The 138,346-nt window shown below is 40.8% G+C and overlaps 14 protein-coding genes across 20 annotated transcripts; 6 read left to right on the plus strand and 8 right to left on the minus strand.

The window, feature by feature from the left end:
• The first annotated feature begins 2,990 nt into the window (after positions 1-2,990).
• Positions 2,991-20,202, plus strand: sppl3 (signal peptide peptidase 3). Its single transcript, XM_028417260.1, has 11 exons — positions 2,991-3,531; positions 12,360-12,437; positions 13,979-14,070; positions 14,161-14,280; positions 14,509-14,587; positions 15,040-15,152; positions 16,042-16,148; positions 16,329-16,492; positions 16,640-16,830; positions 16,964-17,073; positions 17,451-20,202. The coding sequence occupies exons 1-11, from the start codon at positions 3,506-3,508 to the stop codon at positions 17,520-17,522; spliced, it is 1,152 nt and encodes a 383-aa protein (XP_028273061.1). The 5' UTR covers positions 2,991-3,505; the 3' UTR covers positions 17,523-20,202.
• A 10,769-nt stretch (positions 20,203-30,971) lies between these two features.
• nt5c2l1 (5'-nucleotidase, cytosolic II, like 1) lies at positions 30,972-36,628 on the minus strand. Its single transcript, XM_028417244.1, has 17 exons — positions 36,403-36,628; positions 35,563-35,636; positions 35,320-35,437; positions 35,125-35,220; positions 34,705-34,796; positions 34,563-34,620; positions 34,372-34,465; positions 34,234-34,287; positions 34,071-34,154; positions 33,942-33,977; positions 33,740-33,847; positions 33,586-33,652; positions 33,112-33,282; positions 32,984-33,035; positions 32,544-32,604; positions 32,229-32,405; positions 30,972-32,149 (listed from the first exon to the last, which is right to left on the minus strand). Exons 1-17 carry the CDS (start codon positions 36,465-36,467, stop codon positions 32,069-32,071), a joined length of 1,488 nt encoding a protein of 495 aa, XP_028273045.1. The 5' UTR covers positions 36,468-36,628; the 3' UTR covers positions 30,972-32,068.
• A 516-nt stretch (positions 36,629-37,144) lies between these two features.
• On the minus strand, positions 37,145-42,070 carry slc2a11l (solute carrier family 2 member 11, like). 2 transcript variants are annotated; one of them, XM_028417243.1, is made up of 12 exons: positions 41,997-42,070; positions 41,649-41,747; positions 41,407-41,567; positions 41,200-41,324; positions 40,925-41,051; positions 38,976-39,124; positions 38,711-38,898; positions 38,488-38,598; positions 38,125-38,226; positions 37,966-38,041; positions 37,751-37,878; positions 37,145-37,667 (listed from the first exon to the last, which is right to left on the minus strand). In XM_028417243.1, the coding sequence occupies exons 1-12, from the start codon at positions 42,018-42,020 to the stop codon at positions 37,458-37,460; spliced, it is 1,500 nt and encodes a 499-aa protein (XP_028273044.1). In that variant the 5' UTR covers positions 42,021-42,070; the 3' UTR covers positions 37,145-37,457. The 2 variants fall into 2 exon arrangements, with proteins under 2 accessions (XP_028273044.1, XP_028273043.1); XM_028417242.1 differs by having other exon boundaries at positions 40,925-41,054.
• A 7,712-nt stretch (positions 42,071-49,782) lies between these two features.
• On the plus strand, positions 49,783-67,326 carry kcnn2 (potassium calcium-activated channel subfamily N member 2). 3 transcript variants are annotated; one of them, XM_028417229.1, is made up of 10 exons: positions 49,783-50,193; positions 50,555-50,650; positions 59,017-59,435; positions 59,544-59,552; positions 59,707-59,848; positions 60,110-60,220; positions 60,288-60,415; positions 62,075-62,083; positions 64,639-64,708; positions 67,051-67,326. In XM_028417229.1, the coding sequence occupies exons 1-10, from the start codon at positions 49,807-49,809 to the stop codon at positions 67,324-67,326; spliced, it is 1,647 nt and encodes a 548-aa protein (XP_028273030.1). In that variant the 5' UTR covers positions 49,783-49,806. The 3 variants fall into 3 exon arrangements, with proteins under 3 accessions (XP_028273030.1, XP_028273029.1, XP_028273028.1); XM_028417227.1 differs by lacking the exon at positions 59,544-59,552 and having other exon boundaries at positions 49,792-50,193; XM_028417228.1 differs by lacking the exons at positions 59,544-59,552; positions 62,075-62,083.
• Positions 67,327-69,601: 2,275 nt separating this feature from the next.
• Positions 69,602-73,731, plus strand: drg1 (developmentally regulated GTP binding protein 1). Its single transcript, XM_028417267.1, has 9 exons — positions 69,602-69,770; positions 70,487-70,610; positions 70,753-70,928; positions 71,028-71,097; positions 71,338-71,507; positions 71,699-71,829; positions 72,362-72,529; positions 72,641-72,763; positions 73,370-73,731. The coding sequence occupies exons 1-9, from the start codon at positions 69,732-69,734 to the stop codon at positions 73,467-73,469; spliced, it is 1,101 nt and encodes a 366-aa protein (XP_028273068.1). The 5' UTR covers positions 69,602-69,731; the 3' UTR covers positions 73,470-73,731.
• A 6,214-nt stretch (positions 73,732-79,945) lies between these two features.
• On the minus strand, positions 79,946-84,877 carry stard7 (StAR related lipid transfer domain containing 7). The gene is made up of 8 exons (XM_028417252.1): positions 83,690-84,877; positions 83,372-83,529; positions 83,238-83,287; positions 82,737-82,847; positions 82,462-82,544; positions 82,270-82,369; positions 82,091-82,175; positions 79,946-81,900 (listed from the first exon to the last, which is right to left on the minus strand). Exons 1-8 carry the CDS (start codon positions 84,142-84,144, stop codon positions 81,722-81,724), a joined length of 1,221 nt encoding a protein of 406 aa, XP_028273053.1. The 5' UTR covers positions 84,145-84,877; the 3' UTR covers positions 79,946-81,721.
• Positions 84,878-87,692: 2,815 nt separating this feature from the next.
• Positions 87,693-97,710, plus strand: slc20a1b (solute carrier family 20 member 1b). The gene is made up of 11 exons (XM_028417224.1): positions 87,693-88,007; positions 89,061-89,768; positions 90,037-90,177; positions 90,709-90,794; positions 91,071-91,167; positions 94,267-94,386; positions 95,421-95,702; positions 95,793-96,426; positions 96,527-96,712; positions 96,829-96,913; positions 97,104-97,710. The coding sequence occupies exons 2-11, from the start codon at positions 89,420-89,422 to the stop codon at positions 97,257-97,259; spliced, it is 2,136 nt and encodes a 711-aa protein (XP_028273025.1). The 5' UTR covers positions 87,693-88,007; positions 89,061-89,419; the 3' UTR covers positions 97,260-97,710.
• A 4,295-nt stretch (positions 97,711-102,005) lies between these two features.
• Positions 102,006-106,525, minus strand: pcyox1 (prenylcysteine oxidase 1). Of its 2 annotated transcripts, none has more exons than XM_028417239.1 (7): positions 106,267-106,525; positions 105,720-105,864; positions 105,190-105,396; positions 104,921-105,095; positions 104,636-104,847; positions 104,334-104,486; positions 102,006-104,249 (listed from the first exon to the last, which is right to left on the minus strand). In XM_028417239.1, the coding sequence occupies exons 2-7, from the start codon at positions 105,838-105,840 to the stop codon at positions 103,579-103,581; spliced, it is 1,539 nt and encodes a 512-aa protein (XP_028273040.1). In that variant the 5' UTR covers positions 105,841-105,864; positions 106,267-106,525; the 3' UTR covers positions 102,006-103,578. The 2 variants fall into 2 exon arrangements, with proteins under 2 accessions (XP_028273040.1, XP_028273039.1); XM_028417238.1 differs by having other exon boundaries at positions 106,109-106,525.
• A 355-nt stretch (positions 106,526-106,880) lies between these two features.
• On the plus strand, positions 106,881-108,292 carry fam136a (family with sequence similarity 136 member A). Its single transcript, XM_028417304.1, has 3 exons — positions 106,881-107,174; positions 107,251-107,391; positions 107,696-108,292. The coding sequence occupies exons 1-3, from the start codon at positions 107,088-107,090 to the stop codon at positions 107,882-107,884; spliced, it is 417 nt and encodes a 138-aa protein (XP_028273105.1). The 5' UTR covers positions 106,881-107,087; the 3' UTR covers positions 107,885-108,292.
• A 44-nt stretch (positions 108,293-108,336) lies between these two features.
• Positions 108,337-113,925, minus strand: gmcl1 (germ cell-less, spermatogenesis associated). Of its 2 annotated transcripts, XM_028417241.1 has the most exons (16): positions 113,794-113,925; positions 113,578-113,709; positions 112,864-113,047; positions 112,617-112,740; positions 112,403-112,499; positions 112,222-112,319; positions 111,998-112,110; positions 111,845-111,910; positions 111,674-111,758; positions 111,484-111,574; positions 111,256-111,396; positions 111,065-111,134; positions 110,893-110,968; positions 110,664-110,809; positions 110,376-110,463; positions 110,148-110,288 (listed from the first exon to the last, which is right to left on the minus strand). In XM_028417241.1, exons 3-16 carry the CDS (start codon positions 113,037-113,039, stop codon positions 110,148-110,150), a joined length of 1,512 nt encoding a protein of 503 aa, XP_028273042.1. In that variant the 5' UTR covers positions 113,040-113,047; positions 113,578-113,709; positions 113,794-113,925. The 2 variants fall into 2 exon arrangements, with proteins under 2 accessions (XP_028273041.1, XP_028273042.1); XM_028417240.1 differs by having other exon boundaries at positions 108,337-110,288; positions 113,578-113,918.
• Positions 113,926-114,551: 626 nt separating this feature from the next.
• Positions 114,552-119,319, plus strand: ggcx (gamma-glutamyl carboxylase). 2 transcript variants are annotated; one of them, XM_028417219.1, is made up of 16 exons: positions 114,552-114,745; positions 114,902-115,099; positions 115,171-115,329; positions 115,498-115,663; positions 115,739-115,817; positions 115,890-115,996; positions 116,071-116,234; positions 116,312-116,613; positions 117,149-117,280; positions 117,367-117,518; positions 117,599-117,768; positions 117,850-117,980; positions 118,071-118,218; positions 118,295-118,496; positions 118,571-118,733; positions 118,765-119,319. In XM_028417219.1, exons 1-15 carry the CDS (start codon positions 114,721-114,723, stop codon positions 118,728-118,730), a joined length of 2,295 nt encoding a protein of 764 aa, XP_028273020.1. In that variant the 5' UTR covers positions 114,552-114,720; the 3' UTR covers positions 118,731-118,733; positions 118,765-119,319. The 2 variants fall into 2 exon arrangements, with proteins under 2 accessions (XP_028273020.1, XP_028273019.1); XM_028417218.1 differs by having other exon boundaries at positions 118,571-119,319.
• A 46-nt stretch (positions 119,320-119,365) lies between these two features.
• Positions 119,366-123,541, minus strand: snx24 (sorting nexin 24). Its single transcript, XM_028417300.1, has 7 exons — positions 123,359-123,541; positions 122,085-122,168; positions 121,661-121,765; positions 121,453-121,547; positions 121,285-121,314; positions 121,122-121,186; positions 119,366-120,992 (listed from the first exon to the last, which is right to left on the minus strand). The coding sequence occupies exons 1-7, from the start codon at positions 123,425-123,427 to the stop codon at positions 120,922-120,924; spliced, it is 519 nt and encodes a 172-aa protein (XP_028273101.1). The 5' UTR covers positions 123,428-123,541; the 3' UTR covers positions 119,366-120,921.
• A 755-nt stretch (positions 123,542-124,296) lies between these two features.
• On the minus strand, positions 124,297-128,938 carry loxa (lysyl oxidase a). Its single transcript, XM_028417250.1, has 7 exons — positions 128,120-128,938; positions 127,877-127,985; positions 127,236-127,373; positions 126,022-126,178; positions 124,932-125,027; positions 124,688-124,803; positions 124,297-124,607 (listed from the first exon to the last, which is right to left on the minus strand). The coding sequence occupies exons 1-7, from the start codon at positions 128,763-128,765 to the stop codon at positions 124,601-124,603; spliced, it is 1,269 nt and encodes a 422-aa protein (XP_028273051.1). The 5' UTR covers positions 128,766-128,938; the 3' UTR covers positions 124,297-124,600.
• Positions 128,939-133,585: 4,647 nt separating this feature from the next.
• Positions 133,586-138,197, minus strand: mpx (myeloid-specific peroxidase). Its single transcript, XM_028417217.1, has 16 exons — positions 138,089-138,197; positions 137,917-137,982; positions 137,742-137,829; positions 137,460-137,635; positions 137,192-137,324; positions 136,868-136,997; positions 136,586-136,792; positions 136,151-136,514; positions 135,877-136,037; positions 135,540-135,798; positions 135,297-135,467; positions 134,979-135,216; positions 134,680-134,891; positions 134,538-134,566; positions 134,343-134,420; positions 133,586-134,260 (listed from the first exon to the last, which is right to left on the minus strand). Exons 2-16 carry the CDS (start codon positions 137,978-137,980, stop codon positions 134,252-134,254), a joined length of 2,319 nt encoding a protein of 772 aa, XP_028273018.1. The 5' UTR covers positions 137,981-137,982; positions 138,089-138,197; the 3' UTR covers positions 133,586-134,251.
• Between the last annotated feature and the right edge of the window lie 149 nt (positions 138,198-138,346).

Genomic DNA, 138,346 nt, shown 5'->3' on the forward strand with positions numbered 1-138,346 from the left:
ACTGCTTGCCCTGTACAGGGAGCCTATTCAAGCTGTCAATGGCTGAGAGGCAGGTTACACCCATGGACAGGTCTCCAGCCCACCGCAGGGCCTCTTATTAATTCAATCTGAACATTGATTTGTTTTGTAAACAAATGTAACTGAATTTGAATTAAGAAAGCTTTCAGGAGTTTTGTTTGAGATTTTACATTTCATAGTAAGTTTAAAGGTGTCCTCTAGTGGCCATGGTGATTATGACTGAAAGCAGAAGTTAGACCCTTATGGAGCCAGTGTGTTATCATGCTACTATGAATGAATTACATGCTTTTTTTTCTGTGACTTGATGATCTGTGTCATGTGTTCCCATTTAAAACGTTTCATCTGACATTTTACAGTGTTATGAAATAATGATTTTATTTATAAAGCTCCAGTTTTCAGTGTTTGGTTGAGTTTCTCAGCTGATAATGGGGCCTTCAGTCTTTCCAGTTTGTGGCTGCATTTCTGTTTATTTACCCCTGCTTCTATGAACAGCTAGGACGTTTTATGGCTAAGTATTCCCTCCTGGCATTTTTTATATGTTTCTTTTTTTTATTTATTACTTCTAAGAATGTAAATAAAGATTTTCGTCACAAGTATACTCAACAAAGACCACTTCTACTTCAGTTCATTAGATATCCACAACATTGTTATCATGTGTTCTAAAATACATTATTTAGGGAAATGGTCACATCTGAAGTTACTGTGACTATTGTGCTACTCATCATCATCATCATCAACATCAAAGAACAAAAAACACAAAACAATATCTGTTCTCTGGCTCTTACTCTGAGTGTGAGAAGATTAGGTGATAGGTCATTTCTGCCTCTTTACATCTGCTGATGGGAAAGAAAAGCCGCCCCTCCAGCTTGTGTCCATAAAGATAGGATGGTGTGTGTGTGAGAGTGTTTCTGAGCTGACCCTGAAGCAGAAACAAACCAACAGCTGCAAAAAAAAGGTACAGACTAGCTAGAAGTGGAATCCCTGCACCCAATCTGTTTCCCAGGACAGGCTGATGGGTGCTAGAAAAGGCTCTCAGTGGCCCGTGAATTAATAAGGATTTCAGTTAATTCTGTTATTGTATCTTGTGAATGTGCAGGCTCTATTGCTGAGAACAGATTGTACATAATCTGTAAGAAAAGCAGCTCTTTGCAGACTTTGTAATCCCCACACTCTTCGGCTAGAGGGAATCCCACTGACCCCTTTCTAAACCCTAATGTCATTTTTATCTACAGGGAGGACACAGTGTTATCTGGCATCAGCTAAGCCCGAAGAAAAAAATTTTAATTTTTAAGCAAGATTACAGTATTCATTCCATGTGTCAGACATGTTTCTGTTCCCCGGGCTCTGCTCACTTATAAAGTAAAAAATACAACTAATGGGAATTCTTTGCATTTAATGATGGGTGGTTGTTTTGCCTGCTTTAGATATACTCCTATGGTTGTCACCCTGCTGAATGAAAATATGTTATTTTATGCTTTTGCCTGAATTTTAGCACACAGTGAATTCATTCCATCAGCACTGAAGTCATTCATAAATGCATGAGTACCAGTACAAGGGGTAGCTGGCCCTCCAGCCACAGGTGAGCATATGTATGGCCCTGCCACAGTACACTTGCCTGACTACAAGTATGAAAAGAAAATATATAATTTTTTCTACTAATAAAAACAAATGCTGTGTTTAAAGCTGTCATACACTACCCTTCAAAAATTTGGAGTCACTTGGAAATGTCTTTATTTATTTTTTTTAAATGTTTTTTTTCAATGAAGATAACATTAAAGTAATCAGACATACAGTGTAGACATTGTTAATGTGGTACATGACTATTCTATTTTTCAGCAACCATCACTCCTGTGTTCTAATGGTACACTGTGTTAGCCAATAAAAAGGCTAATCGATGATAAGAAAACTCCTGTGAAATTATGTTATCACAGCTGAACTGTTATGCTGATCAGAGAAGCTATAGAACTGGCCTGGTGACCCCAAACTTTTGAAAGGTGTATGTCATGTCAGGTGTAAATAATGATGCAGCCATGGTGCCAGTGGCTGATTGGCCTATTAATCGTTGCCATGGTGATCTGACTGAGGTACCACCTATAGAAGATACACCAGAAATTGTGAATTTTCTGTGGACTTGCTTGCATGCCTCCTCCCCCCAAGGATGAGTCCTTAAAGTTTTAGGTGACCCCCTTGACCTTTCCTCTGTTGACACCATCTGGCCAAAAATATCCACTTAAGAGCATCTAATGGACAGATTGAATTCACTCAGCACATGTAGGTCCTTCAGCAGAGGATCAGCATTTCTTTTATGTAAATGATAACTTCATCTTATCAGTAATACCGCCTGTTATGAACTGTCTCTGTGTTTTCCCCAAAGTAAACAAACCTTGATTTCAATGACAACAGTTTGGACTTTCATTTATACTGTTTACTGTTAAGGCTACAGGGTGAGTCTACTGCTAAGATATTAACACTTTAAATGTTAAACTGGTGCTAAAATAAAATAATAGTGGGGGAAAAAGTCATATTGTGCAGTAATTCCTAAAAATATAATTTATATAAATTATTGTTTTATTAAATATAACTTTTACATCTTCATAGCAACACAGTTATTCATACAAACGTGATGTAGTTAGCCTTTTAATCGCTGGATGAATCTCTCGTTACAAAAATAATATTTAAAAAAGACCTCATGCAAATATCATAAAGTAATAGCTTTAATGCTTCTAAACATTATATAGCCTGTTCTCATCTTAATAGATATTTCAATTAATTTAATATTGTGATGTTATCATTTTTCATGTGTTGCCGTAATTAAAGTGTGATTATATGAAACGGATGGGCTCATAATTAGATTACAGCCGCGCTTTATAACATATTACAATCGACGTAATGCTCGTGGTTTGTGCTGGAGGTGTGTGTGTGATTGGGTGCACTGCTCTCAGCTGAAGGGAAACCAGTGCGAGCAGCGCATGAAAGCGTTTCAGTGCACGTCCTACTTGTAAACCTCTACAGCAGGGCGATTTTGCGCGTTCCCGTGGACTCTCTCGCCATAGAAAACAAAGCTGAACGTCTTCCATAACGGCTAGGGGTGCAGACTGGAGGAATATCCGAATTTGTTCTGGACACACTAGGCTGAATATGGATATACAGTGGGTGTAGCATCGTTGGATACCGAGCCTCCTCGGCTGGGGTGACGGCAGGACATTAGCGAAACCGACGAAAATAACATCTGTGTGTTTTTTTGTCGGGGTGCTTTGTCTTGTCCACCTAACGATAGCAAACCGTCATTCTCATTTCACTTGCAAGATATTCAGCTAGTGATTACTAGCTGCCGCCGGGATGTATCGTCATGTTGTCACCTAAAAGTAACTGCTAGGACGTCGGATTGTGAAGGAAAAGCAGAAAACCTCTCCCAGGTCCCAACGGGTTGTCACCGGGACCTGAATCTGTGTTAGCCACAGTCGCGGAACCCACTGTTTTTGGCGATATGGCGGAGCAAGGCTACACATCTTGGTGAGTGCGCACAGGCGTTGCGCTACCGACTAGTAGCTAGCCAATGCTAGCTGCTGCTACTTCCCAGCCTAATTGTAATAGATCATTAGACCAATGAATTATATTTCTGTTCGTGCACAGAAGGGCTTCGCTTTTCAGGTGGTCGCTTTCATATGAATTTACCCTGTCTATTACGCAAAATGTTACAGATCCAATTATTTTTCCCTGCAGCCCAGATATTGCTAACAGCTAGCTTTAGCTTGCTGCTGCTAGCTAGCAGCGGCTAATCAGCAGCACCAACTGATGCTGTGCTAACGTTATCTAGCGTCGGTCAAATCCAATGGTGCTATTGTGAGCGAATGCTAAAGAGCTAGCTACCTTGTTAACGTCTTAATCACATTTGGTTAGGCCGTTTGCAAATGATGTATTTGCTCATAATATTGATTAGTGCTTTCTGAAAAAAACGTAATTTGTACAGAATCAACAGCATAGCATGACAGTGTCGAGCAGCTTAGTTGACTAGCTGTGCCAACAAATTAGCGTTAGCTGATTAGCTGGTTAGCATAAGTCGTCGACCCTCTACCCACAATAACAAAGGTTCCGCTGTGGAGTGCTAAAGTGGCATCGCAGTAATATCACAAAGTTTCCGTATGGTGACATACAACAGGTTGCCACATTAAGTGTGCTTGAAATCAATAGGTATGATTTACACGCTCAAGGCTACGCTAGCGTTGTAGCCGAATTTTAGTGTTAGGTGAAGTATGGATTAAGCGAAGCATACTATGATGATATGATCAGTGAAATGCGTTGTCCCCGTCAATGAAAACGACCACATTCTTAAGAGTCATGCTAATTTATGAAGCCGTGGTAGTTCATGTGAAAAATTGTCAACACGGATGCAGTGTTGTGATCATTTTTAGAACAACATCGTCTTGGTCATTGGCAGTTCAAACTTACCTCTACCTAAAAGCTGCTGAAGGTTCATTGAATGGTAGTGTTCCACAGATATACAGTGTTCCACACTTGAGTGTTGTTTCTCCAGTGTTTTTACATTCTGTTAAAAACAATTGATGGATTTATGTTTGAGATCAGACATACCAAGTAATTTACATTTCTGTAAACACAGTAGTGTTTTTCATAAATATTCTGCCACAAAGCATTAAGGTTAGGCAGTAAACAGTCCACACATGGTAAATATTTCTATTTTGTGGAAGAGCCAAGCCAACACATTATCACCAGTGCAGATAATGCATATTTTTAACTTCTCATTGGTCATTTATTTCTTTTTTTAGGTCACATTTGACCTGATTGTAGTGTGGGGAGGGGGCGATTGTTGTGACATCAATTGTAACTATCAATATCCAGCAGGCAGGAAACAACGCTCATTCTATCAGGAATTACAGACGGCCATGAATGGAAAATGCACTTTCTGGGTCTCACAACATTTTTTTGGTAACATCTGAATAATGTTAATGTTTAGTTTTACTGGGAGAGAATTACCAGGTAACTGCCTCATTGGTGATTACATTCAAGTTAGACACCAGAGTTAGCATTGTTGTGACTTTAATTTTGCCTGCGTTGTGATTGGATATCAAAATTCAAATTAGGTGCCAATACATGTATGTGATTGGAATAATTAGTTTGGTTGCCCTGACACCGATAAAAGCATCCATGAAGGCAAAAAATGAGTCTATAAAGGGACACGGTATGCTGCCTCTTGTGATTTTTTGCCTTGCTGTTTTTGCTGAATTGATTAACGCTGCAGTAAAATAGTCTTTCAACTTGTTTGGTCATCACTGTGTACAGATGCCTTTTACGCCTGGTTGAGATCTTTTCACAGTAAGCCAATCCATCTACAGATGTCTTCTCACTTCAGTCCCATCACTATGCTTACTGTGTGCATTCAAAGCTTTTCCACATCCAGATACTGTATGCAGGTTCAGATTGTATCCTAATACCAGGTGAATATTGTATCTGAAACATAATGTGTTATGTCCTCCTAAGTGTTGCTCAGTACAAAGTGAAACAGAAAACATAAACAACACTAGCCTCCATCAAAGCAGGCGGTAAAAGAGAGAAATGCACCTTCTAGCAACTTCAGTGTTGTTCTGTACCAGCTGTGACTGCCATGCTGTAGAGCAAGGCTGAAGGTGTTCTGGGTCTTTTCACTTAATGAGAGAGTTTTACTTCAAATATTTTTTCTTTTTAACCAGCTTCCCCTACAGAGTAACATCATAAAGCGGGGCTGTGAATGTGAAGCGCCTTGTGTTAATGCGCAGGCTAACATTAAGGACAGCTACCATCTATTGTGCCAGATATAGTTCAAATGTCATGAGTAAAGGTGGCAGTGTAGATTAAGCCTAATCAAAGCTGCTTTGTTAAAGGAGGCAACAGTTGTTTCTGTGCAGCCAAATGGATCATTCACATGTACTTTTATCCCTGCTGCGCAGCCCTAGTTTCACAACTAGGGCTGCAGCGGTTATTCGAGTCTTCGAGTAATATTTGAGGGCAGAATGCATCGACAACTAATGTATTATTCGATGACTCGTTAGTGACATCATCAGGATGAATCTCCGGGTCGTGGCTAGTGGGATGATCAGCATTTTAGGTGCAAGAGGCCCAAGGTTCGAAGCCCAGGTGAGCCTTTTGTAGGTCAGTGTGACACGCACACGCTGTCTTGGCGCCGGGCATGGAGGAGGGCGCGGTTTGAAGCAAAGACAAAGCAGCGGTCCAAAGAAGGTGTCCACTATGGAAATAGTTATTAGCTGCAGCCGTGTTTAGGGGAAACCTATGAGATTCGCGTGTGATCCGAGTACTTGAATAATCATAAAATAATAAAATAATTGGCGAGTATTCGATTATCAAAATTGCAGCCCTATTCACAACATTTAGAAGTTTAAGCAGACTTCATCTCTATACTGGAGTGTAGTGAACTGATTTGGTAAATGTGGTTGAGAGATGCTGATGAGATCACACTTGCTTGGATGATAGGGGTTTTCCTCAGCATTAGTGATACCCTGGTACATCTTCCACATTTTAAATGTTTTATTTCGTAGCACGTTTCATGTCAATAACTATTGGTAATAGTTTTCATTACTTTGTCCATTACTGTTGAGCAGGAGGGGGGACAGGTCGGCTTACTCATGACAGCATCTTGAGCCGGTGAACACTAGACTGTGGTCCCAATTTCTTGAAAGCAGTAATGTAAGCACCCTTGGAGTTGTGATGTGCCTCTCACATAACAGTTCTTTGTGAGCATTTTAAAATACCAATTATGCAATTTGAAACTATAGCCATTAAATTAAACAGCCACAGGCATAAACACTCCACTTTCTTTTATTAATGTTGTTGGACTAAGCAGGTATTTGAACACAGAATTCTAATGACGCTGGTAGTTTGCTTCCAGTTTCTCTTCCTCACTTTTAAGTTGTGCAGCTGTCAGTGTCAACTTTTTAACCATCGCATTGTAGGCGAAATTGTGAAAGTGTCACTTCCTGTAATGAAAACTCTAGTCGTTGCACTGATGTTAAGTAATCAGTTTGCACGGAAGCTTCAGTATTTTACTGAGAATGTATTTTTATCAAAAAGAAGTTGTATTCTGCCAACAGCTTGTTATTGTTGTTCAGTCTGTCAGACTATTATGTGCAGACAGCACTTCCAGAATGTGCTTTTTTACAGTGACCTTTATATGTTGCTGTAAAACACTTACAGACGTAAGCAGAGGCCGTTAGCATTTCCTGTTCTGTAATCCCAACAAGACATATCTGTTGAAGTAATGAGAAGGTTTGAAGTCAGCTCTTAAATTTTTTTTGCTCTCGTTAATTAATCTGCCACAGTCCCTGTCATTCTATAGGGTATACACATCCTTTGACATACCAAGCTATGTCACAGCAGTTATATTTTAAATGAGACCATTGTTGACGGTCTGGACTGAATCAAAAATGCAGAAATGTCTTTAATGAATGTAAGAAGACCATTCGGTGTCAGGGAACATGGTTATTAAGATCTAATCCTACAATGCTATTATTAAGTCTGTCCACAGTGCAGTCCACTTTAGTATCCGCATTTGTGGTCACTGACTTATCAACTAATCATTCACACAACCCCCTCAGTAGGTGATGTCGATCTGTTGAATCTGCACCTTTAATATAATCCAGTTTTTGCAACTAAGCAGTTGTATCCAGTGTGAATGAGTTGTTCCAGTTCTTCAGACTTGTAGGTGGTCTGCAGAAGAAGATACGATACAGTCAGAGCCAATGCTGCCAAATTCTCTACTTTAGAGCGTACACATTGACCTGTTTGAATCTGGCGGATTACTAAAGCACCTGTTGCCTGTGTCCTGAACAGAAGTACCACTAAGATTATCCGTCACATCTTAAAAGCCCAATTAGTTGTAATTTGGAGAGACGGCAGTCTGAGTCGGTTCAAATTTTGATGCTGAGACTTTCACACATGGTGCTCAAAATGCTTTGTCCTTGACATTAGACTTGATAGCTGCAACCATGAGCTGGTATAGATCTCTGTGTTCATACCTTATGATTTGATCTGAGGCATTGACCTTGTAATTGTAACATGTCAAGTAGGCTTGACTCGGCACCTGACCTCCTATGCTCTCTACATCAGTTTATTCTTTACACATCTGTGTTGTATGTCTTTTCAGCTCTAATTCAATTAAAGAAAAAGATAACACATGGGGGTGTAAACGCACACCGAAGTAGAAATGATGGGGAGGTCAGCTTATTCTTCAGGAAACAAAGAGTTCACAGCTGATCACAAATGGCATTCCTGTTTATGATGGACATAAACATTTGCATTCATAATTTAACTAGAAATTAGAAGCAGGTAAATGCTACTTCCTAATTAGATAGGCAGCACTGAGTGGCTATTGTAAACAAAAAACGGTAACTAAATGTGTAAGTGACATTAAGTAACATCATCCCGTAGGCTCTGTGTGTATGAGGACAGAGTGGAATAATGTATCATTTTGGAAAAACATCTCTTCTCACAGTTGTCAGTTGTTGTCACTGTTGACCTGGCCCTTAGTGGTCAAGTCATGCATGCAACTGGTTTGATGGAGGATGGTATTGGAATTGTGTTATTGAAAACCTAGTCTGTCAGTGAACAAGGACGTCTTATGGCACTTTCGGCTGCCATCCAACCCTCAACAGTCAGGGATTGTATTTTGTTTTTAAATGTTCCATTCATCTATCTCAACCATGTTCTACAGGCTTCTGTGCACTGAATTCAGACAAACCCGTTCGATGCTAGAATATGAATTAGGTCTGTGGTAGATTAAACTGGCTGTCTAGCAGCATGCTGTGTTGACAGTGAGGCAGTGACATCATTAGTGTCAGTGTGGAGGAAAACATGGTTAGTTTCCTAATCAGTTTATTATTATTTAACTGCTTGTAACCCATATAAGTTACAATCTAGGGTGTCATATTTGGACCAAGTGTATCGTTTGTTATCACCTACATTTTGAGTCAAGTATACCGGACCCCATTATAATTTGATATGTGTGTCTGCCAAGTGTGTCTCTCAGTCATTAAGTAGAGGCCTGTGTTGGACAAAGAAGACCAGGGCAAAGCTACATGATGCTGCTTTGTCCTGGTGTCCTCTTTCCACAATGAACTACACGCTACCTCTCCCCACCTAGACACCCTGTAGTCATTCCTCTACGACTGAATGAATGAAACGGACAGAAAGTTCTTGCTTGCTTAGTTTCACAATGAAGGACCCTGGCTGTGCTGGGCTGTTTTATCAGTATGGGGATGAAAAGAAGAAATGCAACCCAGGGTTGCTATAATACCATTTTTATACTCAAATTTCCTTTACCTGTACATGTGCCTGTCTGTTTTTAATGTGTCACATTCAATGTGATAACGCATTGCTAAAAACAGTTAACTACTTTTGTTTTATCTTTTAATTTTGTCTCCTTAGAATTGACAATGGATCACATGACAGTGCTTTTCTTAGTTGCCACTTTCACACCAAGATTGTGGTACAAAGCCATGTAGAAGTTACTGTCAGAGGCACATTAGGAAAGGATTAGGGTTGCCAGTCAGAACCTGCATGAAGGATTGTGCTGTGTTGGTTTTTCATATATATATATATATATTTTATATAGTTGAATTAATCTACATCATATGTTTTAGCGAGGAAGTGGACATTGAAATGAGTTATTATCAGAGAGTTCAATGACATTCATTGATTGTGATGTATTGTTACTGTTAGGTTCGGCTGGTATGAGAACTAAAACCTGCATGATGCTGGATGTTGCAGAGGAAAACCCTTTATTTTCATTCTTTGCTGCATTACTATAGCTAGGACATAGTTGCTAAAAGATGGCCAGCTCACCATGAAAAAAGTAAAGGGAGAAATGTACAGCAGGATGTAAATATAGCAGTTAAACACTAATATAGCTTGCAACAACTATAAGCGAATGTTTTACAAAGAAATGTGATTTTGCATCAATGCCGATGTTGCGCTTTGCATTGTTGAGTTTTTAGCAAAAGTAGCATGCTAGTTCAGTCCAGTGCTAGTTGTTTGTTTGGGAGGAGATTTTTGTCATTTTATTCTCTCCTTGAGAACTGAGCTAGGTAAATTATTCATTAATTCCACCATGGTAGGTTACTTTTCAAACTGCATGTTTGGCACCCTGCCTATGTCTCATCATTCTTCAGTTTAAAGTATTCCCACTCAGCTGAGGTCTTCTGCATGTTGTTTTGTAACAGCATCGCTGCATGACATTCACTGCCGGTCTGTGAGTGTGTGGGATGTCTGCATTTAAGTTGAGATACTAGTATATTTCCACATTTTACAGTGCTTTAAGTTGAAAGGCAACACCGAAAAAAAAACAAATATTTGTGTCCAGCGCATTTTAAGACATTATTTTAATTTCAATAAAAATGGACAGCTTTGACACATGTACAGAGCTGATTTTCTTTTAACTGCTGCCAACAAGAGTGACAGGAGACTTACAGGTCAGGGGAAGGGTCACATCTGTACCCCTCAACCAAAGACAGGCATATTACAATGCCATCGTTGTTCTGGCCTGGAGAAAGGCCATCATTTATATGGTTGCATGCCATGTTGGGACTATGTCAAAGCCACAGATAGTTGATATGAGAACAATTTGCTGCTTACACACCATGACTTTCAACACCAGAATACACATTTGTGGTCAATTAATGCTGAAACGCAGGAATTAAATGTATATAAATGCTAGGGTTGAAAACCTAGAGACAATTTAGATCCTTAGTCCTTTCAAAACCATCCGTGAGCTTTGTTTGTCCTGCATTAGATGCTAACCATGTGCATTCGGCAACTTTGAGCATATTTCTTGTATTATGTTGTCCTTAATTCACGGCTGGTTATTTTTATTTTGGTAACATTTCAGTGACGACCACAGATAACTGGCAATAATCACCAACTGCTCTGTTGTACTTTGTAATGTAAAGTTGACACAGACGTGACCTTCTTGCAGGAATCTAGTGCAAGAGTGTTTATATTAGCAGTGTTGACAGAATTTCATCCTGCTCATGTTTCAGCTATGTTTGTGTTGGGGTAAATATTTGGGTTGTTTCAGGGCAGGATTCTGTTGTGGTGGATATACTGTTACACATTAGTACATACCATTTCCACTATTGAACTGTGATCTTTTAGGTAGCTAAACCTTTCTAGCTCTGCAGATATCTGATGCATAGGAGGATCAACTAAAAAATGTTTAAGAGCCAAAACCTCTGTCCTTGGTACATGGTTTCCAATGTGCCTAGGACTCTGCATCCCCCTTTGCCTTATTGACTTTTATAATCAATAACTTGTTTTCTCCACTTCTTTTGAAAAATTCAACAAAAAAATTTGCAATTCTGATTTTACTATCGAATTGTTTCACTCTCCGCTGCTTTGTTGTGTGTAGTTTGAAGCTCACTGATCTCCAGGGGACAGAATATGTTTAGCACTGTGCAGCGCAGCAGCGTTTTCATGTAATATGGTATCATCATGTGTTATTTCTTCAGTCTATTATGTTTCCTTAGTGTGATAATAGTTCCATGAACTCTGCTGACCCACTTCTTCGTATATACACACAATGCTAAGTCTTAGCTGTGTAATTGATATACTGCTCGCTTAGCTTACAGTTACTTTTATATAGAGTCTGTATTTGTAATCCTAATTCCTAGAATGAAATTTGCTCCACATCAATTCTGGTTGTTGAAATTTGCTACAGGTGTATCTCAAATAATTGACTTTAAATAACAGTTGAATACATTCTTTTTCCCATCATGGTGATATAAAACATGGAAAGAACTGTGCAAAGTTTGTAAGTGTGTATGGGTGTGCACCCTTCTGCTTATATTATAGAGTAGAATCCAGCAGGAAACCACCTTTATTCTGAGTGAAAAGAATATTTACATAATTCACCACAGTTGAACAATTTCAAGAGCTGGATGTTCTGACCTTCTAATTTACCGGTTTTGAAGCTCATATTTCTTTGTTAAAGAAAGAGCGCCTGCAATTAGGTCCATCTTACTGGCTCAACATACGTCTCACTGCCTGTGTGCCTCGTGTTGCTAATCACACCGTCTTAGATAAATGCTCCTTTGGCTTAAGGAAAACCCAGGAACACCTTGAAAATGTCATGGGAATATCACACAATAAAAAAAGAAGCAATACATTTAAAAAGGAGAATGTGTTTGAGACTGTTCACATCAGAGGAGAATTACACTCGAACAACAATTTTGTTTTTAAATAAGAGTGTGGTCGATTATGATGACAACAATTGTTGTGGTAACGGTTTTGCACAATTATTTTTCCTTGGATAACAGGCGCCATGTTTCTCTTCTCAACAGGGCGTACTCGCTAGTTGACTCCAGCCAGGTGTCCACCTTCCTCATCTCCATTCTTCTCATCGTCTATGGCAGCTTCAGGTGAGTCTCAATAAATAAATAAGTACCTCAGCACTCAAACGAATGCTCTGTTTGTCTCACATCACCAGTAAAACCTTCTAGCAGTGTCAGAAATTTAGGATGACAGTATGACAGCTACTGATGACGTTGAATATTGACGTACATTGTAACCTGCTATCGCCTGCGATTCAGAAAATGGTCATCGTACAATCTGCACGCATCAAACTTGACATTGTACCAAAGTTTATTAGATCCACCTTGCATAGCGTGTCATGCAATGGTCTTATAAGATTGCTAAAAAATCGCACGGTGTATTCTGGCCATTAACCAACTCACCAAAACATTTGTGTGAGATGCTTTTATCGAGTCTAGTTTCTGGCTACAAGAAACATAAGAAATATAAATAAAAAAAACATATTGTGTTTAGTGTTATGGTAAAAATATAATTTCTTTATAGCCCTGTTATCAAGGTCCAGCATACATCTTGGTAATTTGGGACACATTTAATGCTGCTCAGTTTCCTGTAAACAGTACTGCATGTGTTGTTGCACTGAGATGATGCACATAATGGTGTTTCGATTGCTTTAGTAGCATTAGAGTTACCAAAGCACTGAGGAGAGTTTCATAAGGGCCTTATTGCCAGGTAAATGGCCTGCTAGGGGTTTTCTTTTAAGGCTGAGAGGCTAGTTACATTTCTGTCATTGACCCGTTATTAGAGATGAAAAATGGTGGCAGGAGGAGAAAATGTGCCTGTTTTTTTTTAAATACAATAAAAATACACGTTCAGGCAGTTTTTTTTTTTTTACTGCTACATTCATTTCAGATGAGAATTCCTACTGAAAGAGAGAGCTAGGAAGAGCTGATAGGTTTGGATATATTTACTATATGTCAGGCAGTGTAAAAGCCTGCTTAACATTCCTCAGATAAGTACTTAAAGAAAACATGAATTATATCCCACTTTTTCAGTTTGACTAGAACGTTTCTAATCACATTATCTAATTTTTCCCCTGCCTTTCGTGGAATATTTTAGGGGAACGGGAGTGTGCAACTGGTGCCACAAGCTGCTTATCTTATCTACTTTAAGCTTGTAGTTGAATTTTAATTTGGTTACATTTGTAAAATTGTTGGATTTACATTTTATCTGTTGGGTGTGTTTTATGAATTGATTCAAGTGAGACACCTTTTCGAGCGTCGGTGTAAAGCAACATTTCGCTTCAAGTTTACAGATCTCCCCTCCACTCAGCCTGCACTGTGTAATCATCCTTTGATTTGCTGTCGCTTGGTTATTTTGTGTCTATATTTCACTTTTTCACAAATTGATTAAACTCCTACACAGTGTGAGACATTGAGTCACTATCTTAATATTTCAGAGGATAGAAATGTGTCATCTTCTATCGACAGAAATATTCTTATATGTGAGGGCTGTATTCAAATAATTTCACAGTAAAATTGGCGCAGGACATTTGAGTTTGCCACACGGAGCTTTTTACCTCATAACAGACTGTGTACATGCTTTAAAAGCTCCTAAATATCTCCTCTCTCCCTGTGCCTCCTTCCTGCAGGTCATTAAACATGGATTGTGAGAACCAGGAGAAGGATAAAGATGGAAACACCTCAACAACGGGGTCTTTCAATAACAGCAACACAAACAACAGTAAGTGTTACATGCAAAGAGAGACTGTTTTCTTTGATAATCGATTGACCATTCTGTTTCTCATGTGTACGCTTGATTTTTATTTTTCAGGCATTCAGACTATAGACTCCACACAGGCCCTGTTTCTGCCAATAGGAGCATCTGTGTCTCTGCTAGTGATGTTCTTCTTCTTTGACTCGGTACAGGTGGTCTTCACCATCTGCACTGCAGGTAAGTGCTACCCTTAACCATTACACAAGAGCGCTACAGCTGCATAATTACCATAAGGTTTTTACATTTCTCTCCAGTTGTTCTGCACTGGGAGGACCCCTTTACTGTGCTGATTATTGAAACTGAAGACCATTAGCTGCCCCATTAAACTCAAAGAAATGACTGGAGCAAGCACTCTACATGTATTAGACTCTTGATCTCACTGCTGTGTTTTGTTCCTCTCTTCAGTTCTTGCAACAATTGCATTTGCATTCCTGTTGTTGCCAATGTGCCAGTATCTGACCAGACCCTGCTCCCCACAGAACAAGTAAGGAAATCATGTGGATTCTTTGTTCTCTGTAAATGTTGCTCCAGCTCTTTCATGCTGTTTTGTGTATGCCTTGAAAATATTTATAAACTCAAGTTTAGGAAAAAGGAAGGAGTCAAAGGCTTCTGTGCTGCTTTCGACTGCTTACTAATTAATTCTCCGAGTTGAGGATGTGATTCTTAGGGGGGGAAAACTGGATTTGTATTCTGTCAGTAGGAAAGTCCAGTGTAAGACTCATAGGTGTCACCACTTTGACGATGGTGGTAGTGCATGTGGCAACCAAAAAAAGGTGAAGGGATATACAATTAGTTCATAAAAGAACACACGTTACTCCACAAAAATGTGATCGTCTTTCAAGCTTTCATTCTAGAGACTATGATAGTTATTTTTTCTTATGAATAGCTCCAGCCGATTCCAGGTTCATTTCTTCTTTGTGTATTGCCTCATTTCAGGATTTCGTTTGGTTGCTGTGGGCGTTTCACTCTGGCTGAACTCTTGTCCTTCTCACTCTCGGTCATGTTGGTGCTCATCTGGGTGCTGACTGGACACTGGCTACTCATGGACGGTGCGTCTTGTGTTAGGTTTTTCATTTACCAGGACCGAGTGTATAACACAACAACTTGTTTGAAAGTTCATACAGAACAGTTCTGCAGCAGGTTGAGTATTATTAGAATCACAGATAAGATGCTAAACTGCTGGGAGTATGTGATTCACACTAAAAGACATTGCTCAATGACACGCTTTAATAAAGTTGCAGAAGAATGTACTTGGTTGTGTTGACTGATGTTTGGGCTCACCTGTCAAAAGTTAATGACTGACAAGCAGAGAAACATAATAATAATAATGCATTGGTCTTATATTGCGCTTTTCTGCTCTGTTGGGCAGGCACTCAAAGCGCTTACATTGAGATGCATTATTCTTTCACACCACATTCACACAGTGGCAGTGGTGAGCTACCAGTGGTAGCCACAGCTCCCCAGGGGGAGACTGACGGAGACGTGGCTGCCAAGGTGCGCCTACGGCCTCTCCGACCACCGCCGATTCATTCATACGCATTCATACACCAGTGAGTGCACTGGAGGCAATGCGGGTAAAGTGCCTTGCCCAAGGACACACAACAATGACTAGGGAGGAGCTGGGGTCGAACCGCCGACCTTCCGGTTATTGGACAACCCTGCTCACCACTGAGCCACTGCTGCCCTCCAAAAAAAGACATGTGCAATAATTTTCAATAATTTGATTCACTCTTTGGCTTGCATTCTTTGAGTGAACGATGCGGCTAAGAAAAATGATTACCATCAAAGCTTGTAGATAAAACTTGTAGCAGAGTTATTCAACCAGACAGGAAAGTGAAAATCTGATTCTTTATACTGGGATTATATTCTTTTTCTGCTGACATTTGTCCCCAAATATGGACTTGTGTTTTAAACTATTGTGTGTTTTTCCCTCTGCAGCTTTAGCCATGGGCTTGTGTGTTGCCATGATAGCCTTTGTGCGACTCCCCAGTCTGAAGGTGTCTTGCCTGCTGCTGTCAGGACTGCTCATTTATGATGTGTTCTGGGTAAGATATTCTCTGACCCCAAACTTAACCTGCATTACAGCTGATGTAAAAAAAAACATCACTCAGTTCACACCAAATAATAATTCAGATTAGGTCTCAATACACCTGAGTTCGTACCTTCTGCTGTGTTGCATTTTACACACGTACAAAACAAAAACCGTCTGTTCTGTCTGCCTTCAGGTGTTTTTCTCAGCCTACATCTTCAATAGTAATGTGATGGTCAAAGTTGCCACCCAACCTGCTGAAAATCCCATAGACGTTCTGTCCAGGAAGCTGCACTTGGGGCCGGGGATGGGCCGTGATGTACCCCGACTCTCTTTGCCTGGCAAACTGGTCTTTCCTAGGTAATGCTGGCATGAAAACAGCCAAGTGTGTGATCAGGATTGAGCATCCATCTGCATCTTGTGGATCTGTACTCTGTCACTATGCTTGCTTAAGGACTCTGGTTTGGAAGTGTTTCACCTTTATTTCTGCTCTTTATGTCTTTACAGTTCCACAGGAAGCCACTTCTCCATGCTAGGCATTGGAGATATCGTGATGCCGGGACTGCTGTTATGCTTCGTCCTACGTTACGATAACTACAAGAAGCAAGCAACCGGGGAAGTCCCGGGACCTGGCAACATGTCCGGACGCATGCAGCGCGTCTCCTATTTCCACTGCACTCTCATCGGATACTTTGTGGGTAAGCAATCGATCAGTGGACGGATGGATGGATCAAGGATTTATGGTTTTTGTTGTGGTACATTTGAACACTCTACTAGAAAAATGTTTCCCATCTTTTTCATGTATATTTATTATTACATGTTTTTATTCAGGTCTGCTGACTGCCACTGTGGCCTCCAGGATCCATCGTGCTGCTCAGCCTGCTCTGCTCTACCTGGTGCCCTTCACCCTGCTGCCTCTGCTCACTATGGCCTACTTGAAGGTATCATTTATTTGCAAGATAGAACTTAAGCTGCAGTGGCTTTGCTATATTTAGCAGAAAGGAAAAACCAAATGTAGAAATGGAAACTTTTCAGCAACTTTACTAAAAGGAAGTGTACATTAAATGTTACAGACATACTGGTTTATGTTTGAGGTGCTGCCGATTGTTGACTGAAATGCTAACTTTTTATCTCATCTCACAGTAATGTTCACCACAAATGTGACTATAAAAAGGGGAAATGTAAAAAAAAAAAAAAAAAAAAAAGTAAAATATTTTAAACTGTATCTGTCTAAAATGATCTGACAATTCATCTTCCAAGTGCAGCAAAGCAATAAATATGTCTGAGTTGTGTCTAAACTAGTGTTTGTGTTCCACAGGGGGATTTGCGGCGCATGTGGTCCGAGCCTTTCCACGCCAAGACCAGCAGCTCTCGCTTCCTGGAGGTATGATGCACCCGGGGATAAAATGACCAACGCGGGGAAGACCACAGATCTTTTCCCTTAATGAGAGGGGAAGGAGAGAGGGCGCACTCACAGTGAGGCCATGTTGTCATCACTACTTCATGCTTTCCACCAATCTTCTGTGAAAACCTTCAGAACGACACCAGTGTGTGGATCACAAACGCCCCAGCACAACCCATCTTTGGTCCCTGTAGCCTCCCCATTTCATCTCCGCTTCCTCATTGCTGTTTATTTCCTCTTCATTATAGCACATCCTGCCTATGCTGTTTTTGTTCTACCCCCCTCTCTTTTTTCCTTTTCCCCACTTCTGTACTCGGTCTTTTTTTTTGCCACTTTCCACACATGTCCCGTCTCATTCATCAGGCCTCTTCCCCCTCTGCATTTTCTTTCTTTCTTCTGCATCTCTGTTTCTCTCAGATGAACTTAGGGGCCAGGCCTCCCCCACCTCCCCTTCCTTTTTGTGGACTTACGGTTGTGAGCTGGGGTTTATATATATTTTTTTAGCATTGTCGTGGTCATTATTATTAATATTATTATTGTTATGGAACGATTTAAACAAATGGAGAAGAGGTGGAGTGTTGCAGTGGCACAGGACAGTGCCCAGGAGCAGCGACACCGCAAAGGAGAAGAGTCTTCCCCTCCATCCGTCTCCCCCTTTCACCCTCCCTCCGTGATGGCTTCTCCTGAGCGCTCCTGCCCTTCTTCTGACACTCCCTGCGAGCCCCACCCTCCTCCTCTCTGGTCATCTGCTGTCCTCATTCCCCACCCTCACAGATAACTATGTATTTTATTTAGAAAAGTTTTATTCTTGGCATATACAGAAAGGATGCATTATAAATTGTTAAGCCTCCCCAAGCGTTGGAGGGGTTGGCTTCTATTTGTATATATGTGTACACATGTATTTGCGGTATCTTAAGTTTGTATTTGTGTTTGGGAGCATGTTGAATAGGGTGGGAAACTGACACCAGCCAACAGCCGAATTTTGGTGATGTTTGGCTGCCAGTTGTGCCGAGTCAACCAGTGAGCACCCTTCATTTGAAGGCTGACGTTTGACTAAAGCAATGGACTTATTTTGCACTGGTGCTGGCAGATGACAAAGTTAGTTTCCTGCTCTAGTGTTAAAGTGTGAGCGTGTGAGTGTGTGAGAGCAGAGTACATGAGTGAGCGTTTGTTTTACTTGGTTTTATTTTGAAATCATCAACATGCTAATGACGACAATAGTCAGGTTTGCATTGATCTGGGCGTGTTGGATGAAATGGCATCAAACACATGACAGTTTGTTTATCAGGCATTTTGCAGACAGGTGAAAATGTAAAAGATCCTTTCAAACAAATGAATGTTTAATTTGCTTAAGGTATGTTGGCAGTTACTATTATTATGAACCGCTGGGTTCTGTACAGAAATTCTCTTGCGCACAACCTTATTTGACGTGGAAACACTAAAAGCTACTTATTTTATTTTAGCTCCCATGCGTCTCTAAATGTCTGAGTATGATGATATCCAATCAGGTTTGACAAAAGACAAGCCAGTGCTCACGGACAACTGAACTTTGTAAATGTCAGTGTTTCACCTCAGTCGATGAAGACCTGACTATTGTGGGAGTTTAAGCCTGCAGATGAGGGTCAGACATACTGTGGTTAGATTCATGTGTAGATTTGTGAGTGATTGAGTGGAAGTGTGTGTGATTAAATTGCAGTATGTTAATCTGTTTGGACCTAGAGGGGGGAGTTATGAATCAGTCATTCCCTTCACAAATCAAATAAGAAAATTGGAAACTAAAACGAACCCACAGGATGTTTCTACTGTCACCATTTGGTACCTGACAGTCATTTCTTTTGTCTTTCCACTGTTTTGTGGTGCTTGTCGGTTAATATCTGATGTATACTGGAATAAGTGTGAGTGAGTGCACGGCGGAAGTCTGAGAGACGTATGGATGATGCTGGCTTTTTTTTGTTTTTGTTTATTTTTTGTTTTTTTACTTTTTTATGCTATCTGGCCGTGCATGTTAAGTGTACAGTGTATCATTTCTCAGATTGCATTAACAGGGCTACTGCAGTTTCAAGCTCTGCCTGCCAACACCGAGGCACTGGACCTATGAGCTCCCATCAGTGGGTGTGACACAGGCTGCAGGTCAGAAAGACTGGGATGGGTCAGTTCTGACTGATTCACAAAGGCTGAACATTATGACCTGAATGCTGTCAGGTTTGGGACTTCCGGCATGCCGCTCAGTGCAGTCGTCTGAACTCTGACATGGAACTACAAAACCCCTTCACCTCCTCATGGACATGACTAGAAAATATATAGATTTATATACATATATATACATATATGTGTATATATACATATATAAATATGTATAGATACTTTTTTTATAGAAAATTGTTTTCTTTTTAGCCCCTTGTTTGAATTTTTTTCTTTAGTGCGTTAGGTTTTTTTTTTTTTTCCCCACTTCTCCCCTCCAGCAGAGGACTACAGTACTGCTGGAGCGTTGATATAACAGCTGAATGGATTCTGTATAGAAAATGGTGAATAAAATAAATTAAGAACTGTGTAGTGAAACATGAATCCTGAAGCACTCGATCTAAAACACTTTGTCTCCTTTTAACCCTTCCCCTTTCTCTCCCTCCTCATTCAGGATTCTGCTGTAAATAAACATGACTAACTGTAACAACACTGTCTATTTCTTTGGGTCTCCTGCTTATTGGACACAAATAACTAATCAGTGAGGAAAGTATTTATGACTAAAATCTGTTAACAGTTAAATATAGGATGAATTTTGCGTCATTAACAAAAACTTTCTGTTTTTTTTTAAGCACAAACAAATTGACAGGAGATACTTGTGTAAAAGTACTGTTGCAAATTGTCTTGTGGATATTTAAATTTAGGGACATGTATTATGTCATCTGTAGCCTAATGAAGAAGAAGCTGTTAACACCACAGCTGAACCTGAATGATTTGTGCTTTTGAAAAATTAACATTTAAGATACGTACCTGTTTTCTGACCAGCCCATTAAAATGAAATCTCTGGGTCACTTCTGGGCAGCAGAATTGGAATGAAAACATCTTGCACATGCGTTAAGTGGTGGTTTAAATGGCCCAATGCGTAAATTCATGCTTCTCCAGCAGATGGCAATAGAGTACAAATATATTTAAGCACCACAGGAGAAGTCAAACACACCTTGATGAATCTATTTCCATCTGCCAGCCAGAATCATATCCTCACTTTTCTTTACAGCCGCCTTTGAGTTGTTTAAGCTAAATGTGCCAACATGATGACAAAACGGTGTTAAATATTTCCACAGCATGCTTTCTGTTCATGAGTGGAAAATTGCAGAATCAGAACAAGAAAAAATTCCTTCCTTGATCCAGCAATTAAACTAAAATGAACAGCATGTGCTAATCAAAGTGAGGTAATGGGCTCCTGCAGGGCACACAGGGGAGAGATCTCACGAGTCTTAATTGGAAAATGGCCGCCTCAATGACAGACCAAAGACGCTGAGTCAAGAGTTTGGAGAAAAGGCTGCAGCAGAATGGGAATAATATTCCTGAATGCTGAGTCCTTTTCTCTGCACTCGCTCTTGTTTGTTCATGAGGCATTTTATCTGCCTGATCCACTGTGGTAAGCAGCTCAAGGATGACAGGTCTGTGGACTTTACGGTTTAATATTAGCTTGTTGCTTAAGGGCTGCAAAAGGCCACCAAACCACCAGACAGACGAGCAGCCTGACCCACTGACTCGCTGGATGGATGGATGAGGTGATGGGGTGAGGGTGCTGTAGAGGGGGGGGGGGGGGGGAAGCAGGACACTGGGTGGTTTAGTGGGTGGGGGGGAGGGGGGGGGGGGGTTGGAGAAGGTCGGCGAGGTCAAGGCAGGCAGGGTCCACCCCTCTGCACCTATTGGTCAGACAAGCTGATGATTCCTGTGCAGCTTTGAAGCCCCTGAAGTGGACAGAATTCCACCACGGCCATGGGGATTGTAGCATGTCATTTGTGAGAAATATTTGGCAAGATGGTCCTAAAACGGAGAGGTTGGAATGCAGGGTTTTGAATTTAGAGGGCACTTTTAGTTTTCTCTCCTATTGATCCTGAACTTTGCAGACAGGCAGGCGACAGGGCAGCCCCAATTATCCATAACAGCTACAGAAATCAGTTAATTTAGAGGGAATATTATTCAAATATTGATTGTTGAAACTGCGTAAAAACAGCACAAAATGAGCATGTCCCTTTTTTTTATCTTTAACCACTTTAATATCAGTACTGTGTCAGTCAGTAGAAACTGAGTGTGTGCAACTACATTTCAAACTTTTAGAAATGATCCTAAAATCTGGAGAAAATATCAAAAAGAATGTGTAAAAAAAAAAAACAAAGAAGAAGAAGAATATTGGAACATAGGGCCAGTACAGCGCATTATATGACTATTATCAGGCGTGTTGGCGTACAATGAACTACACAGTTAAACTTGTTTTACTCTCTCTCTTTTTACCTCGCTCTGACTAGTAAATATATAGCCAGGCAAAGCCCATAATAAATTTCAGAGGTAGTAGCAGATGAAGTCAGCCAGTGCAGGTAATTTAAAAAGTGCTGGTATTTATTGGTGGTGGCCCCTGCTCGTTTTAATGGCACAGAGGTTCCTTCCTCTCCTTCTTCTTCTTCACTCTTCCAGTCAGGCATTCCTGGCTTGTTTAAATAAGGCCTGCCTGCCTGGGTGCGGGTGGATTCCCCTCTGGCCCTTTGCCCTTTGACCTAATGTGCATTCCGTATGTAAAGTGAGGAATTCCTCTGAAGTTCAGTTAATGGGGTTGAGTTTTTTTCTTTTCATCCTTTGGACTCTGCTCCTGCACTGGAAAGATAGATCGGGGTAAAAAACAAGCTCATAGCCGTGAGTTATGGATGAGGTTTATGGTTTATTGTTAGCGGGTAAAAATCGGTGTCCCCTCACATGCAGAGTTTGGGCTTCAATAAACTTCTGCGGTGATTAACACGGATCATGACTAATTGATTTAATGGAGTGTGTTGGAGGAAGTGGAGTTTGTGTGGTTCTTCCACCGGTCACTGTCTCTGGAGGCATGGAGGCAGTTACATTAATTAGATTATTACTGGTAGATATGAAGTGAAATGCATTTGCTGTCAGGAGGGGACAGATTTTGCTTATTTGACCTGTGGGTTCGGTGGAGGCGCATTAAATATAATAAGACACATATAATCACTTTTTAGAGCCTCACAGATCACACCGCTGCAACAATTTCCTTACATGGCATTCATAGTTCAGTAGGTTTATCATCTATAACAACATCTTTAGGTCTTTACAGTAGAAGATAAAGATGTATATTTGCTATACTTTCATTCCTGCTGCTGTAGGATCCACTCATAGACTTATAGGACAGGCTTTTTAAATTGCACTTTAGCTGCTCACAGCTTCATTTTCACATTTTGAAATATCATTACTTGTTTAAATAGTTAAATAGATGTTCAACATTTTAGACTTTTTTGTGAAAATAAGCTTAAAATGTATTGAAATGTAAACTTCTGAAAATAGGAAATAGACTATGAAGTGTAAATGTGTACATGTATAATTTTGCTTGAGCTGACAGATACATTTACAGGTTTGTTATTTGAGAGTGTAGTGTGGCTTATGAGAGGTATGATTTGGCTTATTAGACAGCTCCAGTAACAGACATTTTGGAGATTTTAAAGGAGTATTCAGCTACATTTTACACAATCAAATCCAGCCACAGTCACAGAGCAAATAAAAGGTTTTGAACCAGGTTTACAACAAACATATTTAGGGTGAGTGAACGATCCTGTTTATATTTTTTTAGCTGCCTGAAAGACTTCAGCTGAAGAAGGAAATAACTGTGTTGTTCTACTTGTCCTGTGAACTGTGGGGGCCACAAGATAACGAAGCCTCAACATTTCTCAGGTAAACTTGATAACACGGAGTGAAGCTCCTGCGTGAAGATGTGAAGATGGATCATGGGCTCCTTTCACTGCTTTAGGAGCCCTGTGTACCATTGGAGAAGCTGTAAAAAAAGGCTGTGCCACCCACACAGCTGGAATGTCATGCATGCAGTCCATAGAGTCTGTTTCAAGAGGGAGGCAGAGGAGGGGAGGAGGAGGGGGTGGGGAGCCCTCTCTGGAAAAGACCGGGTGCTCGAGGTGGGGTCTTGCTGCTGCTACTACTACCACTACTACTACTTCATGAAAAAAAGATGCAAAGCAAAGAGAAAAAAACTTCTCCATTAACCTTTTTCTGGGCTGGGAAATTATCAATGACGATCCATCACGGATTGTTTGGTCTTCAGCCGATGAGAGCAGAGAGGAAACGTGGAGGGAGAGACGTGAGATGGAGGGATAGGGGGGTTGGGAGAGGTTAAAGGGCAGAGGAAGAAAGGAGGTACATTTTCAGAGGATGGAAGGTTGGGGGGAAAAAACAGGGAACAATAACTCCCATGTTTAAAAGGCTTTTCTCAGCCCGCATGACACCTCACACAGGCTGCAGTTTAAAGTCAGGCCTTTCAGAGGGAAGTGCAGTTTGTGGCACCTTCGCCTAAAGAAACATTTTACAAGCTTTATTTTCTCTATATATATTCACTGTGGATTCAGCCTATTTTTAAATTACAGGACTTGTTTTCTGTTAATTAAAAAAATGATTAAAAGTCAAAAATCATATTAAACTAAGTTGTTTTTACACATGATTCTATTTTTAATAAGATGAGTGGATTTGTTAGAACATTAAAAAGCATCAGATGTCTTTCCACAAATTTAGTTTGAATTTTTGAAGCTTCCCAGTTATGTGAATAAAATACAGAAAACATATTTGTTTTAATCGTGTTATTGTTTTAAGAATTAGTTTTTCGTACATGTGAGTGTTTTCTTATAATTTCTGTGCATTAAAACACAGAATGATTTGACTGAAATGAAGGAGTAAAATGACGAAATCTGAATTAAACACAATCAAAAGTCACATTTTGAAATAATCTACTGAATATTAAGAGTAATGAAAAACAAGCTGATGATGTCTGTAAATTTAAGACAATTTGTGTAATCAGTTTTAACTCATTTTGTTGGACTTTTTTAATTTAAATGTATTATTTGATTTGACATGAAAGTTCTGGCACATCCAGGCATTTGACATAAAGCAACATCCCTGAATGAACTTTGATTATTTTGTTTTTTTAGTTTGAAAGCCACAAAACATCTCAAAAACCAAACAATAAATTCATGATGTTATGTACTGGTTTCTCTCCACAGTATTACAGTGAAGGATACACAGAAATGAAACTTAATTAATCTTCACACTCGTGGATATATAGGAACATATTTTGATTCATTTTAATCTTTAAAAAACATATTTCAGGTTTTCTCCCAGCCCTAAACTAACACTGGCTCATTTTCATTTGTTCTGAAGTTGATTTTTATTCATTTAAAATGAATCTTATACAACGTGCAAAAAAGCTTCACATTTTCATTTTCAATTAACACAGATTAACCTATTTATTTTTACATCTGAAAAGCTCACTCTGTAATTTCCAAGTAAAGAACCTGAGTGTCTTTCTGTGTCAGTGACGTGCCTTTGGAAATCATTACAGTTGACTCCTTTCTGCCTGTTTTTTAGGGTTTTTAATTATGAAATGAACCTTTGTGTGAATGGAGTTTTAGCAGCAGCAGATATTTATAGATCAGTGATGTAATGTTAAGTTTCAGAGGTAAATCTCTGTCACAGTGCAATTTGATGGGAGTCACTGGAACAGGCCTCTGTGTGTGTGTGTGTGCGTGGAGGCAGAGAGGACATCATCACTGCTCCAAACCTTCACCGGATCCATCATGCCCCGCCTTACATCAAACATTTTTTTTGCCGACTGGCTGCACAATCAGATCCCTTCTGAGTGGGTTGGAGTCGGGTGGGTGTGTGGGGAGTAAAAAGTGGGCCCTCTCCCACTGGATAATGCCATTATTTCAGCTCCTCTGGCCAGGAATGCCAAATTTCACAGCCCGCTACTCCTCTCTGTGCGTCAATCAAAGCTTCGCAAGGGGCCGAGGCGCCCACTGGGTCCGCCCTCCAGCGCCGTGTGATCTGATCCAAGCATTGATCCCTCACCAGCTATAGCCCACTATACGTCCACACTGTGACTTTTATAACAAGTTCATCATATGATTTTAATGAACTTTTTTTATTAAAGTTTGGCGTGTTTGATTCCAATCAGAATTACGGTCCAGATCTCTGTCTTCTTATTGAAATTAAATCGATTACTTTTATTTTAGGTCAATACTGTAGGTCTGACACTCGCTGCTCACATCTGAGGATAAGCCGGGTTTAGTCCATATTTGAACTAATGAATGGCTTACTGTCCCTCCAGAGGCCAATTACAGACTAAATATAATCCCCATTGTAAGCGTACAAAAAGACTTCTGCGCCACAGAGTAAATAAAGTAATTAGTGATCAAGTATCCAGATACAGTGCGGGCAGATGATGAGAAATTTGTGAATGGGACACATTTAATCAGGTATTCGTTGTACGGTATGACGCGTCCCCGCGCTCAGCCAATCCCGTGCCCGCTGGAAATGTTGAACACGCCGAAACCAAACCAATGGCGCATCATATAGCAAAGACTAGCGCAAGAAGAAGCCAATCAGTGGGAGGCATGCAAACGAGGAATTTGCTCCGGCAGGCTCTGAATGTCAAGTAGTCAAAGATGGAGTCCGGATCTGCGAGGCCGTGTGCTTCTGCATGGAAGACTTGCGATTTTTTTCCTGACTCTTCAAACCCCGCAGATTTGATCCGTGTTCGCTCCCAGGGTTTTAGGATGACGGCGCGGAGCCTGAGAGGAGTGGAGCGCAAAGTGTGGTTTGTAGAGAGGGGTTGCTTTTCTTTGTTTTATGGACAACTTTTTTTCCTTCTCTTTTTTGCCTGTAACGGATTGTCCCTCCCTTGCCTAGATACTATTCATGATTTTGGAGGAGGAGATGGTTGTAGAGAGAGAGAGAGAGAGAGAGAGAGAGGAGGAGGAGGAGGAAGAGGAGGTGGAGGAGGAGGAGGAGGTGGTGGTGGTGGTTGTGGCGGCGGCGGCGGCGGTGGTGGTGGTGTTGGGGGAAGGTTGTCCACTGTGAGTTGTAGCCGAATTTGCGTAAATTGTCAGGAGCTCAGTGCAAACTTGGAAGTTGCAAAGGTCGAGATGCGAAGATTGTGTATTTGTGCGAACCGATGAAGAGCAAAGAGCAGCAGGAGTTGAGTCAATCCCCGCGCGCTGCGCATCTGGACGCTCGCTTCAAAACTTGATCAGGACGCGATTTGACGCGTTGTGGACACATAAACGCGCCATGCACCTCGTTAGGGTCTTGTAATAGGTGAACATTTTCACGCTGCTGGGGTTTACGTGCGTGTTTGTGTATGTGTGGAGCCTATATGCTGTTGTGCAATCTAACAAGTCGTCAGTATTGTGCTGTGAGGTTTGCGAGCTGGCCGGAATGGCTTGCAGAGCAGATCCTGTGCTTTAAGGAGGCGTTATAGGCCGCTAACTGAGATGTATGGCGGATAAAACGTAAAGCTTCAAAGAACAGGTAAAAAACCAACAACACCTTGAGCTGTTTTTATGGCGCATATGAGACGGAACAGGGATGAGAGGGCTCCATGTCGTTCTGGAGGTTTCCAGTGTGCTTTTTTTTTTTTTGCTGCGATAGTATAGATTCTATATGTTGTATAGCTATACGCAATAATTGTGCTAAGTTGCAGGACCTTCTTTGCTTCTATTTGAGTGTTTATTATTGAGTAATGTAACTTTTGAAAGTTTTAAAAAGAAATAATTTAAGCAGCAAATCTAATTTTAAATGTGCATTATTAGCCTGTAGCTCTCTGTAAGCTTTAAGACTGCGTGTCCCCTCCTCCTGCCTCCAACCTCCCATTTCTCCACCAAAATTAGAATGCATGTCATTCACTGGAGAGAATAGTATGGCCCCACATGCTGGGAAATTCCCATTCTCCCAGGGTGAGAGTAACCAATGCTGTTTAATTTGGTGAGGAAGTTAATTTAACTCCACCTCTGGAAAAAGTGTATTGTTAATCTGTAACATCCTGACTTTTGTTTTTCCCACAGACTCACAATTATATATGTATTTTTTTTTCTTTAATATATAGTTCACTATAATCCACACAAACCTGAGGGGTTTCTTTTTGATCTGGTTTAAGAAAATAAAAGTTTATATTTAGTTTGTGTGAGTTGAGTTAAAGGATTTGTGTGTGGGGGGGGTGGGGGTGGGAGGGATAGTTGTAGTCAATGGTGTCCATGTTGTTGTCCACTGCCCTTTTTCTGTTGCACTACTGGACATTGAGATGAGCAGTGCAATATTAAAAGGGCATTGGCTGATGAAACAGAGACCCACACCTCCTTTTACTGCCCCAACCTGCAGCTGTGAGGGCATCTTTTCAATGTAATCATCCTTGTCTGTTTTTTCATTCCTATAGGCATCATAAATGTAGGTTTTTTAGGCCACACCCAGCAGCCAGTATCAACCAAACACCTTTAATTTAAATTTCACTAGTTGTTTTTTCATCCAGACAAACACCATTGTTGCTTATTTAAATGTAATTTGGGGTTTGGCAGTGAAGAATAGCTGCCCCCCATGTCCACGTGCTGACACATGCTGAGGTCAGCTGCTTTGACAATGTTGCACTACTGTACCATCCATTCTAGCAGTGCAATAGTATTGTCATAGCATTTGGCCACAGCTCACGCATTTAAAGCGGTGCTGAAGGGCTCGTTGGGTGTAGAAGTGGATGGAGTGATGAATGATAGCAGGTGGCGGTGCAGAGCAAAAAACTCTCTCTCTTAAACTGTTTACCCAGCAGTATATTTACAGAAGAGAGGTTACACACACACGGAACAAAGTTTAAAGTTGAAGCGGCGTACGTTTAGGAATAAGACATTTAGTTACAAGGAGGAAAACTCGTTTTTTTTATTTTATTTTTTTTTTGGTGGTGGAAGAAGGTAAAAAATGTAGTTAATTAGGGTCAGGTGAATTTCAACAAAAAGCTGACTTTATTGTCAGAAAGAATCCTCAGTGGGGTGTTTTGTGTTGTTTTGTCATCAGACACAGAGGCGGTGTTGACTGATGATGGTAATATAAGCAGATGAAACAGAAGAGGAGCAGGGGGGGAGAAGTCGATGTGTGGTTTTGAGCATCCTCGGGGGGGTTGCAGGTCGATGGGGGAGGGGACGTTTTGGGAGGAATGTAGGCAGCAGGGCCCTCTCTCACCCTCACGCCCTCCCCTCTTTGCCTTCTCTTTCTTTTATTTCTTTCCTTCCGTGTTGAGATTAGGTGTCACTGCTCCTGTCTGTGTGTGTGTGCCTCACGGTTGAACTCTGGAGTAAGAGAGTAAAGGAGTTTGTTTGTTTTGATGACTGTCAGTAGACCTTCCTGGGTGGAAACATTTAAACCACAGTCCAGTTGCTGTTATAAGCTGCTTCAGAAGGACAGGAGTCATTATTAAAAACAGACTGGAAGCATAGTTTTGGGCCCTGCTGCAGTAAAACGTTTCAGGTGAAGGAGTGATTGCTGTGGCTGTGCTTTGTGGCCTTTTGAAATACTTTTTTTAGGAAATTTTGAAAGACGCTGAGGGGGGAAAGAAAAAGGAGACCTCAGTCACTTGACTGTGTGAAATTCTCTCTGAGTAAAGAACGTGACTTGTTTAGGCTTGCTTGCAATGCTTGCTGGGAAATCCTGGAATGTGTGGAATGGGGGACGGTGGTGCTTCTGCAGTTATCTGACTGCATAGAGCAGCAAGTATCCTGCAATGAAACCCAACATGTCAGCGGTGCTTTATGAGCAGCTTTGAAACAGAATCCACAAACACATTGATGAGATAATGACATCTGCATTGTATTAATTATATAAACACAACATACTCATAAAACTGTGTGTGTTTTGTAATTAATTTCTATGGGTGTGTTTCATTGTAGCTGTTTAAACAAATGAAATCGATGAAAGTTTGTTTGGGGGGGAAATGCTGTAAAACTTGTAAAAAGTAAGTCTTACAATAATATAGATTATTAAGAAAGAAATGTGTATTTTTAATTATTTATTTTTATTAGTTTAAAAAACTGCTTTACTCTCTGTCACCTCTCTGAATAAAGACAATTAAATCAACTTCCTTGTTTGTTCCACATTATTTACTTGAAAAAGCCAAAAGAAATCAGCTGATTGTAAAGAAAAATCTGTAACAAACCTGTATTAGCTGATCTGACACATTTATATTAAAAAGACAGGTTAGTAAAAGAAGCTGAAAAATTTAGATTTAAGCTGCAAAATCTCAGGCTGAAAGAACAATAAGAATTAAAATATGATGTGTTTTTAATGTTCTTATTCGCCCAATAAAGTGATCTCACTCAGTAAAAACTCTTATTTCCCTTTAATACATTTATGAACTGGTGTAAACTTTGCAGAAACTCTCAGAACTCTTTTAAAATACCCTGAGTCAAGGCTTTTTCTCAATCTGAGTTAAATGTCATTCAAATTTGAATAGAAGCAATGAACCACATAAGAGTTTAATATAGTGAATTTAAAAAAGAGATCTGCAGCTGAAACACATTCAAATTACTTCCTTTACAATGAAATAAAAGCAGAAAGAAGAACCACATGTGAGTCTGTATGGTGCTAATTTTTACTCGCTAAAATCACTTTTTGGGGGTTAATATTTACACATCCCAAATCTCCCCAAAACCTTCTTTTCCCCAAACTCCATCCCACCATATTTATTTTCATGGAAAGTGTAATCAGATATTATTTTATAAAGGTTGACATGTTCGCCTGCAGAGACAAAAAAAACACTTTACACACTTTCAGGATCTTTCAGGAGGAATTATGTATATATATGTATATTATATATATCAAAAGTCTGCTTCATCTTTACTTATAAAGTGATGGCAAACACTTATTTTTTGGCTGATTATCACAGCTGGTTAGAAGCACACATTTGTTTCAGCAGGGTTGTGACATTTAAAATTTATGAGCTATTTTCCATAGTTTCTGTCAGCTGTTAGATAAATAATGTTGTAGAGCTTCAAATGTCCTGATCTCCACACAGATAGGAAGCAGTTTGTTTTCAGTGTTTGCTTCACTGCTGCAGGGTGGCAGTTTAATGCCATCCAAAGGACAGCATCTGTAGTGCACAATCATCTGTGACATGAGCACTAACTGCTTGTTATTCATCATTAATACCTTATGATAGAATGATTTAAATGTGGGGACTTGATTTGTTTCATCAAACATGACACTGATGGTAGCTGTGAGAAATGGAAAATGAGAGGTGAGGGGAAAATAAAGCAACAACAATGAATACAGATGACCAGCAGACAATGGAGAGGGACGGGAATCCAAGTCAACCAAAATAGCCCCAATACAAAAAAAAGAAAGAAAAAAAGGAAGACATAGGAAACACATGTGTGTGTTTACAAAGAGGAAGTGTGAGTGTATCCCCTCTCCTCTTTTAATTTGAAAGACAACACAGTCGGAACAACAATAAGACAAATTTAGCACATATTACTGAAATTGTAAATTTTCCTGAAAGTGCATCATCGTCTGCATTTCACAGTAAGAAAGAGTGTGTGTGGGTGTGAAAGACATCACACAGGAAGCTTCTGAAGCAGTGTGTACTGCAGGTTTGTGTGTGTGTTTCAAAGCATCACATCGGATTATGTTAATGCTTTTGTTGATGAATGTGGATCCTGCTGAAGGCTTCTGCTTTTAACATTTATTAGAGGGTATTCAGGCTGGATGTGATGATGTATTCACTGTTAACAAGATGATGAATGCTAATTGGAGGAAGAAAGATAAATAATTGTTCAGTGGGATTAAACTCTTTTTAATATGTTTGTAAGGAAAGTAAAAAAAATGAGACAAACAATGTTCAGGTCTGTTCAGAAGGGACTGAAGTACCATCCAGTGGATAACTACTGTATTGCGGCAAGAAAACCCTTAAAGGGCCAGCACACTATGGTGCTAACTAAAATATGCTGATGATGATGCTTTTTTTTATAGAAACAAATAATATAAATACTTTCCTAAAATAACAAAAGTTGCACAAATATATAAAGTTGCTTTTTAAAAAAATAACATTAAACAAACCTCATATTAAAAGTGCGCCTGTATCACTATGTAAAAACATGAAAACATTTTCACTCATCGGTTTTATATACAGTAACCTGAGTCTATTTTCACTTCGAATCCTGCACTGTCAGCATGTGTGCAGGCCTACAGGTTTATAAACTAGGTGTTAGATGGCATTAGCACTTCATATCCAGCAGGTGGAGCAATGTGTTTGTAGAGGATGCACGTCATGGCTGTTACAAGCCCTTCATATGTGCAAACAATGCAAACAGTCGTCTTCATCGATGAGAAGATTCTTCTGTAGCATCTCCATCCTCTTCTGCTGTCAGATTTTTTTTTCGGTACTAAAAGTGCAGCAAAAACTGTTAAATGTAACTGTAACTTTCCAATCTTCATGGTAGATGTTTAGTATCCAGCATTTAAAAGAAGAAAACTCAGTTTTTGATAGCATGATTGTTGACAGTTAGATCTGAAGAGGCAAGTTCTGCGTTTTGAGAAGCTGCCTCATGTGGCATCTGAAAGAGAAAAGCACAATGAGCTTTGAACACACTCAGTCTTCTCTGTGCAGGTGTTTGAATGAGAAACAACACCAACCAGAACTGGTGGAGCCATGAAGAGATAATTCAAAGGGTAGTAAATCAGGTTGATGCAAGAGGAGGAGTAGAGATCTGCATATCGCATCAGCTGGCTGGCAAACAGAGTCTGTCTGGAGCCGCTGCGCATCAGGCTTCCCATCTGACCATAGGACATGTCCATTCTGTAGGTCAGCACCTGCACACACAAACAACACAACAGACACCGGGTTTGTTATGACTGTACCAGTGAACTTTAGTCTTCATTTTCCCAGCACTAAAGAAAGAAATGACAGAAAAACATCTAAATGTATTTGGACTATACATTTACACTCACCTTCATTCTCGACTGAATGCTGCTGACGTCAGGACACTCTCGGCTGCCGATGTCCAGGTGCCTCCACACAAAAACAATACAGTCTGTTATTTACTTTCTAAATATGTCTTTACGGCATAAAGTGGACAATAAAGCGTCTGTTTGAGCACAAAATCTCTCTTTTGTTTAGAAATGGCAAAACATCAGCAAATGTCACTGAACATTTTGACAAATAATAACACATAATGACTGTGATTGTGCTAATGCCCACTGTACTGTAATGTATTAGATAAGTTATAATATGATGCTTGGGGAAATGGGGTGTGGGGAAGGCTGCTGCTCCCCCTGCTGGCCAAGATGAAACAATGCAGATCTTCACTTCAAACATGCATTCAAGCAATGGATAATACCATGTTCAGTAGTAGCAGATAAACTTTAGGATGATTAAAAGATGGACTTACTTATAAATTTCAGCTAAGAAGACGTCAAGACGTTTCAGCTCCTCAAAGACATCTGAAAATACAAACAAGATTAAAAACACCCCATGATAAAAAGTGAAACCGTAGGTCGTGATGGACTTGTGTCTTACTTTGCTTTTCATCCCACACTTGCAGCTCTTTGGTGAGCTCTGGCACGACTAGAAAAGTTTTCCAGCCCTGACGCTTCTTAGATTTGAGGATGTCACCAAAGATGTGATCTCCAACGTAGAGGATGTCTTTACCTTTGACATCTAGCAGATCACAGACGATGTCTGAGGATCCTGCAACCAGACAAAAAAAGAAATATAGAAAAAAAGCAGTGTGTGGGAAATCAACCAATCAAACTTTATTCATGTAGTAGACTGTTTTTATCGCAGATTAATGCAATTCAAGGAGCTTTACAGATGTTTGATAAGCTGATAATGAGACAATTAAGTAAAAAATGTAATGATAGGACAGGTTAGAAGTACAAGCAACTGAATTATTGTTAATTTATGATGTTTGTATTATTTATGTGGCTCTAAACATAAATCTTTGGAGCATGTCTTGTGGTTTCTGTGTATCTGTGTGTGTTTGGATCGCACCTCCAGAGTAAACAGTCCCATGCTGGAGATCCCCTGTGTAAGTCCCAATCCGAAGCTTTCCTGTGTTCTGTGTGTCCAAAACACCATCACATGTTGTTAGACATCCTATATACAGTACGGTACTTTCAGTTGTAGACATTTTATGATTGCTTACCGTGTCCACTTGTCTCAGCACGGTCCCCCCTGCAAAGAACTGAGGCTTTCTGGTGTCCACAACAATGAGGTCAAAGTAGGAGCGCCATGGCATTTTGGGGCTTCCAGGCTGTAAATAAAAAATTATATATACACTCTTAATAAAAAAACAACCTCACATATTCCTTTTAGGAGTTATTTTCTACACGTGCAGACTGCCTCACCTTAGTATTACTTTCCAGCAGGTACTTCATGATGGCCTTGGTGACGAAGGGAAGATTGAGAGGTCATTTTCAATGTCTCCGCCTGAATGTTATTTAGAATAAGGTTTTCAGCACATTACAAGTGTTCACCTCAGTGTAGGTGTAGTCACTGTTGGTGGCGAGGAAGACCTTGGCCATCTCTTTAATCCGAGTCAAGAGCACAGGAAGATTTGGCTGCAAGAAAAACATTCACATTGTATTACTTTGGTCTAAAAACTAACATATACAGTATATATTTAGATCGTGTACTCACATCTTTGACCACGTATTTCTCCATATTCTTGATGGTTCGATCTTTCAGGATTCCCTATACAACACACATATTATTTTTAGTACACATGAATGGAGACACACACGATGCATTGGACAGTCACACACTTTGTTGACTCACTGTATCATGAATGTAGTTCATTGCATCTCGAACATCCTGGAACATGCTTCTGTAGGACATCAGCAGGTCACCGTGCTGGTAACCTTTGTGGAGGCTGGCAGAGTTTAATGATAAGTTTGAGTTTATAGCTTCTCATGAAGTGCAGAAAGGAACCGACGACCAAATGAGAATAATGAAAAGCGTGCGCTCACTTTGTGTATCTGGTGCATCTGGTGAAAAAGTCCACCAGGCAGGCGTAGAGGTACGTCTCTGCAGAGGTGCATATGCAGTGTTTATGTCACATGATTAGCATCATTTTATGAGGTGAACAGCAGTAAGAGGAGTACACAATACCTGAGAGGTTGAAGAGAGTGTTCAGGATGTAAAAGCGGTCGGTGTCATGTCTTTGGATAAACTTGTTGGGGTAGTACTTTTCAATGTCATCTCTGTAGAAGAAGTCAAACACACAAACAAAGCTGTAGAATAAAAGTGCATGAATTTGCATACAGCATTGGTGTGTGCACTCCTGTGCTGTACTGACCCTCATACTGCAGTAATGTACTTTTACTTCTGACCACTGCGAATAATTGCATTGTGGTTTAATGTAAGTTCCATTGATTTATTTTCACAATAATGTGTGTTACCAACATTTAATTTAACCACAAATATATAAGATGACAACTGCTATAATAAACATGTAATCTCTAAGTCATGCAAGGATCACTTCATACAACATGCACCAATAACATGCATTCATATTACTTCTGACCTTACCCTTTCAGGAAGTAGAAGCCATGAGTGCAGGCTAAAATATTCCCATTCGAGTCCACCTTCAGAAGGTTTCCGTATGTTTTGTCGATCACTAAACCTCTGAGGGGATAATGGCGGACAAGTTAATCAATACTTGGCATAATTGAAACTGTCGATAGTGTTATTACATAATCTGAATATATCAGACTTTAAACTGACCGGGTGGGGAAGCTGGGGTCGTATGTGTATCGTAGAATCTCATGTGGGTATCCAATGGACACCATTCTGTCCCTTAGCAGCTCAAAGCCCATGCTCTCATAGTCAGGAGACTTATAGACTACAAACACATGGAGAAAAACATGAAGCATTAGTCCATAACCACATAATCACGTATAGCTCGACAAATAGCTTCCTCATGGTGACACAACATTTTACACATAAGGGTCTCTCTGTGGTACTCACTGGCCAGCGTGTAGTCCATATCAAATCCATAGCATTTAATGTTTTCAAGCGTCAGGCTTCTGTTGACGAACACCCTGTGACCAGACAAAAGCCCAGCAGTGCTTACATGAACAGAGAATGAATACATGTAGGAATATTACCAGTCTGTGCTAAAACAGGCCCGAGAGGCTGAACTCATCTTAGACCTGCCTGTGGGTCGTTAACCTGCAATGGTTGCTGCTTTGTGAGACTCCTGCTGTGTCTTAATTGTCCCTTTTCACATGCTTATTTTAGAAATTAAAGAATTTCACCTGCATTGTAACCTTTATTACTTTGTTCTACCTCCAGGCCTGAATTTTCTGCCTCTAAAGCCCCTTTCAGCCCGGGTGGAACTGGGTGGAGGCCAGAGATGTTATCACCACTGTATGCTATCATCACCCCTGTTTTGAAAAGCTTCCAAATTACCAACAGAGCATAAGGAGGGGAAAAAAGGATCCATGATGCATTTTTAACATACTGTTGTGTTCTACATGGTTTCGTGTGTCACCCACTCACCAATGCTCCTCTGTATCAGAGTCCTGTATCTGCAGCTCCTCCAGCCTGCATGCCCCTGTCCCAACCCTTGCTGGCAGTTCATACATATAGGGTTGCTGTAAATAATTTACCTCCAAGCTCATGTTTTGGGACTAGATCTTTCTCCTAAGATCAATCCAAGAGAGCAGCACTCACTGTGAGGCCAACTCGAGTACCTGATTCTGATATATAGTGATGAGACACATATGCAGGTAAGCAGAAGATTTCAGTATAAATAAATAACTAAGTCCTTCTTCTGTAAACTTTAGAGACACATCAAACACTCACTTTTTGTTAAAGTCCTGCTTCATCCTGAGCTCCTCAGAGGGCATGCTTCTGGGCTGTATCTCCATTGGAAGCCTGCAGATGTCCACCTGTTATGTCTTAACTGCAGTCAGCTCTTCAGCCGTCACTCATTGGAGACCTTTAAAATCTCCAGATCACTTCTATCTTGTAGGCGCGGCTGCGAGTGTTTTGTTTGCTTTTGGTGCGCACGCTGAAGCTCCTCCTTCATCACTGTAGGTCTGTTGGTGATGCAGGCACGCTGCGGGGACACACGCATCCAGCCGCTTACACTTGTCACATCACTTGTGGGTCTGCTCAGCTTTGAGCGTGTTAGATTGTGTTATCAGAGGCGCACACATGTGCGCGGAGCTGCGTGTCTGCGTAACTGCTGGTGGGAGTTCACCGATGACTGTCAGCACCGGAACAGTTCAGCAAAACATTTCATGTTTGATTTATTGATTATTTGGCTTAAAAATTACCTACGTCATCATGGACATGTACCAAAGGTAAACAAGTAAACAAACATCAAATTGAAATTTGTTGCCTCCAGAAAACACAGTTAAAAGGCAAAATTAAACTTAATACAAGTTAAAAATACAAACATTTTAGAGTATGTTTGTGGGTTTCATTTCAGCTTTAGAGAGGAGTTAAAGTTTTTTGTTTACAACTTGATGAATTCATGGCACACATAGGTTAAAGAGTCATGACTACCCAACAATGCAAACGTTTATTGAAACCAGCCACCTATACAGTCATGCGTATGCTGACATAGTTGAAAAGTATAAATATTATAATTGTATACAATGGCATTCAAATAATTACCCTGTGTATTTTGTTTATTGGCCATTTATTGAAATAAAAACTACAGCTTTTAGATGATACACTGAAATTTAGAATGTCAGTTAAAGTTGAGCAAACAGTTTGGAGGAAAAAAACATTTTAATCTCATAACCACACCACAGCTTTGACACATGGTCTGTTTTTTATATTTGTATTCCTCAGTCTGATCTGTGAGCCTCACATCTGTCCATGTGTTTGACGTTGGTAAAGACGTCTGATCAGAATTTGGTTTCTTGTGCTGTGGTCTCTTTGTGATCAGTAGATCGTTTCTCCTCTGATGCTCCAGGTTTGCGGTGCATCTTTTTAAATTCTGCTTTGATTTCCAGAACAGTCCGGTTCTTGGTCTCTGGGACATTGAACTTCACATACATCGCACAGCCAAAACAGAAAAGTGTAAATATGAGAAAGCAGAAGGAATCCAGATTCTCCTGTGAATGAAACATTTAAAGCGTCAGAGTGAGTGTGACATGTTGTCTGATTCAAAATGTGCCAAAATGTATGTCAGTCGTACCACCAATAGAGGGAAGACCATCCCCAGCACAAACAGTCCTGTCCAGTTGATGGTGCAGGCGATTGTGTATGCAGCTGATTTAAATGACTGAGTGAAGATTTCCCCCGGCAGGGGAGCTGTTACTCCAGCTATAGATAAAAAAACAGAGCAACTCTTTGGTAATTGTTGATTCAAATATAGACACATTTTATTGTAGCTGTGTTAAACGTACGTACCTGGCCCACTGGCAAAAAAGAAAATGAAGATGAAAGTGAGGACCATGCTGCAGTAAGGCATCCAGGAGACTTGCCTCTAAAAAAACAGAAAAGTTGTTTTTTTGTCTGATTTCATACAGAAATATGCGTCAAACGTTGGCAGGTTTTGCTGAGACTCACCTGCAGGTACACACTGATGGTGAGGAGAATGAGAGTTCCAGTCATTCCCATGTACCCTCTGAACAGCAGGACTTTTTTACCCATGCTCTCAATGATCAGGAACTGCAAATTAAAATCTATCAACCCTTTATTAATGCATAGATTTAAAGTACCACAAGGGGGAGCTGTGATTACACAAGCAGAGAGCAGTCAAAGATGGCTCAAATAAGAAGGGGAATGTTTTAACAGTATAAAAGTTGAAAGAAGGCAGGAGTTTAAGGAGAACTACACCTTGGTAAAGGGGCTTTGGTCAGTTTTTTCTTAAATTAACAAACTTACAAATTTCCCCTTAAAGGCAGATTTAAAGCATGACTGGAGACTTACACAGGTTACAGAGGTGAAAAGTTCACACAGCCCTGTCCCTAGGGCGGCGTACCGTATCTTATGTTCTTGGATTCCTGCTGCACGAAACACCTCAAAAGAATAAAAGTACACCTGGAGAGAAGCATTTCACATAAAGAGACAACAAACTTCATGACTCTTCTATTTATACACTCCTCAAAGGAGTCTTAGTCTTGTGCAAAGGAGCAATCAGTGTGTGACTCACTGCATTGATGCCAGAGAGCTGCAGTGTGGTAAAGGTAACGATGATGGTGAGGAGCTGCCAGCGGACTGCCTGGGTCTGAATCAGCTCCAACACTGAGTGGCTGTGAACACTCTGCAGGGCAGCTCTCTCCTCCAGCATCTCTGCTACCTCCCCGCTGTAGTCCTTGTTGCCCCAGAGCTTCTTCAAGACTATACACAGATTCAAGCTGTTATAACACCACACAACATCACCTGAGAAAAGGACCAAATAAATGTTTTCCTCACACCTGTCTCGCAGGCCTGCTGGTCTCCTCTGTACATCAACAGGAAGCTGGGAGACTCTGGCAGGAAAGGCAGCGTGAGGAGCTGGAACAACGCAGTGAAACCGTTGAAACCAAGCAGCCAGGGCCAGGCCTTCTCTGTACCAAGTAACTCACTGCAAGTGCAACATTACTTTACATGAAATGATGACCAATACACGTCCATGTGATGAGCCACTCACTGCCCAATGTGTCTGTGTTTATGTCAGCATCAGACATCTTTTGACCTTTTTTATAAAGATTTAGCTAGTGTTGGGTAGTAATGGATTACCGTGAAAGGTTTTGGGGCACGTGACGTCATAGTGCTGCTAAACGAGAGCGCAAATTTTTCAGCCGGAGGACCGGAAGTGTTTCAGCCGACTGACTGAGGAGCTATTGGTCTGGGAAAATGACGGTGTTTCGTGTAGTTTATGGCTGTTCAGATCATTCCAACAGAAAAAAGTTAAAGTACCAAAAGGTTGTCATTCGCAAATGTGAGAAATGTAAAAATCTCACAAAACAACGCTGTAAAAAGTGGAGTCTGCGGCTGGGAGGAGCAGAGTCTGCAGTGACCACTTTGTCAGAGGTATGTTAGCTAGTTTCTGTGGCTGTGTTTATGTCATTAGTTTGTCATGCTCATTTACTTAATAATAATTATTAAGTTGCCACTAGTCTAATGTGGACTTTATTGGGACATTTTCAAAGGCTTCTACAACAGAACATAGGGTAAAGCTAAAGGAAGACCAATATGAGGAGAGAGACTGTGTTGGATCTTCAGCAGACAGTTGAGAGCCTGGCGAACCAAAGCAGCCAGGTGTTTATTAACTTACTTACAGATGCTTATTTCTTTCACCCCATCACAGGAAAAGCGGACTATCCAAATACTATGTCACTGTCATGTCATACACTAGTATTTCTATGTATTTGATGGATAAACATCATCCAACCAGCCCCTTTATACCCATGAAGACCCCTTTAAAGGGTCAATAAACCTAAAAATTGTTGTTTTCCACCTGCAAAAAAAGTGATCGTGGCCTCTACACAGTGCCTGGGTCTTCATGGGTATAAAGGGGTTGTTTGAATTATAATATTGTATATGTGATAACCAAGAATGAATTAAAGTCATTTGGAGAACTGACCTCAGGAGCACAGTTTTTTGGGCATAATCTTTTGTTGGCTGGATAACAATCAAAAGCATGTATTTAAATCGAGGAAAGTAAGACCAACCACAATGCATTGTCTCCCCTTTATTCTTAACCACAAGAGCAACTCTTAGATAGCAGACATCCTACAAACAAAAGCCTATGAGCATGACAAAATGCAGCCTTTCCTGGACACTTGTGACCATTTCCGTTTTACAAACTTTAGCATTTCACAAAGTAATTTGTCTGCTATAACTGTAGACATAGAGTTACGAGTATGTATGCGCTACAACAGTATGGATGAGACCAAACAGCTGTAGTGCAAGCTATATACACTCGGAGATGTAGCTATAGGGATCTGTGCGCGCTCCTGCGATCGAGTAGATTTTATTTCTGTGTTGTATACTGTTCTGTAGATCCATACCTTTTTTGTTGCAATTTTATTAGGTGAGCACTGGATTTGCACAAAAGTTAGTAATTGTATTGATATTTATTTTCTTTTGTCATTATTCGAATACTTGGTGTTGAAGTAATTCAAAAGTAACTGAAAGTGTTCAAGTTACATTACTTTAATATTATGGTTCTTAGATTATGTTTCCAAATACATTTTTAACAGGTAACTAGTAACTGTACCAGAATACATTTTTAAAGTTACCCTCCCAACCCTGGGTGTAGCTCTATGGACCATTGCAAATTGCCCATTAGTTAGGATAGCTTCTTAGCATGTGAGCTGTCATTTGAACAAATCCCAATACCTAACCATTTTACTCCACCGAATAGATGACGAGGCCTCACCTGATCCCCAGCAGCTGACCGCTGAACTTCCCCAAAGAGATAAAAGTTGCAATGGTCACACCCACCATTCCTCTCAGCCTTTTTGGAGCACATTCTGTGAGGTACATTGTGTGGGCTGAGAGACTGACTCCTAGAGGCACACACAAGGGAATTATACAGTGCATTCAATAGTGATCAATAACTGGGAAACAAATAACTTAAAGGTACACTGTAGTCATAGATTGCTGGGTTAAATGATGGGACAGTGCTAATGGAGCCTTTTTTTAGAGGTTTACCTGAGTTGATCCCATAAAGAAATCGTCCCACCATGATCATTTCAAAAGACAAGGCTGTTTGGCTCAGGATCATCAACACAGCTCCGAAAATAGCCACAAAATTGTTTAGAAAAAGGCATCGCTTTCTAAAGGACAGGAAAACAGACAGACGACATCTGTGTTAGGGGCTTAACATAGAAGAAGTTTGTAACCTTTATGTACACCAACCTGCCAAATTTTGAGATGAATGAACCTGCCATCAGCGACCCCAGTAACCCCCCGATGCAGAAAATGGACACTGTGAAGGACCAGATAAGAGAAACATGCCACTTCTCCAAAGTGAACCTGTATCTGTGCTCGCATGTTTTGTTGATGAGATCCATTATAAACTGCAAAAATGACAGTTAGTTAGTTAGTTCTTATAGATAGTTAGTGCTGCATATAAATTTGTTTTAAGAATTGCTGCTCACAGTAGAGGGTGAGGTCATCACAGATATACAGTATCCATACTGAAATGTCCCACCAATGCCAGAGATGAAGATGGCAGCAATTACAACAGGACATTCTATCTGCAGATGTGGACAGTTAGGACAAATTCAAGTATATTAGTCATGCTATATTAATATTCCCAGTTTATTAACTTTTCAAAGTATTGTCAGTGTTTATGTGAAGTTATTTACGTTTACAAGCTACTGCAATCACTCTATATTTAATTAAATTCAGTTGTTTTCATTTAATAGAGTGTACCCTGACCCTTGGCATTCTCACACTAGACAAATACACAGTAGACAAATAAAATAGTTTTAAATATTACTTACCAGGAGTGTTAAGTAATGTGGCATCGTTGCTGGTGTCTGGTGTTTTTTATGTGAGGAGTCTTTCTAGATCATTCACATGGGTGCAGAAAACATTTAACTGATGATTAACTTTAGAAATAAGCCAAAGAGAAAACGCAAAGGAGGAGGACGAAGCAGCATCTTTGGTTAATGTGTGCATGAGTAAGATATATTTGTGCAGGCTGGTGGGCTGCGTGGTGGTGTTTGGATCATGTTTGCTTAAGGATTGGTGCCCAATGTTGGCTCTGAACTGTCTGAAGTAAAATTTATTTACTGACTTGCAATCTATTTAAAAGCTCAGAGTATTTACACACAGTCAGTTTATCATGAATCTGTAGTGATGGTTTTGATCGGCAAAGTAGAAATGAACCAAAGTCCAGTCTTGGATAAAGCTTTCCACTCTGTCTCTCAAAATCTAACAACCTTTTACTTATTAACATATTTGTTTGGTTTGGATTACGTCAAACAGCATCAGTGAAACAGCACTCAAAAGAATGACTCATTGGATGAACTTGGTTTAATTGTGGGCAGGATTTTTTTTTTTAGTCCAGTTCAACTTGCTGTTGAATGAGTGCTCAACCACCTTGGTGGTGGAGAGTGGCCTGGGTGTCACAGCAAGTACATTTTATGTTATGCTTTGAGAACATATTTGAGTATTGTTGGAATTGATATATTTACATAAGTCAAACAATATATTAATGTGTCACCTCTAAGAGCGGTTAAAATGTTGATTTTCCACTTTGCACAAACTTTGTCTGTTGAAGCAGTGCTGTTTATACCCAGCCATGATTCTAATGAGACTAAAGCAGAAGCCTCCTGCAGTGTCACTCTGTATCAGGCCGACTACCCCACCAGATGTGAAACAGCTGACCTCCAGCGTCAGCATCAAAAGTCGACACACTCTAGACAGACCACTGAGTGGCTTCTAAAAAGTTGTCAAGAGGACTGTTTCCTGCAGGAGATGAAAGCCCTCGCAGCTGCCACAGAGGATCTATTTACAGCTTGACAAAAGGAGGAAAAGCTGACACTGCATAAAACAGAGGCATTGTAAGCCATTTTTACATATCATTGTTATCAATTTATACACAAAAGTAACCCTGAGCCTCATAAAAGTGGCTGATGCTGTACAAACATACAGTACTCTATGAACTCGTTAAAATAATAACTGATCCGCAAACGTATCATTCCCTGTTTCCATTAGTAAAATCATGGTCTGGGTTAAAATACACTCATTAGGTCATATTTTCAAGGTTATCAGCACAATAATTGCCTTAAATGAGAAAGAGTTTGAATTCAGCCTTTAGTTGGATGACATCCTTTAAAATACCTGAAGGAAGGACCTATAGATATGACCACAGTTCACAGAAGACTCCTTTGTAAATAAGCTGAAAACCAGTCACCACGGTCTGAGAAAAAGGCACCCAACAAGGCAGTCAATTAAAGAAAGAAAAGTCGCTTCATTGTGTTTGATTTTTTTTTTTGGCTGGATAACAGCAGGAGAAAAGCATTTACTCCAAACTAAATTCTGTTGTTGTAAAAACTGCTGTGTATCTAACAATATCAACAAATACCAGATGAATGCAGCTCGCTAACTTGTTGGATAAAAGTTATTTTGAGCAGCTGTGAGTCTGTTTGTGAGACTGCATACTGTGAAAATCACTGTGAGTCATGTTGGCTCTTCTCCTTCAAACTCCTAATAAACCAGTGACTGCAGCTTCAACCACCTGCCACCTGTCATGAACACTTCTGGTCTAAGAATGGAAGATCTCTGACTTTAGATGAAAACTACACATTCTTATGTAACAAAACTTCTGATATGATTAGCAAACTGTGTTGATGTTCTGGTTAAACTGTTACTGGGTTTATGGCATCTTTCCAAATGAGCTGCTGTCAAATGTGATTGTAGTGAGATGTCCTAAGTCTTTGTGAACATAGGAAACATGATTTGTACCAACTGCTGTTGTTAGTGCCAATCACAATCAAGGTGATGATCGAATCATCACCTATTGTTCCACAGCTCTGTTCATGCTCCACACTTTTGTTTTTTTTTTGATAAGCCCGGTTTTAGACTGCCAAGATGTAGACAGTTGGCACTCGACTCCAGGGGATTTGTATCCCTTTCTATACAGTCCATAGTACTCTCATAGTGCCCAGAGGATAGACCTAGCACCACCAGCAGATTACGCTTTTCACGATAATAATATACAGCAGATTGTACTTGGAGATAGTTGTGCCAACACTCAGTAGAAACTCATAGAGGGTTGGAGATTAAGTCTTGCTTTAATGCATCTCTAGTGAGACCTACAGCTTAATGAAACAGACGGATGAATCACCACAGCATACCTCTAATAGAGTCCGCCTTTTTAAACTGTTTCAGAACTTTCTTTTTCTTTCTTTATGGAAACATTCATAAATAAAAACTGGATGTCACTTTTCAGTGGAGCTTTTTCTCACCTTCCCATTGCAGTTGTCAAAGTGACATTTTCTGTAATCCTGTTATCCAGGCAGGTTTAGTTCTGCAAAGGCAGTAGTTTCTTCAGAGGCAGCATCTTCCAGCCTTTTGCCATGGCAACAATTACGTTTATATTCAACACAGTTTAGCAATGTCCAGTGAATAAAAGAAACCATTCCCAACACTTCTAAAATGACAGCTTTCTTTCAAAATTGAAGTTGTGTTTTATGGGATTAAAACATGATTTTATACATGATTCATAGATTTTAACATGTAGATTTCCTGTAAGAAACTGCTGCAACAATGAAATGTAGCTATATACCCAAATTTTCTAAAGATTTACAAACCATTGCAAAAAAGGGTTCCCTTCTCCTGGAGGTGTGATACTCAATATAATGATAATAGGCTTTGGTGCCTACTATTCCCTGATTTGATTGTGATTCCACCATTTGTGGAACTATTGTTCTGGTGTCTTCCGCTCACAATAAGGATGTCAACTAAGTTTCAAACCCGCTTGACTATTATAGTCTGTCACCAGTTTCCTCCTGCACCCAATGTAGAACAGATGGCTGTTGTTAATCCATGCAAGGTTTAGCTTTTCTTTGTGACTTTGATAAATTAACTGTTGAGGTGATAAATGACAGATCACAGATTTAGGGATCACAAGGTGTTATGTTTTGAGACAGCATGTACTGTACAATCCCCTCTTTTATGCTATAGAGTCATATATATACATGACTTTCACCCAATATTGTGTTTCAGGAAATCCTTAGAAGAAGTGTAGCTTCATTGCCATACTGAGGCTGCTAGAGTGTTGAGATATACAGCCAGCACCCCACTCTAGTGTAGGGAGTTATTGCTTCCATTTATGATAAAGGACACATTCTTTTTTCACCATTTTCAAGGAATCCTTGAATCGTTTTTCTTTTCTTACATCACTAAAGGACATCATCACTGAATTAGACATAATCCCACAGTTGATATTCTCAGCATGTGTCCCTAAACAAACACTGAATATATCTCTGAGCCTGGACTCTTTGTTTCAGGCCATCAGAGAAATTCTTGGCAGCAGAAACAGACACTGAAGTAGCTGTGCCAAAGATATGAGGCCTTCCCAAGTAGATGGAGAGTCATGGCGACGCTTGATGATGATGAATAATGAATGGCTCACAGGTTCACTTTACAAGGAGCTTTTCAGCTTCACACACACACTCACTACCTTCTCATTATCTGAGTGTGTGAACTGCAGTCTAGTCAGGGTGAATTAAACAACTAATGATTTTGCAACTTTTACTTGTACCTCTGTAGAAACATCCTGGTTAGCAGGAACCAAACTTCCATGAAAACTGTGACTTTGCTCTGAACTCCAGACAGTAGTCATCCTCATCGACGTTTACAGATTTAGAAAAGAGCAGAAAACATGAATAAGTTTAAATTTGTCATCTGTAGGTGGATGATAGGAGTGGGTGATACAAGCTAGAATAAATGAAAGAGCAAAGGTGAAAGACTCTTCTAGGAGGCTGGGCTTAATGCAGTATAATATGTGCTAATGTGTAGTACCTGAGCATTGGTATATTTCTGCAACCACAATTTGTACTGATACAATATGACATTCAGGATGTCTTTGTCATACACACACACAGTTCTGAGCTAAAACATGCAGAGCTTGTCAAAGTTGTCCTCAAAGTGCCAGTCACAATGGATCAATTTTCTAATCTGCAGTGGCAAGAAACGGACGAGTATAGCTGAAAACAAAACAAGTTTAATAAAAAAGTTTTACAAGTGACATTCAGATATTTCCTTTTTGTGTGTGTGTGTGTGTGTGTGTGTGTGTGTGTAAATAACCAGCAAATCGTCCTGTCTTTTTGTGCTATGCTGCAGTCAGAAAGCACGTCTCTCTTTGTATTTTACATTCATCCTAAGTCATCGAGCCATAAAACAGTTTTGTTTGAAGTAAAAAGACAGACCAATTTGTCAGTGAATTTCTGCCAATGCATGCATGACTGCTGCCCGTTCTCCATATTACAAACAACAAATTAACAAATGAATCAGCACCACGGCCGTATATCCTTCTACTCATAGAAATCAACTTGAAACCTGAGATTCAAAATCCCATGGCTGGATAGCGTGCTACCATGCCCTTGAGTTAAACCAGATTGCCAGTAAATCTCCAGCTCAACACAAATGGTTCTTCTGTCAGGTGTGACGCGTCTAAAAGCCCTCTGGATTCAGGTATCAGGGACATTAGGGGAGGAATTGGAGTGAAAACAGGTGCAGAATACTGCTGGAGGGCAAGCTTCTCACTCAAGTCAGGTATCCAGTGTCCATATAACTCACAAGTAAATAAATCATGTTCACTTTATTCTTTGCATAATGAAAGCAGGTGACATTGAATTTTTTGGGCAAAACTTTGAGGAAAGGACAGATAACAAATCCTATTAGTTGGTATTGCTGCACAAATTAACAAACACATTAAGGCTGAAGAACAGCAAAAAAAGCCAATTAAAGTATCATTATTTCCAGTTCCCATGGCACGTTTAATCCTTCAGACTCTTTCTGCCACGTTTGAATTCAGCAACCTGCTTTCTCACCCACTGCAAAAAGAAATACCCTCCCCTTCCCCTAGTGTTGTCCTCTGTGGTGTCATCCGAGGCCTTGAAAGAAGCCCTGGAGTAAAATAAAACCTCTATGCATTATATCTCCACAATGAAGGAGACCATTCTGAACAATATAAGCAATAATAATCAGTATGTACAGTTCATATTTATATACAGCCACCAAACTAAACTTGGAAATGACTTCTGACAGTCTGTTTCTGTTGACTAAGCGGGCTGCCTACTTTGCTGCTTTTTTAAAACCTACTTGTCAGTATGTTCAAAACACAGTCCAGCTGGTAAACACATGGGGCTGCGGAGTAAAGTGGTGCTGACTCTGTATTTGTGTGAGGCAACAATATGTTTCCCTTTCAACATCAGGAGAATGTTTCACACTGCACTGCACATATGCTCACAACTTTGATGCAAACTTTTTATTTAAGAGCCAAATAAGAGGGCGAACGAGGTCAAATTCTTGTTCATTTTTACCTGCTTATTTAACTGCATGCATCAAAATCCTTTTCTTTCTGCTGGTAATTTTAATAGAGGTATATGTCTATGTTGTAATTCCACATTTATTTGATCCATTTATCCTGAATTTTGTAAAGGACAAAATGTAAGCCAGCACTTCACTAGTGTGTTTTTTTCCCCTTCAAGCGCACAGAAATTATTCGGCTCCAGTCATTTCTACCACCAGGAGGAGCAATAATGAGCTGCACGGGATATGAGAGAGTGTACTTCTAATTATAGTAAACATAAATCTCTGACTGCAAGGGATTTCTCCGGGTGGTAGCTTTTAGAAGTCTCATATGTGATTTTTTTTTTTTTTTTTTTGCTTTTTTAAATAGTTTGTGCTTTACTGACTTTTATATGGTTTAATATGATTTCCTTGTGTATATTTACCAGATATTATCTCATTTATAAATCAGTATTAATAAGTCTAACACTGTGTTTTAAATGATCTTACAATTTTCCACAATCATTACCTTTACTGCACTCTCACACACTATGTCTTCTGTCAAGGCTCGAATATTTCCCACACAGGATACGCTGCCCATCCCGTAGCTCTGATATGTGGCTTGAATTAATGAACACCGTGCTCATTCACTGGATTCTCTCTCATACACACACACACAGAAAGGAGAGGAAGCTTCCGCGTCTGAAAGGTGGGAGGTGTCACGTGGTGTGGCGACTCGACCAATCGGGAGTAAGTGCGCATTGCGATCCTGTGCAGAAGGATTGTTTTATTGAAGGGCTGGTAGTGATCAATGAGCGAGTGGAGCTGTCCACGGTGCTGAAAGTTAGTTCGTGATGGCCGGCTTTCAGCACCGCGGACAGTTCATCTCCAGTTTATTAACAACACATATGAATATTTCACTGCTGTGTTTGGTGTCTTTCCTGTGGATATTGCTCCATGGGAGGATTCTTTTAGATTAAATATAGAGTGGACACTTTATGATTTTAGTGCAGCTGAAGCAAAGGAAGCCTCGTGAGGAAACTGTGACTCAAATCCCACCACAAATACAAAAACATAACTCCAATACAGCCTAACAGCCGTAAGACTAAATTTGTTGCTGCTCTAACGCCAGGACGTGTGGGTGATTGGGTTTCGGTCTTTGGTTTATGCCTCCACAGCTGCTCAATCTCGGGCAGTTGGCTGTATTTCCTCTGGGTGATATAACTCTTCTCCTCCATTAATAACGCAGCCACCAGCGGTCACATCAATCTGTGGCTGCAGACACAGACCCCAGTCATATAGGTGCTACAGGCCTGCACGGTCACATGGTCAGCGTCCAATGATTCTGAATGAAATCGGCAGCTTGTAAATCAGAGGCCACAGCGAGCTACGTGTGTTTCTTATGAAGTCAATAAATGGGAAATCAGTCAGGAATTTATGATGAAGCCTTGCTGATAGTGTGCTGCGTGCAGAAGCTAAATTACATCTGTGAGAATAGCAGGGTCACACACAGCAGAGGTGTATTGATGAAGTGACATCTAATAACAGGGAAAATACACCTTCTCTGTGTTTGGGCTTACTCCTCTTTCTTTTTTGCACTTTCACGAAGGTGTGAAAAAACCTGTAAATGTGCAGGTCTTCACTACATGTATTTAAAAAGCAATAATTTAGTAGTTTATGTTGATCAGGATAACACGAGGCTGGGCTGGACTCATGGTTGCAACCTTTTCATGACGTCGAACCAGTTGTTTTGGTCTCCTCTGCCCAATCGGAGGCTCCTCTCACATTCTACCGGAGCCGAAATGGATCTATTCATGCAGCGGCTCTGTCCTCCCGTAAGGACCATAACGCCCTTTGTCGGGGGCTCTGTGGTACCTGACTGCTGCTTTAAACGGCAGCACTGACATGGAAACCCCATTACAGCTGCAGAACGATTTCTTTCCAGAGCAGCAGTTCCAGCACTGTAAGTACCAGCACTACTGCGGGCGGGAGGATCGGCTCGGCAAGCAGCACGACCAATGCTGCACCTGCAATAACTGCACCTGTGATGCGAGAAAAAGCCTCGTCTTTCGCGGGACGTCGCCGACCACTGTGGGAACTTTAAGGACACCCTCGGAAACGTCTTCGAGACAAGGTTGCCAGTACAGCGTCTGCGAATTCACACCTTCTAGTCATGGTAGTTCATCCAGACATCATCATCCTCACCATCAGCAGCAGCATTGCCGCGATCGGCAGCGGGGCAGCTTGGGCAGCAGCCACAAAGACAGTAACTCCTACAATGAAATAGCCATGAGCAGCTGCAGATACAACGGCGGCGTAATGCGGCCGCTGAGCAACTTGAGCTCGTCCCGCAGAAACATACACGAGTTTGATTCCGAGTCCCAGCCTTTGCAGCCCATCTCAGCCGCAGATGCGTCGGACACTTTAGTATCCAAGCCGGAGAATAATTCCACCACCCTGATGCCTTACGCATCGGGAGACGGAGGGGGAGGCTGCAGCCACAGCGGCGGCAAATCGGGGAAAAAGAAGAACCAGAACATTGGGGAAAAGCTGGGGCATAGGAGGGCCTTGTTTGAGAAAAGGAAACGGCTCAGCGACTATGCTTTAATCTTTGGGATGTTTGGGATCGTTGTTATGGTTATAGAGACTGAACTCTCATGGGGAGCCTATGGAAAGGTGCGTATTCACCCAGAGTGCATGTCTTGCAGTGGAGTTAGATTCATTTTCATTTAACAACTTCTGACAAAAGTGTTAAAGGAAATCAGTCACATGAGCAGCAGAAAGTCAGAGCTCAGCGTGTCCCATGTCGGCTCATCGTCCTGCCACATGCAGGCCAAAAAAGGGCCCACTGCTGTCCAAGCATGAAGGGGAACCCCAATAATACAAGAAGAAACTGCAATGTCAGAATCTGTTGCAGTGCACCTCAACAAGCCGAGTGATTATTTCCTAGATTAGAGCAGCAGTTAGTAGTTTGTCATAGAATGTGATTCTGTGTCATGATGTTGTTTTTGGCTTTAGTGTTCTTGCTCTCTTGCAGGAATCCCTGTACTCATTAGCTCTAAAATGCCTGATAAGCCTTTCTACAATCATTCTCTTGGGGCTGATTATCATATACCATGCAAGAGAGATACAGGTAATGTTGCACTTTTTCCCCTTATTCTCTAACTGTTTGTTTCATCATGTTTAACTGCACTGTTACAGGATGACACATTGTTGTATCAGGAGACTTTACTGAAACTGTAACTTCGTAAATATGACATCCTACACATCTTTTACAGGCCACAGAAATAAAAAGTATTTATTTTATTATAAAATTTATAAATACGGACTGAGGCCAGCACCAGTGGCTTTTCATACATATTGATAAGATTTAGGACAGCTCAGTGGATGGTTGAACGTCAGCCTCCCCTGAGATGTTCCAACACACCAGTTTTATGACCTTACCTTGGAGCATTGTTGCATTAGTTACAGCATGCACTTCAGCACTTGTGCCTTTTTGTTGAGCAGCCACAAAATTAATGGGGCCACATTCTGCGGGGTGGATGCATGTTTGCCAGGATGGTTTCTGGTTTTTCAATGAAATATCAAAAGAGGAGGGTGTGTGTGTGGTGGGGGGTGGGGCTACTGATGCTTGAAAAGAATAACAAACCTAAGCATTTTCATGTTTGATCATGTTAATTGATTTTTTTACATTTACACAAGATGCTGGGTTTTTTAAGATGCCTTTAGCTAAATAAGCTGAAGCAGCTGTTTCCATCTGCTTGTATATCTTCACAATTAGGTTTGATTCAAAATCAGCAAAGGGTTTATTGTGTTTGTGTGTGTGTGGGGGGGGGGGGGGTACTTGAATATGATATTTTACATGAAAAGTTGCATTAAGATCGGCGTTGTTGCTAATTTTAGTAGCTACAGATCCCAGAAGAGGACCAGTCATTGAAATAGCCCATCAGTAAAAAGTGTCAGATCTCTCGTTGTAAAAGCTTTTGATGGAAGCTCTTCTCATTTCTGCAGGCAGCTCCTAGCAGCCCTTTATAAATAAGAAACCATATTTTAACTTTTCATGGATTCATTCAGCCTCCAATCCTAAAAGACTGGTCACTGTTTATCTTCGCTTTTATTATACATAGCTGTATGGATTCAGGCTGTTTGCCCCAATAACTCCCTCATTACAGGCCACCTCAAAGTTCTCATTTTCCATTCCCCTAATTGTCAGCTGCTGCATTTTCACCCCACAGGAAGGCAGCTCAAACCTCTTTGATCCAGACTCCACTGACACTCACGTCAATATCCAAAACATTTTTTTTTTCCAACCTAGATAGCTCTTACTTCACAATAAAAATGTTTCTTCTTTTTCTTCTTCTTCTTCTTCTTCTTCCTGACCTAGAAAACTTTACTAAGTTATTGTTTGGCTCAGAGTTGATTGCTGCAATTCAGTTGTCACCTGTGATTGAAGCCTTGGATGGTTCAGAAAGCATTAACACATCACTGCAGTCTCATTCGCCACTGCCTCTCTCTAAATGTACAAGTTAAATATAGGGTCCTGTCCTCTAATTCATCAAGTCCCTTTTGGAAGTAACTATCAGCCAGTTCCTGGAACAGACTGCCTTACTATTTAAATCCAGTTGTCTATTCTTCAACTTCCACCACACCAGCTGCTCCTTTCCCTTGCTGCCTGAGGGTCTTTTGTGCCTGTTGTTGCTAGTTGTCATTACTTGGTTCCTGCAGGCTGACATATGTGCTGGCACACACACAGACTTTTACATGAATGAATTCATTCTAAATCTGCTTTGCTAATGACACAATGCACAGCTGCTGCAGGTTTTTTTTCTTAATTTCACTTTCACATTTGTCTCTTGCTACTCAAACTTGTTTGGTTGAAAACATTTGATAAAAATATTATTTTAATTAAAAACGTAAAGGCAGATGGGTAGTGGTGCTCCATTAAGCCCCCTATATAAAGTGTCAGAGGGGGTCAAGTTAATCCAGAACTGACTGAAGATTGATTTTTCTATGTCAAGGGTAAGGAGCTTTGCCACTTACAGAGCCAAGACTGTAAAACTTTTAACATAAAATTCATTTTGAGATTTCATCTTTTTTAAGATCAGTTTCTAAAAGATGGTTGTTACTTTTATTGGGGTTGTAAATATCACTTTTATATCATTAATATTAATTAATATTATTATGTTTCCATAGCAGGGAAGGCTAGTTAGCAAGAGAGTGCTTGGAATTTTAATTTAAATGATTAACCATAGATCTGTATAGCAAATTAATTGTCTGTTTATTGTCAAATCAAACCAAGGAATGTCACTAGTTACTTTCTCAAAAATACTAAAGTTCAGAGACACATAGACATTATATTGTTGTCATAAGCTGGATTTTAGTGCATACATGTGGGGTTTGTAAGTGCAGATAGCAATAAAAAGGTGCTTCCTTCTAATATTTTATAACAAACAAGCCACCAGAACACAGAGCACAGGTATGAATATTCTCTCTGAGACCCGTGGTTGCAACGTTGCACTCTAGGCAGTTTCTAAACTGTACTTTTCCATGTGGCAAATTTTGCTCCTGCAGTGAAATAGATTATGCATGCACATCCATGTGTGCTCACAGATGCCTGTCAGATGTGGAGGCATAAGTCAGAATGATGAAATGTTTTCCCACCATTTCTACCCCCTTAAAACTGATTTACTTGTCAAACTCAGTAGCTTACAGCGCCCCTGATCTTTGCTGGGAATCACAAAGTTTTTTTTTCTCTTTGGAGTGACTGAAAACTCCAAAGGTCGGGTCAGACAGGAAGAGAAGTTGGACACCAGCTGTCATTTGAATTGTTTAGGGATACGTCTTCTGTGCCGTATTGGCAGTGACGGGTGACCTACTGAGGCGAGTGCATTAACAGACAGACACGGTGTGCCCATGTCATGCTAAATGTCCTCAGATTTGTCCCGGTGTTTATTCTTTTATATTTCTGCTTCTTCTGATATTTTTTGCTGACAGCTGGCCCTTCGCTGAGGAATTTTTAGACCCTCACTTTAGGTGTGTTGTCAGGCTGCTGCACAGAAAGTAGAAAAAGAGAGGTTTGTGTCTGTAGCTCTTTCCTAACTTTGATTTGTCATTGCCAAAGTCTGATATGTGCTCTAATCTAGGAGTCTCTCACTGCTGTTGTAGATGGGATGTCTCTCCCAAAGCAGACTGACATTTTGAAAGTTTTCTCTTCTCCCCACATCAAAAGCTTTTTGCCGACGGGCATTTGTGTTAAGGCCATTTCTATGTCACGGTACCTTGTGATGACAGTTCTGCTGAGTTTTATTAAACTAATGCAGAAACGCTTTGGGGGCTGTTCTGTCTTTGATATGTGTACTTTTTCTGTGATAAAAGTCAGTGCTGATGTTTCACACTCGCTCCAATATTACATTTTACAATCTGCAGAAAAGATAAAATAACAACACATCGTCCAAACTGTGCCAGCAAATCCTGCCAAAGCCAAGCTTGGCCGTGCTTGTGAGATCGCCCCTGGGTGCTGTGTATGTGTCAGAGATATGGTGTAACTGCAGGAGGACGGTCTGCATTTCTCACAGTGAAATCTGTCCTCTACCTGAGACTCCAGACTGGAGTCAGATAACCACCACTGGCTGGTGACCTCAATGTTTTCACTGATCGTACAGGCTTTCAGGGGCACAGCCTCCCAAAGAGCTGAGAATCTTAAAGAGTATTTATTGATGGTATTTACTAAATTGTGCCTTTTAAACATGCAGCTGATTTTAGATTATTAATATGCGATTGCAGTCACAGCACTTTCAGGAAAGGTTAGATTTATATGAGCTTTTACTTTGGCTCAGACTAGAAGAATTGAATATGCAAATGTGGGGCTTAATCTCAGAACCAAAGCAAACAGAATGTGCAACAGCACCAGATTTACTCAGCAAAGTGGCCTCTTAGTGGCTCACTTTGATATCATAAATAAAGCATTGCATTAATGTCTAATTGGACTGAACCTCTCAACCTAATTCACTAATGAGATTGAGCGATTTCATTCTCGGTGACAAGATATATGTTCCCATCTCCACATTACACAGATTAAATATTGAGCTGCACTCCATTAGTTATATTGAGAGTAGTGAAACCAGTAACCAACCCAGTGAGAATCGTATAGGAGAACTCCTCAGAGGCTGTACAGTGGACTCTCTGGGGAATGCTCTGCAGGACATATTCAGCTCTATTGTCTCTCGACCTGACATGTATAAAGCTTTCCTGTGATGAGAAAGGGACATGCACTCTTAGTGATTACAATGTAGTTTGAGTTCATCAGAAAACAAGCTGAGTGTCTGTGAGAAGCCAGTGATGCCTGGATTCGTCCTTATCTTCTGTGAGAGGGGATTAACGTGTGGGTGTGCTTTTGTCCTTTTTTATTGTGAGAAAACAATTTTTGGAACATGAGGGCTTGCTGACCAGTTTCTATGTCTCCTAACAGTTGCTTGATAGTCCAGTCAAGCTTAGGTCTGTCCGTGTATGTCCATATAATTCAGTCCAGCTGGATTCACACGAAGGTTGGCACACATATTCACAATCTCCTCAATATAAATCATAATAATTACACTCATCCCTTCATTTTTTTATCAGGTGGTCGTGTTTTGGCATGCAGGGTAAACACACTGATAGCTTCTATCTGACATTAAAATGATACTGGAACGATATAAAGCTGCAGCTTGTCCAGGCCCCCATTTTCACAAGATTGAAAATTGATTGTCATAGTTTAACACCATATACCTAATTTAGGACCCAGCAACACTCATTGCTGCTATACCATCAGAGAGAATACAGTTCACAGCCAGTGTCCTGTCTATTAAATGTCCATTTTATAATGGGATTGTTGTCATAGCAACATTTTGACTGGCTGATGCCAAGTTAGTTGCTACATTTTGTGGTACCCAATAGCTTGCTAAATTAAGCCAGTAAGTGTCTTATATTTTAGTGATACTTTTCACACAGATATCAGGACATTATCAAGGCAACGCTTGCTGCTATACAAACATGTCTGTACTAAAAATACCCAGAGTAAGCCTCAGAGACAAACGTCTCATAACTTTTATTCATAAATATCTGCAAGGCCGGATGCTAACAGGAAATTTGGGTGAACTAGGAGTTGAGGGTGTTGTTCAGTGAACTTCTTTTGACTAAAGTCATTTTAATACGTCCTAATAATTCCACCCGGAAGAAGTTATTTAAACCTCAGTAATCAGAGTGCTGATTGTCAAGCGTGTAACCTTTTGAGTTGCCTCCAGCCTTTGTAAACATGTGATAGAAGACAGTTCTAATTAAAAGTCCTTTTGCAGCGTTTGAATTATTTGTCAGTCTCCTGTTACTAATTTAAAAACTTCCCGGCTCGTTAGCTGTCCTGACTTTCAGTGTCTGAAAGTCTGTGTTTAATTTAAAACACAAGCCTTTTTACCAGTGAGGATGTTGTTTCTTCCACCTCTCTGTCATAAATGCTGCTTCTGTTGCTAGCATGGAATATTTCATGCTCTGAGGTAAAGGGCCCTTGAGTATTGTATTTCAGGTCATCCATTACCATAATTGCTTTTACTCACCAAGTAGGCTTTCCTCATGCAAGCTGCCTTTAAATGTTTAATTACATTGTTTTGAGGTAACAAACTTTGTAACTGCTTTTGACGGAACCGGTTTGTTGTTTAAAATGTAAAATAAAACGCAGCTCGTGCTGTGTGCAAACAATAGATTTAGCTGCCTTCAGAGCACTAATTCTGTAAGTAAGAAACCGAGCAGAGTCCCAGCTTGTGTTTCCAGTGTCTACATTACACTCACTTGGAAAGCCTGAACAGGACGAGCTGTGGTTAGAGTTACACACTTCTCTGACAGATGTCCGTTTGTTAAAGGAGCTCAGTGTCACTCATTTGATATGAACAACAGCTTCTGAAAATTTAATTCATGTGTTTTCTGTGTTTGATTGTGGCTTTTAAATAAATATAGATGAGGCTTTGTGGGTTAGTTGTAGCATTTGTTCCGGGACATGTGTTTGTTGTAGCTTGCTCTGTGTTTTTTTTTGTTATGTGCCATCTTGTTGACAGTTGCTATTTCTTGTGCAGTAGCTGTTTGACACATAATTGGCTCAGAAGTTATAATGAGCGTGCAGCGTTCAGTGAAGTTTGCGGTTGAAGCTGCAGTCCCAGAAGTGCCTTTGAAGCTGTCAAAAATGTAGCATGTAGAGCATTCATGTATGTCTGTGAGAAAAGTGGCGGTATTATGGATTTTGTGTGTGTGTCTGCTTTCTTTGTCCTTGAGTTGAACACGTCGAACAGAAGCTTTCTGTGTGATGTCAGAAATATGACTATTTCAGCAGTTCTATTTTATGTAACATAACGGTGCTAAATTTACAATCTAGGTCACTGATCCCATTAGCCCTTCAGGGATGGGACACTTTTTACTTCTATAATGAGAAGTGCTAAATTAAACTAAATGGAGAGTAACTGGCAAAATGCCGAGGTGTGATGGTTGGTAATATTGTTCATTTTATTTGTCATAGCAGCAAAACCTTTGTTTACACTGATGCGTTAACACCTTTATTGTATTTCAGAGCAACTGCACTGATATTTCTTCATAACTAATGTCTAATGTGCCATCACAATATTTAATAATGACAGAAATCATTTGTACATGCCCCAAATACCAAAGCAGTGGAGTTTGGTTTGTCAACCAATGAGAAGCTACAGCCCATCCCACACACCATCACAAGAAAAACAACTTGCAAGTAAACGGCTAGAGGTCCAACACATGACACAAACCACTGGATGTAATTCTGGTGTAAGATTAAAGCCATAATCTGCTCACCAATTTGTCTGCGTTTTCGACAACTGACCTATTCTGTTGTCTATGCCAGGCTTCAACCAACTTCTCTTTCTTTTTTGGCAACCAGTCAACCAGATTTTACCCAGCTGTATTTATTCAGACAACAACAGGACACTTACACACTGAATTTTTCAGAAAACCTGCATTGAAATAGTTTTTTTTTTCTCAGCAACTAGCGTGATTTTTATGAAGTACATATCCAGTAATTTCTTCTAAAAATCTAAAGCCTACCTGGTACTGACAAAATACATAACCTTCCCCTTCCCTCAGCAATTTGTCATATCCCTAAAGCCAAATGTTGAGCTGAGCAGAAAGGTGAACAGACCCGTGCACAATCGTGTAAAGCTGTAAGCAGAAACATTATATGCGCATAATTTCATTTTAAAGCCAGAGAAGTCACTGGACATCCCATATTTCACTAGCAAGCACATTAGGGAGGCTTCCAACAAAATACAGTGGTGCAGTTTTTCTTTTTTTCTCCCTTTTCCTTTAGAAAAGCGACTGCTCTGGTAGCTAGAAACAGCCGGCAGGAAACTTCGCTCGTGTTTGCTGACAGCAACATTTTGTGAAATATCTACTGCCACTTGTGATGGCTCGTACAGGCAGAGGACCTTGACGAGATTGAATGGATATAGAGCAGGAGGAGCGGCAGTGTTGAGTGTCAGAGAGATTATTTAACAAATGCAGGGCCAGCTAATACAGTTTGATAGTATTTAATCTGTAACCTACACCTCCAACTTTAGATTTAGTAAGAGGAATAAGACAGAGACAGTTTGTCTACAACCACAAGTACAATCAGAGATCACTGTGAATGAGCTGGTGATAGCAGTCACAGGGCTCAGCCATTAGTTCGGGGTGAATACACAGAGCAGTGAATCTTCTGAGTGTATATTGGATTGAAAGTGATGAGGAGGAGGAGGGAGAGTGTGAACACAAGTAGGGAACAGCAGCAGCATCAGCATCAGCAGAAGTGACCATGTGAGGGAGCCTCGGTATATGACAGAGGACAGGCTGGAGAAGAGTGATGAGAGGTGTTAAAATGCACTCGTGCTGACATCCCCAGTGGAACAGCCTAACCTTCTGGTCAGGTTGGCCAGGCGACCAGAAGCTAATGCTAATGTGGAGGTGGCAGATGTTCTCATCAGTATAATGCTTTGAAGTTGCAAATGTTGCTAATCTAACATTCTTTATTAAAGAACACTGAGAGAAAGAAATGGGCAGAGTGTAGACACATTACATTCATTGTAACAGAATTTAAAGTAATATTTTTTCATATATTCAGTATTATAATTGCACATTTTCTCCTAACCTATGGGTTAGTACCTCCTTTAAATACTCATAGCCTGTAGTTATTTTCTAACATTGATACCCTTGTGTATGTTCTGAGGGCCATGCTGGCCTATTAACTGCATCCTCCTCTTATCATCTGAGTTATTTTTCATCTTCCTGGGCTACACCTCATCCCAGTGTTCAGAAGTCTTTACCAGATGTGGCTCACAAACGTGATTTAATGACTTGCAGCTTTTCATGACTTATACTTTAATGGTTCTAATGACTTCCTGTAGCGTGCCGTGTCAACATGATGAAAATGCTGGCTGTCTTTTTACCCTTCAGTGTCCTCACAGTGCCCTTTCCTTGCAGCTATTTATGGTGGACAATGCAGCCGATGACTGGAGGATAGCCATGACATATGAGCGCATCTTCTTCATCTGCCTGGAGATCCTAGTGTGCGCCATACATCCCATCCCAGGGAACTACACCTTTACCTGGACTGCACGCCTGGCCTACTCCTATGTGCCATCCAAGACGGATGCAGACGTGGACATCATCCTGTCCATTCCCATGTTCCTGCGGCTGTACCTCATCGCTCGTGTCATGCTGCTGCACAGCAAGCTCTTCACTGACGCCTCGTCCCGCAGCATCGGTGCACTCAACAAGATTAACTTTAACACACGCTTTGTGATGAAGACTCTCATGACCATCTGTCCTGGCACTGTGCTGCTGGTCTTCACCATCTCGCTATGGATCATCGCTGCATGGACAGTGAGAGCTTGCGAGAGGTGCCTGGATCGGTTTCTCACGCTATGCTGTGCTGCTCAGCATGAAACATAGATAAGGCATAAAAATAGCTAGGGTACATATTTCTTAACATGAGTGTCAAGGTAGAGGGACGTGCTGTATATGTGATAGCCCTGCAGCATCCTGAAAAACCTTTGAAGTTAGTTACTATAATCAGTTTTTTTTCTTTCCTTTTAAATGAGAAGTAGGCTGCCTCACTTTCTGCAGGTGCATAAGGGCTGGTCAATCTATTTTATTTATTATTTATTACAGGTACCATGACAACCAGGACATTACCAGCAACTTTCTTGGAGCCATGTGGTTGATCTCAATCACGTTTCTTACCATTGGATACGGGGACATGGTCCCACACACATACTGTGGGAAAGGAGTCTGCCTCCTGACTGGCATTATGGTGAGTTTAATACTTACAATTAAAAGAATTACAGACCTTTTTATTAGTAATTTCAGCTGCTGGGTGTTTAGCGGGATGTGGATTTTCTTAAGAAACAAGGTCGTAATCTCTGGATAGAAACAGCACCGCTGTAATGGAGAGGGTAGAAAGCTACACTGCAGTTCTCACCAAAACAATTTAGACTGATAAATAGCTCTGTAAAATATAATCATTTGATTTCAGGCTATAATGTGTTCACAACTGACACATGTCATTTCTTAGGGCGCTGGCTGCACTGCCTTGGTGGTGGCTGTGGTGGCGAAGAAACTGGAATTAACCAAAGCTGAAAAACATGTCCACAATTTTATGATGGACACCCAGCTAACAAAAAGAGTAAGTGTAAAAAATTCAGCAAAACTGATGCCTGTCTGTGATCTTCATAATATTTTTGTGTGTTTAGGTGAAAAACACAGCTGCGAATGTTCTCAGGGAGACGTGGCTCATCTATAAGAACACCAAACTGGTGAGGAAGATGGACCACGCCAAAGTCAGGAAGCACCAGAGAAAATTTCTCCAAGCCATTCACCAGTAGGTGCCACGCTCTTAACCTCCGACCTCACCACTACATTTGGTCTAATATTCATTTGATCCACCAGTGCAACACAAACCTGAAATCTGAATTGTTTGACACCTGTAGCAAAACGTATGGGCTCTTACTTAGATTTCATTGCCATGTTTCACCTTGCTAGTTTTACAGATGTTATAATGAGCTGGTCTGTTGATTGTGCTGCTAAATGTATGCAAATATTATTAATGAATACACTAGATTGTTGTAAAGTCTTCCTTCTAAACATGGCATGGATTGTCTTTCTGAAAGTGTGTGTAAAATTTTTGTACCTTGAAATATTCTGGAGATACAGAATTCACAGCAGTATGATATTGATTTCTCCCCCTTACTCGCCTTTTGCTGTCTCTTTTGCTGTGAGTCAGGTGTCAGGCTGACCTCACGCCTGACACATTTGGGTTTCTACTTCTCTAGTGGGCTGGTCAGACACTTACCTGTCAGCTAGTCTTTTAGTGGGTCCCCAAGGACCCCTAAAGTGCAATCTGACTCCAAAACAGTATTGATTTTAGCCTCACCTCGCTGTTGTTTTTCTTCAGCCAGCGCAACATCTACTCCGTGGCTTCTTTCTTGTGCTGGCAATCAGCTTTTAACACCTCAGCACTGTGATTTGTTAGTATCTGTAGATATAATGTCCTCCTGTTTGTATGTGTGTTTGCTTTTTTAATTTATGTAAACGGGTATCTGTGGTCTCCTGTTTGCAACTTTAATTTGCTCATGAATCTTTTGCACATACATTTATGTTTTAAGGTGTTTAATTATACAGTAGGGTGACACAAACACATACAAGCTGTCTGCTGCTGCTGCAACCCACATCCAGATTCGCATCGTGCACTTTTCTCACCGTGGCTTATTTTTCTGAGTCATTATGCCCTTGCTGTTGCATTCAGGCGATTTGCAGCAGAGATGACAATGTCTCATGTCAACCTCCTGTTCTCTGGGACAGCCTAATAATGGAAAATGGCTTTGAGCTAAAACTAAATTAAAAAAAAAAAACAGATTCATTAGGAAAAAGTCACGTCCAGCTCTGTGTGCAAGGACAGCCACTCAGCATGGTGTCAGCATCCTCTTGTCACACCTGTGTCTTATAAAGATGTTGAAGATGGTGTTTTGTGTGCTCACAGGACATATTTGGGGAAACTTGCCTGTAGTGTGTGTGTGTACAGCGTTTGATACTCAGTCTCTGCACTGAAACAAGAAGTGGTTTGATAAGTGGAATGTTGTAAAAGGCCGGCAGGCGTCCTTGACCTGTCATGTGGCAAGAGAAAACATCAAATCAGATATCATCACGCTTGTTTCTTCAGGTCAAAAAAATCCTTATCAGTCTGAATACGAGGTGTAAACTGTTTTTAAATGGAGCCTTGGAGACAGTGTCAGCATCTGTGAGTGATTCCTGACAGAAAGGTTGTTTTTATTTGCTGTGACTCCGATAACCAGGATTAGGATTTAGCTGCAGCTAGCAGACAGGGGTGACAGTGTAGAGACAAGATGAGGGTTACAGCAGCCAGACTTAAGCAAAGCAGATTTTGCCATCTGAATATGTTTATCTGATGTTGTGATAATTCATTTGTCTACTTCATGTTTTTTCTTTTTTTTTTCCTGTTTGTGTCGACACAATGCAATAGAGCTCGAAAGTAAGTCTTCGCCTCACACGTACAATAGATACAGACCTGTTGTGTGCATGCTAACGAGAGCTTGTCCTTGAACCCGATAATGTTACTAAAAAAATTACACTCCCTCATTTGATAAGTGAAATTCATGCCTCTACAAACATGATTATTTACTTGCTACAAAGGTGTTTTTATTAGTAGCTACACATGTTGGTCTCACCTTTTATCACTATAAGACACATGCTGCACATTTTACAGTATACACACACACAGATGCATATTAAGTGAATTTCAATTATCAGTGATGGAGGGTGTTTTTCTTTCCATTTCTGCATGGATGTGATGAGACTTTGATCTTTAATCAGAAAGCCACTGATTAAACTCCAATCAACTGTTTTCACATACCGAAGGATGACGACTAGAGCTCTACAGGACCTGCTGTAGTATTTAATTTATACTATCCCCTAACAGCCATGTTATGTAATTGAGCAGCCATGCTCATTCAGTGCAGATGAGGGCTCAGGGTCATCTTTCGGCGAGTGGAACCATTGCTAACGCCTGTTGCAACATTTGCAGCTGCATATTTTCTGCCATTTCTCCGTTGGATGACACAGTAGCAGAGGCGCTGATGCAGTGTTAAATAGCAGATAAACAGCATATTAACAAGGTCATACAGCTGTCCCAGGAGTGTCAGCAACAATTTAAACACCGCCGAGGTCATCTTGGTGACACATTTTATCACACCATACAGGCGTGACGTCACACACATGCAGCAAAATGTATGAAGGGCCATAACAGCTGTGAAATCATGTCTCTCAGTACAGTACAGATCTGTACTTTGGGGACTCTGCCATCCCTTTCCGTCCACACGGTTGTTAGCCCAGAGATCATTGAGTTGGAGAAATAGTAAAGTGACCTGAAAGGAAGGTCAGGGTAAAAGCCTCGGAGCGATCCTGTTTGTGCAAGAGAGGCTGCAACTGTGACCGACAGTGTGAAACTGTCAGCAGGGACGAGGCAAATAATTTGCATTTCTTTTCACAAAGAGGTAAATGGAGGTCATGACAAAGAAAGCAAAAATATGGAGCAGCACTAACAGAGATTGCCTTAACAGATTTAGTGGGGTATTGAAAAGCTTCACATAGACGTTTTTCCCTGATGAATAGCAAGCAGGTTTAGAGTGCCAATTGAAACGGAGAACTGCCCACAAGGAGTGATTGACTGAGGAGAGAAGACAGAATATAAAACAAAGGGCAGGCAGGCTTTCTCATCCTAACCTCCAGCTGGCCTGCGCCTCGACCCCATCTGACAGCTATTGGTCATCCAACTGTGAAATGCATAAATCTAACAGGTCTTACATCAACTGCCAAAACCATCTAACATCGAGTATCTATTATCTTTCACAATTTTGCAGAGTACCTCCTTTTTTTGTTTTCTCATTTTACTAATAATAAAAACATAGTGTTCTGTACCTGTCTTTAGAGTCTGCTCTGTATGAACAGGCCTCAGTTATCAGGACATTTTCCCCTTACCTGTAGTCTCCTTTAGTGACTCCTGTGGCACCCTCTGTTGGTGCAACTTGTCATCACTGCTCCACGTTTGCCTGTCCTCAGGAAGCAAACAACACTGCTTGAGAGTGTGACGCCGCAAAAAGGCTCATTCAGTCCCTTTCAGTATTTGATCACCTAAAGCTGCATTCATGCACCAGTTTGTTCTAGAGACGATTATTGTTATCTAATTAAAAACCTGAGCAACCTTGTTATCAATATGTTCACTGTAATTAAGCTGATGTGGGTGATTCAGCGGGGGGGAAAAACCTCTTTAATATGTTGAAACCACATGTGGTTGACAGTCTAAAATACTGCACAGTTGCTGTTTTCAAGCCCCCTGAGAAGATGAGTAAAAACAGGCTTTAGATGCCTAATTAAAAAGGAGATGTGAATTATTTAAGCATGTTGTATGAACATTTTTCCAGACTAAGACTCAGATCATTTTTATCTCACAAGTCATTGGCCAATTTTAAGATTTAAGTAGATTTAAATAATATATGTAATAGAATACCTTTTTAATGTTTGTATGCTTATATGGAAAGTCCTAAAAAAAGGAAACTGACCACATGTGTGCAGATGGCTGCTGTGTAAACATTAGTCTCTGTGTTTACAAAAAGACGAAATAATTTATCATAGAAATGTTACCCTGAAGAATCAACAATGGGGCCTTTTATGTTTTGTTTTGTTGTTGTTAATCTCGTATGTCATGCAGATATAGGACTTCATAAATCTCTTCTACCTGTTGGTCTGACATGATTCCCCTCTCATTCCTTTACTATGGTTATTGGTTGAGTAGGATGCAGAGCTGATCTCATTCTCCTCAGTGGCAGCTCCCCCTCTCCTCTGTGGTCTCCTTTTCCACTTGCATGCAGCTCAACCAAACAGATTGACCCCCTGCAATCCCTGCATTCTCTACACACGTCCTGTGCATGTCCTAGGAGTGTTCTCTCCGTGTGTATGCCTTGTGTGTGCACAAATTTCCGAACAAATGATAGCGTTAATTCATTGGGTTCTGAATGGTCTTGTGTTCAGATTGAGAAGTGTTAAAATGGAGCAACGCAAGCTGAATGACCAAGCAAACTCACTAGTGGACCTTGCTAAGGTAAGTTAGACTAACTGCTGCATTGTCCGTTAGGTGTCTTTCCCTCTGTGTGACTGAATTCAATGCATGCTAGAGATGCTCGCTGGATTACATAAAGTCTACAGGTGTCAAATAAACAGATAGGCTTTACATCTGTGTGATGATTCTGGTTGACTGCACTCACAAAAAAAATAACCTCCTTTTTATTTTCCAGTTTACTTTACAATCCCCAAGGTCATGTTCTCCTGAATATTTGTGAATGAGAGTAACAAGAAATTCTTTAGGGTTTTTAAAAAAAATGTTTTTCACTTTATGTATTCTTTGATGTTTGTCTCCAGATGCACTAAACAGAAGTCGACAAACCTTAGGGAAAGACCAGGCAGTGCGCCAGCCTGACACAGCAGAAACAGTAACCTGGGAAGGGAGACACACTGTGATCTGATGATTCAGCCAGAAATAAAGGCAGAGGAAAAAAGAGCAGAGAGAGGCAGAGTGCTCTGACATTCAAAAGTACAACACACTCCACTAACTGGAGTCAGGCCAGCATGTCATGAAAGGTATTAGTTAATGTTGCCTAATCACCTTGTGCTGTAAAACAGCAGTGAGAGTCAGTATATGACATTGGATAAGCTGGATCTTTGATTGTTGTTGTGAGGGTCTGCAGCCATAGGAGGGCAGTGTAACTCCAAAGGGAAAGATGGAGCTGAACAGAGCTGAACATCTCTTTGGAAGATGCATCACCACTGCAGTGCACAGTGAAATCCCTCAGATCACAGTGTAGCTCCTTAATTTATTACCTCCTCCAGAGTAACCATTATAGGCATAACTCACTGTGATGCTGTATTTTCTGAATGTCGTTCCCCTCCACAGTCATCTTAAGGCTGAATTACATGCTTAAAATTGCAAAAATACATCCAACTGTGTCTTTCCTCCTTCCCTCAATATCTTGTTGAGGAGATCTGACTTGATAGTGTTTGTGCTCTTTATTAAGAGGTGGACTTATAATTGCCATCAATATTTATGATATTGGTTCCCTCCTTGTTTACTGGGACTTTTCATGCTGTGTGACATTTTATGCGATTACTGTTTGTGTTCTTGTTCCATGTCATGATTTACAGATGAGCTTAGCTCTGCATTTAGGCATGTACTATTTATAATAAGAGCCAGAACAACATATGTATGAGTTATAATTTGTCTTTTCCAGACATTCAAACTAAATTTTCCTTTAGGAGTACAAAAAAGGTGTGAAAAAGACTTTTTCATTTGCATCCAGATGTTTCTGGACAACATACTTGTTGGATTTATTTGCTTCACTACAAAAGGTCTATATTAACATTCTTTCATACATTGAGCGTCCAACATAGAACAAGCCAGAAAAATGGGTTTTGAAAAAAAAAAAACAAACCAAGCTGGATCAGAATCACAAAACCACCACCACTGCAAAATGGTAGTTGTGTGTATATATATACTACATTTCTATTCAAATGTTCACCAGTTTACAATATTGTAATGTCAGACATTTTTAGATACATATACATTTGTAGATACAGGCATTAAATGAGAACTCAAGCTCTCAGTATCAATTCTTCTTTAACTCTCAGTGATTCACAAAAACAATCCATCCATTCCCATCTCAAATCAAAAGAGGACAAGGTAAGTGATGGATGATATTGCCGCCAAGCTGCCAGGGATTATTAGTCTTATATGTGCTGAATAATACCTCAGAAGCCGCTCTCTGGCAGCATCACTCTGACTCCCCATCTGAAATATGACACTGACTTTCTCAAGCTGTTGTTATTTTGAAAGACTGAACCTCTGGGATTTTACAGTAAGAGAACATCGGTATATTTTTAAAGAGAGTTAACAGATGGCTGATGCATCAAAAGAAGTAGAGAGCATCATGCAAAGTCAGCAGGCACCTTTCCTGTCTACTCAAGGTCACAGACTAATGTACTCTGGTCAGCAGGGAAACATGAACTCCTGTAAACTGGGGTATAAAATCTAACCCTGCCAGGTCAGTCAAGGCCACCAGAAAATGTGATGGCTCTCAATGACACAGCATTAAAATACCTATCTTGTGCATGTATTTTCACAGCAATAGTACAAAGTGCAATAGACTGTGTGATTTCAAAAGGCTTGTGTTAGATGCACTGTATTAAAAATGTAATGTGTCATTGAATGCTTTGTTTTTCTTATGTAGAGTCAGTCTGCAGTCTAAATCTCACAGCTTCCTGTATTTTCTTTTCAGGATGAACATCTAGAACCTTAACATGCACATCTTCTATTTTCAGGTTATCCATAAAAAGTAACAACAATTTTGAAAAAATGATCACATTAAGTGTGTTTCCTCTTTCCTGTTCCAGACTCAGAACATCATGTATGACATGATATCAGACTTGAATGAAAGAGGAGAGGACATGGAAAAGAGGATTGCCCTGCTGGAGACAAAGCTGGAGACTCTACTGAGTAACTTGCAAGCTCTGCCCGGACTCATCAGCCAGGTCATCAGCCAGCAGCACAGGGACTTCCTGGAGGTGCAGCTCCAGCCTTATGACAAACACAGCCCTGAACGCTCACAGTCAGTGTCTCGACGGAGGTCGTCTTCCACAGCACCACCCACCTCCTCCGAGAGCAGCTAGAGTCCAAGGGGAATGCCTCCACAGAAGACTTTTGCCATCATATGGCCAAGTTGCATTTATCGTAAAGCCTTATGGTTTCAATAAGTATTATCCAAATTCTGATGACAGAATGCAAGATACTGGGGGACAATGCATTTTAACGGATAACTTCATGCTGTTATTTGTTTTTTATTACCTCAAAAGATGTTGTTATCCTTGCTCTGGTGACATGACCACAAATAATGGCGCTTCCCTCAGTAAAAACTAAAAGGCCTATCGATGGGGCTCTGATAAGAACTCTTCTCCGTCTCTATGCAGAGGTAGCCAGTTTTAGGTGGCAAGGTTACCAAGTGTGAAACTATTGCACTAAAATAGTGCTTCTCACAGACTTTATGCTTCCGCTGGCTTGATTCAGTTGCTGTGTGTTCCTCAAAAGCAATCTGAGAAACCACTAAAAGATCAGTCAGGGAGCATGTCAGTGATTATTGAGGAAAAGTGCTGCGTTTGATGGACCAGAGTGAACTGACAGCAGAAGGCAGATGAAAAATCGCTCCTCCACACTGTCACTCAGAGATAACTTAAAAAGCTTGAATGAGGAAAAAAAGCATATATCTTTTAGGTTAGAAACAGCATCAACTATAGCGGTTTTCTTTTGCAGAGTGCCCCTGTAGAATGACTATTTTTTGGGGCGACATTGCAAATAATTTAATCCTCTAGTCAAAATGAATGCATCAGAATCTGTACTTGCACTTACTTTTTAATCAATGCACTTCAATGCTGATGACATATGATATAAAGATGCGTTGCTCATTAAAAGAAGAACATTTGAGATGTTTGGGCATGGGTTTATTATCGTCAATTCTCAAGTTGTGGCTAAGTGTTGATGAATGGATCTCAAAGCCCATTTCTGTTTTCATATACACAGACCTGTGTGGTCATAAGTTCAGTAATTAGCCCCTGTCTTGCTGTGTCTCACCTCCTGTCCTTCCTCCCTGTGCTACTTATGCTTGCTGTCATACCAGCTGGACAACAACAAATGCTGAACAACAGTGAACTGTATCTACCTTTTAAAAAGAAAAATGCCTATTTTTATATATTTTAATGAGGACAAGCACACCTCTTACAAATAAACAAACATCGACAAAGAGCTATGAAGCAGCAGATTCAGCATGTCTAGCATATGGTTGGACTGGAGGTAAGATACATAAAGCGGTCTGCGGTTCTTTCCTGAGTGATTCTACCGACTGCATTTTTACAGCACATTTAAATGACACTGTTGGCTGAGCTGGCACAGCGGAACGGGCAAATAATGGATGAAAACATCTAAACTGTAATGAAAATATTTTTATTTGATTCAAGTAACTGTCTCAACAATTCTATCTCCTTATAAACTGTGTAGAAAAACTCTGATTTACACACTAATAATCAGAATGTAGTTGTTATTGCAACAGTTCCAAGGTTGACAGAGAAAAGGTCGGAGGTCACTCATCAAATCAGCAGCACTGAACCAGCTCACCCACTAACTGATCAGTCATTCAGTCCAAGTAAACCAAATGACAGATGTTCAGTCCACAAACCTTAGCAGCATAGAAACCAATGAGAGATTATACTGTATGCGACTTAAATGATAAACAATTAAACACTAAAAATATATACAATTTGACAAGCATGTGTCTTTTTTTTTAACCCAAGCTAGAATTCTGGTACCATGGGCAAATGATGTTTATCGGTAAGTATGAGGGTAGAGGTAAAGGTGTGGCATTTCAACACAGATGGAGACAAACTGTATGTTTTTCATTCCATAACGTGACATTTTCCAGCTTATTGGCATCCTTAGTTTTGAAATGAAGTCTTTTATGGTTTTATAGGAGACTCTTATGATTGTGGTAGAGGTGAACTGTATTGCTTTGAATTGAATTGTGTTTCAAGTACATTCAAACACATTACAAATTAGTGTTAAGGATCAATATAAATGTGTAAGCATTTAATCATTAACTTTACCTTTAGGTAGACTACGCACATAGCTACAGGTTGGCATAAGTCTTGTGTTCATTGTTTTTTAGTCTGGGGGAAAAGATGTTTTAAATTAGATAAATATGATTTCTTGGACCTCTATGACTAACAATTATTATTTAAATGAACTGATTGCTCTATAGAAGTCCTCACAACATGAAGACAGCGCAGTAAATCATTTTTGCAGGTACAGTACATGTTGCATTTACCTCCCACCATCACTCCTGTGTGTCATCGCACCGGGCATAGAGTTCCCACCCATATGTACATTCTCGCGAGATTTCCAGCCGGACGGCGCACAGCCGCATATGTGTGCCGTGCATGCTAACTTGCCCACAACTTTGGCAACTTCTATGTGAAATCATTTCATTTTTTCTCGGCAGCAGTGTGTAAACACAGGAATCACCGTCACCATGAGTATACTCGCTAAAATTGCAGAGATTGAAAATGAGGTAAGGTCAAAGTAGATGGCTGGCTAACCCATTGAGTTGGTCACGTTTTAGCTAACCGCTAGCTGTTGCTGCTAATGTTAGCACAATTATCCCGCAGCCGGGGCCTTGTTTTACAGTTAATACTTCTGTCATGTGGTATCTTAACCTTTTCCCTGGTGCGTCTAAACGTTATTTTATGTTCTCATTTGATCATTAGTTGTATTTTCATCAAATACGATGCCATAATCATCCTCTCTGTATCAGCAGCTGAATACATGCTGACAGATTCGGTTTGGCTGGTTAATGGATTTCCACAGACATACTTTATAATATGCCCGAAAACTTCACATGAAAGACATTTGTTGTATCGGTCTGTATGTAATTTTGAGCAAAACCGTAATGAAACATGCGATAAAGAAAGTTCAGATGTATGAAAACACATTTATTTCCAATTCGACACTAACTTAACTAAGATTACTGACAAACAGATGTCCAAATTCACCAGCCAGTCAGTTGTTAGTATTTTTGGAGCTATCAGTTTATTGTAATGAATTGACGTTGTTATCAACTCTTAATTACAAAATGTAGATTAACATGCTTCTCACATCAGACCACAGTCAGTTCAGCTGATCTCTTTTTTTTGTTGTGTAGTCTTTTGTTCTGAGTGCAACAAATAAAAAGAGATTCTTATTCATTTGCTGTTGGATCATGCAGACTGTTGTTGCTGTTTATTGTAGATGGCCAGGACACAGAAGAACAAGGCCACAGCTCACCACTTGGGTCTGCTCAAAGCACGTCTTGCCAAACTAAGGAGGGAGCTTATCACACCAAAAGGAGGCGGAGGCGGTGGAACAGGGGAAGGTAAAATTGCAATGCTGCAAATTTAGCTGACTTACTGCTGGTTTCCTAAGCTTCATTTCAAATATATGTTTGAGTTTTCTGTCACAGAAATGGAAATATGATTCAATTTTTCAATTCTGATGTCTTTTCTATGACTCTTTAGGTTTTGATGTTGCAAAAACCGGAGACGCTCGTATCGGTTTTGTTGGGTTTCCGTCTGTAGGAAAGTCAACATTGCTAAGTAACCTTGCCGGTGTGTATTCTGAGGTTGCTGCCTATGAATTCACCACTCTTACAACAGTACCTGGGGTCATTCGGTACAAAGGTGCCAAAATTCAGGTACAATAATTTCTTCTTTTCTCAATAATAATTCATGTTTTCAATGTGTAATGGTTTCAGTAGGTTGATTGATTACCCTCCCTGACTTCTTCTTCTTAGCTCTTGGATCTGCCAGGAATCATCGAGGGGGCCAAGGATGGCAAGGGCAGAGGCAGACAAGTCATTGCTGGTGAGGATGTGATTTTAATTGAGGAATTTAGTTTTTATCTGGTTGATAAAATGCCAGAAATTTTAGTCAGTCAGAAACCACTTCTACACACTAGTATACTAAGTAAACATTATTATATTATATATAATGTACTTTCATAATTCTGTATTTATTAAACAAGTCATGGTTTTTCCACCTACTGTTTAACCAGTGTTATCTTGCTCCTCTCTCTCTCTCTCTCTCTCTCTCTCTCTCTCTCAGTGGCTCGAACCTGCAATCTAATCCTGATAGTGCTCGATGTGTTGAAGCCTCTTGGTCATAAGAAGCTAATAGAACATGAGCTGGAGGGCTTCGGCATCCGTCTTAACAAGCAACCACCCAACATCGGCTTTAAGAAGAAGGACAAAGGAGGCATTAACTTTACTGCTACGGTATATCTCACAAAGCATACGTATAAATGCAAATTGTTACAATTTTAAATTACACCCTAATATCAGCCTCTGAAAAAGCACCCACTAAAATGCAAATCTAATAAATACAATGTTAATACAATATATGTTAATATTTTATGCATGCATAGATGTGGCTGCCATGATAGAAACATTCTCTCTTGCTTCTCTAGTGTGCACAAAGTGAGCTCGATGCTGATACTGTTAAGACTATCCTGGCAGAGTACAAGATACACAACGCCGACATCACTCTGCGCAGTGACTGCACAGCTGATGACCTCATTGATGTTGTAGAGGGAAATCGGTAAGCCGCTGAAGTGTCAGAATTGGCCTTCCTTAGTCGTTCCATGTAGGTGTGGCCTTGGAATCACATGTGCATTCCCACTACACCAATGCAGAAATGTTCTTTTAAATATTTGTTTTTTATGTCGGACAGCCTGCAGTAATCTATCTATATTTTCACCAACTTCAAAAGACTTTTGGGCTTATGATTAGGTGGTGTAACAAAAAAAACACAACAAATCAAAGGTATGAATAATGTGAGGTGGTGTGAACCACGTGCTGCAAGACTGCAGCATTTTATTCACAGCAATGTGGAGCGTGGATGGGCTCATTCCAGCATAAATGCTTTACCCCTTCTCATTGGAAAAAATACCAGGTGGAAAGAAGGTAGCAAGATTTTCAATAATAGTATGACACATAGAATTTAATGATACAATATAGTTACCAATGCAAGTATATTTGTGCAATTGTTATTTTTATTCCTTGTAAACGGCTAAGTTGAAATAATTGCGGTATCTGTTTCATGGCCAGCTCACCACGGTTTCTGCCAACAGGGTTTACATCCCATGCATTTATGTCCTCAATAAAATCGACCAGATCTCCATTGAGGAGCTAGACATCATCTACAAGGTGCCCCACTGTGTACCCATCTCAGCCCACCACCGCTGGAACTTTGATGACTTGCTGGAGAGGATGTGGGACTATCTAAAGCTAGTGCGCATGTAAGAGCTGTGCAAATGAAGGGTTTAAACACTGCAGAATAGAGTCCAAAGTGCATGTTGTTGTATGTATTGAATCTGGTGAAATTTGACAGATGATGCGTTCATTTGCAGCTACACCAAGCCCAAGGGCCAGCTCCCTGACTACACATCTCCTGTCGTACTCCCCGATCAGCGAACTTCAGTTGAGGATTTCTGCTTAAAGATTCACAAAAACCTCATCAAAGAATTCAAGTAGTAAGTGTCAATAACCCTTTATCTCTGCAGACCTGTTGGTTTGCTGTTCGTTCTGTGTCCGCAAGTGGGAAAGCCAGCATGAGGTGGTGCCCAGAAGCAATGGCTTGCCCAAAATGTGCGAGCTTAAAGGGTCTGAGCTGATAACTGAAAGCCTGTCTAATGCCTTGATAAATTAGGTTTTATTTTTTAACAGCGAAATATGCCAGGCTGCTCTAGTTGAATCCCAAAATAATAATAAAACAAATAAAGATCTCTTCTATTAATTTCCAGATTACAAAGATTTTTTACTAGCAATAAAACCAGCTAATTAAAAACAACATGGACACTTTACTTACAGCTATTGCTGATGAGTTGCACTGCCATCTCCAAATGCGTAAGCCAAGATTGTCAATCAGTCAGTGCCGCTGACTCCCTTGAGGACAAGTAATCCTCCTGGGACAGACAGTGACACGTGCAATTAGGAGAGCCTTTGTACCTAAAGGCTGTCATTGTACCTTTGGGTTTCTTTATAGGGAGACATTCAAATAAAGAATTAGGCTCATTGCATAATGAATATTTTGTTTGTCCTATTTTTTTCAGTAATAATGTGTAAACTTTCTCTTCCAGTGCTCTTGTGTGGGGCTCATCCGTCAAGCACAACCCTCAGAAGGTGGGCAAAGACCATGTGATGGAGGATGAAGATGTAATCCAGCTGGTGAAGAAATAAAAGAAAAAGAACAAAAAAAATAATTCACTGCATGGTCTGTGTATCACAAAGTGTTGTGTACAGTTGCTCAGTAAATCACCAAACGTGTTCATTAGAGCATCTGTCATGTGGTTCCAAAATTTCTGCTTTAATTTAAAGACTGGTACAAATGAAAGCTTCACATTTAAAAGAACATACAGTGCTTACCACCATGAATTGTTCATATTGAATATTGGTTAAGACTTGCATTAAAAACTGTACAATAAAACATAAGGGGATCTCATATATTTGTGAATGTTAGCATGATTTTAAACACGCCAAGCAATAGCTTTACTGCAGAACGTCTCAGTCTGGCTTTGAGAAAGAATTGAAAAAAAAAACCTTATTTCAAAGCGCTGTCCAGCTAAGTGATTTATGTGACATTGATGATGAGGGCAGTTATTCAGGCTGGTGGCCCATTCCCTCTCTCTCTGGTGGGGACAGCCACTCAGGTTAATCAGTTCATTCCCTCAGATGCAGTCTGGGGTCATCCCATGCCAGCTGTTCACAAACTACAAGACTCCACGGAACAAAAAAAAGCTTTTTTATAACAGAGCTGGGTGTATATGTTTGGAAGTTAACATTATCTAATGTAGGGTATGTTGCAACCCGCATGCAGAGAAGGAGCCATTTTGTGTCTGAGAAGCAGAGAGTAGTTATTGTAACAGGAGGCGGAGGCGCCAGTGCATGCACGTATATATAGCATGAAATAGTTGAACTGGAAATTTGTCAAATGAAGAATACATGCGATTCAGATCCTCTTCTCAAAGGCACAGTTGTTTAGAAACACATTCAGTCTGCTGATGGGGCAGAATTTGCAACTTTTGTCAGGTCTATAAAATGTGTCAGTAACAACATCACAAGACATCAAGCATGATGTTGATGAAGTAAATATGTACACAAATCTACCATATATTAGTAGCCCACTTTGCACGACCACACATTTCTGATCATATATCAGAAACTTTTATGGTCATATTTGTTTGTGTGTGTCTGTATCTGTGTGAATTATTTCTCACAATCGCTGATTCTGAACAATACTTTGATTTGCACAAAGAAACATGATAAGTAGATGCACAAAAAAGGCAATGTCTGTGAAAGACAGTATGCAACACGAAAAGATGTTATCATCTATTAATTGATAGCGACTATTTTTTTTTCCAGCAAACGGCATCTTTAGTAAAAGCTGCAGTGGTTGAGGGTAATGCCTGCTTGTCCAGCAAGATCAACCCTCATCATACACCGCCTCTTCCCCACCCCCTTTTACCCTGTAAATTATAGCAGCACTTTAGCTAATGAAAGAGTTGAAGACTGGGCACTAATAAAAGCCATTAAGTGAATAAAGCACTTCCCCCTCTAACAAAATTAAAGAATCTACCCATTTGGAGAGGGAGGACTCTGTATTAATATTTATGAAATGCGGAACCATGTGGCCCCCCCCTCCCAAAAAACTCCCCAACCCACGTCCAATCCCAGCCTGACCAAGTCCTCCTTGCCAGTGCACCTATCCCAAGAGAACATCACCAACCCCTCCTAGCTTGAAGGAGGGGCAGGAGATGGGGACTTGAAGGGTGCTGAGGACGCAGTCAGGACAGTCTGTCTCCAGTAGAGCAAGCTGGAAGACCCAAAGACACAGCTCAGAGCGCCCATTCGTCTGCAAGCCGCCTCCACCTTGCATCAACTTTGGGGCCAACGGATAGAAAGGTGGGTTACTTGGAAAGCGATTTTTAGAAGTGTCTTTTCAATGAAAGTGAAATACAGAGTTAAGTCAATTTTTTTATATTTGTATTGTTTTAATGATAGATTGTCAGTTGTGGTGCATTTTGTGTTTTAAAACATTTTTTTTTCAGTCAAATTCTGAAGTACACTTGAAATTCCTAGAGGTTTATAGATGTTTGCAGTGAGTTGTGTCAATGCTTGAAGACCAAAAACAAGGTAAGTAAGCATAATCATGCATCACAACCATCTGTGCATAAAAACCATCCCACCATCCCATCAGCCGCGCTGCATCCCATTGAAACATCTTCATTGTTCTGAAACACAGAGGTCTTTTTCACCGCCGCCCGCCTACCACCTTCACCCAAAGTACTCCAATTTTAGTGCCATTCAGTCTCCACAAATGTGGGGTTTCTTCTTGGTGCATTCATTTGCATTACGGTGTCATTTCATCTTATAAAGTGGTTTAGTTGCCAGAGCTCTAAGTTGATTATGGCACCATGCTTTTTCATTTTAGGAAGAAGTCCCTGGGGAGCTGTAGGTAACAAGATTGTCAAACCTTTTTGGAGAAACAGCTCTCTTAGCCTGATGGTATCATGACTCTGACATTGCGACCGTTAACATAGTTAGGACTAAAAGGTTGAGTCTTTCTTCGAAGAGAAGACAAGTGTCTTTAGATGGACCACAGAGATATGGCTTAACTGTAGTTCTTGAGTTCATTTGTCTCCCAGGCCACTGAGGCTTGATTCTAGTCAATTATAAGCAAAACTGCACTCTATGAGATGTTGCAATTCTTAACAAGATCACTGATGAATCAGCCAAACTCTGTTTCCATTGATCACTTGGAGAATGCCCAATAGACTGATAGGAAACTAATTTAATTAAGCTACCATTTTCTAATGCTGGTAGTACATCTTTTAATAAAAATCCAAGATAAAATAGCAATAGAAATGTTTTTTTTGTTTTTTTTTCAGTATGTTGGAGTTGGGCGTGAAGGGAGAGAGGGTGGGGTTTGTCGCAGTTTGTGCGCAGGAAGGGTGTAGCCCGTTTTTTCCGCAGTGAGCATGACCTATGACTAATCTTTTTTCTTCTTCTTTAATTCTGCAAATGGTCTTAACATGCAACAATTCATTACTGATCATTTTGTAACAAGTGCTACATTTTACCCATCGCTCTGGATCTCTGCATGACTGATGCTGAACTGTGGGAGTGTCCTTCAACATAAACCCAGAAAATATTTTAACAATATCGTATTTCTTTCAGGCATTTTTTCTTCTTCTTCTTACTCTTAAAATCTTAATCCCTTGGACGCTCTGTCTTGCTTTTTGTCATTGCCCAGGACCCCATTGTGCTTGATCTAACCATGCAATGCATCCTCTGTTCATGGTTCTGCCAAGCACCTTGGAGGCTTGTGAGCACTATCTGCCTTCAGCTGTCAACGACCAAGCTTTTCTTCAGATCAGATATCAATTTTTAAATTTCTACATGTTTTAAATTCTGTTTTGCTTCAAGTCATTTTAAATAACCAAGTTTCTTCATGGTATCTCATGATGTACTTTTAACCAATAAATACCTTTAAACATCCTGTGTTCTTTACTTGTAATACACATTGTCTGTTCAATGAACTGCAAAAATTAAAATAGCCACAGAGGGGCTCAATGAGTTCATACCATTTAGACATATAAATCTGTCATTTCCACAAGCTGGATGGTCCAAATATGGCAGATTTGTGTAAACGATCAATTTCAGTAAGTGCTTTTAACTATGTCTAATAATTCCAGGTGGTGGAGGTCATATATTAAAACAATATGTCTTCTGTTCACAGTGCGCATCAGTAAATCAAACCACCAGATACAGCACAGTGTCTGAAACATGCGCAGTTAATGTTCTTGAAACGGTGATCAGTCTCATTACTGAGGTTTCCATACACTGTGGCTGCTTGTTTCGAGTTCAGTCTGTGCATCAATCCAATAAATCTGAAATGTATAACTCAGACTCCTTCTTTCTTTATGAACCTTAACATCATTTAAGTTTTTGTCTTACCAACGCTTTATGGAAGTGTACACTATAAAATATTACAGCAACAGTCCCACCTTGTTATGTTGCACTGAATATAGGGCCATCCCCAGAAAAAAAAACATATGTTCATTCATTCATTTGTAACATTGTCTGAATTTTAATCAGACATCATTAAACGCCAAACTAAAAACAATCAATATTGTCTCAGTTGGTTCTACTTTTATTTGATCAAACTGCACTCTCACCATGGATGAGGTGGTGTGCTATTCATCCTTTGATGCTGCTTATTAAAGACACAGTAAGGCAAGTGAAGCACAACTTCATTCAGTTTTTCTGAGGAAGCCATGGCACAAGTCGGCGAGCCAGCATATACAATGCCAAGCCTCTGAACCTGGAGCAGCTAATTCATCCATTTTGGAATGAAATAGGGACAAACCTGTTTTTATTTGTAACCAACCATCTCTCACATGCCACAGCTGTATATAGTTTATATTCTTCATATTGTTGCATATTAACCAGTATCCTATATGTTCCCAGATGGACCAATTTAAGTACCTTTAGTAAATTAGAGCCTCTTGTGTGGTCTGTCAATGACCTTATACCCTGTTAATAGAGAATTTAAACCCTCCTGTTCATTAGCTGTACCTGCTTTAGCCAGGGGGTGGAGGATCCTATCAGTATTAGGGCACATCCAGAACAAGTTGCTAACACTGTGATGAGAAATGCAAAGGTGTACTAGCTGCATTATCAACAAATAAAGATTTACAACTGCATATGTTCCAACACATGTAACAGACCTGTCCATTTGCATGTTTTGAAAAGCTTCCTGTGCTTACAAATATTAGTTTAAAACATGTGTCATATGTGTATTTATTTATTGTTTGTTTATGTACAAGCTAACTGAATGGATAGAATTGCACATGTACATTCATTTAGATTCACTGCATCTTTTGACTGTGGGAAGAATGAGAAAATCCACAGACACCCCTATCCAGTCTGGCCTAAACTGATTAACCCATTAGACTGGACTACATTGTCTCTTTGGCACAAACACAGAGCTAATCTCCTTTCATGTATACAGCTGAGTTTAATCGGCCCGCGAGAACAAAAACAAACTTTAAAAAAAAAAATAACAGCAAGACAGTCCTAAAAAAATTAAAAATAAAGAAAGATGATTTAGACCTAATACATGTTGAATGTAACAATATATTTTAAAGAAGTACTTAATAAATACATTATATTCAGGTATAACAAAAAGCTCACACTATAAAAGATTATAATAATTCTGAAATAGCAACTATTCATACAAAATACATACAATTATGTCTGATATCACCAATATGTAAAGAAGTTCAATTTAAAATTATGAACAATATTTATCCTTCAAATGAATTTATGAAAAGAAGATTTAAATTAGTGGTAGAAAACTGTTATATTTGTAAAACGAATTTAGAAACGACTGAGGACCTATTTTATGAATGTGAGACTGTCTCTGGAAATGTCTCCACAACTTAATATCATCCAGATCTAGAGATGTTGACTTTTGGTCTTTTAAAAATATTCAAACAGGACAAACAATGAGATGTTTGTACCACCAAAGGTGGCAAAGATTGCTTATACTTTTTGAAAAGCTACATGTCTGTTGTCAACATTCTGGTACGATAACACAAAGTCACAGCTAATTTATTGTTATCAGCTGTTAAAGTTAAATTTTACAATGGGAGTCTATGGGATGTTTTGTGCCGAATTAACTTCACATTTCTCCCCAACGCTGAAGCAGCTTGTCATGACTGAACTCACCGAGGAGATAGAGAAGATCTTCTGTAACAATAATCCAGTGAAATATCTGCTGCAGCTTTGAAGGATTATTTTTAGTGATTTTTTTAAAAAATGCAATTTTACAATGGGAGTCTATGGGATGTTTTGTGCCGATTTCACCCTGAAGCATTGTCATGAAACTCACTGAGGGTATGGAGAAGATCTTCTGTAACAATAATCCAGTGAAATATCTGCTGCAGCTTTGAAGGATTATTTTTAGTGATTTTTTTAAAAAATGTGATTTTACAATGGGAGTCTATGGGATGTTTTGTGCAGATTTAACTTCATTCATCATTCTTAACTTTCATTTGACAAGTACAGAAGACATTGAATCTCTACAAACTTTTAATCACACACATTTTCTGGCCATATCTGCCTAAATCATCTTTTTCCTTTTAGTCCTGTGGCATCAGGAAGCACAAGGCAAAATATTCTTGTAATACCACCTATTTGCACTAAAGCAGGGTGTACTTCTCCTGTTACAACAGACTCATTAACAACTAAAAAATACAAATGTCCTGTTTTGAGCATTTTGAATCCATTTCACATAGTTGAACATAGGCTACTGTAGGCTTTAGGGTTAAAAAATGGGGTAAGGTTAGGGCTTGAGTTAGGAAGGTCTCAGAGTTGTGGTTCAATGTTTGATGCATTCAGCTCACTAAGACCATTATGGAAATGTCTCACTTGAAGCTCCAGTGTCCTCTGTACTTGTCAAAAGTATATACAAAAGAACTTGAATGAAAGCTCTGAATAAGGGCCAATACCAAGATATGCACCAGTGTCAAAAATGTATTTTCATCGGGGGAGGGTAACTTTAACAGCTGACAACAATAATTTAGCTGTGACTTCAATAGGGTTCAAAAAGGTTCCCCACCCCTGCTGAATGAAGGCAAAACTGAGCACGGTGAGACATAAATGATCCATTTATTTTATCCAATTAGACACTCATATGGGCTACAAGTGCACCAGTTAATAACAACACAATTCTTTTTTCCTGTCCCTAAAGTAATTCACACATGGTAGCTATTCACAAATATGTTATACGGACTGCAGAAAGAAACCCACTGTGTGCCTCAAAATGTTACATTCACACAAAAAAGTAAACAGCAAATGTTGCATTATGTTTACTCGGGTTATCATGATCACTCAGATTTGTTTGACTGTGTGATAAATATGAAAAACATTCCACCTCCTCCACATGTATTTGCAACATATCAAGTGCATCTTATTTAACACTGCCATTTTTAATGAATTAGAAAATATTTCACTACAGGATAGAGTTGGTTTTTTGACACAGTAGATATATATTAACACTCATACAAAGGACCCCCGGATGTTAAACCACCAGCTCCACCACAAGTGCACCTGCTATGTTAATAACAGTATCCTTTAGTAGAGAATGAGTTTTTTGAACACAAAGAGTATTTGTGCCGGTCTGTCAGGCTGTAAACAGTTTACTTTAGTAGGCGATGTTTTATTCCAGAGCCTGTGGTGCTCTTTGTACATTCATAACACCCCCCCTGCATACAGTGAATTACAAATGCAACATAGGTGTTTGAAGGATGGGGTTTCAGTAGAACTCACATTTAAAAAAGCTGTAAAATCACAATTCATGAGAAAAATGTTAGACAATTACCCAGTCTACGGTTTTATGAATGTACAAGATCCAAAGTATCACACAGAAAACAGAGACACCCAGAGTGCAAACTATAATGATGAACACTAAAAAACAACATAACTACAAAGCTGAAATGGGACAAGTGCTTCATGTTACTTGAAAAGGGGGGACTGGATGATTTAAAGTTGACCATATGAATGCATTGCAAAAGCACATTAGTACCATTGTATCTGAGGACTTATGTGGTTGTTATAAGACACTATGCCCCTACTGCTGAAGGACTGGTTTATCTTTAGAAGGCTGACAGCGCTGAACTCTCACACAGATGCAGTGAGAGCCTGACAAACCAGTGTTATTTCCATAAGCACAGTGAAAAGCCCTACAGTTTTCTTTCTTTTTAATTATGTAGACTTTTTTCCAGTAATTCTCATTTCTTTAAGTTTTCTCTTTGTCCACCCTCTCCAGGTATGTAAAGGACTCATGCTGCAAACAAACTGAAAACCCTTTGTTTGAATCTGTGAAATAAAGAAACCTTTTACAAAGTGTTTTCCTTTACCTTTGTCCAAAGGCTTCAGTGACGTTTTCCCCCTGGAGACGGTCATAGTTGGTAAAGTTGCAATGAAATCACATCAAAAGACACTATTCCAGTCCATGTGGCCGCTGGCGGTCTGAACAGCCATACGATGTCAAAATGAGAGGAACAGTGCTTTGGCAAATGTGTCTCTACAATTAGGAAATTTGGCTTTATCTTAGTAGGCTGCAGTAGGTGCATCATTACCAAAAAAGGGCAAAAAAGTCACGTGGCGTCTGCTGGTTAAGCTAAAGTAGCGCCAAGACCAGCAACGTAGATAGCCATATTTTCTCCAAAGTCCATTGTTCGTATGACATCTCATCTACAACCAGTGTAACCACATCTATGGATGGAAGTGCCTTTAATGTAGGTAGCAACCTTCATTTTCAGTTTATGTCATGTACCCATAAAGTTGGGGGTTGGAGGGTTTGATTGTGATTTGAGTGCAAGTGGAAACACACCAATGCAACGCTGGGTCAATAAATATCCATCTTAAGCGTAGATCTGCCCAGCGCCACCTGTGTGTGGGTTTTCTCCAGTGAGTCGCTCTGGGTTTGTCTGACGGTTGTTCTCACTGGATTTGATGACACCAGCATAGTCGTGAATCCCTACTTCCAAGTTCTTGGCCCGTAAGGCAGCAGTATGCAGCTTCTCCAGGAAATCTGGCATACCTGACAAGGATAAAGAGAAACTCTCTTCATAAGTGTACAAAGACATACATTCATTACACGCAGCACTTCTGACTATATCCTTCCCAGATTTTTACATTCAATAGGTGAACTTAGCAAAATATATTTCAGACCTGGAGACAAAATAATTATATACAACCCTATGTAGTTTCAAATAGTGACAAGAATTTACCACTTGACACCATCCAGCTCACACAGTAACGGGGAAAAACAGTCTGAGGGTCATCACTGTAGGTCAGCAGGTAATCAAACCCATTCTGGGGAAAAAGAGACACAAAACCAAACTCAGAGGGTTCATGACAGAACTCTGGATAATAGTTTAATCCTATTTTTAACATATTTGTTACAAACCTCATCAAAGGACTTGTGAGGACGGATGACCATCTTTGACTGATAAGAGTGGACTCTTACAAATTCCTGCGTCTCTGGGACTCTAGGATGTTGCACAGCTCTGCACAACAGAAACACATAAAATGAAAAGATCTTTCCAGTTTGCTTTGATTAGCTAAATAGTGTTTGTTATTTGTCCCCCTAAAGTCTCACCTGGACACCAAGATCATCAAGTTATTGCTGACGTCAACATCATAGCGGCGAACGTATACATAGTCCCTCGAATACATAGGATACTGTGAAGGGAGGTTCAGCAGGATCAAATAACAGCTGACAGTCAAAATTCAAACTGATGAATATACAGTAACGTGACTAGCAGTTGCTCTTAACAAAAAGGAAATCTGAGGTCATTTATGCTTTGTGTGCGTTACAAAAGAATATAAAAACGTCCTTTTGCACACACTACATAGAACAAACATAACACTCACAGGGAAGTGCGTAGCCCAATGCACAACTTCAGAACCTGTATTGGTATCTCTGTCTACCACTTCAAGCTTGATAACCAGAGAATCCCACTTCTTCCTGTACTCTGTGTCCAACTGGGGGAAAAGGCATGAGCATAAATTAATACCCTGCAGAGTGCTACAGGTACTTCTGTGCATCACACATACAAAGAGAGCTGTTGGCTAATAGAGACAAGTGACAGATAACAAAAGCTGTGACAAACTAATTGCATGTCAAAATTGTCAAATTACAAGTGGAATAAGAGAGTGAAAGCCCTGCCAAATCTTCGGGACTAACATGAGGCCTTGTTTCAGAAAAAAAAAAACCATGAGGTGAACTTGTCTCCTCCCCTCCCTTTTTCCCCCAAACACAAAGTGCCATGTGGTCAGCTGGTAGCAGCAGGTCTCTTCTACCTCCTGCTGGTTTCTCCTTGTATGCCAGTGCCAAAGTAGAATTAGTTACACACAGATTTAAGGACTCAGTACCTGCACATTGAAGAACTGCCGTGGTGTGACGTCTGTGTAGGAGCCCAATACTGCAAGTAAAGCAAAGTAGAGGCAGTTGGCAAACTCAGATAAATATTCCATATTTGCTTATGCAAACACAAGTAGTGGCTGACCTCTGTATTCATATAGATGACTGTTCAGAATAGGTCGCCTCCACACTCTGAAATCCCTCTTCTCCATCACAGCTTCCCAGCCTCCATCCAGTTGTCCAGTCACAGTCTCTGTGCTCAGACGTTTTACAGACTCCAGAGCCTGCAGTTCAAGGCCACACCTTCAAGCAGATGCAAAAATCAAGACAGGTTTAGCACACAGAACGGATGACATTCATGATTCATGATCAAAGTTATAAGAAATGTTGCACTGCACTGGTATATTTAAACAATATTACAACTCAACACCTCTACATGTGCAGTGAAAGAATGATCACCAACCTGCGTATTTCCTCATCTTGGATCTTCTCGTTATCCCACATGAAGACACCAGCCAGGGCCGCCACAAGCTTCCCAGTAGGTGCGTGCTTGCTCTGAAATCTGCGCCATATGTTGCCGACAAGGGTCCACCTGGTTCGCTCGGAGTATAGGTTGGAATAAAGTTCGCCAATCTGGTAGGCACGCCGGAGCCTCTGGCCGGTCACAAAACTGCAGTGGTCCGCGAAAATGGAGAGTAAGCCCTTCCTCTTCTGACCAGATCCCGCAACCTCACTTGCACCAACCCCTGCCCTCTGGAGCCAGGACAGCATCAGGCCTATGTTTCTGCCCAGCCATGGGACCCTCTCCAGCTTTCCTCTGCCCTCCTCCACGGCACGCCTGAATGTCCTGAAGCTCTGTAGTTTCATTGCACTTACACCAATCTCACACACGGGACGACGAGGCACAGAATGTAACATGCCAACTGTGACCGTGACACAAGTTCCCAAAGACAAAATAAATGCCAGGGGTAGCAAAGTGCAGCTGCAAGGTTAGCTAACAAACTTCGCAGCTAATGCTAGCGCGCTGCGGAGAAGTGCCGTGTTTTACCTAAGTAAAGATAATAATTATGACTTAGTAAGCAGAAACCCTAACTTTGTTGTGACGCTATTTATCGAAACGCGAACACATGTAGCGCATTAGCATTAGCATTAACGGTGCCACTCTTAGCTGCTTCTCAGATTGACACACGCTAACGCGTACTACAACGCTACCACTATAACTTCTGATTAACTCACAACAGCAAACGATAAAGTAGTATTATACCTATTATAATAAAATACCCCTACGTGTCTTATCTGGGGACAACCTCACGTTTTCCAAACTCTTCCAGTCCATATGACCTCCTCTTCCTACTGCCTCTCACACGCCCACTGTTAAAGCCCGCCTTCCAGATTAAAACTCGCTCACTCATTGGGCATTTGCTGCTGTGGAGCAATTATGATTGGTTCGTTTAGAAGCTTGTCTTAAAACATAGCAGCTCACACACCAGCAAGTGTGTGTGTGTCCAGCCTGTCTACTAAGGCCCTCTCTTCAGATGTTTTACATCTGAACTGGGATCAGATTTGTGTCCCAGTAGCTTTAGTGAGTTGTGTTTAATAGTAGAGGGTCGATTTTCAAAGCTAGTCCGGGATCGGCGTCTGAGCTGACTTTAGCATGGAGGATAGGAGGAAGCCGGAGTCGCCCTACAGTGGTGTCAAAGTCATAAGTATTAAGCAATGAGCCAACACGTGTTTTGCAAATGGACGGATTTCAAGGCAGCGTGATTTCACATGACAGCAGTTGCACTTATATAATGCATATGTTTACCAAAAATAACCCTCTACATTTTTGTGGAAAGTCTACATGTAACTCCTAGTGCATTTTTGTCCACACTCTTCTTTCTTCTTTCTTCTTCCTCTTCCTCTTCTTCTACTTCTTCTTCCGTACGTTTTTTGGCGCAGCGTAGCTTCGGTATACATTGACCGATTTCAGCCATTCAACTATCAAAATGTTCATCTCACAGAGGACATCTCGGGTTTTTCAAATTTCGGTGTCATTTTTATTATTTTTGTTATTCATTTAGTAACATAGTTGTTTGATTTTATTCGGTGTATTATTATATATTATTGTTTATAACATGATTTGTAATTTTTGTTGCTGTTATAATAACAGTTATTAACGTTGCAAGACAAGACAAGATTACAAGATATATGGGGCTTTTTCTTTCGTCTACTCCTTTTTCTTTTTCAAAACAAAGATCGCTAAACCAGCCTTTTCACAAGCAGGCCAAAATGGTATGTTTATGTCTGATTTGTTGATTTGTTACATTATCTTTATTAGTGTTTGCTGATCATCGATCACAAGTGTTTGTTGATCATCGCATTAAAACATCAGTAAGAAGACAATTGCCTTCGCTTTGTGACTACGGCCGGAATACTACATGTCACAAAAAAAAATTCTTATTTTGACAATAGACCGAAGGATTACTACTGGAACAGCACATCACCGGTGGGTCAAAACAAAACTCGTTCCACGCGGTCTAATCCGGTCTAGTACAGTCGAGATGCTATTACAGTAATGTACAGCAGATGGCGATCTTTAGCCATGCAGGGGATGGGAGTGTTGCGATAGCTCCAGAGCCCTGGACATACATCTGATTCTTCTGATTCTTTATTCAGTGTTAAATATTAAACTGAAACATATTGGATGATCTGTTAGGAGAAGTGATTTGACACTTTGGATTCTGAACATCACTTTCATTATTCTCATGGCTTAAAAAATCTTATTATTCATGAGCATATGTACAAGGATATGAATGATCAGTTTTCTCCGAGTTTAATGTAAACAGCACAACCTGAATGTGATCAAAACCAAGATAAGTGCACACATTCTGTCAACTGTTAGATTTTGTTATGTAAAATAGCCCATCATATCATGTTTTATGTATTTATTTATTTTTAAATAGGTCAAATGTAAAGTATTAACCTCAATACTATAACCCAAAACATGATTTTCTCGTGTGTCATGGCATTCTCGGGGTGGGTGTGAATACTTGACTTGATTTTTTTTTTTTTTCCATGAAATCATGCCCATGACCGCTGAGAAGGATTTTTGCATCATAAGACCATGAGGCAAGATGTTTTCGAGGATCCTCGTGCTCCCTGTGCTGTGTGTCCGTTTGCATATCTCTAACACAAACAAACCCACATTATACAACATTTGCCTACATTATGTGGGTCATGTCACATTAAACAAAGTGGCTAGATCTTTCTAAAAGTCTGAAAAAAAATAACACAAAGCGTAATTTAGTCTTTCCAAATTTCTACTTTTCATTCATAGCTCATTCGGACCTGTTACACTAAAGACACACGATGTCCTCATCTCACTGGAGGTGCTTTTCTGTGACGAGCCTCAGGTTAAGGGAGTAAACAGGAGACATATTATTACGTCTGTGTTTGGTTGGAGTGGGAGTTAAAGACGTAAATTAGAGGTTACGATGGAGTTCTAGAAATGGCTGGAATAAAACTCCCCGATCTGAGTAGTTAGTTTTAAACCGCATGCCATTGTCACTCCTACCTTTCTAAACAGCTGCCTTCAAGTGCAAGGGCAATAATCGTAGTTCCAATTTTTGACCTTAAATATTGCCCAACAAACGAGGGCCTGGAAAATTTTCCATGATCCTAAAATAAATGACGTCAAGTAGGCAGAGACAAAAAGGGAGTCGGCTCGTAATAAAATAATAACCAGTATATACACATTTACAGTCATGTTTAGTGATTCCTCTTTGTTTTCCTCCTCGTGATTGCCATGCAAAGACAAAACTTTACCCACACAATTCTTGTCTGTTCAGTTCTCCATTCAGCATATCACGTCTCTCTCGATGGCCATAATAAAAGAACAATGCGCAAAGAACACGACTTTTGTTAGAGCGGTGAATGTTGTGCTTTCCGGACCAATGGACTTCAATGAGTGACAAGTCTTCTGTAATGCAGATAATATCAACACCGCAGGCTGTTTTTATACTCGTTTAAAAAAAACATGTTTTCCCTTGTTTTAGAAAAGCAGGCGTTTATTGTTTGTGCCTATTCCTACAAACATCTGGCTGTATTTCAGCTTTTTTATATTAAGCTATAGCTCTCGAGCCTTCCTTGTAAATGTAATTTTAAATAATAATAATGATGATAATAATAATGGGCAAATATAAGTAATGTACCTTCTTTGTAACAAAAAAAATCACAATGGTTTTTTAAGTCGTGATAATAGACCTGCAGCAGATTTTTCTGTGGTATGTGAACTCAATGAATTATTGACAATAGAGATATGAACAGTCATGTTGGAAGAGAAGACTTCTATGAAGTGTCTCTCGGTTCTGTGGAAAGGCTCCTTTTACCCAGTATTTGCACGTTACAGCCACGCATCCATCACGTGAATCCTCTTTGACAGCCGGGGGCGGGGCTTCCTGAAGGGTGTATCCAATAAAATAAAGACTTCCCTCCTCCCTGTTCCGCTAGCCGGCTCGATCACTTCCACACATGCGGCAGAGAAGCTTTCATTCAAACAGACCTTTCTGGACCTAAGAAGGCGGATTTTTTCATATCGAATCAGATAGACTTAAATATCGCCTTTGATACACTTTATTTTTTTTCATCCTGAGGCAGCTTTTTGAAGGGGGCTAAATTTCATAATCAGTTTTAAGTTTTCATTATCCCGCGCGCGCTATCGTAACGTTTCTGTGCGCGCGTTAATTAGCTTTCTAGCTAGCAAGCGGAATTCTTCACAGTACTGACAACTGCAACGTGTGGTAAGTCTCTTAACTTGGACTTTGTGTTGGAATAAAGGTTTTTGTTTACCAAACCGAGTTTGGCTAATGTTTACACCGTAGTTCGATGTTAGCGCAGAGCGAATGCTAAAATGTCCGTATTGTACGCAGTAAGAACAGTTGATGGTCTAATGATATGTTTATATGGCAGATAACAAAAGGAAGACGCCTATTGTAAGCTGAATATTCTGAGCTAAGATGGATTACCGGGGTTGATTATGAGCTTCCCTTAACAGAAGGACCGTGTAACGCTTAGCGCGAACCAGTGTGATCTGTGTTCCTATTTCAAACTCAACATTAGCTGTATTGACCATCTGTCTGGCACATTCTTGGCAGATCATTAATTTAGCCCGACAAAGACACGACGACGGCTGCTGCCGCTCTGTCAGCTGGCGGTGCCGCTTCTCTTCCCCAAGTTGAGTCACATCCGGTCGCGTCCCCTTATTACGGCAAACCACGTCAAACATAATTGAAAGAGTGGATAATGTACACAGCAGCCGCTGTGGCGGTTCAAACATCAAATTAAAGACTTAAAGTCTAGACCGGTCGAGCTCTTTCTGTGTTACAGGCGCGTGAAGCTACATGAACAGACGGGGCTCGTGTATGCGGTGTTCTATGAATGGGTGACGACACGTGCACACGTAGGATACGTTGTAACGTCTCCTTTAGATAACGGCGCCGCTTATCTCACAGCGGTATAAATTGTTCATAGTCGTTCACCGAGCAGAAATAAACAATATGATAGACGAATTATCTGATCAAAATAATGACGTTTGTGAAATCTAAGCACAGTGTTTCATGCGCCACCTACTAAAAATGGCTTCCCTGTATGGTTTCTGAAAAGCCAGCAACCCGAGGTCCTCCTTCCGGTCCGAGCCTTTGCTTCTACGTTGCTATCTAAAAGACGTTCCCTTCTAGTGTAAAACCGTCCTCATGGTCTGTGTTATCTCTATTGTGTTTTTAATAAAATGTGTTTTTTTGTGAAGAAACTATTCTTAAAGGCAGGCCCTTTCTCTGTGTTTTTGTCTTTTTCAGGATGTACCCCTGCTCATCTGCAGTCATAGTTGCACGATGGCCAGTTGTTCACACTGCTTAATAGCACAGCACCCAAAAAACAGCAACAGATCTAGTATAATTACAGGATAGCAATAAATCTTTATAATACCTCTTAACTTTATTGTTTTCTGGTAAATTCCAGAAAAACATCTTCACAAATTTGCACTGCTCTTAAAAATCCTGTTAAGACAGGTGGGCCTAAATAAAGCTACTTATTTATTTTAACCTTGTACCTCTTTATTTTACTAGCTGCTGTTGCGAAATAGCACCATATAGCTATTTTGACAGGCATTCATTCCCTTTAAGATTGTGAAGTAATTCCTATATAGTTTACAATCATGGTCTCTACAACTGCGACTGCAATAATCCTGGCCAGTACAGCAGCGGTGGTTACCAACACTGCTCTGACTGAGTATATGTGGTTACTGATTGTTGGCTTCATCATCGCCTTCATCTTAGCCTTTTCTGTGGGTGCCAATGATGTTGCAAACTCATTTGGCACAGCTGTGGGCTCTGGAGTGGTCACCTTGCGACAGGCTTGCATTCTGGCCACAGTGTTTGAGACTCTGGGTTCAGTGCTTCTTGGGGCCAAAGTGAGTGAAACCATCCGCAAGGGTATCATCGACGTGGGCATGTACAATGGCTCTGAGCATGTATTGATGGCCGGATCTGTCAGTGCCATGTTTGGTGAGTATCTGCTGCTTATCATTAATGTAGTTACACTTGTGGACATTGAACCATGTGAGCACAACTTGGCATTTAGGGCATGTGACCGTACTATAACACAGTAACACCATGGACAGGTTATATCTAATTATCATTTAATTACCTTGATTTTACAGATAGTTTCATGTTAAAACATTTTAAATGGGCTGCTTGAAATGTCTGAAAATGTGAGTAAAATAACTGAGACTATGTCTAGAGGTTGGTTGCTCACCCTCTTTCTTCCCATTAGGTTCTGCTGTGTGGCAGCTGGCCGCCTCCTTCCTTAAGCTCCCCATCTCTGGAACACACTGCATTGTTGGTGCTACTATTGGCTTCTCGCTGGTTGCCAAAGGCCAGCAGGGAGTCAGGTGGTTGGAACTCCTCCGTATTGGTAAGCAGGACATTCTAATCAGCTGACCTGGAAATGTCTTTAGTATTTGGTGCTTAAACAGAGTAGATGACTGTAATGGTAATTATACTAATATACTCTGTTTAAGCATCTGTTTGCCCGATAATGCTGCGTTATTATGCTATTTTTGCCAGTGTTTGTGTATGGGACTGTATATATCTAGGTCAGTATCCAAGTGTTGTAAATTAGAGTAGGAAGACTTTACAGTAACAGGCTAGCTTTTCTAGCAAAAAAACTGGTCTTGACAGTTTTTCTGTTCAAACCTGACCTGTGAGGATTGTTTCCCAGGAAGTGTTACCTGAAAGAAAATTCAAGGAAGTGCAGACATTCTGTGAATCATTGTCACATGACTCTTGAGTTCCTAGTAAAAAGTGTCTGTATGGCTTATGTGTTTTCTGGAGTAGTGCCTCAGTTGGGATGAGATTTGTGTTTTTTATGATAAAATATGCTGTATTTTTATATTTATATATATATATATTCCTATAAATTGATCCAATTTATTTCCTTTTACAGTTGCTTCCTGGTTCCTGAGTCCACTGTTGTCTGGAATAATGTCAGCCGTTGTATTCTACTTTGTGCGCATGTTCATCCTACACAAGGTAAGTCTGCTGTTACAGGTTGTTGGCATGTGCTTTGTTATGCCTTTTATATCATTTCAACACTATCCTGTGGTGATCCACACCCACAGTGAAATTGGGGAAATGTTTCTTATATGGCAAGAAAAGGCTTGTTGTCTGAAGCACTTCCTTATCGACACTTGGTTCAGATTACCACCATGTCCTTGTCCCATCAGCTGTAACCTGACAACAGAATGGGCATATCTGTTCTTACAGTGGAATTTGTATGTTTGAATTGGTACTTTGTGTTGTCTGCAGAAAGACCCAGTACCCAACGGATTGAAAGCCCTGCCTGTCTTCTATGCCATCACCATGGGAATCAACCTGTTCTCCATCATGTTTACTGGAGCTCCAAGTGAGTATCATTGTTTCAGTTTGCTTTGCATGCTTGGCCACAGCCACAGCTTAAAATAAACTGCTCCCTCAGACAGCCGGATGCCCACATATATTCCAGATGGAACAAGACTGTGTTTACAGTTTTCACAGAAGCTGTGTTTATTTTAACATGTTTTTTGGGGCTCTCTTGCTTGTGGTTCTATGTGGGTCATAGCCGGAATGAAGCTTTAGAGTGGAGCACAACAGGGAGATGGAAATAAGATTTCACTTAACTCTTGACGTCACTGTCTGTGTCCTTCAGACATGGTGGAGGAAAAGAGAAGTAAAGAGGGTGTTGCTGAAAATGTTGTCTGGTTTTAGTAATTCTGCTCAAAATGTCATGTTTCTTTAACATTTTAGTACTTAAAAGTTGTTGGTAATTTAATCGTTTAGAAACTTTTATTAAATGAGCCATTTTTGCTCCTTTGTTTTCTTCTCTCTACAGGGCCTAACAGTTCAAGATGTTAGCTGGCCTGGGCCGTTAAATGGCGGCTACAGGCCAGAGTTTGACCAGATATGGTGTGCTGATGTGTGCATGCACATCACTCACAGAGAGGAGATCACTTGCACTCCCAGCGTAGCCCATAACCCTGCTTAGTCAGACTGCACATTTTGTACAGTTGTGTGAAGTTCCTCACACCTGGACACACTGTACATGAGGACCTCTAATAGGGTATCTCACATTAAAAGGTGTGAAATTACACTTTAGACACATTGACAACATTGAACTTTTGAAATTGATACATTATCCCAATTTACAGCTTGAATATCTGGTGGAAAACCTACAGAGAACAGTCTAACACTAGCTCCTGCATTAGCATTGCTGATGTATGCACTATAATGCAGTAAGAGCAGCAGCGGCAGTATCTGCAGCAAACTGAGCACAGCATGTTTGCTTTCCTGTGCTAGGACTCTGCGTTCCCTGATCTACAGGCTAGTATAGTGATGTGATTGGACACCAGGCATCCCACAGCACATTCCTACACTTAATATATACACCAGTGCCAGAGACCTCAAGTCAGCATGTGCAAAAGTGACAGCAATTTGGTCCAAAGAATCTGAGGGTCAGCTGTCGATCCTTTACAGATGAGGCCTGGTGTGACTTGGGTTCTTCACACCCTATAAATCACTCAGCTGCTGTTACTCCCCTGCAGTCCTATTTGCTGTAACATGAAAATTGACCCTGAAACATATTTATAATGTCACCACTACTCTCATAAAATGTTACACAAATGTTTTTTCACCTAAATTTGAAGACTAATTGCTCCCCAAGTCAATATAAAACTACTGTCAGCTCTTCCAGGCATCTCATTAGGATCTGTTTTCTTACATTTGACAAATTGTTGCTGTCCTCAGAATTCCAGAGAGCCTGCTTTATATTTGTTGTTGTGGCATACCAGTATGTGATTCAAAGTGCTGAGTGTCACAGTTACAGCACATTTTGCCCCCCTCTAACCAGCCTCAATTGATAAACTTCAATGTGTCTAGCTGGATAGAAATTTTCTGCCTGGGTTACTCTCTGAAAAACAAACACGCGGTGGAGTTGGTTTCTCTAGGGACACAAAATGTCAAGCATTCTCAAAGGCCTCTGTTGTCAATAGTGGCATTGTGGATATCTATTTATTGTGAGGGCTGAATGTTGGGCTGATACTTAATCCTAATATATCATTTGTAAGTACAGCATTTACTTTATACAAAAGCAAGGACACTCAACTAAATGTCCCTTCCCATGAGTCATAAACTGCCTCTTTAACTGTCATTGTAATTGAGGTTGGTGCTGAGCTGCGTATATTGTACCAATGGGGGGGAAACATTTTTTTATTGTGTAATGTAGGCTACAGGATACATGGTTTTCAGGGAGGGGTTTGGAACCCAGACGTGGTTAAATTTCATTTCCTGTGCTGTCCCATTTGTCCCACTGCATAACTGTGGTATAAAGTCATTCTTTTGTGTGGCGGGCACCTTTCACTGTTTCTGGGGATGAGTTTTATCCTGTTTCCTTGAACTGGGATGAGTGCGAGTACTCGGTGTCTAACTGAACCACACCTGTTTCTGGATGTCTCACCACATGTGAGCCAGTCTGTTGCAGTCATGAGCACGAGGCCTAGCCGTTACAGAGCCACCTTCAAGTTTTTCCTCTTATGCCTCCCCTGTCCTAAAGGGACAGGGAGTGCGCTTCCATTGCGTAACTAAATAAACATCACTTAGGTGCTCTGCAGTCTCATGCTGCAGTGTGACTGAGTTGAGAGAGTGCACTGTGGACTCTGCGCTCAAATGAACATGGCAACTGAGACACTTATCGCTTACCCTTAGCCCTCACTTCCTTTTGTTTATTTTAAACTTCCCAAACAATCCGAAGCAACTGGAAGTGTATTTTATTATGTGTGGCCAAGGTCACCTCACCTCAAGTGGTGCTTTTGTTTTCTCCTAACCACACTGCTGACTTGCACTGTGTCCATGCGCCAAAGATGACCGTTTCCCTTTGGGAAATTTAAATTGTTACTTTATGGACTGCGCTATATCTACCTCTGCTGCACCATTTTTGCTGCAGTCCTGGCAAGATGATGCCCTTATTACAGCCAACAGCCCCAGACAAATGACACCCCCCTCCTTTCTACTTAAGGAAGGTTTCCTTTTAAGGAACTGATTGTCCACCTGCCGTTGTTAGCTGGGCACTAGGGGGTCATGTTGACATTTGTGCTCTTTCACCTATTGGGTGTTATGTAACTGTTCACATCTACTGGTACTACATGCTTTTCCATAAACCATGTGGCACAATAAGCTATGCAGTCATGCTTGTAATGTTCTCAAGTAGATTCAAAAGACAACACATATGTAATTACTAGTCATTTTAATATGTTTTAAATAAGAAAATGTATTTCTCCTGAAACTTCATTGGTGTGATATAATCTCAGATATTATCATGCCTAAACCTGCTTAGTTGTAATTTGGATATTTTAAGTTTTTATGCAATGTAACTGTGTGCTGTCCACCAAGAAAGGTAGCACCTGCTGCCTGTTTTTTTAAAACTGCCTTTCTCTATTTGCTGTTGTCTGTGTGGCACCTGGTGATCCTTCAGTGCTGGGATTTGACAAGATCCCATGGTGGGGTATCCTGCTGATCTCATTGGCCTGCTCTGTGCTGACAGCCATTGTGGTCTGGTTTATTGTCTGCCCTCGACTGAAGAAGAAGATTGAACGTAAGTCCTATTTATGTTTTTCTCGTGTGTTGTGTTTTTTTGTATGGCCTGATGACTCGGTGTTTAAATCCATGTACCAGTTTGTTCTGACCACTGATATTTACAGTGAGAGTTCCTGTTAATCCTTGTAGCTCAGGGTTGTTTGATTATAATGGAGTTTCCCTAATGAAAAATCTGAAAATATTATCAGCTGTTTTTTTTTGTTCCATAATCCAAGATTAAAGTACAAAAACCAGGATTAATCTGCATTTACACACCTGTAGTGTGATTCTGGTGTCAAAAGAGCACTCTATTTTAGCCTTGGTGCATTTACACTCCCTCTAGGCACAACACAGCCTTTCCATGTATTTGACTTGGTTTAAAATACATAAGTAGTATATATAATAAATGTATATATTTTCATATGGGACACTGATCCCATGTCACATGTTTATCTGACCAGACGCGATCTGTGTAAATCTGCCTTTATCCATTAGACAAGCTGAAATAATTGGGTCGTAGTGATCCACTAATTGGCATTTACCTCCTTGACTAAAATAAGCCAGGGTTGACTTAAGGCATTGACATAGCTTTTGCAGTGCATTGAGAGCACCGTGCAGGTGAAGGACCAATTTGACCAGCTTTTTATGATGTAATTGTGGCTAACTATTCTGAAAGCTCCTAAACTTGTTGCATAGAAAATACAGACACTGAGTATCTTGCTCACTTTAAAACCACAAACAAATGTCATGTGAGGCCTCGGGTTGTGTTGAGTCTTATCGTCTTTCATAAGTTAAGCTGTTGGTGGTAGTGTAAATAAGTTGCATGTAATCCATTTATCTGACCCTGTGAACACATGAGGGTTCACTTTTGAACACAGATAAAGTTACATTTATAGGACAAGGGTTTTTCTGCCTCTGGTTATGCAATTCTTACAACTCCCTGCAGTTTAGGTTGAAAGGAAACATGTGCTGTGCTTGGATTTCTCTACTGTGCTCTGTATATGTTTGGACATGACCCAAGTAATATCTCACTCCCAACTGTTTCCCTACTAGGAGATATCAAGTCCTCCAGCCCCTCTGAGAGCCCCCTGATGGAAAAGAGAGAGCTTACAGAGGTTCACTGTCCAATCCTAAAACAAACTGGCAAGGAGACGTCCACACCTACTGCACCAGCTGTCAATCAAGACTCATCTGCTCAGCCCCAGGCCCCTGCCCCTGAAGAGCGCAGGGTGGCGTTTGACATTGGAGATTCTGACGATGTCGACAACAAGGAACGCAAGGTGGCATTTGACATTGGAGATTCTGATGACACAGACTACAGCACTGCAAATGGTGGTAAGCATGTTAAGAGATGGCACTGTATATATTTTAACACGTTATAAAATCTTAACGTGACAGAAACATTGTTTCCTTGCCTTTCTACAGACACTAAACAAGTTCAATCAAACACCCAGCCCAACAATCAACAAGTCCAGCAAAGCAACAGCTCTGCAAACTCTCCCAATCAAGTCCAGTTCAACAACCAGGTTCAGTTCAATAACAGGCCAACACAAATTCCAAGCAACGGTTACAGCCAGTACCACACAGTCCACAAGGACTCTGGCCTCTACAAGGACCTACTGCACAAGCTTCATCTGGCTAAGGTTGGCGACTGTATGGGCGAGGGGGGTGACCGACCTATCCGACGCAACAACAGCTATACGTCCTACACCATGGCCATCATTGGTATGCATAGTGACTTCAAACACAAAGAAGGAGATTTCCGTGCCAGCGAGGATGGTGACAAGAGCACAGGATCCGGTGGTCAGGAAAGAAAGCGTGTCCGCATGGACAGCTACACCAGCTACTGCAATGCTGTGGCAGAACACACAACACCTGAAGGTCTGGGAGAGTGTGAGGTGACACTAGAGATGGCGAAGGAAGATGCAGGTAGCAGTCAAAGCTCTCTGGATGATGATGGGCTTGAGGCAGACAAGCCAGAAGTCTCCATGCTGTTTCAGTTCCTCCAAATCCTCACTGCCTGCTTTGGATCCTTTGCTCATGGAGGAAATGACGTGAGGTATGTTCTGTCCCTTGATGAAGGTCATGCTGTTATCAGGTTGCTGTTGACATTTTTACTTATCAGTTTTGTTTGAATAACTTTATTTTTTTCTCTGCAGCAATGCCATTGGCCCGTTAGTAGCTCTGTGGCTGGTTTACCAAACAAGCAGCGTGACCTCAAGTGAACCTACACCCATTTGGCTGCTGCTGTATGGTGGCGTAGGCATCTGCATTGGATTGTGGGTATGGGGTCGCCGGGTGATCCAGACTATGGGAAGGGACCTCACCCCCATCACGCCCTCAAGGTACAGACAGTAAACTGACTGTTTCTCATTAAAACCACATCCTCCTCAGATATTAGTAGTCTTTGGATTTAGTAGGCTGCTCATAGACATGAGTGCTGTTTTTTTTCCCCCTGCAGTGGTTTTAGCATCGAACTGGCCTCAGCCTTGACCGTCGTGGTTGCCTCAAACATTGGTCTGCCTGTCTCCACCACCCACTGCAAGGTAAGCTGGCTGCCTCTGGTTTGTTAATTCAGGGCGAGGAGAGTATTAAGTGTGAGGGAGGCTACAGTAAACAGTCTGGTAGACAGTCCAAATGTAGAGCAGCTTTATCCTCCTTAGTTTTCCAGCAGATGCATGCAGACATATTATTTGAAGTTGTGCATTTTAAGGAGGATGTGTACTATGTTTTTAGGTGGGCTCTGTGGTGGCAGTAGGATGGTTGCGCTCAAGGAAGGCAGTGGACTGGCGTCTGTTCAGAAACATCTTCATGGCATGGTTTGTGACTGTGCCTATCTCTGGCCTCATCAGTGCTGGCATTATGGCCATCTTCATCTACGGCATCCTGTGAGTGGTTGGGTGCACCCCCCGAGTAGAGGGGAGGAGAAAGAAATTGATCCAGAGGGGCGCAGCAGGACTTTAAGGAGTAAAGTTGGGAGGCCAAAATGTATCACTTACCTCGAACCAACATCTTTGGGAAAAAAAGGAAAAAAAAATTAGAAATGTTTGGACTTAGTGATATGGGCCTGGGGTTCTTGGCTGCATCATATTCAGCCTGGAATTTGCTGTTGCCATTTTGGTCACATAACTTCCAGTGGGAAGCTTTCATTTCTTTGTTCTGACGTTGCTTTTTCATATCTCATCATTCTGTAATATTAATCTTAAACTACTCATTTTTCCATTTTTTTTACTTTGCAATTATGTATATACAACCATGCTGTTTTAATTTTGTTTTACATGTTAGACAGAAATGAACCATTTAAAATGCAGTATTAGCCTTTTTACAGATGTAACTCCAGTAATAACACATTCTGAAAATAACGTAGAAGCAAAAGCAGTATTTTTTAGGTAAAAACAAGGTAATTGCTGTTTGTGCATTTCCCCTTCCACTTCAAAGTATTTGCTAATGATTTTGCATCTGGCTTCTCCCTAAAATGGGGAGCATTCAAATGATTTCGATGGACATAGTGCTACAGTTCAATTTACTAGCATACGAGTTACTGTACACACTGGACGAACACCTGCAGAATGGTATGAGAAATACTGTATTACTTAGCATTAAAAATCAGCACACATCTGACCAAGAAATGACAAAGTCAACCCAAACTGAAACTCCTTAGACTTTACATTCATAAACAGGCTGAATGTGGTTGCTTCAGTTTGAGAAATGTAACTGCGGAATGTCAACCTGCACAAACCCTGTGCTTTCAAACAAGACCTTAAGTCTCCTGTTAAAACTTGATTGCATCAATTTTGATGTTTTAAATGCTTTAGGCCTGCTTCAGCCTTTTCTAGTTCACCTTGTACCAGCTATACTTCCAATATGTTTGCTTTTTTTTCCCGCACCTGCCTATGAACTGGGCTGCACGGTAAGGAGGAACAGGAACCTAAAAACTGGAAGTTATCTAAAGGGGTGGTTTGGTGTTGAGCTGATCTGTACTGAGTTCAGATTTTATACTTTGCATGTCACCAGCGTGTGATCATTTGGCTGCAGTACTAAATGCATTTCAGACCTATAGATGCTGTAGTTGCCTTATTTTCCCTTTAGGTACCAAAGAAAAGTTTTTTTTATGCACATCAATGTAATCTGCTCCACAGATTTGTATTTGTGGAGGGGAAAATGGAAATAAAAATTGGAAAATACTGGTGTGTAACCTTGTTTTTGTTACAGAGTAGCTATCTGCTGTCTGTCAGACATGAAACAAAAGGAGACATACAGGTTATACAGGCAGGTGGGAATGTTCCCTTTTTATTGACAGTAATCTCTGTAGTTCAGGGTGATGAGCAAGCGCTGGGATCCACATGCCACTTCACTTTATCACTCCAGTACATCTGTGACACAGGGACAGACACAGGATTACTTCATGCTAGCCTTTACATCACAAACATAATTCAGTAGTTTTCCAGGGCTTTCAGACTGACTATATGAATGACATCCCATAGTTTTTATATGACTCACTTCTCCTGCAATGAATGATGACTGCAGCAGTGTGTGATTTTCCTGCCTCAAAGCATAGCGTGAGGCCTACACACTATTACTCACTGTTCCCCAAAGGGTCAGGCTTTTCCTACTACAGGACTACTCTTTTCACCAGCACATAAATCAATTGAACCTTTCAAACCATGATATTCATCAACAAACTCACACTAAATTGATCTTTTCAGCATATTTTTAGGGCAGGGGCAGTGCATCCTTGGTTTTAAAAATAACCAGAAGCAGATGATACAGTATAAATCAAGCACAATAAGCACCTGGGGACAGACGTCTCGAGTGCCCTGGATTCTTGTCCCAGATTTACTCACATATACAAAGACTGTGCTCAAATAAACAATCCTGTTTTTAAGGTCAAGCTGTATGCTTTTGTCTGTGAGGATTTATATATCATCACAACATATTTTTGACAGTACAAAACAATCAAAAGTCTCTTGGGTTTTCACAAGGGGCTGGTGTTTATATGTGTAATTACACTTTTACTGGTGACATGAGTCAGACAACCGGTTTTTTGACACAAAAAAGATCTAGCTGAGACCGGCTCTAGCTGGCTCTGGTTTTCACTGCCTGGGCCGTTGTGTAACCTACAATTTAAATTTCACTGTGTGTTTCTCTAAACAGTTCACCACATCTTGCCTCAGCAGGTACTTTTGTGTTGGCCTCAAAAAATGTTAATTACTGTCTCTTACTGAGATCATAAAATCTGTCTGGATTATGCAAGTAAACAAATCTTTCAGTAAAAATAAGTAACTACGGTAAGTACATTTACTAAAGTACTGAACTAAAGTTCAGAAGAACATGTATTTTTGGATTTAACTTTAAGATGTAATTTTACACAATAGATGACAAAATATGCTTTTAAAATATAACTCAACATTAGACATTATACTGGCCTCTGTCATCATTCAAAGGTCAAAGGTTACCTCTAAACGTTTGTGTGTTTATGTCAAAAGTTAAAATGATGCAAATTTAATCTATCTAAACACCAGAATATTACTCAGTCCTATCTGCTGTCCTTCTGCAAAACTGCATATAAAGTAGTTCAAATTAGCTCCACCTTCTGTAGCTACAGCAGAAACATGCAGCACTTGTACTACTTGTAATAGTGTATTTCTACGTTGCTGTATCTGTCTCGATATTTCATCCAGCACTTGTGGTAAATATCACTGCTGCTTTTTTTTTTTACCTTGTTCCTTGGTTGAATCCTGGGTGACCTCATCTGGAGAAGACAAAGAAGAAAACAAGGGATTACAGCCATATAGTGGCAGTGTTGAATGTGTAAGGCTTTGTCCCCATTTAGAATTAATCTTACCCAGACTGCTCACAGTCTCAGTCACAGCCTCCAGGTGCTCTGGGAAGACATGTGACATGTGTACTACATGTCTTTATTTAACTTCAGAACATCTAAGTGTGACTTAAGTTTATAAAAATGCTTATATATAAAAAAAAAACTATTTTACAATCAAAGGTGTCAGTCAAGCCTGAAACCTACCCCGCCTCTGTCTCCCTACAAAACAATGAAGCAGCAATTAACACTGGTAGAAGGACATAAGCTGAAATCACAGATTTATTTATTAAAAGCACAACTCACCGTCAGTTTCCTCTGAGGATTCAGACTGTGACTCTGTATAGGAAATAAATGCAGAAATAGTTGGTATGTGTGTGCTCTAAGTTTGCAGGCTTTTATCTACACAGCCCTTTGTTGCCACCTGCAGGCTGTTAATTGAACAGTAAAACCTCTTTTACCTCGGTGAGCTGCAGCGGCAGGGTGTCCACCTCCCTCTGCTGGAGAAAGATTGTACAGTTATGAATCTTTGAATCTCAGACAAAACAAGGAAAACACACCACAGAGGGTTCTCTTGTACTCACCTGTGTTGTCCTCCTTGGCTTCAGCATGCTCCTCCACTGTCAAAACACTTCCTTTAACTCTACATGTCACGGTTTGTGTTCAGACATTCACTGTGTGGTGAACTTACCAGAGTCATCTTGAGCAGCTTCTGTATGTGTGAAACATTGCGTTATAGGGTGACCTGGGAACAGCCATTATTAGTTTTAATGTAAGTCAATATTTTTTTCCCCTCACCGAGGTAGCGAGCATCTTGACTGTGTTCCTCCGTCACTTGACAGGAACAGATGAGAACTGATTATTGATGATGCTCGAGAAGGACAGAAGGACTCTTTGTGACATTGATCAGTGAACATACCATTCATCTGAACTGCCTCCTTTTGAGCAGCCTCAAACTCCAACTGATCTGAAAAGACAAATTGATAGCATTATGCCAAACACATAGGTGAAATTCAATTCAAGAGAGAAATGCACTGTACCTATTTTCTGCAGCTCTGTTAACCCATCTGTATGAAAAGAAAAGCAAAATATAATTTACAGCCATGCTACGAACTATTAGAGGCTGATTGCTGAGTAAAGTTCTCACCATACGGAGCAACTTTCTCCTCCTTCTCTGCAGATTCCAGAGATGCTGACAGCACTAATATCATCACAAATACACCAGTGAATCTCTACAATCACACATATTGCCATAAAGACAAAGACAATGACCTAAAGACAAAACATCTTGGCCTAAAATAGTCCTTCTTACCAGAGTGAAATGCTGCCACGGCAAGAAAAACAAACAGTGGCACCAGAAATCTCATCTTTGCCTGCTTAGTTTGGTCTGTAAAAGATTTTGGGTTATCGCAACAAACTTGTGTGGTGAATTGTTGTCAGTTTGTGGCCTCTTATATCTTCAGTTACATCACATGTCCTCCATGGACAGGCGGCTCTGGTACCATTGTCCCTCCCTACCTGAGAGGACAGCTGGGTGGCACATCCCCACACAGACGTATCCTTATTCAGCCTGTCAATGCAGCCCATTGTTGGCTTCTCAGTCACATTGGCCTTTATTTGGGATGTTTGACGAAGAGAGAGAAAAAAAATAAAACAAACAAAAAAGGAACTCCATGTTTCAGAGCTGAAAACAATGTTGGTTTCCTTTTAGGAATGGAAGTGGTGATTTCACCGAGCATACTTGGCTTATACATGATGGATCACAAGGTAGCTCAGTCAGACAATCCCTTATTTGATCACACAGATCAAAGAGAATCATATAAGACGAGGTCTCATCACTTTATTGTGATTGTAAACACTAACAAAACAAGTGTGGTCTCATTATCGTTTGAAATCAAATTATTTCAGAAGTTAATTTGTAAAATGTTTTTGTCAATTAAAGTGCAAGGTTAATGTTCTTCCAAACCTATAAAAACACACCTCTAAACAAACTATATATTTTCTCATAAAGACGTTACAGAACCTGATGGTGGTTTAGACAGATACAGGATCTTCAAGGAACATGACACCTCACAGAGTGTTCACCTCTAAGAAAATCTGGAGACATGTCAGTGCAGTTTGGTCCTGACGGTCAGACTATGCTGGAAAGTTTGTCTTCGAAAACAACACAGGAAGACACAAAGGACAAAACCTAAGTTACTGCTAATTACATAGAAGGCACAATCATAGTTTTCTGAAGCTGAATTTATACATTTGTTACCTCAACTGTGCTTATTAACATCAAGTTAAAGAATTAAACAGGAGGCTCTTCATAAAAGACACCGATATCATTCAAACTACAAAGAAATCTGTCTTGGTGGCACAAAACTTATACAGTAGCGTGCAGAGACTATGGGACACATTAACCAATCAGCTTCAAACTAGGGAACACCACATGTGTTTGGCTAAAGGGTAGAGACAAGCGGATTTCTTTCAGGCCGATGTTGTTAGCATCCGGTGTCTGTAGCCAACCATGCTATTTACACCGAGTGTGTGAAGCTGGAACACAACATATTAAGTCAATGTTGACATTTCATTTCACATGGAAGACAAACCCACTGAAAATCTGACCCAGTTTCTGTTAAAGGGTGAAAGAGCTGCTCTATTAATGTAGTCAATCGTGACCCACATGCAAAGAGACGGCTTTATCGTGTTCATATTGCTAAAGACACTTGTATAGACAGTTGGACACACATGTGTCTGTCCTGCAGTGCAGTGTGGTTCACAGTGATCATCTCAGTCAGCACAGCATACAGAAGCTCCAACCTTTCGTGTGATTTGTGCTGCATTTGCTGGTGATGTCTTCAAGTTTAACTCAGGGAAGAGAAGGACAAACTGTTGTCTTTCTCCTTGTTTTCCTAGAAGTACTATTTACACTGTGTACTTCCAAGTTAGCTGATAGACTTTTCCAGGGTTAATGGGTGTCAAACCAACCCCCAGGTTAGACAAATCCATTTGAAATAAGAAAATGGCTTTACATGGAATGAGGATCTCCAAATTAAGCGGTTTAGTTAATCTGTACTATTTGTTTAAAATCATCTGCATGAAAAATTAATATCAGCTTATCTGCATTTGTGTGTATTAAATATTCAAAAACTACTTTTAAAAACAGCAGTGCCTCATTGTGTCACAGAAGCCAAAATCATAGAACATTAGACGTTTGTCTTAAATAATTAATCCATTAAAACGTTTTAAGATTAATCTCCTTTTGATTGCAAATCTTGTAACATTGATTTTCATGAATTACTTTGGTAAGTATAATGTTATCTTACTGATAGAAATGATTACATTGATTGACAAAATTGTATTGCTTTTGATCCCATTCTCAAGTAGTTCTCCCTAATTTTGTTTTGTTCAGAGTTCTCCTCTCAGTCGGGTGTGCAGGTCTTCCTGGTCAATCTTGCCTACCTGTTGGTGCCAGCGGTGATGTGCCAGCAGGGCCACATTCCTGGCAGAGATGGCACTCATCTCCATGGCGCTAGCTGCCCACTCCACAGCATTGAGGTAGTACATCCGGTCGTGCAGAATGAATGGAGGGGTCTTGCGCTGTGGGGGACGGTAGGCTGGGTATGCCAGCCATGGAGTCTTAGACACCAAATCATAGGACAGAAACATATCCTGCAGCTGCTCCTGGGACAGAGGCTGCGGGGAAAATACCTTCCAGACCTTGGGCTGATCGGTGGGGGGCCGCTTGTACGCTGCTGGTATGTGCACAGGGTCAAGAGAGCTAAGGCTGTTGATGATGGAGCCCTTTGACTCCATGGTGAGAATATCAGACACAGTGAAGTCTGAGGCTGGCTCGCTGGTCCCCAGGTAAGACACATTTAGCAAGCCATGGACCAGAGTGGAAACAGTCTGGTGGTAACGTCCAGGGTAGTGAGATGGGATTGGAGGGGAGAAGCCTGAGAACAAGATGTCTGATGTCCCCTGGTGTAGTGGCGTTGCTATTACCACAATATCATACAGAGCATGCGCCGAGCCTGATTCTCCAACATAGTTAACCTCATAAAAACTGGTGGAGATGCCTGAAATGAAAGGAAGGTGAGATAAAATGTGTGAACATTTCTAAGAGAGAATAGTTCATTCTATACCAAATAAGGGAATGATACCTCTCTTGGACGGTCGATCCTTGATCGAAATGGAAGTCACTCTGGCAGAGATGAGCTCACTTTTGCTGTGGTACAGGAGTCCAGTACACACTCTCTTATTGCCTCCATCCACTGCCCACAGGCCTGAGTCGGCTCCCGCAAGTGACACTGCACCTGGACGACAAAAAGTATGTTACAGGATGTGTTATTTATACTGGCCCTCCTAAAGAGAGAGGCATAGCAGGACAGTGACTGAAGGGAGGTTATATTCTAAAGCACAAATACGTCCATACAGTTAAAAAGCTATTAAACAGACAACATACCCACAAAGCCATTGATGCGCACACTCTGTCCGTAGTTGACACGAGTGATAGGGACAACAATCTCATTGAGGAAGACCTGTGAAAATCCTTTTGCCCTCATAGTTTCCTCTAGAGTCTGATTCATCAGGGTAAGGAAACTATCGCCTCCCATGGCATGTAAGAGCCTCTCCACACTGGAGAACGAGTAGCCATACTGCTGATACTGGTAGATTCTGTGAATACCAGGGTTTTATGATCATTACCTAGTAGAGAGAACAGTATTCCTTGATCTAATGTCCTGCTCACCTCATAAATTTGTCCAGAATACTCTCCACCCACATCTGCATTCGAAGAAAGTTGAACCCATATCGCCAGAGGATGCGTAGGAAATTAATTATAAACCAGTCACTCTCTTCAAACACAAGCTCCTTTCCATCAAAGATAGCCATTTTAGTGGGGACATCTTTCCTCTGAGGAATACCTGAATAAAACCGAAAACAAAAAGCTTTTACCCATCCATGTATTTGGTAGTAGTATAAGTTTAATGTAAAGAGTTCACCACGTGTTGGCATTACCTAATTTTTCGATGAAGTGCTTCATGTGTAGGTTCAGAGGGTGGATCACTGACCCTCCTGTCTCATACTCATGTTCTCCAAACTTCACTGTCGCTAGTCGCCCCCCAGCAGTGTCGGGTTCAAACACGTCGATCTTGACTCCAGCACCAAACTCTTGCCTCAGGAAGTACGCCGCAGCTGTGCCACCTATGCCTGCTCCGACAACAGCTTTAAAGGCAGAGGGACAGCACTTTACAGCAACAGGAAGTCAAATGTGCATCCAATCTCACAAAAAAATAATAATGTCTCTGACAGAACCAGTCAAACTAAAATGGCACCCACCTAAAAATTATTAGGAAGTACTTAGTAACAATTTACTATCATTGTTGTGTGACTGACAGTCGATGCTGTATGTGTGCCCTAGTAGCTACTCAAACTTTTGTATCAGTTACTGCAAAGTAGCTTTTATAAAAGCAGGTTTTAGAGGATATATGCATGAAAAAAATGATGTATTAATGTAGTTTATATAGAGCCTGCTGGGACTGACTCACCTATCCTCTTGGGCTGGTCTTGCAGTTGAGGAGCTGAAGCTAAACTTCTCCTCCCAGAGTGCCAGAGCCCCAGAAACAGCAGCGCTCTCAGTGACAGTGTTTGTAGATTCATCATGGGCATTTACAGCTCTTCACAAATAACCATCTGCAGAGGAGGGATGTAGCTTATGACTTATTCACTTCACGTATACTTCACTTCAATTTAACTCTACTAAATTGACTTCTCTATCAGTCCTGGTCAAAGGTTAAACTAGCAGGATTTCAAATGAATAACAAAGGAACTAGTAATATACATTACTATACAGGCGAAGAAAGCACGATTGTGCTCGTTAAATGTAATGTTTCTTTTTAAAGATCTGTGTGCAGTGTTGTGCACATTGTAGACTCACTATTTCAGAAGTCAATACAGCGGGCTGCTGATCCAAATGAGGCTTTTCACTGAGCCACTACAACTTTAAAACTCGTTTAAACATCCAGATCAATACTTCAACGGAAACTTAAACTGTTGACAAATGACTTTGTGAAACCAGAAATAAAAATAACTCACTAAACTCGTTTTTACGAAGGAATCACGTCCGGGTGGCGTGAACGTCTCTAAACATCGCTGGATACTTCCGGGGAAGTTTAACTTCCTTTTCACAATAAAAGTATCAAAACGTCGAGCTCATGTCAAGAAAAAAATGCTTCAGAAAAGTTCACACAGATGAAAACGTGATGAAAACATTTAAATTCCTTGAAAGGCAGAGTGATGGTGCATTTTACATCAAAGAGAATCCACCCGCTTAACTTTAAAGGACCGGAAGTTCTTCTTCTTCTTCTTCTTCTTCTTCTTCTTTTGGTTTAATAGCGGGTGGCATCCCACTCTCCGGTGCATTATCGCCACCTACAAAAAAAACTAGATTCTAAATACTAAACCCATTTCCCTTAGATAGTTTTAAAAAGCAGTTCCAAGGTTTCCCTTTTAGTATGCTGTGCATATACCTAATACATGATACACCGTTTCTTCTTCATTACAATTCAAACATAATCCTCCTGGTATATCGCGAAAAGTGTAATTACATTATAATACATAGTTTATAGTCTAGAATGTTTTCTACAAGGGTATAAATATATTTTTTAAATTACCTTTTATTATCCTCCACCTTCCACGGAAGTTAATTGGTTGCGGAAGAAAAGCGGAAGTGACGCAATCAGCCCGCATCTTGAACCATGCTTGAATGGAGGTGACCTTAGTTATTGTCAAATTGTAAAGTAAAGGGACTTGCTGACACCTCGGCCGGGGACACGACAGATCCACAGAGACAGGGCGGTCCGGTGTAGACGATAAACGTGTCTTAAGTATTTTCTGAAGACTTTTAACGAACAGGGATGGCGGAGGCTCATCAGGCACGCGTGCAGTCTGCGATCGAAGAAATGGTTCAAAACCTGGAGAGCGAGCACATCCGAAAAATGCAAGTAGGTGTCATACCTGTTCTTTGTTTATCTGCAGGAGTGTGTGAATGGTAACGGTTCTTTGGTGTTCCTGCTGCAGGGGCGCATGTTCAAGTGCAGTGCAGAGTGCTGTGATCGCTCCACAGACTCTATGACCCAGGTGCATCAGTGTATAGAGAGGTGTCACACTCCTCTGGCTAAAGCCCAGGGACTGGTCACTTCAGAGCTGGAGAAGTTTCAGGTGAGACACTCCCACTGTCACCAATACAACACCTGAGTACCAAACGTGTTGTCTGTTTTATTCCTGTAAGTAATTGTAAGTTTAGATGACACTTGTAGCTGGAGCTAGTTTTTATGACCCTAGCTGTGTGTAATGCTGCAGAATTTATTTCATTTCAGAAGAACTGAAACAAAAAGATCTTAAACTGTCAAGAAAGGATCTAGTGTTTAATTTTCACCACAGACCTAGTTTTTGTTAAATGCATAGTGTCGTCTTGACCTCTCTGAACAGTCTTCTAAGATTTTCCTTTGAACCCTTCTCTCAGGACCGTCTGACCAGATGCACGATGCATTGCAACGACAAGGCCAAAGATCTGTTCGACTCCGGCGCCAAAGAGCCAGCTATTCGATCGTTGATGGAACGCTGTGTTGGCAGTTGTGTGGACGACCATATTAATTTGATACCGAGCATGACACGGAGACTCAAAGAGAACTTGGACTCTATACAGCAGTGAGGCTCTGGCCGTCCTGTAGACAGCCTGGGCTCAGTAGACACACATAAAGCAGGGCAGGGGTAGTCACTTAAGGCATATAGAGGTGTGAAATACCATTTGAGTTAAGGAGAGTGAAGTATGAAAACCGCTCGCTGTGAGATTTGATGTTAAAGCTTGGTTTATCTGCATGAAAAAAACGTATGGTGTCATGTTACTGTGGATCAGGTATTAGCTCAAAAGATGCAGATGTTATTGCATTTTAGAGCATACAGCACATCATTTAATTGTCACATGAAGGTTTTTATACTCAACTCTCAATATTTATTGATTGCAATTCCTCTCATCCATCGCTCATCTAATTGACTTGTTCAGTGTTCAATGTCTTTCCTCCTGTGTTTATATATACGAATTAAAAGAATGAAAAGGACATTTTAAGTGTGTAATTTTAACAATGTACACTAACAAACAGTGAGTTGTTTTTTTCCATGTGTATTTTAATGCCAACAGGATTTTTTTTCAGTTATAATACAAATAATGGTACAAGGAAGACAACACAGTAAGATGGCAGCCTGAGTCAGGATGTCAAACTGTACAAGGATCAGCAGACTTACTGCAGCCCTGATGTACATCCTGGTACTGGTCCAGATCTCAGCTGGTGAAACGGCTTTATATGCAGCCAATATGGTGGATTGAAATTATATGCAGTGATGACAATGTGATATAAACAGGAAGTCAGTTTTGGTCCATAAATAAAGAACAAGTCTCAAAAGCTACAGCATTGAAATATACAGCTCTTTGGTGGCCAGGAGTATTTTTAGCTGTTATATTATATTCAGACACTATTGCAGACAACAGAACAGACTGTGGAGAGGAGTCAACTGACAAGCTGTGCCACCTACATGCTAATCTCTGAGCCATTCTAATAGGAGCAGATTTATCTCACTTCATCAGTTCATTCTCTGTCCGTACAGTTGTTCTAATACTGTAGAAAATATTCCTAGTAAAAACTGTTGTTTTCAGCGACGGTCTGATAGTAAAAATGACAAAACCAGTACAAAGTGTTAACATCAATATTGTCAACATGTCAAATGCAATATCAACAGAGGTGTGATAAAGACCTTCACCGAAAAAAGGTGATGTGATAGCACCATAGCCCATGTGACAGGCTGGTCTTATTGGCAGTTAATAATTGCAAAAACACATCCATACAAATACAAATGAGGTAAAAAAATAAAAATAAAAATTAAATAGAAATGGCCAAATAAAACCCCCTGTAAATTTGAACTCCATGATATTTAACAGTTCCACAGATGAATTTACAACCCCACATCTTCTAGTTTTCAAACCAATACAAGGTAACAGATCAACAAAACAAATATTAGCCAATGTACAATGATGGAAGTATACTACAACATACCTGCCAAATAACCTTTATGCTGTGATGGTACTGATGCCAAAGATCAGGCAGGCTGGGTTAACCTCAATAAACAGACATGATAAAGTTTAACCCAGAAAGTCTCTGAAAATGTGCCAAAAACATAATGCTGCCAACAGAGAGCTGGTGTCAGTGATTGGATGCTTTACTAAAGATGTCTGACTTCAAAATGCTGGTTCACTAAGAGGTGGCATTTGAGCAAGAGCGGGTTTTATGACTAGAATTCTATAGTCATGTCTGATTGGTCGAAAAATGGAGCAGAAACATGACCAAATAAGGACTGACCTTCAACAGTTACGAGCTATAAAGAAAAGGCTGAAAATCCTGCTTTTACTTCAAGAGGTGGACTACAAGTTTAATTTTATCCTCAGTTAAATATGGTTTGAGGTTTCCAGAAATCCAAAGGTTGTCCATAATAACACAGTGGATGTATGGATAATATACACAGATGATCCATGGTTTGTCAACATAAGTCTGTACAGGCTTGTATTTAAAGTTTTAATTGCAGATCTCTACACTCTCCAAAGCCGTAATCCAGCATCCCAGTGTAGACTGTTAGTAAGAGATGTGCAAGACCAACAGAAACTGCTCCAAGAGTGACAGGTTGTGGTGATCCCTGGACACTGTAAGGTGTCGGTTATAACGCAGACCCCATGTATACATACCTAACTCAGTATGTGCCACTGAAAACATAGATAGAAAACCCCAAACACCTCACTGAGTTATAGAGCATGCAGACAACATGTCCAATGTCAAAATAGTGTGAAACATGGATTGTACATACAAGCTTGTGTCAGTGTCTCAGTGTTACCATAGAAATGGTAGCAGGTAAAGGCTGCTGAGCAGGCATCAAGATACAGTGCGAGCACTGCATTCTTGTTCTGAGGAGTCCAGACGGTGATCTGAGTGAGGTGATGTATACAGGAAGTTACAGCAGACGTAGAGAGGGAATGATAACAACCGGCTGTCCAGGTTCATCACCACATACTCCTGAAGGATGGAAGCCATATTAAGCAAATGTACAACTGCATTTTATAAAGGGTAATGGATTGACACCGGTTAAAAATGCTCTCTAACCTGGTCTTTCTCAAGAGTGAGAAGCTGGTATCCAGTTGAGCGACTACACACCAACTTTCCACGAGTGTCGAAAGAGGCAAGACGTAACCTTGATGAATACAAATGATCAAATGGTAAGTTAAAGTAAAGATAAACACAGCAGAGCTAATATTAGCCATTAGATACTAAAAGAGGTCCTAAAGATGTTATAATCCTAACATAATAAACAGTTTTACAACTACTCATCTTTTAAAACATTGCTGCTGAACTCTGATGTGTGTCTGTGAATGGGTCAACAGAACCACTGACCTGTATGCCAGATGTCTCCGTGGTTGCAGACTCACAGCACCCCCACCTGGCTGACTCAGTGTATTCCTTTTGAAGACAATGTAACGGTTTGTGTAGGTCACCAACAGGTCAAATCCAAAGTTGAAGCCTGTCCACCTCCAGCAATACTGAGAAAACAGGAAAAAAAATGTAATCAAGATATCGACCGTAAACACATTGTTGTAAACAAAAAGGTGACAGGTCCACTTACATCTCCATCTTTACTCAGTTTCCTGCCACACCTCATGCTGCTCAGCTCAAATTCATCTCTGTTAAGCTCCTGGGGACTAATTATACAACAGAATGGCATTATAATGGTACTCACTGTATAATTTTGTGATTAAATATTGTCTCAGTACAATGACACAGGTTTAGCCTCTCACCCATTATCATTGTCAAATTCAGTCCGGAGCATTGCAAACCACTGGTTTTTATACACTGATGTTAGCCACTCTAGAATGTACAACACAAAGAGAAAAGTATTGAACACAAGAAAGAAATCCTACCATATAATGTAACAGCAGAAGAGAAGCACATTCATGACGGAACTGTGATACACAAACACATATATTACCAGGGGGCAATACGTTGTCTCTCTCCAGGATGCGTGCAGATGCGAGGTCGTTGATGATGAACTGGAGACGGACAAGCCTGAACACTGAACAAAAAGGTACCCCCTCCTCTGTGTTCAAAAATGGCTCCCTTTCACATAAGTCTGGAAATGAAGATTACAAAGGCAAAAACTGTATTAACACAGAAATACATATATAGACATCATTTCACAGGATGTGGGTCACATTACCTGTCCGGCGTTTGCACAGCCAAGCATCAGCATCAGCCAGAAGCTGTTTGATGGGCCCGTCCCATGATGGGTTGAGCTGCAGAAACATCCACTGCAGACAAAAGAATGAAGTAACTAAATCAGGGCTGCATTTATTGTGTGTGTGTGTGCACGTGTGTGTGTGTCTGAAAGGAAGATGTTTGCCCTCTACCTTTTTCAGAGCAGTGTATACATCCATCTCCACCTGCATGACAAACAGGTCTGAGGACTGCACGAGCTGCTCCATCACTTCTACCCTGTAAATGCAACGTAAAAGTACATAGTGAGTATGATCATAATATTTTTGTTCTTCAAATTGTTTTCTTTTAGAATACAGGCATACCCAAGTTCTTTCATCAGATCAACATTTTGGTGGGTCATCAAGTTGTCAAGAAGCCATTCAAGACACCTAAAGAAACAGACGCACAGAGATTTATACATAGACGTGTACATATTTACAATAATAAAATGGTTATAAATACATCTAATATCTGACTTTTTTGTGACTGAATCCAGGCCGTAGATGCTAGCACAAGCATAATAGCCACATACAGTCTTTGCACTGATATTTTCCTTCATGGTTTCGCCACACTGCTGGATCAAGCCATCCTGTCAACATGATCAAACCACGAGACTTCATTAGGTTTTGTATCATATGACTGCATTTCTACAAATTTGAAATGGCCATTTTAGGCAGCAGACTTCCATTTAAGTACTGACCAGCTGTAGCATACAAGCAGCAGCAAGAATGCTGACGACTCTGCTAGGCTTGATCAGAACGTCGTCGCGGTACAGGGATCCAAATACAACTTGGAGAGCTGCACAAACAGAGAGCAATAACGCTATATCAGTAAATCAATAAGAAGCAACCCATTGAAAATATATTGTCTGTGACTCTTGCCTTCAGTGTCAATGTTCTGATCTGGGATCTCCAAATTAATTTCCATCATGTTGGACTCCTTCCAAGAGCCGCTGAACATACTGGAGAAATACCCAGACTGAAAAATGCAAGAAAGAGGGGCAACAAAAAGAAACAGATTACATGAGGAACAATGATAACTCACATCAAATAATGCATAGTTGGTTATCAATTAGGTGCTTTGTGTCTTTTTTACCTGACACAAGTACACTTTGTGGAGGTTCCACTCTTGGCCCAGAGCACAAATCCGTATGTCGCTGTTCTCCCCATTCAGAAACAAAGTCTGATAAATGTATCTTGATGTGCTTTTCAGCTTCTTCCTGCTCAGGTTTGGGAAAAAAAAAACAAACAAAACAAAACCACAAAGAAAACAAAGATAAGAGTGAGAGAAAAAAACTGCTGACTGAAACATAGATGACACTGAACTGATTATTGATCCTTGCCTGCGTGGTGTATCCAATATGGCATCATCCTCCTCTTGTTCACTTTCACAGTCACACTGAGCATTTCGTTTCCTCTTCTTACACTCACAGCCATGTTTGTGGCCACTGCTTGTGCCCTCTGCAACTTCTTCTGGTCCCTGAGAGGGAGACTGGAATCTGCTGCCCAGACTACCCATCTCTGTCCCTTTAAAGCGATATGAAACAAACAAAAACAGTCAAGAACAGCTGGTCAGCTATTCAGTATGATAAGGTTGCAACAGATCGGTATAGATCAATAGCATTGAAAGGATGTGTGAGTGTAAGTGCTTTATTTAATTATTCTCAATTAGTGTTATGTGTCTCAGTTAGTTGACAGCACCGACCAATATACAATTTCCAGTGCTTGGATATTATACCTCAAATTTGTGGTACTGGTGGTACTGGTACTCTAAAGTTACTTGTACACCACACGCCCTTCCTAAATACTGCCAGTATTTAAATGACCATTTGGTCAGATACAAACGGTATTAGATCAAACCTGGCAGTCACAGTCACATCTTTTAGATGTGAACAATTCATTGCGTGTTTTAAAGGCTGATGCCACAACAAAGTACAGCCTGCATGCGGTTTTATTTGCTCACAGAAGAAGTCTGGTACACGGGCTCACTCCCTCATTACAAGCAACAACAAATACAGAGCGTATGTCCACCAAAAGCGAAGAATTGGATAACTAACCTGGTTATTCTGTCGGGCGGGGTGGAGAGGTGTGAGGTTTATGTGGACGGTAAACACCGGCTTTAAAATTTCCGGACAGTTTGTGAGACGACGAGCCAGTGGAGAGAGGAGCGAACCTCTGAGCTAGCTTAGCTGCCACAAACAAAAGCAAGTGTGAAGACAGTAACAGCGTTGCTGGTACTTCACACAAGCCCCCAGACAGCAAAACAAACTCACTTCGGTCCCGGTTACATTTTCCTAAATTGTAGCGAATGTAGATCTAGAAAGAGGAGATGAAGTGCAGCTACAACGGATATCTGTGACTGTTTTTTTGTTATTCTTCTTCCCTTGGTGGATCAATGTTTTTACATCACTTATGCAGCGGCCGCGCTCGTTGGCGGCACCTACTGTCAGGCGGAAGAAGTACACGAGTCTGGAAAATGGCAAATGAAGCTGGTCGTATGATCACTTCTAAATATGTTTCATTTCATGCTACTGGCTGCACATGTATCTTAGATTAATCACAAATTCTTAAACATATATTGACCATGTCTTCAAGAGATAAAAACATAAAACTGCCCACAAAAATCCCACAAAACGGAAGCTGAACCTTATTGATTGATCTCTCTGACCCACTGAGTCCAAGGTTTACTGTCGAATCAGTCAGTTATATATTAACTCCGGATAATATATTTATAAACCCATATTTTTAAGATGTCTCATTCTATCACTTATTACAATAAATAACACTGTCAATAATAATAACAGTAATATTAAATGTATATAATATATTTATATTTATTATATATTTATTTCTTCCACATAGGCTTTTTCTATGTGTTTAAAATATATGTTTTATTTTATTTTATTTTATTGCTTTGGAAATGACACCAGGAAGTGACGTATGAGAAGGTATTTCTGGTGGGCGTGGTCACTAAAAAATCCGCCAATAAGAAACAATCGCCTCTTTCACAACATTCCAAACCATCCTCCTCCTCCTCTTCCTCCTCCTCCCCCTTCTCTCCTTCGCCGACAAGCACCTACGTGCTGCCTGTGACACGTAAACTTGGTCCGTTTCATTGACGTGACCACACAGGACAAATCCACCCGGGGCAGGGACAGCAGAGAGAGCCCCTGTCCCCGACCAAACCTCAGCTTTTTAACATGGAGGCGACAGACGCTATTGCAGGTGAGGCCACAGCGACAGACGGTGTGTTGTTTATGTAACGTAACCAGTAAGAGCTTCAAACAAACGCCCCGCTGTTAACTGTTTGTTGTTGTGCACATAAGAGCAGAGACTTCTTGTTCTTCATGGACCTGCTTTGTACCCACCTTTAAATTTTAGATGCTCTTGTCAGCGGTGATGGACAGGAACAAACTGAGCAGCGTGCATCTCCTAAAACAGAGAAACCACAGACCAAAACCAAAATGGAACAGATCTTTGGTTTCAAGAAGGAGGACCTGTCCTCATGGAAGAACCTGGTGACCCTCCTGAACCGTCCCACTGACCCTGCCTCTCTGGGCATCTTCCGCTGCATGTTTGGTAAGTTAATGCTCAGGCTTGTTGTAAAAACAAAAAGAGCGTCCCTTGACATCCTGTGTCTTTTCTTGCAGGTTTGGTGATGGCTATAGATGTAACACAGGAGCGCGGCCTCAGCCACCTGGACTACAAGTACCTGGACGGGGCCCCCGTGTGTCGCTTCCCCCTCTTTAACTTTCTACAGCCACTGCCACTAGATTGGATGTACCTGGTGTATATGGTGATGTTCCTCGGTGGGTCACACTCTCAAAGAAAAGGGAGCCTAGACAGGCATGCTCTGTCTGTGATCCTGTAGTTTCCCATCTTTAAACTTCCAGATGGCTGCACAGTAGTGATATGTTTGTCTGCCATGTCTTTTTACCCAGAGTTGTTCTTATTGAATTGTGTGTTTATGTTTAAAGGCGCCTTGGGGATCATGCTCGGCTGTTTCTACCGCCTCTCCTGCCTCATGTTCATCTCAACATACTGGTACATCTTCTTCCTGGATAAAACGGCCTGGAACAACCACTCGTACCTTTATGGTCTGATTGGATTTCAGCTCACACTCATGGACGGCAACAGATACTGGTGAGATGACTTAACCGGTCTTGCGTCATGTTATGCTCATTTGTTTCTGTCATTTATGCCTGTGTGTATTTGTAGGTCAGTTGATGGCTGGCGGAGACCCTCCATAAGAAATGCTCATGTGCCTCTGTGGAATTACACATTGCTGAGGACACAGGTGTGTACATGAACGACTCAACTGGCTTTAAAGCGAATATAAACTTGGGTATCTAATCATTTCTCTCTGTAGATATTTATAGTGTACTTCATCGCTGGAATCAAAAAGCTGGATTCTGATTGGGTAGGAGGATACTCCATGTCATACCTGGCTCACCATTGGCTTTTTGATCCTTTTAAGTAGGTATCATTTATGAGCTTGTATCCGCAGCTTGTTGTGTCTCAGAGCTCTGATCAAGCTGTATTTCCTTCAGAGTGATTCTTCCCGTGGAGTTGGTCAGCCTGCTTGTGGTGCACGGAGGCGGTCTTTTTCTGGATTTGACCGCAGGCTACCTGCTGTTTTTTGATGCCACGCGGCCTGTAGCATTTTTCTTTGTCTCCTACTTCCACTGTATGAACTCTCAGCTGTTCAGTATCGGTAAGTCTGCTGCCATCGCAGGAACACTGTAAACTCTTCATTTAATTCACTTTTTTTTTAAATCTCATCTTCCTCAGGAATGTTTCCTTACACAATGCTGGCCACCAGCCCTCTGTTTTGCTACCCTGACTGGCCTAGAAGATTCTTTGCTCGTTTCCCATCATTCCTCCAGGCAGTCTTACCAGTCACCACACCTGAGACCCAACAAAGCACTTCCTGTATTTACCCTGAGGCACAAAGCACCAGTACTGAACAGCAGGGGACTCCAGCTGCAGCCACAGCTTCCAAACTGAGACTGAAGCACAAACTGGCAGCCATCTTTACTATTCTCTACATAGTTGAACAGTTCTTCCTGCCTTACTCCCACTTTATTACACAGGTATGTCTTGGTTGGTCATTTAGGAACAGAGTTGGCTAAACGACAGATTTGTTTATATTTTACAATGTCGGGACTGACTTCAGGCAAATCAGATTTGATTCTTTACATTAGACTGTCCATACTAATATTGGCAAGGAATCAGGTCAGACTGGTCTGCACCCAGACACCACCAGCCTGTCTACAAGAGTTGCTGTGGTAATGTGGCAGTAGGTGTGCAGTGACACTGGAGATGTGGCTTTTCAACAGTAGCTTATAGCTCTGCCTCTTCAGAAATGTCTCTCAGTGTCTTGACTGAAGAGCATTTATTGAAATCTGATTGGACTTTCCAGATCTTTCTAACATCAGTCTAAACAAGGCCCCAGTTGCTCAATCAGAGTCAACAGTCATTGATCTACAGCAAACAGATCTGGTTGGTGTTGTCAGCAGAAGTTACAAAAAACTAAATACGCCCACATTTAGATTCTAAAAAACCTGAAGAGTTGGTGGCGTCCTTAAAGATCTTTGGTGAAGTTATCTTGATTTTTTTTTTGTTTAGGGTTACAACAACTGGACCAATGGCTTGTACGGCTACTCGTGGGACATGATGGTTCACTCACGCAGTCATCAGCACGTTAAGATCACCTACAAAGATGGAAGAACAGGTGAAATTGGATATCTGAACCCAGGGGTGAGTCACACACACAGTCATATATTCAGCACAAATATGCGCTAAACCCAACTTAGGAGTCTTCATGTTTTATCTGTGTACTGTAGGTGTTCACGCAGAGCCGCCGTTGGAAAGACCACGGAGACATGCTGAAGCAGTATGCCACATGTCTCAATCAGTTCCTGCCTCGCTACAATATCTCTGATCCAGAAATCTACTTTGACATCTGGGTGTCCATCAACGATCGCTTCCAGCAAAGGTACAGGAGAGCTTTTCTTGTTATTTTCTAAAAATCATGATGAAAAGACAAGAGATTACATTTGTTTTGTTTTTTTTAAGGATTTTTGATCCTCGTGTGGACGTTGTGAAGGCTGAATGGTCACCTTTTCAGCCAAACCCGTGGCTGATGCCTCTGCTGGTGGACCTCTCACCTTGGAGGACAAAGTTCCAAGAGATTGAAGGCAGTTTGGACAATCAGACTGAGGTCGTCTTTATTGCTGATTTCCCAGGTTACAAACCTGTCTTTCTTTAGTATGAATGTAGTTTGTTTACACTTAGGTATCTGTGCTGACAGTTATGCTGCCTTGTAGGGCTCCACTTAGAGAACTTTGTGAGTGAAGATCTGGGAAACACGAGCATCCATGTGCTGCAGGGTCAGGTGAACGTTGAGGTGGTGGAGGAGAAGAAGAACCACACCCTGCAGCCTGGTGAGCAGATACAGGTACAGCCACACACCGTCATTATCACTGTTTACGTCTTTCCTGTTTCAACCTGGACAGGCATCTTACTTATGCTCTGTAAATGTCTGTAGGTTCCTGCTGGGGCTTATCACAAGGTGTACACCGTGTCTGAAGGACCCTCCTGCTACATGTACATCTATGTAAACACCACAGAGGCGGCTCTGCTGGAGAACTTCACCAAGCTGTTCGAGCTTCAGGAGCGTGTTCGCAATGGAACAGGTGACTGCTGTGCTCCTCTGTAAAATGGCTCCAGGTCTACTGGCCGGCATGTTGACGTGTCAGCATCTGCCCACAGAAACGGAGCCTCTTCCTCCTGAGCTGCAGCCTCTCATGGCTCCAGACGATGAAGGGTCAGAGGCCAATGCCACTGACCCCATTGTGCAGCTGTTCCTGAAGAGACAGCGTCGTTTGAAGGAGGTGAAGAAACGCAGGGAGGCTGGTGTGCTGGAGCGGCTGGAGCGCTTTGCAGTGAAAAAGTATTATACGATGCGGAGGAGGTGAGTGCCAGCCGACATTTGCAACACAGAGAGTATCGCAGACTGTGTTGTAACTCTGCCCTCTTGTCTTCTAGCTTCTTGATGACAGCGATTGCAATGCGAAACCTGGCAGTGGGTCTTCCTCCGCTGGAGCAGCTGACAAGAGAAGTAGCCTTTGCTAACATGAAAGAACCACAGGCTGAGGCCAACCAGGATGAACGGCTCAAAGACGAAGTTGGGCACGGAGAACTGTAAAGCCTTCGAACCAAAGATGTGTTGATGCCAGTGACTTGCTGTGCCTACAGGCGCTTGATCACACACATTCCAATCATGTGTGTGTGTGTTGTGGACTGTTACTACACTGGGACGGTGCTGCCCAGGCAGGAAATTATTTTTAATTTTATATTTGCCATTCCAGATTATCATCGAACATAAAGCCAGTATTTTGTCATAGCTTTAAATCATAAATCTGAGGTCAAGTTGGAGCTGCTGACAAACCACAAGACAACCTTACAAGATATGTTGACAAAATAATGGCCGTATAACAGGTACAAGGCATGATATATTCAATGGGAACTGTAGAAAGGGAATAATGCTGCTTAGTTTTGAATAAGGTGTGTGAAGATGTGACTGATGGAGGAATGGTTTTATGTTTCAGGTGAACAGCTGGGCCCAAATGTGAAAGACCATGTTTACAGCCATACAGACTATGTGGAGATTCACTGTTTTAAATGAGTTCATGATGTTTTATGCTGCAATGTGACTTAAACTGACACAAACCCATAAGCTTGTCTATCAGCAACCTTTTGTAGGACACTTTTCTAATAAAGAGCTTATGGTGGCACCTGCTGTGTATGTTTGCGAATTTTAATGAGTCTTAGAACAGAAGGTTTGTGGAAATAATGGATTTTATTGGCGTCAGTATTTTACATGTTAAAGTGCTACAGTAGACTTCCTGTGTTTACTGTAGTTTGTTATTATGGCACAGAAGTTTATCACATAGTCATTAGGCAACACAAAGACACTGAAATCTACCAGATGACTTTAGTTTGATTAAACATAGAGGTTCATTATTTCACTCGGTACAAGTGTGCAGTGGAGGTCCAGTCACATTAGAAAGCTGTACAAGGCAGATGAAAGGTAATGTTTCACAAGTCATTTAGTGTTCTACACTTGAAGACCATTAAAAAAGTACAGACTACTAGTTTGTTTCATATTGCACAGCATCTTACTAACTCCTTAAATTACTTGTTTTATAAATTATCTGTAGAACAAAGCAGCCTCTGTATCCCTTTACACGTCGAGTCATTGTGCGTCGACTACAACATCACAACTGGCCTGTGTAAATTCAACATTTAATAAAAATGAACTGGTGTTAGTGACACTGGTCTTTGAGTGTTATTAGAATATAAATCTACATGATCCTCAAACTAATAAATTTTCATTTAAAGGACATTGATCTGATAAATACTAAGGTGATTATTTTTCATGGGTTGACCTTATTCTCCACAGATTACAACTAGATTCAGGTGTCTTAGATTTTTTTTTTTTAATTGGAGGATCTGTTGGAGAAAAGGGAAGTAAATGTAACAAAAAAATGGAAATGAGAAAAGGAGAAGCACCCTGTATTTTGAGCTGATCCTTATATTTTCTACAACTTCTGCCACATGCTGTCTGTCATAGTGTCATTTACACCCAACACCTCGGGCTCATCATGAGCAACCCTGTGAAGCTCACTAGCACTAAGCAAGGTCCGCATCACTGCCGCAATCTATTTATAAAGGCCAAATCTTTTCCACCCTGACACGTAGCCGTCAACTTAACCAGAATGCACACGCGCATATGCTTAAGTTTGCCCATGTTGTCCCACGCTTCATTTAGCAGCTTGTAACAAATGAAAAAACACATATATACACATGACTGGTGTTACAATAGGAGTGCCACCTCCCTGTTTTTAGGAGACAATCCTGCACCACAATCCAGCCCTGTGCTTTGTCCGTACAGGCCAAATACAAATAAAGTCCTCTGCCACTGGAAAACGTCTGGCTTTCCAGAGCCAAAATATCATTTATAATATTTAAATATATACTCCAGAAAAAAACACTGATAAGCCTATTTTCTATTTCCAGTTTTTCCACATTAAAAAATATGCATCACCTTTGTGTAATTATGTTGATTATTCTATCATAAAACATAAGTTAATCTACTGAAGTGGTTCACATGTAGTTTAGTTTAATAGCTGACAGACATTTTTACCTTGACTTTAGTGTATATACATTTAAATGCTGTGATTTATTTAAAGACAAAAATAACGGAGTTTGTTATGTGCTTTGGGAAATGTAAATGAGGCTCAGCATATTTTAACATGTTATGTTCTTCTTGGTGCACACCTAAAATGGTGTGATTAGATGAAGCATCCCTTTGTAGTGTTGTGTCAAACTTGGCTCTACCTGGGCTGAAGGTCTGGGTAGAAGACTCCATGTATCACACCTTCAATCACAACGTTAGAAAAAGCATCTGGAAGTAAAGCAGACGTTTGTTTTAGTTGTTTTACAGTTAACTTGTGTAGGCGAAGCATTAGAGAGGAATAAGATCGTTTTATGGATATCACTGAGGAACTTGGTTACAGAAAAGGTTTGAGCATACCGTGTGCAGATGGCAGCAGGTAGGGGTCTCTCAGAAACAGCAGGACCGGCTGATGTGAAAGTTTACTAAAAAAAAGGGCAATTTAAGAGAAGTCAGGAGGTTTAGGAGCAAATAAAGAAACATGCTAAAGACATGAATGCCTTCCTATGTTTCATACACTTACCTTGAGCCCTCTGATTCTGTATCAAAAGACCTTAAAAAATAAGAAAAAATAAATTTTATGCCACAGAGTCCTCCAATGTTCAGACAACAAACTTTCCCAAAACAAAAAAAACAAAAAAACCCACAGGCTGGCCTTTCATTTTGAAGAAAACCTGCGGTTTCCACTCACCCACAGCTTTCTGTTTTTGGCACTGAAGGAAAATGGCGGATATTCAGGAAATCCAGGAATATCTTTGGAAGAACTTCATTTTCCATAATTATAGTCTGTGAAGCAGACAAAACATGTGCATGAGGCAGCGGCACAGAAATGAAGAGCTCTGAATTAATCTGTTTAAATCCCTTTATGTTTACAGAGAAATGCATGTGTGTCACAGCACCTGCAGGTAAAGCTCCAGGCCCTGCCTCCTCTGCTCCAGGACTTTGGGAACCCAGTTTCTGACATGCTTTGAGGGGATTTCAGGCAGCTTGATGCTCTTCTTTAGCTGGGGAAAAAAACAGTCAACATATTTTTGACATTTAAACCTCCACAACTAGACAGTGTTTTGGTGTAAATACAAAAGCTGCAGAGAACTTTGCTTTGACAGCAGATTTCATTATTTACAGCTGCTGACATGACACAATGTGAGCAGAACCGGAAACTAGTCTGGTGAACTTTGTTAACCACCACAAACACACAATGGTCACTCATTTGATTCTGTGATTTCCTTCTTGATTTTACACTGAATCTCTTAATAACACATACATTCATTTACAAATGGTCACAACCTCACAATGAGGTTTAGGGATGCAGTAAATTCTCACCATTTTATGTAACGCATGGAATTCACTGTATCGCTTCTCAACACTGTGCTGTCTGCCATTCATCAGCACATCGATTTTAAAGACCTGTAAGAAACAAACGGGTCAGCTCAGTTTGATGTTTGACTGTGGATCTGTCAGTTGAACGCTGATGTCACTAAGAGGAAACATCTGGCTGCTGATCTGTCAGAGTTAACATCCCTTAGCAGACTGTCCTCTACTTCCCTCACTCAACTGGATTCTTTCGTAAAAGCGTCACACACGTTGCTGTGCTTGCCAGTGTTGTGTTAGGGAGGAAATAAATGACGGCAGAGGTGTAATGTAATTCTAGACAGGATGTATAAACACCGCATCTTCTAGGACACATACAGAAACTCTGTATGTGTTAGTGGATGTCATCTTTCCTGACAAACAGACCTACTACACACTTTTGTATTGTTGTGAACCTGACAGACCACATAAACAGCTAGATTATTATTTTAAAGATTATAATAAGGATTTAAGGATTATAGAATCCTCCCGACATGGAACCCTAGTCACCAGCCAGTAGTGTGTTGTTCACTGCCTTCATTCTGCTTTTTGCGCTGTTATTAATTTTGTCATACTGTAATAATGTTAAACAACTGGCCAAAAATGTCTGTTTGATTATTCATCAGTGACTGTCTGATCACTAAGTGTAGACTCATAACTCCTGGTTACAGTACATCACTGTACATTATTACACTGGGTTGTTAAATTCTTGATTCTGATCAGCTATTTGAAGCATCCTGTTATTTCTTACTGTTGTGTGAAATAACAAATGAAAACAGTATAACGTGCCACAGTAAATGAACACATCGACCATGAACTTCAGTTGCTTGGATAATGTAGAATTTGATCCATTAATTTAGGTTTTTTAGACAAAACAATTCCTCTACATGCTGACTGATCACTGTGATTTCAAAAGCCTGGAGACAGACCTCTTTAAAACATAAGGCTTAAAAGATAATTGATTTGTCTGACCTCATTCAAACATCATTTATACAGAGGAGAATACAGAGGTTTTAGGCAGTGAGGTCTGCCTCCTAGTACAGAAAACGAGTCTCTATAAAGCAGTTTAGTTAAAATCCATAGTGTATAAATGTTGTGTATATAAACAGTCAAACATGTCGTTTAAACTACGCCTGTTTATAATTTCCATGGCACAGATATAACCTGAGTCCACATTAAAAACTGTTGACAGCAGCGGAGCAGTCGACACACACACACACAGAGGTTATCTGTGAGCAGCAGCTTACCGTGTATCCTTTCTCGATCGAGTTATTTTCTGATCGAAACGACGGAATCGACACTCTGACTGGATGCATCGTGTTTAGATAATATTCTTAAAGGTAATAGTCAATACACACTCACTCACTCACACAAACACACACATTCACACAGCTGGTGGGTAGTTCTTCTTCTTCTTCTTCTTCGTCTTCTTGTTCCGGCAGCTCACACGCATCCAGCAGTATCACTGCCCCCTGCAGGAAGTACGATTACGTTTCACTTTCTTGCAACAATCAAATACTGTGAGACTTATTTTGTAACCAAAGAGTGGTCCTCGATTAATATTCAATATATTCACCCAGGCAGCTGCCCGGATGCTAAAATGTGCGTGTGTGTTCTTTTTTGGTGTTAATTTATCATTTGTTGGAACCCATCCTTGCTTTACTTTGAAAAAGAAACCCAAAAAAACAAAAGTAGCATGTGGGCTGACTATTACTAAGAAAAAATAATATACAAATATAATAATAATAATAATAATTTTGCTGATCTGTCATGTACTTGTTGGGTGTCCAGCCTTCTTCATGACAACCCGCAGCTTTATTGACTGATCTTTGTGGCTGGCTAGTTTTTCATTCAACAAATTATTTTCAGGTAGATCACTCGGACACTGATGAGAAAGAAATAACACCATTGATCATCATCAATCGTGTAATCACCGTTTCACCATTAATAATCTATTATGGGATGTACTGTATACATCTATTGCTGAATCTGATGAGGACAGATTATGCTAAAACAATGCTACATTATCACCATGTTTTATTCAAGTAAGTTTCTTCAAAAGGTTTTGAATAAAGTTTCAGAGTTTCCTTGATTGCATATAAATATATAACAAACACATTTTCCTTTAAACAACCTTTAACATTGTGATATATCTAATATGGACTTAGTAGTCAGGGCAAGCTGGTTTATGTTTCACAAGCTCTTATTTACCACTGATTTTACAATTTTACAAATGCAAGCATATACAGTAGAAATGAAAAATATTCTAAAGAAAAGCTGAGATAAGAATATGTTTCCCAAAAAAAGTGAAAAAAAATCTGCTTTTCAACACAAGCAAAGAAGAATTTAACTTCCACCGTGATATCAGATGGGTTCTGCTTGTGTGTCCTAGAGTGGGAAAACTTAAATAATAAAATGCATGTTTTATATGTCTTCATATGCAGTCCTCTTCGTTTACACAACAGGTCTCTGTGGATGACTGTTATTTCTTAATATCTGAAAAATGAACATGCATAAGAATGAATTAGAATTCAAGAAGAAGAATAACTATGAGTCACCTCAGACATGATACTTACGTTGACATGTGACAGCCTGACACGTAGGCATAGTTGCCCGTGTAGCGAACATCACAGCGCACGATATTGTTGCTGTAGTCTGATTCTTCCACTTGATAGTAAGGATTTACATTGATCTGTGGGGACAAGAGACACAGAAACATTAGACACAACAGTACAAAACTCAGTGTGGTTCAACACAAATATAATTCCTTTAAAAGGGTTTAGTGTCCTCAGAGGACACCATCTGGATTTTGTACCAAACCTTAAGGGTGTAGTGGCCAGGTTTCACATCTGTGATGTCAATCCACTGGCAGTCGATGTCAGCGTTGTAAGTGTCATAACATCCCGGACTCAGGCCCTGCACAATGGACAGCATCCAGATCAAACACGATATAAACAAACTTCTTAAAGTAAAGATTTGATCATGAAAGAAAGAAATAATATTTACAACCATAACTGAGGGTGATTTAAGATGCACTGCCGACAAAATAGAATACATGGAATTAAAACACTCTGTCAAAATAACACCTAACATAACAGAAAATGAACTCTCATACTAAAAGAGGGACAGGAGCAGGTGGACTCATCTTTAAAGGAGAAACAGGAAATCAACAAATAACTGTCCGCGCTCACTGATGCAAAAAGTAAACACACGGGCTGGTCTCTGAAGAGCAGCTGCCACAGAAAGAGGCCTTGTTTATGTTAGCTTTGCTTTTTTTCTGCAAAACAAAAAGTCCTCCAGCGTAAAAGATTCAAATATTACACTGACTTTTTGCCTATTTAGAGAGATATGTCTGTGTATTTTACAGCAGTGGCCTTTTAGACAAGCAGTGTTTCTGCAGGAATGCCCCCTCTGGTGGTTGTTTAAATAAGCGCAAGTTAAGTTTGAACTAAATGAAGAAGTGGCTCTGACACAAACTGCAGGCTCCTGTGTAAGTGTAGTAGCAGTTGGAGGAAGCCGAGCAAAGCTGTAAACACCACACACTGGAATTGTTTTTCCTAATAAAGTTCAGATGGTGAACTTATTAAGAGGCGGCAGATACCCAATAAAATGTAGGCTTTGGCCACCTGACAAAGGAAAGTCTAGAAGAGTTTTCTCTCTTTTAGCTTTAGTTTCTTTGTTATCTTTGTCATTTATTGTTTGGGAGGTAGTTTCTGTTTTTAGAGCTTTTCTTAGCTGCTGCATAAGTGACTTTATACCCCTTCCAATGGAAACACGGCACAATTTAAATTATTGTGTGTCATGCCATTGATCACCCTGTGTACTATATTGTCACATAGTTGTTTGTCTCTTCGTCTTTCTGAGGTGCAGCAGAGCCACTCAGGGCTCAAACGTGTATCAGCTGTGAGACCTGGGTGTGTGCGGTGCAAGCATATCTTCTGTAGTATCCATAGTCACAGGACGTGTCCTCCAAGCAGAAGCTGGCCTTGTGGCCCTCTGCCACCGACCGTTGGGAGCTGGCATCCAGCAGGTCGTAGTGGCTGAACTCGTCCATGCTGTGGTAGTGCCTGTGGATCAGCAGCACAGTGGGGTGACAGCTCAGCAAAGTCTGAAGCTGACAGGGGCTGTTATTGTTTCCATCACTGACTAACGCTGTGACAACATCACAAGCATTTAATTAACATGTACATGGTTATGAGGGCCTACAGTGAATCAGAGTCTGGTTTACCTCCACAATCTAAAAGAACGAGTTTGTTTAGTGAGACCAAAACAGTCTGGATTTTAACATCACTCGACTTGCAAAACATTGACAAAGAAATCTATACAGTCTAGATCAAGAGTTTATTGGATCCCTGCCAGACGAGCTCCATCCTGCGGAGCAGCCGAGTGGGCTGCTTGTGTCACAACATAACTATGGACTGAGATAGTTTCTCTGGAAAAGAAACCCGGCACTGCTCCATGAGCTCAGTAAAGGGACAAAATGTTCCAACTTTATTTTACCAGGTCTGACTTTGAAGTTGCAAAGGAACGCAATGCAAATGAGAGGTTCAGTCATTTCCTGTCTTTATGGTGACAGTTCAAAACGTCCCAAAACACACATAACGTCTGTATATTAATAAACTCTGAAAAAACTATATGTTAACAGCCAAAGGTAAGAGTGCTTCAACAGGGGGTGCCATTCTACCACTGTTAAATACAACCACTCTGACCTGCATTCATACTCATGATAAATGTGGCATCTGACATAGAAGTAGGCAGATTGGACATGTCTCTGCTCCTCAGATCTCAGCCTGGAACTGATTTATGTTTTCATATAAAGTTCAAAAATTTCCTCTATAAATACCCTTGGTATGGTTAAATGACTTTAACATAATACTCTTTATGTCATATGTCACAGAGAATCCAGCTGAGATGTGTCTAAAATGCTTTCAATAAAACATTTTTGAAAGATTTTTTTAACTCAAAGGTTTTTTTTAAACACTGAATGATAAAATTATCAGACAAACCTTTGGCTGAGTTTATGCTACTATATATAAGTGCGTAAGAGTGTATAAAAAGTCTATAAAATAAAGTCTGTTCCTGTAGATGGTGAGATGGACAGCACTGACATGGCATCATACTTACTGGTGACAGCTGTGCCACTCCCAGGAGTAGCGTGGCCTGCTGGGGAGGAAGTCGGCTGTCCCCTGGTTCTTGACTTTCTGAGGAAACCTCAGCAGCATCCGGGTGTCGTAGTCCCTGACACTTGACCTGTAGGCTGAGCTGGAAGCAGGAAACAAAGAAGAACACAGAAACACTTTCATGTGTGGACACGGTGACACCGCTAAGCTGCTACATAACCTCTTGGAGGTGGATCAGACGTTGACTGTCTGTGTGTAAATGGTGGGTGGAAAAAATCTCTCAGAGGCACGTGGTTGTTTGGGTTAGTTTTCGATAATGTGTTTAGCATTCGGGCTTTCTCTCCCAGGGCAAACTATGATTAAACTTTTACAGAAATCCGCTACTCCACCCCTCTCCACAACTCTCCACCATCAGTGGCAGGATTTGGTTAATTTTACCTCATCTCATGCTTCCACTGGGCAGCCCTCACCCACAAACACTTTAGGTGGTTGTTATGGCTCAAAGCTCTCTGAATCACACCGCAGTGCATTCACTCCTCTCTCTCTCTCTCTCACTCACTCACTCCTCTCACTCTCACTCCTCTCTCTCACTCACCCCTCTCACTCTCACTCTCACTCTCACTCCTCTCTCTCTCTCTGGATTACCTTGACAAACAGTTTTCTTCAGCTGCACATCTCAGGTTGTACATGGGGACTCTCTGGGCATAAACAGAGGCCTGGATGTAGTAGGGGTCAGGTACAAGATCAGGGAGACCTACAGCAAATGTCAAGTTAAAGTTTCAATAAAACAACATAAATCAATAATTTACACATATAAAGAACACATTTTCCACCATGACACGTTTTACATTTGTTAATGTGGTCTTGGAACACTTTCTCCACTCTTACCGTACTGATGATACCTTGTGCCATATCCGGGTCTGTTTCTCTGCCTCGGTCTCTCGTAAACGTCATAATAGTTGTAATATGGATTATCACTGTCGATGGACTTGTATGGGTCGTATGGATCATCACCCACCATCATGTCTTGTCTCCGGGGCAGAGGCGGGCTGACTGTGACCTTCTCCTCGGTCTCGTTGACTTTGTTGCTCCCTTGCGTCCCTGTGCGCTCATGGTGACGCTGGCGGTGCTCATGCCCTCTTACGAGCCTCTGGAGCGGCTGAGGAAGACTCCGGGGGTTGTGCGAGTCTGAAGGCGGCCGTTGAGGCTGCTGAGGTTGTTGAGCCTGCTGAGGCTGCTGGACAGCCACCGGCTGGCTCTGGGTATCCTGGATGATGGTGACAGGTCGCGCTTGCACTTGCTCCTGAGGTGCGCCCCTGCGCCTCGCTGGCTGATACTCAGAGCCCTGACTCAAAATGCTAAAAATCTTGCCGTTGTGTGACCACTGCAGTGTCTGCCGGAGAGCCGCTCTTTGGTCACTTCCTTGTTGTGTGCCCGGATTCCTTTGAGATTGAGCAGCTTGCAGGATAAAAACAACTAAATAGACGCATGCGTATGCGTAACGCGCAGTGCCAAATGCGCGTAAACCCATCATGTGCTCAAACGGAGGCTGATCGAGACAAAGACAAAAAAGTGACACTTTAACTCAAATATTCTTCATCATTATAGGAAGGAGTTAAGTTTCTGTGTATCTGTATAAACTCATCTCTCTGCTCCTGAAGCCTGCAGATGCCCTGATGATGATGATGAGGAGGAGGAGGAGGAGAAGGGGGAGGAGTTCGGTTTTTGGAGTTCCTTATTCTCTTATACAAGTCTGGTTCTGCTGCTCACATAACCACAGGATATGTGATCAGTGTCAGGAAGGTTTGATAACTGATCAGTCTGGCCATTTGAAACGGGGTTAAACTTATTTTGTCCATCACAGAGAACAAATACAGATGCAAACATATGTACCAAAGTCATCTTATTTGTCGTGACAGCATATGAATAATTCGACCTACTTGCTAGAAATGTCTGTATTCTGCCAGAAACGTCTGTATTCTTTTTCTGCCAGATCAACAAAAAGTCATGATAAACAGTTTTTCCTCTGACTGTTGGATGAACTCCCAGCCAAATTGCAACACACTTTGCCAGAAGTCTCTGCACTCATCCGCCTAAGAGCATCTCAGAAACCTAAACATGACTCTTTCATGGCCCCATGTCTTCTTCTGGGAAACCATTACCCACAAACTCCACCTCAGCTGTGCCTCGGCTCTGTCTGCACTGGATCTGTGCTGAAAACGTGAAACACTCCTCACATGCGTCTTCTATAGGGGCATAATTAGTGAACTCTGAAAAACAGAAATGAGGCTGCGGTGATACTTGATATCTGGAGGCAGCTCCTCTGCAGATAAGTCATTTGCTGCAGCCCAGTCAAATCGCCACCCTCTTACTAAACCAGCTGTGTAATGCATAGGTTGGAAAACTTCAACTAAGGTTTTCATTTTCCTCTGTCTTCTCAAACCAGGAAATTCTTTCTAGCATCTACACAACTGAACGCAGAGTGGCTGCTGCTAAACCACAGCAAACGGTCACACAGATTTTTTTTTTTCAGGAGTAGTTATGAGATTTGTTGTTTTTTTCCAATAAATGTACAATGAAAAAGGAAAACAAGTGCACAAGCAACACATGGTGTGCTATGTGCCCTAGTTATAAAACACATCTTGATTCATTTTGCAGAGAAAGGGAAAATAAGGTGAGGCAGCAAAGGCCGAGGAAGACCTTGACTTGATGTGAGAAATGCCATATAATATAATAAGTGCAGGAGTAAAGTTCACATAATTACCACCTACTTAGATCTGACAGCAGGAAGGAAGACTTCTGCTATTAACAGCAGTGATCATCTGTATATGAGAGCCTCTGAATGCACTAAGAAGATACTAAAAAAAGTGAAATGCAGCCGTACGGAATCTAAAAACACATTAAGAGAGCTATTTAGAGCTTCTCAGGAATGCTTTGTTCACAGTTGTATACTTACCCACTTTTAAACTGCCCACTACATCTAATCTGCTTGCAGCTGAGCAGAAACCCCAGATTAAAAAGAGCTCTGTTCACTTTCACTGTTAAAAGGTGGTCCTGAAAAGTCACACAGTTTATATGCTTTAGTTATTTTCCCCATATTTATTCATGGTGTATGTATAAATGTATAATACTACGCCTTTTTTGTTGTGCATTTAGCCATAGAGGTGGCTGTCAAAATTATTTTTTTTTGCTTTGGTTAAAAGCACCAAAGAAAAGGACCATTACACACCAAAGGTGATGATTGGCCACTGGTCAATGTGGAGCCATCAGTGAGCTTCTGTGGTTGTAGTCACACCCCAGTCAGGAGATTTTTGGCAGACTGAGCATGATGAATTGGCGGCTTAGGGTCACTTAGAGAGATCACTGATTGGCCATCGAGTTCAATCAATGTCTAAGAAGAAAGACAGAAGTGAGGATCATTTACCTACATCAGAATATTTTAATCTAGAATTTAAAAAACACAAACTGATGACACCTGCTGGTCTGGAGAGTTATTTCCTCTCATGCAAAAACAGGGTTAATAATGTGCTTATAGCCGTTATTGTTGTTCAATAACATATTTAATAGTGCCTTCTGTATTCTTTGTGTGAACAACAACATGCAACATGGCAACCAACATAATAAGTACTGCTCCCCAGCACTACCACAGGTCAAAAACATAACTTCTCCTTATGCAGACAGAGTTTAATTAAGTTTTTAAAAACATTGTGAGAAAATCTAGACTGTGTAACAGTAGCTGAGAAAAAGGTACGGTATGCTAAAAATACTTTAAAGTCTGAGAGTTGGGTCTATTTAATGATAGAGTGGACGGATTAAATCATGCTGTAAATCACAGTTGAGCCAGCAGTATTGTTCTTGGATACCAGATGGGACACATCATCGCTCAGTCACGTGAGATAACATTTCAGCTTGTGTAAACTGTCAGTGTGAATCAAAGCCAAGTGAAGGCAAATGAGCCGGAGAATAAAGTATAGTCTGCACGTACACTCACACAGATCGCTGAATAGGGAGATGCAGACCAGAGGATGGCAACAGCTCGACAACAGACTTTGTGTCACAGTAATCCAAACTGTTTCCAAACTAAGTCACAGTATGAATGCATCTACAGTTCTGAACCTGGTTCCTGTTTTGTCTTTGCAGATGCCGTCTACAAGTTGAACCTTCCAGCATAAATCAGCCATGAATACATTTTTTTTCTTAGACATGGTTGTGTTTTTGCTTTGAGGATGACTAACTTCCACTACTGTGATTCTGCATACCAGCAGTTCCTCCAGAGAGGGGAAAACTATGCGCACATGTTCCTGAGTTGCCTCCTTCCTCTTCCTTGGAACACCAGACAGACAGTCAGAACCAGCTGTACTAGGCCACTGATGTGTTTTTACTCGTAATTCATTAGCTTTCTCCATGCAGACGCCTTTCTCTTTCCAGAGAGGGCAGCACTGTCTTCCCGTACACAACTCACAGGCACATCTGTAAGGAATTAGCCCAGTTCTTTTGTCCACGTTGCTGGAATTCACCCTGATTTTCTTTTTTTTAAAGGAATTTAAATAAATCCATGTCTGCGTTGTAGAATATGTAGAAAACTGTGAGTTTACTGCACTAGACACGTCATTGAATTCAAAAGGAAGAAAAAAAGTCCATCCCTTCATGATGCTAAATTTACCATGAAACCACCATTTTTTTAGTTTCATCACTGACTCAACATCTGGCAAACATTCCCCACTTTTGCCAATGATGTGAGGCATACATTAAAACATTTACAGCAGATTATATCCAATAAATTGCTGTGATATAAAATCCACTGTTACTGGTCCAGGGCTTAAACCTGTGCAGAGTTCAGGTTCAGTTTTTTCCCCTTTTTTTCTTATTTGCATGTAACTGTTTATTTCCATATGATCAGTATGATCTCATCACTTTGCAATGGGCCCACACACATATATGAAAACATGTGGGGCGAGGCCGACTTCCTCCGATCTGTTCTGTGCATCTTTTACACTGCATCCCTCTCTGCCCCTCTAAATCTCCATAAACGTGTGCATCATATTAACACACTCCAACATGTCCTTATTCCCTCCCCCCATTTGAAAAGCTCTGCCTATTCAAATAAGGTTCAGCTCAGCTCAGACCTCTATGACAGAAACAGACAATTCAAATATTTTCTCCTCTTTCATAAATACTGGGTTTCCATTACTCTTGGAGCACCAAAGCTGCAGCACCACACACACACACACATAGTCTGGTGGACTACGTGGCAATCTGCACATGCACTGTAGTTTTTGTAACTAGAGGGAGGAGCGCTTTATCAACACTGAGAGCAGCAAACTTTACATTGAGCATTAACTTTATGATTTTTGTTTACTTGACAGGGATATTCCAGTTAATCCATATCATTTTCTTCATTAAGATATAATGACACTAAATGTCACTGAATGACCTAAAATTAGAGGAGTGGAAAGTATTGGCCTCAATCACTGTGTAAGCAGGACAGGTGCCCTTTCCATTGTGAAAAGTGATTATGAGAGTTGTGAGAGAGTAAATCTGTGGTTAAAGAACAATCAAAACAGAGCTTAAAGACACTATGAATCTGTAAGTAGCTGACATTTAGCTGATTATTGTTTACAACTGCATGGCAAGGGAACCATCATTAAAAGAAAAAAAGTGAGAATTTCTGTGTCTGAATGTGCACGGCTGGCCAACCAAAAGGTGGTACAAGCTGACTTAAACTAAGACTGAGCTTTATAGTACCAGAAGCAGACATTCTGACATATGCCACAGAAAGCTGAAAAGAAAGAAAGAAAGAAAGCCAAGTTCAGTTAATTTTTACTGCTGCGGTGTGAACACATGCAGCCCAGGTGGCCTGGAGAACACAGAGAAAGCTGACCCCAGGTTAGCTCTGTTCATCATCCACCTTAAAAAATGAAACAACAACAAATGATAATGGTAAACAAATAAAGGAATTATTCTTTACAATGCAGCTCTTTTCACTAACAGTCTCTTTCATAATGGGAGAAGATTTGCACGGAGAAAGTTGCATAAGTCAAGAAACTGTTCACTGACAGAAAACATTTTGGTTTAATATTACCCTGCCTGGTGATTCACTGTCCTGTGAGGGGCAATCTGCTGTGTAAAGCATCTTTAGAAATGAATTAGACTTTAATAATTCACTTCACCCATCATCTGATGCTGTTTAAAAAGCAACAATGGCGCCATCTGCAGGACACATTTTTTCCTGCTGTTGATATCAATGATCATTAATAATAACAGCAACAACAGACAAGAAATGAACTGAGCTTTTTGGTCTTGATTTAAACACATATCTAGTAATAAGCAGCCTTGGACAGTTTTTGTTGCAGTTGAGTCTCTTTATTTGAAGGAAATTTACAGTAAAACAAGCCTTGCAAAGTACAACACACACATTTCAGGCTTCGGGTAGACATAAAACATTCATAGTATTACCACCTTCAAAAATGACAAATATTTGGTCCAATAAATTGCACACTGTAACAGAGTTTCACATTTCCTATTCTTAGTTATTTGCCATCTGAAGTTTGTTTATCTTTCAGTAATATAAACCATGTGCACATAACAAATTGTACTATCTTCTCCCGTCTAGTCCATGAGCCCAACAGAAAAAAAATCTTGTGTAAATGACCTGATTATTGAATAGAGAAGAGAACACTAAAGCAGAAAGACTTATCCGTGCAGATGAAAGCAGCCCATCAGTCTTTTTAGTCACACAACAAATAGAACCCAACGAAACTCTGTCTGCAGGCTCCAGCCGGAGCACTGCATCTCCTGTTGACATGGGAGACCTATCATAGATCTTAACTGTGCAGCACCAGCTTGATGTTGTGCCACAGACTTCCTCCACTAAATAAATGACGGGCAGAGAAAGATGAACTGATACACCGACAGAATGTGAACACGCATGTCTGTGAGTTGTGATGATTAAGCTTCTTGTAGATGACGGAAATTGTGTTGATGCTCGTGGTCTAGGAGGGCCTCTGGGGCTCCAGTGTTCTAGTGGATCTACAAGAATTGCTGTATTAAATATAGTGGGCTCACAATTATCTGCATTGCACAGACGCTATAAGATAAGTGAGTAGATTACCTCATTGTTCTCGACAAATGGCATATGCCTGATGTCCGAGTCGTCTGGATTCACATCCTCTGGGAGGTCATTGACACCCTGTGTATCAAAAAGATGTAAACACTGAAATAAACCATATAATTAAAAGACATTTTTCTAAATATGCTTGTTAGGAACACCACAGATGTTAGGAATGAACATGTGCTTTAAACAGACCTGTGTTCCATCACAGCTGGCACCAGAGCCTGCAAGACCAAACACCATCAATAAATAAGGCTCCAAGTTTAATTCAAAGATCTTAAATCTGTTGGTTTGGTGAGAAAACATCATCCAAAAGTTTGTTTCAGTGTTTTGTTACCTGAGCTGCAGGGTTGCTCCCTCCAGGCTGACAGGTTGAGGCTTGGGATGCTTGAACACTGCGTGAGACGGTTATTGTTTGAGATGGCGCTGAAGGCATCCCTTGGGACAGACGTGATGCCGGTGTTGTCACAGATGATGCTGGATAGCGTGACCGAGGCCAGAGCGGCCCTCTGCCTTGAGGTGAAGACACCTGGCTTCTCATACCACAGCCTGCCAATTTTCAACAGAAGGTCAAAAGATCAGTGTCAAAGACTGTATCTGTGATGCATTTATTTTTCAGGTAGGCAGGTTACTGACCTGTCACCCTGGCGGATCCTCTGGAACTGGGTTGCAATCAGGCAGGCGAACAGAGGTCCCACACGGCCACCCTGAACAAACGGCTCTGCCACACCTCCCATCCAGATGTCAATGTTGGCGGGGGTACCATAGAGCTGCAGCATCTTTCGAGCCAGGTCGCTGTTGTTCAGAACTTGGGCCAGTTCTGCCTGGTTCCTGGGCTGAGACAGACCACAAAATTTGCGCCAGGCATTGTAGCCTAAGAAGGAAAAAAAGAAAAATGAGGACAATTTCCAAGGCCATGACCCATTAATATGAAAAAAGGTGGGAGGGACGAACCAGGCAAACCGTGGTCACGTCCCCTTTGCATGTTGAGTGAGCCAAGGTCCAAGGCCAGATGCTGCACAAACTCAAACAACCTCTCCCTCAGAGCATCCACCATCATGTGATCCTGAGTGTTGAGCTTGGCAGGACGGCCGATCAAACCTCGCAGCAGAGGGTCAATTCCTCCTGGAGAAAGAAAAGAAAAGTTAGTGACACACATTACATGTAGGCTACTACAGCATTTCTTGTGCAACTAACCCTCAAAGATGACTCTCCAGGGGGTGAAGAAGGCCTTGAACAGTGGCACACTGGGAAACTGAGGATGCTCCCTGTAGTTTGCATCCAGACGGAACAAAACAGGTTGGATTGCCAAGTGGGCAAATCGGTAAGCAGCCGTGGCAAAGACATTGGCGATGCTGGGGTCTACATTGGGGTTGTAACCTGGGTAACGGCCGAGCTGTCTGCGCATTGCTTCAGTACCCACAATGTGTGGCAGGTAGTCTCTGAACACAAACAACTGCAAATAGACACAGGGAATGTTAAGAGGTTTGATACCTACTTTGGAGAATGATGAGGGAGTCTGAGGTGTACTTACCTGTGTGTAGGCACCCAGGATCTTGCGGGCCTCTTGGTAGAGTGTCTCACTGTCCCACTGTGGGTTAAGCGTCTTCAGCCTACGGATCACTCGGTTGTGCTCACGCACAAACAGTGTGTGAATGGATGTCAGAGCGATGTTCTCATCCACACGGACATCACCTTACAGACAAAAATGAAGCAAAGATTAAGTGGCAAAAGTGGTGATTTACTACACCTCAGAGACTAGTATTGATGAGTAACTTTTTTTAATAAAAACTTCCTAAGTGACTAACCTGCAATGAAACAAGGCACCTCCCTGGCATTGGTGTTGTTGGTAACTCTCCTGCGAGTAGCACACATTTGCACCTGGAGAGGGTGGAAAGGCAGAAGCTCTCGGCCGTTGTCTCTGAACTGGGTATTAACTCGCAGAAGGCCGCTATCACTACTGAGGTTGCGAAGATTCAGGGCGAGCTTCTCCTCAGAGCCATACACCTGTCCAAGATCCAGGAAGGCCGTCAGCGCGTTAATCTGTTCCCGCTTGTTGGGGTCTCCTCCGAAATTATAGGCCGAGTATCCTGTTCCACAAGCAGGGGCGGATCTGAATGCAGGGATGCAGCTGTCTGGGCGGGAGGGTAGGCGGCGGTCACCTGGAGGAATCTGTTAGAAAAGATGAGTGTCAGAGAGCCAAAAGGAGCGAAAACCTAAATCTGTTTATGTGTGACACAAACCTGGATGGGGGTGCAGGGCTCAGTGTGCTCACAACTTTCGTCACAGTTCACTCCGTTGCTGAAGGAGCGGATGCTGGGCGAGAAGGGTGTGAAGGTGAGATCGTGGTCATTCCACTGGCCAAATAAAGTCACCATGTGGCTGAACTCTCTGTCATTGACTACACCAGCATCTGTTGTGCTTAGGATGTTGTTGGACACCTGTCGCACCTGAGAAGAAGAGCATACTATTCAGTTAAACTGATTTTTGGATCAAGATGAGTGTCTGGGAAATTGAGGTCATACCAGAGGGAGCAAGAAGTTGTTGAATGTTCGACTTCTGTTCCATCCCTTTGGTTGAGAGATGCCATCATCATATTCAGCAGGCAGCCAGCGGTTAAAGGGGGTGTTAGCTGCTCCAAGGCGGGGGTTATTTCTAAATGCAGAGAGAGGATGTACATGTTTTGAAACAGTGTTTGAGACATCCTAGAAAAACTGAACACATCTGCAGTGTTGTGGCTCAAGACGCATAAGTATATTTCACAAGCATTCACTTTAATGTGAACGCTGCTCATTCTCACAGGGACTGCAGCAATGCAAACTGAGATGTAAAGTAAAGTTTTCTCTTACAGGTTGTTGCAGACGCTGGTGGCTGTGCGATACTTGTTAATGTTTGGTGTGTTGCGGCACTGTGGAAGTCTGGTTCGAGCTGCACATCCAGTGATTTCGGCAAGTTTATTCAGGTCTTCTGCAGTGAGCAAATCTGAAAAATGTGAAACACAGGTTTCAGGTTTTATTTCAGTGTATCTGTCTAATTATAGCTTTCAAGCAAGTAAGCAAAAAAGTAAACAAGACCCTTGGTCCAAACCAGGAAAAGTTGAACACGTGTGTGTCTGACCTGTTGCATTGAGGGAGCGTTTGTGCACACGATGAACTCTGTCATGCACCAGACGGAGAGTTTGAGCCATGTAGTCTGCAGATCTCACAGCCGAGCGAGTGTCACTGCGGGGCTGCTTCAGGAGACGAAGAACATCGTGAGGACTCACCACGTCCCTTCGGACCCGTCTCAGACTCCTGCAGGACAGAAAAATCACACAGATGATAAGGTGGTATACTGTGGAGCTGTGTCAAGAAAATGTATGCAGGATTAATGTAAAAGATTTTTGGGAGATGAACTCACTCTTCTCTGGAGTACTTGTAAGCATCATCCACAATTTTCTTTGCCTCCTCAAAACAGTGTTGCAGGAAAGGACTGCCAAGATGATCACCTGTAATGAAATTACAAACATTTGACAATCCAAGGATGTAACACAGAAAATAATAAGAAGCATGAGCACAGCATGACAGGTTCCTACCAGTTGGTTTGGAGTGAGTGGGCACAAGGCAGATGCCCAGCATAATAAAGACAGAGAAAAGCATCCCTGAAACAAGTTGGAAAAAATAAGTTAGCATGGAATTTAACAACAATAGTGAATGCACAAAAAAATGTTCTGTCTTAACATTAAAACCTAAAAACAATCTTCTTACCTGTTTTTGGAAAGATATCTGTGAAGGTTCAGAAGCTCTTTTTCTGGACTTTGTGATGCTGTGTCTAACACTGTCAGCCTCTTTATATTCAGTACAGGGACTGGAGGCCTCGCCCCTGGGATTGACAGGGTGAACCTGATGTCAGTAAAGAAGACTTCCTTCTTCCTCCTCTTCATGATGAAGGAAATTCTGTTGTTCGTTGTGTGTTTTATTACAGATTGTCCTGTCAGTTGTGGTCATCGTGGCAATTAATAAACA

Source organism: Parambassis ranga, chromosome 12, assembly GCF_900634625.1.
Source record: "Parambassis ranga chromosome 12, fParRan2.1, whole genome shotgun sequence".
NCBI classification, from domain to species: Eukaryota; Metazoa; Chordata; class Actinopteri; family Ambassidae; genus Parambassis; species Parambassis ranga.

Coding starts and splice junctions, on each gene's coding strand:
- sppl3 (XM_028417260.1), top strand. CDS start 3,506: ATGGCGGAGCAAGGCTACACATCTTG. Junction 14,281..14,508: donor CTTCACCATCTGCACTGCAG/GTAAGTGCTACC, acceptor TCCTCTCTTCAG/TTCTTGCAACAATTGCATTT. Junction 16,493..16,639: donor GGCAAACTGGTCTTTCCTAG/GTAATGCTGGCA, acceptor ATGTCTTTACAG/TTCCACAGGAAGCCACTTCT.
- nt5c2l1 (XM_028417244.1), bottom strand. CDS start 36,467: ATGGAGATACAGCCCAGAAGCATGCCCTCTGAGGAGCTCAGGATGAAG. Junction 35,637..36,402: donor AAGCAGGACTTTAACAAAAA/GTGAGTGTTTGA, acceptor GTCTGGTCACAG/GGTGTTCGTCAACAGAAGCC. Junction 33,978..34,070: donor GTGACTACACCTACACTGAG/GTGAACACTTGT, acceptor TTCGTCACCAAG/GCCATCATGAAGTACCTGCT.
- slc2a11l (XM_028417242.1), bottom strand. CDS start 42,020: ATGCCACATTACTTAACACTCCTG. Junction 38,599..38,710: donor AGCTCTCTGGCATCAATGCA/GTGAGTCACACA, acceptor GCTTCTCTCCAG/GTGTACTTTTATTCTTTTGA. Junction 37,879..37,965: donor CTTTTTTGCCAGTGGGCCAG/GTACGTACGTTT, acceptor TTTTATCTATAG/CTGGAGTAACAGCTCCCCTG.
- kcnn2 (XM_028417229.1), top strand. CDS start 49,807: ATGAGCAGCTGCAGATACAACGGCGGCGTAATGCGGCCGCTGAGCAAC. Junction 50,194..50,554: donor CATGGGGAGCCTATGGAAAG/GTGCGTATTCAC, acceptor GCTCTCTTGCAG/GAATCCCTGTACTCATTAGC. Junction 59,849..60,109: donor GCCTCCTGACTGGCATTATG/GTGAGTTTAATA, acceptor GTCATTTCTTAG/GGCGCTGGCTGCACTGCCTT.
- drg1 (XM_028417267.1), top strand. CDS start 69,732: ATGAGTATACTCGCTAAAATTGCAGAGATTGAAAATGAG. Junction 70,611..70,752: donor AGGCGGTGGAACAGGGGAAG/GTAAAATTGCAA, acceptor ATGACTCTTTAG/GTTTTGATGTTGCAAAAACC. Junction 72,530..72,640: donor TATCTAAAGCTAGTGCGCAT/GTAAGAGCTGTG, acceptor GTTCATTTGCAG/CTACACCAAGCCCAAGGGCC.
- stard7 (XM_028417252.1), bottom strand. CDS start 84,144: ATGTTACATTCTGTGCCTCGTCGTCCCGTGTGTGAGATTGGTGTAAGT. Junction 83,530..83,689: donor CAAGATGAGGAAATACGCAG/GTTGGTGATCAT, acceptor ATCTGCTTGAAG/GTGTGGCCTTGAACTGCAGG. Junction 82,848..83,237: donor GGCAGTTCTTCAATGTGCAG/GTACTGAGTCCT, acceptor CTTTTCCCCCAG/TTGGACACAGAGTACAGGAA.
- slc20a1b (XM_028417224.1), top strand. CDS start 89,420: ATGGTCTCTACAACTGCGACTGCAATAATCCTGGCCAGTACAGCAGCG. Junction 96,427..96,526: donor CATGGAGGAAATGACGTGAG/GTATGTTCTGTC, acceptor TTTTCTCTGCAG/CAATGCCATTGGCCCGTTAG. Junction 96,914..97,103: donor TCTCCACCACCCACTGCAAG/GTAAGCTGGCTG, acceptor CTATGTTTTTAG/GTGGGCTCTGTGGTGGCAGT.
- pcyox1 (XM_028417239.1), bottom strand. CDS start 105,840: ATGCCCATGATGAATCTACAAACACTGTCACTGAGAGCGCTGCTGTTT. Junction 105,397..105,719: donor AGACCAGCCCAAGAGGATAG/GTGAGTCAGTCC, acceptor CTGCCTTTAAAG/CTGTTGTCGGAGCAGGCATA. Junction 104,250..104,333: donor GGATCGACCGTCCAAGAGAG/GTATCATTCCCT, acceptor CTTTCATTTCAG/GCATCTCCACCAGTTTTTAT.
- fam136a (XM_028417304.1), top strand. CDS start 107,088: ATGGCGGAGGCTCATCAGGCACGCGTGCAGTCTGCGATCGAAGAAATG. Junction 107,175..107,250: donor AGCACATCCGAAAAATGCAA/GTAGGTGTCATA, acceptor TTCCTGCTGCAG/GGGCGCATGTTCAAGTGCAG. Junction 107,392..107,695: donor CAGAGCTGGAGAAGTTTCAG/GTGAGACACTCC, acceptor CCCTTCTCTCAG/GACCGTCTGACCAGATGCAC.
- gmcl1 (XM_028417240.1), bottom strand. CDS start 113,039: ATGGGTAGTCTGGGCAGCAGATTCCAGTCTCCCTCTCAGGGACCAGAA. Junction 112,320..112,402: donor TCAGAACATTGACACTGAAG/GCAAGAGTCACA, acceptor CTGTTTGTGCAG/CTCTCCAAGTTGTATTTGGA. Junction 111,575..111,673: donor TATACACTGCTCTGAAAAAG/GTAGAGGGCAAA, acceptor TTTTGTCTGCAG/TGGATGTTTCTGCAGCTCAA.
- ggcx (XM_028417218.1), top strand. CDS start 114,721: ATGGAGGCGACAGACGCTATTGCAG. Junction 117,281..117,366: donor TTGGATATCTGAACCCAGGG/GTGAGTCACACA, acceptor TGTGTACTGTAG/GTGTTCACGCAGAGCCGCCG. Junction 118,219..118,294: donor GCGTGTTCGCAATGGAACAG/GTGACTGCTGTG, acceptor ATCTGCCCACAG/AAACGGAGCCTCTTCCTCCT.
- snx24 (XM_028417300.1), bottom strand. CDS start 123,427: ATGCATCCAGTCAGAGTGTCGATTCCGTCGTTTCGATCAGAAAATAAC. Junction 121,315..121,452: donor CCAAAAACAGAAAGCTGTGG/GTGAGTGGAAAC, acceptor TTATTTTTTAAG/GTCTTTTGATACAGAATCAG. Junction 120,993..121,121: donor CCTGCTGCCATCTGCACACG/GTATGCTCAAAC, acceptor CTTTACTTCCAG/ATGCTTTTTCTAACGTTGTG.
- loxa (XM_028417250.1), bottom strand. CDS start 128,765: ATGATGGGTTTACGCGCATTTGGCACTGCGCGTTACGCATACGCATGC. Junction 125,028..126,021: donor CTTGCACCGCACACACCCAG/GTCTCACAGCTG, acceptor TCCATTGTGCAG/GGCCTGAGTCCGGGATGTTA. Junction 124,804..124,931: donor CTGGCCACTACACCCTTAAG/GTTTGGTACAAA, acceptor TTGTCCCCACAG/ATCAATGTAAATCCTTACTA.
- mpx (XM_028417217.1), bottom strand. CDS start 137,980: ATGCTTTTCTCTGTCTTTATTATGCTGGGCATCTGCCTTGTGCCCACT. Junction 135,217..135,296: donor ACGTGACCACGGTTTGCCTG/GTTCGTCCCTCC, acceptor TTTCCTTCTTAG/GCTACAATGCCTGGCGCAAA. Junction 134,892..134,978: donor AGGATCCGCCAGGGTGACAG/GTCAGTAACCTG, acceptor GAAAATTGGCAG/GCTGTGGTATGAGAAGCCAG.